The sequence below is a fragment of the Larus michahellis genome, chromosome Z (genome assembly GCF_964199755.1).
Source record: "Larus michahellis chromosome Z, bLarMic1.1, whole genome shotgun sequence".
Lineage (NCBI taxonomy): Eukaryota > Metazoa > Chordata > Aves > Charadriiformes > Laridae > Larus > Larus michahellis.
In genome coordinates this window covers 80,323,212-80,467,390 of record NC_133930.1, presented here as the reverse complement: position 1 = coordinate 80,467,390, position 144,179 = coordinate 80,323,212, and the positions used below count along the sequence as shown (strand labels likewise).

Sequence of the window (144,179 nt, the reverse complement as noted above, 5' to 3'; positions counted from 1 at the left end):
CCCCAAGGCCTCGCAGGCAGTACCTCCTTGCATTTTAACCTAGCTATACTTCCCGTGTAGAAGTGTCACATTGTAGACTTGTGAAGGCTCCAAGTACATGCAGATCTCAAGTACAAGAAGATCTCTTAAGAGAACAGCATCACAGGCAAACTAACAACCTGTGTTAGTTTGGATTTACCTTATCCAGAACAGTGCGAGTCCTCTAAATATTATTGTTCTGACACAGAGTGTAAGCACCCTTGAACACAAGCCACAGCAAAACATGTCGTTGCGCTGGACAATCATACATGTCAGCCGTAAGCACTGAAGACCAAGGTCTCAGCTGAACCTCAAATGATTCATTGCGTTGTGTATGTGACTCAGTTTTCATTGGCACCTATGTTTGGCTGAATAATATTTTGGCTCAGTAGATTATTTAATGAAAAAGGATAGTGGCAAGTGGTCTCAGAGACTGATCGTAACAAAGAAAATGAGGGTGGAAGCAGAGGAATGCAGCGTTTTTCACATCTTTTGGTTAAAACCCACAGAGCTCTTAATTCTGAAGTGCCAGCTGCTGAGATATGCCACCTTCAAAAATGCAGCAGCGTTCAGGAACTGGACACCTATCAAAGAAAGACAGCAAAGACCACCCATTTGTGAAAGGAAAGTTACAGCCTTGAAGAAAATTCACCAAATTCGTACTACTCGTACTGTCAATACAAGTGCCTGCAGGTAGCTTATCTCGTATCAAGTGCACTGCACAACAAAATAAGGTAAGGAAATCATTGTTCTCCTTTTGATCAGCACAACATCAAGAGTTTAGAAGATAAAGCAACCACTGTCCTGGGAAGGGTGGAATCTCTTTTTTAAATGTTATTGCTTCATGCTGTGCTAGCAGCACTGCTGACATGGCTCACAAAAACACTGTATAAATTTGCTTAAGAAAACTAAATTCAAGACCTTCAAAGTAGAATGTGGTATTTGTTTTAAAGAAACCTAATTCCAGTCACGCTTTCAGGTTTCACCCACTCTTTTTTTCACACACACAAGTGCCAAAATGGATGTGTCCAACTAGTCTGGCCAGCGTTACTGATGTGCAAGACAGAGGACAAGGGACACCAGTGACCAAGTTCCCATCACATCTCCCAAGTTTCTCTTGATGGTCAGCAACAAGCTGTTTTTTGGATAAGTCCTTTAAACTCTTTAAGAGTCACAAGTTATTACAGAGTTGGAGTCTCCAGCAACATTGCTGCCTTACTTACAAATATCCTCAAGATTCAATGGCATGGGGCCAAAGACTTTCTAAAAGCCACACAGTCCCAAGATCCTTTGGTGTTTTATGGCCATGGGTTTGAAGCGATTCTGGGTCCTGTCTTAGCCAGCCAGCTCACCTCTCCCAAAAGAAGGACACAGAGATTCAGAAAAGCTTTTCACAAAGTTCCCCAGCATCACATAGCTTTTACTGAAAGGATATTTTCTTGCCTTGTCCTGCCTAATGCTGGCACCTAGAACACTGCTTCCAAAACCCAGGAAAAAGACCTCACTGGGAAGCTGAGGGATGTCTCAAACACAGCGCATACTCTAGCACAGCCACTGCGTCCACTTCCCTCCTGCCAAAAGCATCGAGCACTGTTGCTCAGCTATGCCACAGCAGCCAGAGATTTCCATGTTAGGTCACAGCAGTGTACTTCAATCACCACCGAGACAGTAGAAGAAATAACGAGGACCAACGTACAAAAAAAAAACAACCAAACAACACACCAAAACCCCCCAAAACAGAACACACACAACTAATACTTCCTGCTGCAAAATTTCAAACACCATCAATTTCTCTCAAGCTTTGAACACTCTCAAGAAACCTGTCAGGAAGATGTCAAGCAATAAATTTCATTGGAAGCCATCCAATGAACACTTCGCTTTGGATTGATTTTTTGTGACTGCCTGCCACTCAATCTGTAAGTCTTCTTCCCTCTTGCAATGAGGTCTCGCCTAAGGTGCAGGAAAGAGGTTAGTGTAGATGGTTAGGATGCTTCATTTTTGTACAGGCTGCATGCAAGCACTTTATCCAGCACAAACCCCCTGTGTCGTCTTATACAACTCATTTCTGTTTCTTGTGTGTGTCTCATGTGAAATGAAAATCATTTTCCCCTGCCTCATCCAGACTGCTATCAGGCACAGAGACACTACAGTTGTAGGAGTCACACAGTACTCACAACAGATTAAACATAAACCCAATTATCCGACTGAAGAGCAGCACAATGGGTTATCCCAAAGGATGCCTACTAGAGGAGATTGCTGATATATAATAATCTGTAGCCCTTTTTCTCTGCTAACATATATAGGGATGGGGTAGAAAGGTGATAGACACAAAACATCCACTGGAAAACTTGGAAATTGATTTTTTTCCCTTGAGTGTGAAGGAGAAACTTCAGGAGGGTCCTCTGGGTCTCAGATTTCAGAGGGAAGATCAGGGGCCATTTGGAAACCAGCAGGAACTCATAAATCAGACAGGAAGGGACTTTGGACCCACAGAGGAGAGAAAAGAGAGATCACTAACCCCTTCATCTTAAATGTTGACTTAGCCTCGTCGACTGGACATCTCAAGATAAACTGCCAGACGTCTTTTGAAGAGACAGACCTGCTGCTTACTGTCTCTCGCCAAGAAATCGGCAAGTTTTGTCTGCCTCTCAGCTGGAGTTCACAGCTGTGGTCACAGAAGTCATGGAATTGTCTTATCCAAATTCTTGTCTTGTAGTCTAGCGCTTTGTACACCGCTTGCAGGTCTCCTTTGCTGCCGAGCTCCCGTCATGCTCCGCCGCAGCTACACCTCCACTGCAATACCGCACTGCAGCACAGAAATGCGGATTACCTTTTATCATCTGGTCGGCCCGTTCCTTTGACCTGCCAGTAGTTCCTTTACTGTTAAATGGGTCTTGAAACAGCCGTGGTTCATAGCACTTCTGCTACGGTCACGCCACAATGCTGAAATCTCCCCTGCTCTCTGGGATGTGGGCACAGCAAGTGGTGAAACACTGGAGCAGAATGCACTTCTGCTACATCCGAGTGGCTCCTCTAGGCAAGGGGAGGCTTGCTGGTTTAAATGGGGCTGCTCGAAGAGTAAGGCGCTAGCAACTTCACGTGGTGGTGGCAGGGTCTATCTCTAAGCCGCTGAGGCAAAAGCCCTTGAGACTGCTGCCTCCAAGCGTCAGTGCACAAGTGAGCATCTGCCCTGCAACAAAATCAGCGGAGACTGTGAAAAAATATGCTTTTTTGAGATGTCCTGGGGAAGGTCAAATTTATGTCAAGGAGGTCACACTTCTTTCTTTCCAGGGCAGTTGGAGTTTTCCAGGGTGACCCCCAAGAGGTCTTGGAAATGAAAGCACTGAAAGCCTCTGCGATCTCTCCTAATCAATGGTGAAAGCTGCTATTTTCAACACGGAGACTAAATGCCAGGTCCGTGGAGGCTCGGGACTCTGGTCGGGGAGAGAAGCACATCAGAGCACAGCCAGGTTCTTCCTCCCACCACCCCCACCTCCACTTTTTCATAAGAAGCATTTAATACTCCTCAGTACTTGTGTTTTCTTTTACATACTCATAAAATAATTAGTGCATTTTATTTAATGCTCAGTTTTGAACAAAGTTAGTGCACTTCTTTACCATTTTAACCCTAGTGAAGTTTGCCTGCTTCACCCACCAACTCCATGACTGAAAAAGAAACTGAGCTTGTATTAATCAAATTATGAAAAAAAAAAAGAAGAATCTAATAAAACTAGGTTCCAGACTTTTCCCAGTAAACAAAGTTTAGATAAACAAATTTCACTCTGTAGGAGATTTTAGCCAGCAAAAGTAACCTTTGTCTTGGGACAACTGGTGCATTTGGCACGTACAGATGTTGGGTTTGATCCTTAGCACCATCCCAACACTTTGCATTATTCGGTCAATGAAAAGTGGATATAAAGCTGACTTGGATTACATTAAAGACATTCCTCTTGCAGAATAACTATACCTTTCCCTCTCCTTGAAGCTATTTGACAAGTTTTGAGAGCATGCTGCAATCTGGAAATGCAGCAGAGACTCATGGCTTTATTTCTCCTGAAAGTTAAAACAACAAAAACCCAATTCTCATGGCAGCCCCAGTATGAAGGAAAACCTTCCTCTGATCTCATGTTCCAGGCTGTCCCTAACCACACACAGCAAGGCCCGACTGTCTTGTATCACTCAGTATTTTGACTATACTCACTCCCAAAACATATCCCTGTACCGTGCTCTTGGAAATCTTCCATGGACCTTGAAGTGTGTTTAGGGGAAGAGATGGAGAACCGGCCTAAAATAAACATGGAAAACAATTGCTCAATGTTCTTTTTGTATGTTTAATGTTACTGGCTAGAACTGACGTAGTCCTTATAAACTATCTCTAATATGGTACAACCAGTCATACATTTAGCTGAGATACCACGGCTCTCAGGTTAGAGCATGCTTGGGTCTTCAGGGAGGCCTTTGTGTTGGTTTTTCCTGCTGGAAACCAACAAAAAAGTAAACTAAAACATCACCTTGCACGGAAATACTGTGAGTTACATACAAGCACTGCTTTTGTTTTGCGGAGTGACTCTGGAGACATGTGTTTTTAGAAGAAATAAGAACCCATGCGAAAGTTGCGGAGGACTGTATCACTGACAGAAGAAACTGTGCAGATACGATTGTGGATAATTTTTGCTCTAAGCTGCCTGCACACCACTTTATTTGGGTAAAATATTGCACTATTTCTAAAATTAGTGTTCGTTTCCAACTTGGCCAGTTTACTGCCGTACTAACAAAAATGTCAGTGTCAAAGTTTTAAGAAACGTCTGGGGCAAGGCCAGGGGTGTGCAAAAAGAACACACGAGGAGAACAGAAAATTAAAAATGTACCCTCCAAATAACAAAATGTCTTAGAAAAATTATGAATAATCCAAAGTCAAAAAAAAATTTGAAACATAACTCTGGAGAAGAGAGAAAATAATGATTTTGTTTCTGATATTGAGCAATTTTTTATTACCGGTCAATAGTGGGTTGCTTCCAAGCTCAAATGTGGTTTCAATCATGCGACAAGACAGTTAACCAAATGAACAAGAACTTCTGGGGATTTTTTTAAAATTCAAAATCTAAAGGGAAAAAAAAAAAAAAGAAAGGAACAAAAAAGACCAGATGCCTTTTATTTCTTCAGCGCATGATGGAAAAAACAAAGCACAACCAAGCCATTATTCACAATGAGAGTTACATTTGCTGCGTGATAGAGTTACAACCTGATCCTCAAGTGATCCCATATGAACGCAGACGACGGGGCACAAACATAAACATGCAAAACAAGCCAGAGCACTGGCCAGCTGTCAACAACTTATGAAAAGGCTGTTTCTCTCCTAACTCAGCAACGGTCCGTCACACCATGACTGTACTTGTTTTGAGGCCAGATTCTTGTTGCGAGCACAAGAGAAAACAACCCCCAGCTGGTTGGCATTTGCCTTCAGTACACGAGCCCGGGGCCACCGCATCATCGACGGCTTTGCGGAAAGTTTTGTACAACAAGGGAGGATGCTAACCCCTGGCTCCCGCAGGAGGAGCACTCAGTACCGCTTCTGGCAACAGTCTCTTCTGGACTGAGGACTAAAACCAGTATCTGGGAGAGGAATAAATGCTAAATCCTGCAGAGAGTCATTAGCAGCTAGACAGACCGTTGACTCCAAGGTCACGTTAAAATAACCTTGAAGGCTGATTGTATAGGGGTTGTTTCATTGCTTTATGACTACATGAATCAACGCCATTTAAAATGTCACTGAATTAACTGAAAAAAAAGGTTGCTCAAAAATCCCCAAGTCTTGACTGATCATGGAAGAAGGCAGTCACTGAAGTATAGCTTTACAAAATCAGAGCTTCCAACAAATATCACTTCATTATAGACCAAATGGAAATGAGTTTCTGTTTCCGTTGATCCATCTGGACTCTAATACTGCCCTTTCACACTGACAGCCTTATTTCATTCTATACAGTGTCCAATTCCCAGGCGCTAGTATCATCAAACACTGGCCGTGAATTATTTATTTGATTAAGAGGCTGGCATTACGTGACAGATAAACCCCTTTGCAGGGCACTCAGGCAAAAGACATTACTGCCTGGCTTTTTCACATGACATCATAACTAATTTAGGAATAACCTTTGTTATTCATTGAATAATGTCTGTCCACATAATCCTGCACCTCAGGTACTACTGCCAGCCGTGTGGCTCAGCAGGTTGTTCTTTCATACTTTGGTTCTTGCACTTGTCACTTGCTGAGATGCTGTAAATCTATTTGGAAACACGTGCTCATATTAAATATTGTAATATCCCCATCTCTCTGATCTAGAAGCATTGGTGTAGGAGCAAATACTCTTCCCAGTCCCACTTAATCTGCATCTGACCTTTGCAGTCGTACCGTAACAAATTGAAATTCAGTTTGAACTTGTTTCTTCTTGCAGCAAGTATCCACTCTGTGTCAGGTATGTATTGTAAGCACAACATTGACTCTCTGATGTCTCTGTGAAGAACACATGCCCTGTGAAGAAGAAAGAAACTGATTATCCCAGCAAGTCTCTTGAGGATATCAACTTCAGGATATGACTTGCAATAAACATTTTTCTTTAATGATATACACATACGCAAACACTTTGTATATGCATACATACATATAAATGTATCTCCATATTACGACAGACAAGAAAATACCAGAATGAGTCCAGCATCAGCCTACACAGATGACTGACGGACTGGAGCATCCGTCATACAAGCAGGGGTTCAAATGTCTGAGACTGCTCAGCCTGGAGAAGTGCAGGGGGACCTTATCCTTATACCTGATGGGAGGAAGTAAAGAAAACAGACAGGGCCCTCTCAGTGATGCCCAGTAGCACAACAAGAAGCAATGGGCACAAACCCATCTGAACACAAGAAAACATTTTTTCTTTTACTGTGAGGGTGGTCAAACACCGAAATGGGACATCCAGAGAGGTTATAGAGTCTCCACACGTGGACATACTTAAACCGCCTGGGCAGCTTGCTCTGCTTGACCCATCTTTGAGCAGGGAGTTTTGCACTGGTGTTTTTCAACCTTGGCTGTTCTGTGATGCCAAGCAAGTGAAGGTATGACAGTGTCACACTTTACTGCAACTACTGTCACATAAAGCTCAGAAACACAAGTTCTAGTGAGTGGAAATATTTTGCCTTTGAAATTTTTTTTTGATGTTGGCCCCTTTTCTCAGCAGGGGTCAGAGGTTTCAGTTGCCCCACCAGTGCCTCACCCACCATGGAGACAATCCATCAAATGCTCCAGATGAGGGCTCTGAGAGCATCTCGCACATTGGCGTTACTGTCCTAGTTAGTCCCTGGGAAAGGGACAGAAGAGTGGATCCCACTTCCTTTTTAGTGCACTCCAACCTCAGCTCTGAATACCCGAGGATTATGGTGATTAATGCAAGTTTTCAGGTCTATCCAAACTGAGAAGCAGGTTCCTCCCATTCTGAGATCTTATTAATGATGTTATGTTATAATCAAACGTAGCAAAAATACTGTGGGACCAGACAGTTTAGCGGTGTTTCTGAAATGCTGGATTCTACTCTCTGTACATAGTCGTTAGTCTCATTTCTACATCAAACCAGAACTCAAAACAATATCCACAACCAGAGATGTGAATACTAAGCCTTCTGTTTTTCTTTCTTTTATTCCATATTTCTGTTTTAGTAGTTAAACCATACTTTTTACAAGGCAACACCTCTTTCTTCCCCCAGGCAACCAACTAATTGTAAAAAGCCATGGTAATTTAAGGTTTTAACTATTTTCTACATCATTTATGACCCCATGACGTTATCTGACCTGGTAGGCTGCCTTTCCAGAAACCGAACCACTATTTAGCTGGGATGGAGGTTCAGAAGTATTCTGAGACCAAAATTGAAAACCTTTAAAAAAATTCACTGGCAGGACTCAATGCCAGATATAACACCAAAGTCCAGCTCCTGGGTGCTGACTTTGGTGCACGGAAACAGGTTTTCAAAGAGGAAACATGCCACAGTCAGGCTTGGGAGATGAGTGTGAAGCCAGCCCAGGTAGTAACAGACCTTCTGCTCCCATGGGACGTTCAAGTGTCACAAGGTACCACGTGGTCCTGCCCAATACTTCACTTCCAGAAGTGCATCCATCTTTATCTTCATAATATGAAGACAGAAAATTCGCAAGTTCCCATTCGCTTCAGTGGAAATTGTACAGACCATGAAAAATGCGTTTGTTTTCTTCATCATTCTCCAGTGCTGGTTGTTTGGCCATTCCTTCTCACAGTGGTACAGAGCTTGTCAATGCCCCCCCTGTAGTCGCTTCCCCAGCCTAAAGCTGTGCTATCAGCTAAAGCTAATTGCTATCTGTGCACGAAATTTTTTGCTAAACCATTGGGTTAGCACTAGACGAGTGTTCAGCAGGAGCAGGAGCAGGAGCAGGAGCAGGAGCAGAAGCAGAAGCAGGAGCAGATGCAGAAGCAGGAGCAGGAGCAAGCACTCACTCTCCTATTTCTGCTCTGTTTACAAATCTGTGTGACAGGAAAGCCATAGTCCTGCCTATGTATCTCCCCCAGGCCTTCACCGACTTCAAGCGTTACGTTCACAACAAGCACATCCGTACCACAGCATCTCAGACGGTGTCTCCGTGCTAGCGTATTGTCTTGGCAGAGACCCATAACAGAAACCAGTCTAGAATACCTGTTTTGTTGTTGGCGTGCTTTATTTTCCCTTGCTGGGGTCACTCCACTGTTTCCACAAATATCATAAACTCGTATTTTTCATGTGCTGATCCACAGACCCAGGGCGGGGAGGGTGGCAGGGAAAGATATACATGGGCTGCTGCGGAGGCTTGAGAAAAGAAAATGAGGAAGCTTTATCTCACTGGAGGAAGTCACTTGAAAGATTTTAGAAGCCTGCAAATAGAGAGGACTTGCTGAGCCTACACCACAGGGTATTTTTCCTTACACTTGCAAGTTAGCACGCTTTTACCAGCAAATCTATGCTGTTTGGATCAAATTCTTCCATAGCACAGATAAACACCTTTCTCACAAACTTAAAAATGTAACAGATAATGGCAGCTATCAAAACAGTATCTATTTTTCTCTGTTGACGATTAGAATAACGAAAGATATGATCGTAAAGTTTTGGGGTCCAGGCCCTAGAAATAAACTAAATATTTAAAATGATTACTCTGTAATAAAAGCAGCCAAACTCTGCAAATGAACTTCAGGACAACTCTTCTACCACCACTGGGCAATGGTGTCGCCTTCAACAGAAATAAGAGACACCCAGTTGCCCCCCTGCCCTGAAGAGTTTCCAAAGATTAGACAATAAAAGGATTGCAAATATGACTTGTAGAATCCTACATAATTTTGGGGAAATGTAAGGCTCATGCTTTAACTAATAAAGCTACTAATCTTTACAGCTAGGAAGGAGTTATCAAGGCTGACGTACAAACTCACATTCTCACTGTTCTATTCATGTGGCATGAGAACAGAGGATATTAACGAAAAGAGAAGAGGAACAGTTAAAATTGAGACAGGCAGCCCTCTCTGTGCAGAAAATGTATGTGATTTATCTGAGGCATCTACTGCAGCTTTGGGTTCGTTTGAATTCTCCACATTGTCAGTAATTGCAGCAGGAGCTTGCATTTCTATAGCAACTTACACCAAATGTCTGAAAACACAATTTTAAGTAATCTTCACCGGGAAATGGCGGTCTACCCACTTCAAACGACCCTAAGCGTGCTTTACTCAAAGCAGAGCCACGCTGAAGCCTGGATGAGATCTGGAAACAGAGAACCCAGGTCTCAGCTGTCGGTCCTGCGTCGGGAACAGATTATATTCTCCTTTGGATAACGTATGAAACGCATTGGTTTCATTTGCTATAGCAGCAGCTCTCTGTGTAGCTGCTGGTTTATTATGAGTTAACCCGTAGCCGCAGCCGAAAGACGTAAAAAACACGTAAAAGAGAAAAAAAAAAAAATTTGCTTTTTTCTCAGCCTGCCCCCCCAGCCCCGCGGCTGCCCCCCTCGGATCTGTCCCCGGGAGCCCCTGCGGGGCCGGGAGCCGGGACCCCGGGCAATAACCCTCCGCCGTGCGACACCTACCGGCGGCTCTGCCGCAGGACAAGCCGCCGCCAGCGCCGCTCCTGCCGCCGCCCCGCCGGGCCTCAGAAGGGGGTGCCCGGGACCCCCAGCATCGCCCCCGGCCCCCGCAGCCCCGCTCCCGGCGGCGGCTGCCCCCCCGCCCCACAGAATCACAGAATCACAGAATGGCAGGGGTTGGAAGGGACCTCTGGAGATCACCTCGTCCAACCCCCTGCCAGAGCAGGGTCACCCAGAGCAGGTTGCACAGGAACGCGTCCAGGCAGGGTTGGAATGTCTCCAGAGATGGAGACTCCACCACCTCTCTGGGCAGCCTGTGCCAGGGCTCTGCCACCCTCAGGGTAAAGAAGTTCCTCCTCGTGTTGAGTTGGAACTTCCTACGTTCAAGTTTGTGCCCGTTACCTCTTGTTCTTTCTTCCAAAGGCAGTCTCAGCGCCCTCGCTTTGGGAAGCCTTTGCTCACCCACCTGCTTTTTAATTGGAGTGGGCTACCCTTCGGTAGGGTGGCAGAAGTCCCCTCTGATGGGGCCAAATGACCAGAGCATGGACAACACCATGCGGCCACCTGCCAGCCGGAGCCCATGGGATCTGATTGGGGCTCCAACAATACACCTGTGTTTTCAAAATAGGGGAGAAATCCTAAGGCTTCTCAAGACCTCTAACACCTAACCCAAAACTGACCGTTTTGTCCTAAACTCAATCCCCTGCCCGAACCTCTCCTCCACAAAGGGCAGAGGGGACAGCTGGGGGGACCGGGTTCAGGGCGTGATGGCACTGCACTCTCCCATCACTGTTATTTCTGGGTCACCCTCTTGGTGCCGGGGGGGACTGTCCTGCCACAGGCTGGAAAGGAAAGAAGAGGAAAGAGCCTGGAAAGAGCTTGCAAAGGTCATCCAAGTTGTCCCAACTACTTACTCATGCCAGAGAGGGCTGGGGGGGGAAGTGCATCATTACGATACAATTATTTGATAACAGGTATGGAGTCGCTTTACCCCTTCTAGCAACACTATTACTAGTACTGGAAATAAATTAACCAAGTTTATTTCATCTGAAGAGTGAATAGAATAGCGTTTCATGGTTAGTCTCTCGATAGCACACAAGATCAGTTCATCACCAAAAACTGGTTAAGAAAATAAATGTCACTGAGTGAGTTTTAGTGCTCTAATTTCCATGCAAATTGCAAGGAATTATAGAGTTGTATTTTAGATTCTTAAGTGGATATGAATGTAATGACCACTTCTGTACAGAGTTATTGACATTTGTAATTTCAGTCCTTGTCAGAGGAGAGGCCAAATAAATAAAGCACAGAGGAGAGATTTTCAGAGGCTCCTAAAAGAATTATAAGAAGAAAAACAAATGTGCAGAAAGCAAACGGTACTTGTGCCCCTGAATCCCCTTGATAGTACTGTAAACCTACCCTCAGCTTCTCACCTTCGTTGGTATCCCACCTTTATCAATTATTGTCAGGGGAAAGAGCAAAATCTGCAAGTCTTTCTTGCTGACTGGCTGATAGGAAAAAGGCATATGCTTTTAAACGTGTGGTTTGTAGTTTCCGTTTGAAACAGTATTTCATGCTTATGATTAAATTTACTATTTTAGCCAAGGTCATCTAGGGATATAGTGAAAGGCAAAGGTTATAGGAAGATACAGGATCTTTCATTCCACTGACTGATAGAGTTTGGAAAAATACGTTTTTATAGAGAAGGGGAAAATGAAACCTTTTCAATCTTTTGTTCCAAGAGGAAAGCTGAGAAAGAGCTCCTGGGAGTGCAGTGCTTTCTTCCCACTCACCCCCCCGCAATGCAGACAATATTTAGGTCAAGCCGGAGAGGTCTGACTTGAATCTGCATATTGATAAATTTGTGCAGTCCACTGATACTCAAAAAGAAAAGCTATATGTACTCCACCACGGCTACAGATCGCTGAAGAAAGCTGTTGTAAAATTCAAAGATATTCCTGCTCCGTGCAAGAATATCCCTGGCGAAAGCGTGCGGTACATTTTCCGTGTGAGAAAGCAGAAAAGACCACCATTCCATAGGCCACATGAGGTCACTTTTTTTTATGAACTGGAAACATCAACAGATGGAGTACTTGAGACTGATTTGGCCTGGCACTGCCAGAAACCAAACCAGATTGTGCGAAAGACACCTCGTATTGCAAAGGACAGTAACTAATCACAGAGCTAATAAAAATAACACTGCCCATACTCAGCTGCTAGCAGGAAATAAAACCGACAACGAAGTAACAGAGAATCAAATGCCCTGGAAACTAATTTAGAAAGTCTTGGCTTATAAAGTGCTGATACTTTAGTTTAAAATGCCCCATCACGGTCAATTGTTGAGGCCATCAGTTGAGAGTCTTGAGGGCAGAAGAACAGAAGCTTTAGCGCCAACACTTTATAAGCTCCTTCAGCCAAATACAATTAAGTCCAAAGTAGTTATGGAAGACATACATGTCAGGGGAGAAGAAATCCTAGACGACAGCTTCAAACGCTTCTCCCCACTGTGGTGAAGGGAGAAGGTTACATCCCAGCCAGCAATAGCTGTGGCCCTAATCCCCATCCAGGCTGGGGCTGTATACTATACTCACCTCTCAAGATCAGTCCTCCAGAAAACAATCAGGATGCTACCAGCAACATTTTGGGGCTGATGTATATGATATGTTCTCACCTGATCAATGGCAAAGGAAAAAAAAAAAGGGGGAAGAAAGGGACAAGCCCACCAGAAGGGCCAACAGCCGTTGTGCAGAAGTTTTGCTGCATTGCCTGATCACGGTATCTGAAAGGTGAGTCTAGAAAGCTAAAGGTGTTGTGAGCCAAACATGGTGAGCAGCCTGGTCTAGTGGGAGGTGTCCCTGCCCGAGGTGGGGCGTTGACACTCAATGATCTTTAAGGCCCCTTCCAACCTGAACCATTCTATCATTCTATGATTCTATGAAAAAAATTAGTTGTGGCCAATGCTGTTGACTTTCCTCTGTCCTAGACATTGCTATTTGAATATGTTAGCCAAAGGGCAGCTATTGATAGTTTAGCTGTTATTTACCTTTGTTGATTACATATGATTAAAAAAAAAGATAACAAAATAACCACGAAGTCAGTGGACACTAGTCCTTAGGCAGGATCTTTTAAATTACAAAGATCATACAAGTCGTACATATTACCTAGAAAAGGTATGTCAGGTACCTTTGACAGGCAAATGAACAGCAGCTTGCCACAAGCTTCTCAAAGTTTTATTTATTTTTATTTATTTACCTTAGCATTATTGGTTCTTGAACAGTGAAATAAATCAGAGGAATGTGCCCTGCCTTGGCACACATGAATAAAGCATAATCTGAGTGCAGCCAGTTTATTGGAAAGATAATGAAGCCCTCTTCTTCCTAGGTTTCTCTATAAATAAGCACATATATATTTTAAGGGACAATTTTGTCACAAGTCCATCAGTTCCCTCCAGCAAAGCGCACCAGCGGTTGAGCGTGCTGTCCTCTGCAGTGCTCCTCTACCCTTTGCTATTCTGGACATTTTTTCACTCGTTGCCCCAGAAGCTGCAAGCCCTGCAACCTGAGATTTGTCTTTCTCATATACCCACCTGCATTTCCTACATAAAATACCCAGGATTTTCAGAAATGCATAGCTTGCCTGGGCTTTGCTCACAGCTAGAACACCCAGAAGCTTCCAGGGCAACAGGTCGGTGCTCCTATAAATCCCTCTTAGTTGACACGTTACAGAAACTTGTTCCTCCTCCTTTTCCCCTGCCTCACTTGCAGGAATCCTTCACCGGAGCTGCCTTTTTATGCCTGAAGGGGAAAGGCTTTATGCGTGCTCTCCATATGGTTGTTTGACCAAAGGGTCCTAAAATGGACCTAAAATTCAGAAAAATGCACAGGCAAGACAGAAAAATAACCTGCTGTTTCAGGACTGGTGTTGTACAAGGACAGGCTGATGGCCGAGAGCTTTATTTGCTGCACGGCGTTTGTTGCTGTGAGGCTTCTCAGGGAAGAGGAGGCAAACATTGCACACACCTACTTCAAGGTTAAATCTGAAAATTGATCCTAATACAGTAACAAATCCCAGACTTCTCTTGGAAGTAGCCAACACACCAGGGGGGAGGGGGAAAACACACGCAGCATTTTCTCTGAAAACACACATTTTTACACTTCCATTAGCGTTTTCTGCTTTTTAAAGGATACATGTCACCGCCATGAAGACTCAAATGGTGCAGGGAAATAATAACTTTTTTTCCCTTTCAGTTTCAAGCAACTTTAAGAGGGGCCATAATGAAAAACATATTGAAAGGCACTGGAATTTCCCAAGTCAGTTGACCGTAACATTATCAATAAAATGTACATGGTAGTTATCAGTGCAAACCTTTATGCCTCAAAGGGGACTTTTGAATGCGTCGGTGCCTGTTTATAACCTGAGAAGCTCTTGGTTTGGTTTCCCATGCAGGCATCAGATTCAGCTCTTGCACCGCAGGCCCGGCAATATTCAGGGGTTTTCCTCAAGTCCCCAATCACGCAACTATGCAGACTTCATTAAAAAGTGAAAATGTTTAGCCTAGTAATTTCCAAGAAAAAAAATGAGTCAATAGCATTCCAGCATTTCCAAAGCTAGAAAGTAATTTTCTTGAGAAATCTTACAATGCCTGAAGATCTAAGGACTTTTTTGAGTATTTGATATTAGCAAGACTTTCCTTTGCTAAAAATACTAAGCTTGAAGAAGAAAAAATTAAAAGTGTCTTACCTCACAGCTTTGTACTGGTAGGTGAAGAAACGTTGCCATCGTTATCATCATTTGTGTTAAAATAGGAGAAAACAGTTTGGCATAAAAGATGAAGGGACTGAACTACAACACCTTGCAGTTCAAGCAGAAGCTGAGAGGAAGCTGCATGAGCTGTAACTCTGAAAATCTCAACATGAATGAAGGAAAACGTATATTCCTTTTCCTCAGCCTGACAGATGGTATTAACGACCACAACTCAAAACATCTATGCTCTTCATTGGACTTGCAAGGGGAGCCTTTGCCTGTTTCTAAAGACTGAGATAACAGTTTCTTGCAGACATAACATGAGTAACCTGTTGGAGCAGGGGAGGGCGTGGGGCTAGAGACCAATCTCCTAGTGCCATGGAGGAGCTCAGGTCGTGGGAGCTTCAGTAGTCAAGTCACTTGCATCTGCTTGGTAAGAGCATCAACAGAGCAAGAGAAGGCTTTTAGAAAACATGACCAGGTTGAAACACAAGGCTGAGGAAATCATCCAGTGTCCAATGAACACATCAGCAATGCATGATGCAATGCCAAAGAAAAGGATATTGCCATAACAGATAGAAAATTAAAGTCTACACTGGCATTTTGGCCGCCAGGGTGGCTTGGGAGACCCAAGCGTTGGAGACTCAGAAAGAATTTGCAGATGCAGAGCAGATGCAGGACCTGTCTCCCATTCCCAAAGCCCTCTGTAAGGTGGGGTCCAGGAGCTGGGGAGGTTCCTTGTGTTACAGATTAAAGGGCTGATGGCAATATGGGACGAGAACTGGGGAAAGACTGACCTGCAGCAACCAGGGGAGGAAGGGTATTTGAGATGCCCCTGGCACCAGTGGTGGCTGAAAGATGAGCAGGGGTACCAGGAGCCTCCAAGTCCACTTCAACAAGACTGACGTAAGCCAAGTGCCAAAGTGAGCTGTTAGAGACCAGTGTAGACAAAAGGGAGATCACTATGGCCAGTTTATACCAAACTACAGCCAAGCACAAAGAGTGAACAGTGGCCTGTGGAGTCAAAGGATAATTTCCTCATTATACATTTTCTGTCTGAATGTTTGATATTGCAGATAGTTGTGTTTTACAGCTCTCCTCTTTAACCCAGCCATTTTGAACTCGCTCCTGAACACACAATGAAGAAAAACATGAACATTTCATCATTTGTTTGTTTAATTGTCCCTGGCTTTATATTGGTAAACGTTGCCTCTGGGCATAATGTTAATCATATTGCACAACAAGATACTTATTACACTCATAAATATTGGAGCAAAGCCTCAAATCCCAGGTATATTGAACCATTTAATACTGAAAATTAGTGTGCACAAGCCCAAATCTGCATGAAGAGCAGGGTGCTAAACTTTTGTAAGACCAAGCTCTTCACACTTATGCATTTCTTCATGATCCTTGGGCAGAAGCTATTTCCATGCAGTGTCCTGAAGCAGTATGCTGCTGTAAAAAATATGGCTTGTTGGAATGGCGAATACACTGTAGATATGATTAGTAATTAGTACGCTCATTTTTTAAGCTATCCAATGTTTTCCTTCCTGACTCTGGTCCATGTCAGCACACATTATATAAATCGGCTCATGATACAAAACTGACATTTCACCTACCCAAAGAAATCCTTTGAATAGCTGAAAAGCAATATTAATTCTCACTGGCCAAAAAAAGTATGCTGTAGATTTGCAAGGCATCTTAAGATTTGACTCCTCTTTGACTAGTTCCCAGTAAGAAAAAAGTCTCTGAGCTGCTGAGCCATCATCAACAAGAATAATTTAAGGACATTAATTCTCCCTATGATATTAAATATCTCCTCTGTTCAGGCTATTTTTCTCCCAGTGAGATTTTGAGAAAAAAATACCCAATTCTTTTTCCCATTTGTTTTTTCCTGACATTTCCCCCTGACTTTGGAACTTTAAGTAAGCAGTTTTACTTTTAAATAAATAATACTGGGAAGCAAATAAAGTTCTTTCACCTCTAACTCCTTGACTGAGTGTATCTCAGAAATCAGGCAACTATGCTGCAGGAAGGGTACAAAGGAGAGAGATACAGTCCCTTAAAGTGCAAAGATTTCCATTCTGCTATTGTCATCCTGATGGATATTTCATCCAGAGATGTTTTGCCCTGGGGTATAACTATATGGATTTCATTTTTGTGCATGTGTGAAATTTAAGAAGTCATACACTTCAATAAAATCCACGTAGTCCAATACTTGACGGAGCTTATCCCACTCTTGGACGTGGAGAGGCTGATCTTGGAAGGAGACTTACTGATGTCCACCAAGACTTATCCCCAGACAGTGATTTTTTTCATAAAACTTCTCTAGTCTCTTGCTTTTCTTCCTTACCCAGTCATGCAATATAAAGAATATAAATATAAATAATATAAATATAAATATAAATAATGTAAATATAAATAAATAGAAATAGAAATAGAAATAGAAATAGAAATAGAAATAGAAATAGAAATAGAAATAGAAATAGAAATAGAAATAGAAATATATCTGCTAAAATTGTTGCTTTCTCCCATGGATAAGGGAAGGCTGAATTAAATGCCTCCTTGTGCTTGCATTTCCATGTAAGAGTTTAGCTTGTACGATCAGTCCTTGGCGAATTTACATGTCAGGGGCAAACATTTTTCTCCAGAACCTCCTGACTGCAAGTGAGAGATCCCAGATGTCCTTTTCAGCAGCGGGTGCAACCATCCCTGCTCATTCCAGAGTGGGAGATCCCAAGCAAATACACTTTTCCCAAGCTTCTCACTTCAGGCAGGGGTGGTTTTGGAGCACGTTGGTACTTGAGGAAGGGCAGAAGCTGCCTGTCTACTTGGCAGATGTGACTCACCACAGCCACGCCCCCATGAAGGGTAATAATCCACATCTAAACCCTCACCCCAAAATGTCAATACTGGGCTGGGGCGAAAAGAGATGAACAGGTTTGCATTAGAACCTGGTTTCATTGTGTTCCAAGGCTAATGAGCACAGCAGTAGCTCCCAAAGGTGACCCCCAAAACTTCGCACCGAGCAATCTGCGCTGGTAGGTTAGACTCAAATTGTACTTGCCATAAAACAGCTAAAAGTCATTACGAAACTTGTTTAATAAGGCCAAGTGCCGGGTCCTGCATTTCGGTCACACCAATCCCAAGCAACGCTACAGGCTTGGGGAAGAGTGGCTGGAAAGCTGCCCAGCAGAAAAGGACCTGGGGGTGCTGGTGGACGGCCAGCTTCACATGAGCCAGCAGTGTGCCTGGGGGGCCAAGAGGGCCAACAGCATTCTGGCTTGTATCAGGAATAGCGTGGCCAGCAGGAGCAGGGAAGTGATGGTGCCTCTGTACTCGGCACTGGTGAGGCCTCACCTCGAGTGCAGTGTTCAGTTCTGGGCCCCTCTGTACAAGAGGGACATTGAAGTGCTGGAGCGTGTCCAGAGGAGAGCTACCAGGCTGGTGAGGGGTCTGGAGACCAGGGCATATGAGGAGAGGCTGAGGGAGCTGGGCATGTTTAGCTTGGAGAAGAGGAGGCTGAGGAGAGACCTCATTGACCTCTACAGCTACCTGAAAGGAGGTTGGAGAGAGGTGGGTGTTGGCCTCTTCTCCCAGGGGAATAATGACAGGACCAGAGGAAATGGTCTGAAGCTGCAGCAGGGGAGGTTTAGATTAGATATTAGGAAGAATGACTTTACTGAAAGAGTGGTCAGGCACTGGAACAGCCTGCCCAGGGAGCTGGTTGAGTCACCACCCCTAGAGGTGTTTAAGAAATGTGTAGATGTGGCACTTCAGGGCATGCTCTAGTGGCAGAGATTGTAGGGGTTTGGAGGGTTTTTTGTGTGTGTATGGTTGGACTCAATGATCTCAAAGGTCCTTTCCAACCATGAAGATTCTATGATTCTATGATTTGAGATCCAAATCAAGCTGGGTACCAGTCCCTTGATTTGGGAAGATCTCTTCCTCACTTTAGCTGTACAATTAAATCCCAGTTTATTCATACATATTCTGTCCCAAGTTTCAAATGGGTTTATTTACCTCCACAAAACAAGATTACAATAAATCACAGCAAAAGATTCCTCCTCTGCTCTGCTTTCTGTGATACTTCCTGCAATGATTTTGCATCAGTCCTTCAGCACACCTCTGTGCCTTTACGTTACCCTGGAATCTCCTGTGACAGATGATCTACAGTATCTGAGAACAAATATTGGATAACTCTGCTGATGATCTACTGCTTACAACAGCATGTTCACAGTTATTCCTGGGAATCCTTGCTGAGTTTCTCCTGCACTCAGCTTGCGCAGAAACGCACAAATGGTTGAGCAAATGCATGAAATACTGGGAAATAGCTGCAGAAAGGCACTTAATTTTTAAGTTAACGATTACTTGCACCATATGTCACAAAAGTGGTCATGGTATGACTTCCATCTGAAGAGTCCATGGTTGGACTAAGGCAATATGAACAATAAGGCAAGGTGAACTTGATTTCTCCAGTTTTGACAATGTAATGTGCCATTTACTTTTGATTTAGTTGTTCTCAAAATATGTGAGGTAAGTATTTCAGACAAAGATTAACACTAATAAAGTGAGATTCAGGCTACTTAATATTTGTAGTTTCTCCTTACTCCAGGAGAGACACTTTGTTTTGTGATACACAATACATAATTTCAAAAAAAATCTGTCAGCATTTATTAATTCTTGAAAGCCAGAGAGCATTCCCTAATGAATTGCACTTCTTGGCTGAGTTGGAGGGATAACTGTTGACGCATGTTGAAAGCTGTTGGGTTTTTTTAAGATGCTTAAGATGGGTAATATCCCATGGTGGAATATTACCATTGTCATATCTGAAGACACAGAGGTCTCAGAAACACCTATTGTAAAAAGTGAGGAGGCAGGAGCAGTTAAGTGTTAAGACTATTGGTTACGTAAATAGTGATATAGCAGAGATGAGAAAGGAAAAAAGTTTTGTACTACGCAGAAGTTACTCATTTCCCTTTTGAGCTCTTTGTTCACCATCAGTGCAGCACGAGTTGAAAATTTACAGCCAAAAAAGGGTTATTTCCATGGTGTGAGATCAGCTAGAGGCATTTGCACTCTGGCTGTCACACAAAATACGTATGGGCCAAGATCCAAAGAGGTGTCACTGCCATGAGGAGGTCGCAGAACACATCAAGAGGCAGTCCTGGATTCCCAGGTACAGACAACACCGGACTGTTGTAAGAAGGTGAAAAAAAAACCCAAAGGAAAATAAAAGGATGTATTGGTTTTGATGGATTATCATCATAGAGGTTGACAGGATTGTTTTTAATGTGCAGTATTATTTCTTGGCACAGGAAGAGCCTGATCTGTGAACTTCACAGAAGGGAAGTGAAGCTTAGCATCAGCAGAGGATGGTTTGGAGGAGAAACGGCCTGGAGGGAAGGTGTTCACACCAAGCCACGAATGCAGCAGAGTAGCTGACTTTGCGACACGCAGGGACGAAAGTTTTGATCTGCACCCACTTTTGAAAAGCCACGGTGATTTAACAGAAAAGACACTTGCTCCCAAAGAAATTAACTGAAACTCTCCTGGCAGCCTGGCAATTTGTTGGACCATGTGTATTATCACTTGCCACAAATATAACAGTGGTTAAATTTGCACTACCTCGGCCATTCTAGATTTGGGTTAGCCTAATAGCGATGTCCTGGCTCCTTCATACAGGCAAAACCGCTAGCCAGATCACATCGGGGAAGGTTGGAGGTCCGGTGCCCACCAGCACAAGGTGATGGGCTCCCCAGCTGCTTCTCCATGGGATGGGGCTCATCCAGGCAGGGAGCTTGCTCCTGCGCTGGCTCGGTGACACCAGCCTCAGTAATCCTGCTTTCTCCCTCTTATGGCACTACCCTGCCATCCCTCCTGTGCTCCAGGGGCTCGGACCACATCTCAGCTGCTCAACAGCTGCAAACATGGGAGCCCCAGACCATCCTCAGCAGCCTGGAGCAACCCCCAACACCGTGAGCCAACCACAGCTGTGCCTGGACTCAGCTGGGGCAGGGCAAGGGAAAAAGGGTTGGGTTTCTGTAGTTTTATTCGCTTCTCCTTTGGCAAATATTTTTTTCATTCTAAGGTGAGCCCTGGTGCTATTAATGATGTCACTATTTTGAGTAAATCAAATAACACTATCTGATTTTTTACCCCTGAAAAATGAAGCTTTTAACTATATACAACTATAAAACTATATCCTAAAAGGTAAAGGTAAACTCACTTCTCCGCGTAATTACATGTTAGTTAGTATCCAGTAGCCTGTAAAGCTCAGAAGGATTTCGTAGACTAAACCCAAAGTTTTTCTGTAACTTTCGCATTTGGAATCTCTTCTTCAGGAGGAATCTTCCACTCAAGAGTGACAGTAAGTGATGCTGGATGTCCTAAGCTCTTTCCTTATCTTTAGAAGTCTTTTCACTTCAGCGGTATGTTAACGTCAATTCAGGTACCTTGAGAAATCTTTTTGTGTCCCCATTGCCTGTCATTTTAAACTCAAATGTTTGGCTTTACAAGTACAAACAGCTGTGCCTAACAATTTTCAAGGACTGGAGAGTGACTGAAAGCGGAACCCATGTGTGCAAACACAGGCTAAAAGGTCTGTCTTGAAAAAAGCCTTGAAGGATTGAAGTAGCACTTTAAAAAAACACCTGTAACCATAGAGTGCAACCAAAAACTACTGCCCAACAAAGGGCACACACATTTAGGCCAGTTTATCAAAAACTACAGTAGCATATGATTTATATTCTATGTAGCTATTGTACTGATAAGCACATAGTGGGGATATCACTGTCCAGTTGGTATAAATTAATTGGTATAAATTCAAATACCTCCCTACTACAAAGTTAACACGGATTGATTTTCCATTTTCAAATCAATACCCATGTACTTTTCCTCCCATCCTTCTTCCTGCATTTTTCTCTCTGACATAACAATACCCTTTCATAACAGTATTATTTTCTGATGATTTTCGTCCTTCTTACCCTGCCTTTGAAAATGTCAGCCTGGAAAGCACACCCACGGGGAGGGAGCCAGGCTGCTGGCACGGGGAGGACGCGGGAGAGAACGGATCAAAACATCACTTTTTCCGATCGTGCCTTTTTCCTTAAAGCATCTTCCACTGGTCTCTGCCAGCGATGGCAGAAGAATGCAGACCTTTGCTCTGACATGCCACAGGTCCTCTTACGGCGATACCTAACAGAGACGGTCTCTGCGAGGCTCCATGGGGTGTAATTGGTTTGGTACCATGATCAATGGCCCCGTGCTGGGTTTAGGATTCTTTTTGTACCCTGAAAGCATGATATAAACCAGCATGACCTGTTCAGCCTACTGAGAGGAAAACATCTTCATTTTCCCCAAAAGCAAAGGGGAATAGCTCACTTCTCAGCCCTGTTGCCATCAACTGTTTTCAAACTGCGAGTACCAGCCCGGGGCCACAGCACGGTTTGAAATCCACCGAACTCCACTGGTTTTGTTAACAGAGGACACACTGCCGTTCAAACACCCTTTTGGGAGACACAGCTTGCACCTCTCACAGCCTGACGCTGCAGGTGCTGCAGGTCCGGCATTGTCTCTGCAGCCACGGGACGCCAGGGGCTGCCTCCGCTCCCATCCGGCAGGTCCACAGGCAACGTGTACCGGGAGAGGCCACTGGCCCTGCCACCCTGCCACGTGCTGTCCTCGGTCAGGATTTGAGCATATCTAGGAGCTGCCGTGGTGCAAGACGAGCAAGGTGCAGTGGAAGAACAGGCATGGCTTTCACGATCAACGGGACCTTTCACTCAGCAAGCAGACAGCACCGCCAGCAACATCTGCTGCTTTTTTCCCACCTTTTCTAAGCGTATTTAAAATATATATTGACAAAGATGTGGTACATGGGTAAGCCCAAGATTTGTTTTAACCCAGAAGAGAGCGGCCTGGGACCATACTGCCTTTGGAATCAAAACTTACATAGAAGTGACTTAGAAAAGTCGCTTTTTTTTTTCTAAACCTGTAGTAAACAAGCCCGTAGTAAACATGGATTCACCACCTGGGTCTGCCGCAGACCTTGGTGTGTGACTTTTGCCAAGCCTCTGCATTTCTTGTTTCCCACCACACAGGAACGTTATGTGTACTTATTGCCCCAAGCATGGTAGGTTAAAAAACACAGGACTAAAATTCCTGCCATTCTCCTGATACTGAAGAAAAACACACCATTTATTCCCTTTCCTAAATTGATTACCTCCTGTCTTAAAGTAATATGGGCTTTTACTGTCACAGGATTTCGCACCACTACATGATGCCACTTCTAGAGCTTAAAACCAGAAGCCATGCAGCTGCTCCTTAAGAGTGTGGCTTCTGTGCAGGACCACCACCAGTGTTTGCCTTCCTTTTGGCTTCTCCAAGCTTCCGACCATCCCAGAAGCAGGCTGCTGGACTATTTCCAGCTTCAGTTCATTTCTCCTGGCTATTGGCAGCTGGAAACCTGGAGGCATTTTTGGTAGTTCCATGAACTCATTCCCACCTTCCCACTAAATTCCTCTCTAATATGCCTGAATGTCCCATTTCTCTTTTTTATCTGCATTTACACAGTAACTTAGCCTCTATTGCAGTAACAGCTGATGGCTTCCCCACTTGAAAGTATTTATTTGCCGTGAAAACCAAAATTTTCAATCCAATTGCACTTTGCAGGCTCTTAAGTTTCCTTCCACATCTACTGCTGGAATGTCCAGAGGATACACCTTTTCCTGGGTGATATTTCTGTCCTTACGATGACTATACTTCTTGGCCTGATAGTGCTAACAACTTTGTGTGGCCTGCAAGCTTTTGTCCGTGTTTCATCCAAACACCATTTGTATCCCTTTCATTGTTTGTTAGGTAAAAGAGCGTGCTTGTCAAGGCCTGTGCGCGTCACTGCTTACAACCCATAATGTCTTCTTTGTCTTTGTGCATTAACACAGCGGCTCCGAAACCAGAGATTTTTCCAGCCATTTTTGGTATGCAAAATCTCAAATATTTCCTGGTGAAGCAGCAGTTTTCTACTTTGAAAGCTGAAGCCTACAGACAGCTTGAGTCATCTTCTGCTTCTGGGGGACAAGATAGCATGTTGCAAGCCTTGCTAATTGAGCCAAGAACGTGACCACTCTTTCTCCCTGCCATTGGGACTAAGAAATAGCTCTAGTTCACACCAGGAGCGATTCATAACCCTCTACCTAGAAATACCATTGAAGTTCCCAGATCTGCCTGGAAGCCCTAGGAGGCATCTTTGCAGCCGCCGCTCCTTCATCAGCCCTGCTCAGGCTGAGGAGGAACTGGAGGCATTTTAGAGGCAGAACAGCAGCAGAACTTCTTAGCAGTCAAAAACATAGCTCTTCCAAATGCAAAAAGTAAGCACCTACAATGTGCAAAAAAAGAAAAAACAAAAACAAAAGCCAAAAGTACTAGAGGTACAGAGCTTCACTGAGGATTTAATTATATCCACAAGTTGGGCTCTTAGCAGGATCCAAGTTTTCAGAGGTTACACAATAGCATTTAAATTGGTAGGTGCTCCTCCTCCTCCTCTTCACTTCCTTCTCCGTCTCCCCTGGCCGCTGAGCTTTTTACAGCTCAAGCTTGCACCGGCAGTTGCAGTTTCAGCCTCCTATTGCCAAGGGGATGTCTCTGCTTGTGTGCGCTGACTTCTGTGCGTGCTCAGTGCAAAGATGCTGCCTACAGAAATCAAGACCTTTCACTTAAAAAGGCATTACAGACATGGACCCTAACCATACCCATAGGCTGAGCCTCAGACAATGTTCCTCCAGCCACTGCCCTGGCAAAGCAACTCTTGACTTCAAAGCCCGCTTTGCAGGTTCTGCTTTCCACTGGCAGCCCCCTGCCAGACGGTTTGTATCTTGCCGATCTGCCTCTTGAATTTCTTGTGTTTTCTCCTACATGGTCTGTCCATCCCCAGTCTCTCACTACTTGCAGCAATGTCCCAGGCGAGAGATCCCATAGAAACCAATGTCTCACAAGGAGATCTGCCATCAGGGATCTGTCTCTTCCTCCCTGGCTTCCAGAAGTTGTGCCTCTCTTGGGGCGCAGATGGAATATAGAAATGTTTCCACTAACCAGCACCTTCTCTTGCTATTTGAGAAGCTCTACTGAGAAATAAGCTGGCTTATTTCTGTCCTGGGTGGCGTTAACCTCTACAGGCTCATGCCGGGAAGTCAAATACTGGCAATACCTGAAGGGACAGCAAGGTGTTCAGAATAATAATAGCTGCTCTGCAGAGATTTTCGTGGGCACACAAAGTGCAGTTGCTCTCACGTGGCCTTTTGAGCGCTGTGCACCAACCTGCAGCCTGAGCCTTGGCTGAACCAGATACTCCACGTGCTGCTGGCAACCCAAGATGCGCGGTGCACATCTGAACCCCTCTAAGCTAATGACTCTCATCGTCAATGCCCCATCCCCTCCTAACCTTTCCTCCTCCTAGCCTGTTTCTGTATCCTTTTAAACAGCGGACAGGGTGTGAGTAGAAACAAAAGGTTTAGTGCTTACACAACAGGGGAAGATTACTGTAGGAACACTACCCTGATATTTGTCTTGCCTGTACGTGTAAAATACACTTTAAAGCAGCCGTTTGTGTCTCTGCAGTAGATGCAGGGTGACCTTGAAAAATAAGTAGAAAACAATTCTGGTTTAACTTGAAAGGCAATAAAGCAGAGCTAAGAAACACTCAACTCAGAAAATCTGCATTTAAATCTCTATTTTTGTCTTCTATCCCTCTACTCCAAAACACGCTTCCGCATACTGGAGTTCAGAGATGCTCCATGGAAAGGAATCACGACAGTCGCCATGGTAATTCCCTGGCTTCACAGCAGACCTAACTTTGTGATACGAGTGGGTCCATTTTGCAGGGGGTTGGTATTCGAATATTTGAGGTTTAGACCAGTATTAGAAAAAGTCTCCAGAGCTGAACAAAGTTCTATTCTCTGTCTAAATAAACAAGCATGGGTAACAGGTTTTTTTTAAGTTTTTTTTTTTTTTTTTTAATAAGGAATGTTGTCAGTCCTATTTTATTATGCGTAATAGAAGGAGGTGAAAAAATCAATATAAGCACTGTATCTAACCTATTTAAAACTACAATCACAATGTTATCTGAATGCCTTACAACATTGTTTAAATCCAACAAGTAGACAAGAAAACAACAAATCTATGCAGGGTTTTTTATACATATGGTGAGAAAGTTTGCAAAGTGTTAAAATATATTTTCTGGTCTGTATGTTTCTGGTACAAGGAAGTGATGTGTAGAATACTGTATATTTATGAACAGAGCCTCGACTTATACAAGCAATAATCGACTTCAAAACATACAATATCTTAAAATATCCCCTAGAGCTGCTCATATAAAGTCAAATCCAGCACCTACTAAAGTTCAGCCAGCTGACTCTCTTTGACTCCAGTGGGCAATTGACTAAGCCCATGATAATTGTGAAGTACCTGACAGTCTAATTGTATTCATATGAAAAAAATCACATTGCATAGATTTAAACAGGAAGACATGCAATAACAAGACAAGTCACAGTATAGCAAAAACCTTGTTTCTTTGGTGAAACAGAAGCAGATATAAAAGTTACAAAGATTTTAGACTTTCATTCACAAAAAACCAGACATTCACATTATACACTATACAAGATAATAATATAAATAGAGAAAAGTATTATGTGCATTGTTTGGGGGCGAGGGGTGGGGAATGAACCGGCCAACACAGTGACGCACTGCCGTGATGAACGCACAAAGATTGGGTACGCTCGATGGAGCAGCAACTGCAATTTCTTAAGAGATGTTGTCTGGAACTGTAATTACTGTTCCCAACGAGCTACAGCAAGGTCACTCCATGGGCAGCTCTGCCTAGTACAAACTCTGACGTGTTGGCTGGGTTTCAATTCTTTTCCTTTCCCTTTCAACTTTTTGCATCATATCCCCACACTAACACAAAGGCGTAAACCTCCCATCTGTGTTTGTATCTGTCATGTTGTTTTAAAAGGTATATCATAGGGAACTTACTGTTCTATATTTTCACTTTTTTTTCTTTTTTTTTCACTTTTTTTTTTTTTCTTTTGTCCTGTGCCCAAAGATGTGCAAGGCACTTTGCAGAAATAACAGTCCTTTCTGTGGAGAGGTCGTTTCAAACGTTACCTTCTACACTTACTGTACACATCCAGGTCAGTCATCGAGCTGACCAGGGTAAGAAATCATAATAGAAAACTCCTACGTACACACTGCACCAACTACAACCTATAATCTCTTTGTGCATACACTTCTTTCTAGAAAGCCAAGATTCTGATTCTTCTGTAAGTCACACAGTTCTCACCCATCTAACCGCAAACAAATGATCCTGTTTAGCAGGAATTTTGTTCTCCAGGGAAATAGCAGTTGAACTGAATGATGGTTCCAAAACTGGAGCTCAGGGGCTAATACTGCACTGGCGAGCTCTTTTAATCTTCTTTGCATGGGTAAAATAACATCCAATAAATTAAATCAGTATGGCTTACTTCATTTATTTATGTACGCTTCACAGCTGCAGCATTCATACACAAACATTCATTACTTTATAAAAAGATTAAAAAATGGTTATATATACAAAATTATTTACTTTTTGATTTTTGTTTGTTTTTTACAAAAAAAAAAAAATCCCCCAAACACCAGGTCTATCTCCATTTTAGAATGCAGAGACCTGTAATATAGACCTTGTGGTTAATGTCGTGAAAGTAATTTTATTTCTTTTTCTTTTTTTTTTTTTCATTTCAAAAAAGTGGCCCTGGTTGATAAAGTTAATGTATTAGCACTTGGATTTTTACAGGCCCTCCTTGTCATACGCAACTCCTCCACGCAGTCCTTTCCCGTGAATGGTGAAGCTGGAATGGAGAGCAGAAAAAAAGTTCCACACTGCAGTCCCTAGTTCATGCTTTGTGCCACTTTTATGTGCTCTGTCTAAACTTTGCATCGCATGGACACAAGCTGTACCTTGGATGGGAATTGGCACAGCTCCCATTAAAAAAAAAAAAAGCCATGTAACTTGTGTGTTTATCTTCACCTGGTAATAGCAAATTTCAGTCAGTGAAGTTATTTCAACCATTTCCAGCCTAGGTAAACAACATAAAAACAACGTCATAAATGACTGAAGACCTCTGAGGCCGTTCTAACCATAAATATGCCTGAAATTAGTGTGACTTTTCATTTTATATACAGGATTTTAAAAACAACACACAATTAAACAACATTAAAATCATCTTATTTACATTTTCATTGGTGCTAAAATTGAGCTGTTTAAATATTGCAGAAGGCTGGTATATATCATAAAATGGTCCACACTGATGGCATATAGAAAACTAATAATCTTTGTAGGCTGGAAATGGTTTCCTTTTATCCCCATAAGCACTTCTCCTTTTTTTTTTTAATTTTCTGATAAACACCATATTTTTGCAAAATGCATTGTGAATACCGCAGTCCATAGTTTCAAACAATTTCATAATACTCCTATAAGTGATAGAAAAGGCACAGAAAGTTATGACTTTGGCTGAAATGGTGGAAATCCCCATTCACCATTTAGCTCTCAGCGCCTTGAGTCCTGCCACGTCCTGATCCAGCGATGATAGTGTTTTGATGAATTTAACGATGTTCCCTTTCCTGATGAAGAATGTTTATAGTAGTATTTCTTAGAGTAAGTCCTTTGGTATGTGGACGCTGCAATGAGAAGGAGGAAAAAAGGGAAATTAATTTAAAATTATTTAACTATGAATGGGCTGTCTATACTTCACCTTAAAGTTCCATTTATTCTTGATCAATTAGAGAGTTAACAAATAATTAGCTGGTACTATGACCATGTTACAGGTAGGAGAAGCATCTCTTACACACAGTTAGACCACAGTTGCAGAAATAATTGTTAATCTTACTAGGAACCTGTTGATTGCAGGGGTTTTGTAAGAGTGGTGGTGTTTACTTTAAAACAATCTTAGTGGCTTCTGTAAAAACAGAAGAGGAACATTCTCATTAGTTTTGAAGGCCTGATGTTTTTTGCTACAGATAGAGTGAGCAGTATTACTGTCATAATCTGTCACACCAGATTTTTGCACTTCTTTTAAAATATATGTTCATTACTAATCTTAAATTAGTCTATTGTTTCTGTTCCAGCACTGGTTTGCTCTCAAAGAACTCACGATTCATGCAAGTAATTTTAGGCATGTCCCATCTTCCATTCCCTTGACACCGGATGGTTGGAATGTGGCGCTGGATGAAACCATCTTTGCAGTGATATCTAATAAGGGAGTTGATCTCATAACGTGGTTTCATCTTCCCAAAGGTCTTTGCGTTTTCCACAACAGGAGGCTGACCGCAAGCAACTGGAAGGAAGAGACAACATAACCCAAAACATCAGTTTGTAAACACACTTCTGAATATGGTACTGACCTCTAAACCCTGGCTACGGGAAGGTGTCAAGGGACCTCAGTTAGACTCCCAGGAGACACATCCAAATAAGGACAGGGAGATCAGTCATTTCTGTAGTACTCCAGACTTGTAGACCAAATACAGTGATGATGAAAGTTGGAAAACAGCTGATAGTATCATTAGTATTGCATTTTTGGTTTAAATTTCTCATGTAAATTTGAGCCAAAAAAGTTGGCGTACTCACACAAAGACGTGATTTTCACTGGAAAGTTGCAAAACCTGAAAACCAGCGAAGTTATTACAGGCATTTAAGAAAAAAGTGTCATTTTCAATACTTCTCATGTCTTCTTCAACAGTAGACTATTAAAAGCACTTAAAACTGATGGATCTGTCAAGGCCCAGAGAACACGTTAAAAAAAAAGTTGTAAATGGTAATTGGGAACAATGGAGCGCACACAAGATTTTGTCTGTTCCTTTACTTTCCCAGTCTGAAGAGGCAGAGGCAATTCCTGAAGTATTGCTGTAGAGCTCCTGGTAACCGTCGGGTTTCCTGTAAATATCAGATCTAACATTGTATAAACCATCTGTGCTTTTCAGATGCCAGGGGTGCCATTAAACTGGATGGTTTTGGAAAATAGGAAGGCAAAGGTCAGCATTACTTGATGGGTGAGAAGTATGCTCAACTCCAGCTGAAAAGCTAACTACATACCAGTGGTCAGCCGCCTGCTCCGACTGCCTACCAAAATTCTGCTGCCCACATACTTCACAGTAATGCCATCCCAGGAAGGAAGAGTTGGTAATATTTTCATGGTATGCAAGTAAAGCAGGCCTGCCAGGTACATGAATGCCTCTTTTGCTAAGATCTGTACCTAAGAATAAGTTTGCCTGGTTTTAACCAAGAGTTTCAACTGTGTACGCTTTTGTGCCTGACTCAAGAACAAATTAGGCAGAGAGGTAATTTGTGGATACAGATGAATTTGTGAGGCTAACTCAGTTAAGGGCTCACTCTACTGGTCAAGAGAAATCAGCTAGAATTTGTCATTTTAACTTTGTAACACTGAAATTTAGAGAATTAGGCTATTGTTAGTGGAAAGTTCGTACCTGTTCCTTTCTTGCAGGTATAGGTAAGGTGATAATTGCATGGCACATCATTCCACTGCCCATTTTCATGCCATATTATAACAACACAGTCTTCTCCAGCAGAAAAGAAGCTGTCTGGCTGGTTTGGTCGCCAGTTCTCATATTGCTGCAGAAAAGAGAAGTAAAAACCGTTATTCCCAGTGCTGGAGTATATTTACATTCCATTTTACAGCAGAACACACAATATTACCTTTGGTGAAGGGCAATCTCAATTGTTTGATTCAGGCTGTTAAGTACAAACTAAACAAAGCTAGATTTATAATGTCCTCCCACTCTATTAACAGATTATCTCAATGGGAAAAAATATAATGATCTAACTTCTCACTTACTGTAAACTGATGTCAGGTGAAAAAAACAAAGTGACAGAATTTAGCACAAGTAAAATCTGATCCTAAGTGTGTTGAAACACACTCTTTCCTACATAGACAGACATGAAGCGGAATGCCAGGAAATGCAGTAAATAGCCCATAACCCCTCTTAGTCCACGTCTACTAAATGGCAAATTACAGGCTAGCGTCTCAGACTCAAATTATTTATTCTCTGACCTCATTTTATGAAGTCATTCAATGGGATGACGTGTTGAACTAGGTGTAAAATAAGTAAAGGTGTCAGAATGTGTCCCCAGATCATTGCAGGTTGATATTGCCCTTAAAAAGGCCTATGCGGCAGACTGGGCATATACAGCAGCCTTTCAGCTTTAGAAATGAGGACACAAATTCTGCCCTCTGTAGAAAAAATAACTCCAGACATCTATGAATATATATGAATAAAACCATAAATTGGCACTCTAGTTTTAGAAATAGAAATCTGATGGTTGGTATGCACCAAGAAGAAAAAAAGAACCCTCAAATGGCTGAAAAATATCTGTAGCATAAAAAAAATAGTTTCTTAGCCCTACACCTGGGACACATCTGGTGTACCAATTTGGGCAGGCTCCTTTCTTTGGGATCCAAGCTGGCTACACGCGGGCCTGCACTCATTTAGCTACGCAGTCCTGCAGCTTTCAGCTCTGCATCTACCCAAAGATACGTCCCCACCAACAGCTGCAGACGCTGCCTGCTGGCAGGCTGTGCACAGCTCCGTGCATGGGCTAAAACTGCATTTATTCCACTGCAGAATGCGCTCTGTCAAACACGGCTAAGCTCGTCATTGCACGATGTCATTTTTGGATGAAAATTAGGGAGGATTGAGTCTGTTTTTTCAATCAATAAGCAGGAAAAACAGAAACAAAGGGAGTGTCACACCGATTGAAAATCTGTGCAGTAGTCCTCGGTAGGGGACATATAGCCTGCTGTCCTTGCCATCAGCAGAGGGGGATAAGCTTTATCCCACTTCTTGTTTCATCGTGATCCCGAATGAAGCACAGTAATTTGAGATTTGCGTAACGTTATGTAAAGAAAAGCGAGAGAAGATTTGGGAAACTATTCCTAGCGATTTTCTTTGGGATTTCTGTTGTGTCACTCCAAGAAGAATTTAATGAAGGATAAAAATAGCTATCTGAAAGAACTGGAATTCACATAAACGCCAGACATTAACCAGGCAGCTAGCCCCTTGTATGGTCAAAATGACACAGTTTCTACAGTGCTTATATTTTCCTCAGTACTTACATCTTTCTGTCTAGAGCTGGCCCATATAAATGTCATGAAAGTTTAGCTTTCTATTTTCTTAACTTTATGAAATAACCACTATTCACTGCCTGGGCGAACACATTTTAGAAATAAAGTTAATGTACCCCACACAAGTAGTATTTACCTTACAATGAATCAAACTATGAAAAAAATGAGTTAAGTACTTAACCTTTTCCTACCACGTGTCATCTTACCCATCACAGGTTTTAATTATCCAAGCAATTTAGCAATCATGGTCTAAGTAAATTTGTTCTGCACTGAATTTATTACTTCTAATAAAACACCCCCCTTTTTCTGTGAAACTAACTTAATTCCATCTCTACATTTCAGTGTTTAATAGTCCTAAACTACAATATGCACTAACTCATTTACTCAAGTCCAGAATTTGGCATTTCACGTTAGCTTATAAATCAGAGTATGAGTTTTGCAAGCACAGTAGCCAAATACCATACATAGGAGTCAAACGGGATCTGCGGTGTGGGGGGCTTCCTGCAACACCTACTGCAAAAAAAGAAAAGCAAGCTCTGTGTGTGTCTCCTGAGACAGCGAGAAGGAAAATGGGGAGGAAGGAATACGCTCATGCATGGTGAGTATTAACGTAACTTAAGAGTGCTCTGAGACCCCTTTTCCAAAAGGGTGTTTTGGAGTGGCCTCTGAGGCATTCTAGCACCTTTTACCAGCAGAGCTGGTTAAGGACGCAGGAACCTGATCAGAAAAGATAATGCTACCCCACCACAGAAAGCTACCCACCGCCAGACCATCAATAGCTGAGTGCATGGACAAACTGGTGGTGCTGCCCCAGATACCTGCTGCACCTCCTTTATGTGGGGGCTGTGATGCACCTCCAGGAGCACCACAAAGTATCCGGCATTGAAGGAAAATCGGTGTAGGTTTCACTCGTGCTGCAGGGAAGTCTGTCTGAGCGTCGCAGAGGTGTGGTAACCAGAAAGAAGCGATCACCTCCCACTTTCACCTCTGAACGTCTTACTACCCAACCCCACTGAAAAGTAAGAATTGCTAACGTAGAGCCATGAGTGCATGCATGGTTGGTTACACTCCTCAGACGATGGGTAGCAACTTCTTCAGCTGAGGCAACCCAATCACTTTCAAGAATATTCCCAGACATACGGACACATAGAAAAATTAAAGGAAACAGCCAGGTTAGTGGAAGAAAAGTTTGATCAGTAACATCCTGTCAGCAAAGGAAAGATTTCAACAAGCCTTGCAGCTGTTTCTTGTGGAAATGATACTAGAGAGCTGTTTGCTTCCATAGGGATCAGAGTGTGGGAATGAAGGATATTTAATGGCTATTGGGGGCGTGTGAGCTGAAGGTGCTCATCAGCTTGCCAAGCTCCCACCCTAAGCGCATAGACTCCATATGCTCTTACTTGCCTTGCCATAATGACTCCAAAATTTCTGTTTGCTTTGCTGGCAGGGCTGCAGTGAAATGGCAAAGGATTATATCTAGGTCCTGTGGTTTATTCAAGAATGTCTGATATCCTCCAGCGTGACTTGCTGTTACCTCACATCTGATATCGTCATTGCACGGATTTATTTTGGCTGAATAACTCTGACCTTGCTTGGGTTTATTGCCAGAATTGCTTAGCAGAGGAAGTTCCAGACCGCTGAATTGCTTTCTTAGGTCTCCACCCAGCCCTTCTGTAGTTTTTCAATTCCTTATTTAGCCACTGATAATGGGATAATGATACAAAAAGATTCTCACAGTTTGAGTGGAGTAAGTTGCTAGACAAATAAACTAATATTTTGCTTTCCTCTTACGGATTACATTTTTGCATGACCATGAGCATGATTCTGGTTTTCACTTACACTAGTGTAAATCAGGGCAGACTGCACTATCTCCAGTAAACCTACATCCGCAAAAAATTAATGGGAAAGAACCAAATCCCATCAGTCACATACTGATTTGCACTGTTTGTTTTCAAAGATATCCCTTACAATCTCTCATACCAAGTCTGCTGAGTATAATGACTCCCTTACCCTTGCAGTAAGTGCAGTAAGCATCTAAGATACTCAGGTCATAATTATCCTGTTGGAAACACTGCTCAAAATATCCTGAACAACATGCCCTTTTTGAAGTGACTATGTCACTTAAGATCCTTGTATTTCAATGCAATACTGTCTTTTAGAAAACTATATTGTACAAAAATAATAAAAAAACCCCAAAAAACTTCATTCCTTGGCAACGTGTACCATTGATGTTTGTTTGTTTTTTAAGATCACGTCCAAAAAAGATCAGCCATATTCACAGATGAGCCAAAAACTGCTGGCATCATTCCACCCACCCTGCTGCTAGGTTATACCTTCATGTAAACTGTTATTGTCTCAGCAGACCAATGAAACCGCACTAAGGAGCACTGTGTTTGAATTGATAAAGCTCAAGACATCCTTTTGCCAGCAACCAAGCTTCGATGACACCTTTAGCAACACTTTCAGCTGTATCATTCATAAGATAAGACTTATGTTTCTGAAAACCTAAATAGAAACACAGAATCACAGTATCATAGAATCATAGAATGGTTTGGGTTGGAAGGGACCTTAAAGATCATCTAGTTCCAACTCCCTGCCCTGGGCAGGGACACCTCCCACTAGACCAGGCTGCTCAAAGCCCTGTCCAACCTGGCTTTGAACACCTCCAGGGATGGGGCAGCCACAGCTTCTTAAATAGATTCAAATGCTAGGTTAATACATGGAAGAAAAGCTGCTATGACCCTTTTAGTCCTCAGCAAAAATACTCACCTTGAGTGATGGCACAGAGGGCCCTAAAAACTATTACTAGCCTGTTTTTTAAGCAACATTGCCATAACACCTGTGAAGTTTTGCGCTGGATTGCAAAGCGCTTCCAGACCATACATTTTAGGACATATAATCTTAATTATCTACATGACTCAAAATGTACTTCAAAGGAGGTTTGGCCCACTACACTTTTCTCCTCCATCTGTGGAGCGTGCTTTGTTGATGTGGCTGTGGAGAGGGAAGTTCAAAGCAATGCAGGGGAGCGAAGGCTGGAAGCACACACCTCAGGCTCAGGCAGGCACCACTGCACCGGCCACTCTGCAAAGCTCTCAAAGCCCGCGATGGCAAAGCACTCAGGGATTTTTTTTATCAAAAAACTGAGGTTTCTCTGTAATCAGGTAACTGCAGGACCTCGCCTTGGGGACAGGATTTTGGTGCCTGTACATTCATTTGGTCCTTTGGGAGACACACCACTGGTCTGTCTTGCCATCATTTCAGGCTGAAAACTGGCGCTCCTGTTATGTTCTTTATGCCTCTAATTATACCATAATAATTAATTAATCTTTCTTGTACAGGTTTATTTTTTTTGTTGAAACCAAAGCCTGCGCTGACACATTGCATTTACTTGTTCTAGCTTTCTCCGCTAAAGAGCACTGAAAACTTTCCCGCAGAAAGAGGGTGGATGGTCCCTGGGTTAGAGCTGCAAGCTGAGACAGGGTTCAGTTCTTCAGGCTTCCTACGTGGCACTAGACAATGCACTTGGCCGTCCGATTCCCAGTCTGTGCAGCAGTGACAATGTATTCTCTTGCTTCACAGGAGGAGCTTGGATATGATGGTGACAAAAGCCCATGAAGACATTTTATTAAGTTCCACATTTTGGGGGAGAATTTCCTTATATGGCATTGAATTAACTCACTGCCATAATCTGCCAGTTGGGTGACAGGCTGACTTTTCACATAAATTAAATCTAAAACAGCCAGGATTACAGAAAGAGCTGTAAAGCAGCTAACTTTATTAGCTAGTCACTACTTTTTCTCATTCAGATGGCTGCTAGTTAAGCTCAATGAGCATAACCTTCCCATCACAAACAAGATCCTACCTTGTGGGAGATCTGTTATTTAAATTTTTAGATAACCAGCCTTATTTGAGGGACTCATTTCCTTATTAATGAGTAATCCACTCAGCTCTTTCAGACGTTTGCACTGCCAAGGTGAATCTACGAGTAAGCAGTATCTCAGCTTTCTGACACTCACTTGCAAATTTCAGCCGTTCCTTTATCTCCAAAATGCACACCAAGTGGCTGAGATCAATCGCTTGGATTTTGCTTTCCAAAATAGTCAACAAGCACTGTGTTCAAGGAAGCACAATAAAACAAACTACTGATGCAAACAAAACTTCACTGCTTGACCTCCCTATTGTGTGAATGCCAATAATCTTCTGTACATAACTAAAGCTAGGAAACAGTTTACTTGAAATACATCTATTTAGATTTACAGGGTTAATGCTTTTTCTTCTGGGAAAAGGAAGCGTGTTTTCAGCAGGTTTAAATAAGCTTAAAGTACAAATCTGTCTTGTAATTTCCAAGGTGATTTTTATTTTCTTTCATTCTGGCTGCTTCCCTATCTGATTGCTTCTTAATGCAAGGCTAACAAGGCAAATCAAAAAAACAAGGAGAGATGTAGGGACTGGCTGACTGGATACTCTCTACGCCATTTCATCGGAAAGTGAAGCAACATTTCCTGCCTGGTATTTATCACTAAACAAACTGAAACCACCACTGCAAAGCTTACTGGCTATTGTCCTTTGTTTCTGCCGTAACTCTGCTAAGAACAGGAATACACGTTTTTCACAATAGCAGACAAATTCTTAGGAATCTTTATCAGGAACCCCCTTGAACAAGTCCCTCACTGTGGTGGTTCTCTTATAATTGGATAGCTTAACTAAAAATTACATCTCCCTTTCGGTAAGTTCTGGCAATCACCCAGTTTTATAGGTTGGCTGGCTGAACTGCAACAAGATCAGCACGAGGTTACAATGAGTATATGGATCAGTTCAGAAAACCCTCGCTTGTGGCTCATGCTCTTACACAGCGCCGACCGTCACATGAGACACTCTTGGTAAGTTTGAAAGGGATTGCATTTTCTTTCAGTAGAAAAAAAAATCAAACAGATTGCTGTGAAGATTTGGCAATGTCTGAAATACTTCCACTAAGTTCACCTTGTATTTAAATGCATTTATACATTGGGGAAGAGAAGAAACTACCTTATAGCAAGCGTAGGCTCTGTTTCACTTAATTTCACCCCAGTCCTGCAAAGAGTTTTTCTGTTAAATTTTATGAATGGAGGCAGTCTGACAGAACTCACCGAAAGCATTTATGTGATTAAAAACTCCATTCAGTGAATGCTTTAAGCATATGCCTTGCTTTACAGGCATAGGTGGTGCCCTAAACTCCATAGCGTAGATACCATGCACAACTTATACACATTCTAAAATAATTTTCTGAAGGAGAAACCAAGACAAAAGTGTTGGTAAATCTTTGCTGGGAGAAATGCTAGTCGATTTGAAGACAACTGCTATATTTACAAGTACACACAAAAATCACATGTCGTGATCCCGATATTTTTTAGGTCATAATTGAATGGCTTCCCTCAAGACCTTAGTCTGGGCTTTATTTGTGTGGGATTAGAGAAACCGGCAGGATTTGGATCAGGCAGGCACCCAGTACTCCCCATTACAGAGTCACACTGTGAGCAAGACAAACTCCCAGAAGGAGCTTTGCTAAGGACCTTTGGAAAAGATTTCACTTGAAAGGGTTTTTTGGTAACACCATTGGGATGTATTGAAAAACTCTTTGATTTCCTATGCAACAGCTTGCAAAAAAAGGACTCTGAATAACATACAGTCACGTATATCCATGAATATCCACACGCACTGATTGCAGATTGAATAAGCAATTGAATAAGATCTAAGGAAAAAAAAATATTGGGAAAGAAATCTAAGGAATACAAATGAAACGAGTAAAAAAGGCTAGCTGATGAAGTTGAAACCTAAAAGCACTATCAATCCTATCTTTTGGGGAGAGCTGATCGTGGGGTGGAGCAGACTATCTCTGTGACATTTTTAAAAGACAAAAGCATAGTATGGCAACTTTTCCATGAACAGAAACCACTCAGTATGGCAAGAAACTCCCACTAGATGGCAATGTCTACTCACTACTGAGTCCAGATACTAACTTTGAGTAGTTCCAAAATAATAATTATTCAGAAAATAGATCTCTTTTATTAACTCTTTAAAAGCTAACTGAAGCCAGTGGACAAAACTCAATTGCCTTTTATCTGCTCTGTACCAGCTCTTCTTAGAGCAATAACTTTCATCATGGTTCACACACTGTATAGCTCAATTTTGTGAGTACACCATGCGTGCTGGGCTTTCAGTAGTCACTCTAGTACACAGACTGAAAAAACAGTGGTAAAGAGCTGGAGAAATTCTCTTGCTAATGGGCAGGTGTTTTACTGTGGAAGAAAGCTATGGTAGGGTGTTAAATGTTGGTTAGTAAAGTACATGTTCTTTGGAAGTCACACTAACATAATTATGTATTACCAACATGATGCAAATTGCATGGAGTTTGACTTATTTTTGTGCACAGCTACCAGGAGAGCCACTGAAAAAAAAAAGGAAAAACCTGCACTTTGTCATTTATGTCAACAATTCCTGCAGGTTTGAAGCTGTCCAAGAGTTTTAGCCCAGAGCCAACCGTAACGAGGTCCTGAGGTAACTGCTGACCCCCCTGGTAAAAATGAGACAAAAACCCACTTTGTCCAAGAGGCCCTCCTTACTGCCTACGACACACTGAACTAAAAATATACCTGTCATTAATACCGTTATATAGTTCTCCCCCATTTAAAGGCAGGTCAAATGAGCATCTTAAAAAGAGGCTGTAATGACTGACTGCAGTACAAAACCAAAACATTTGGTAGATTTAAAATCTCTTTCTCCGAGGATCTTGCGGGACATGGGCACAATGAGCTTTTTGTTTGCAGCCGACTACAGTACTTTTTAGTTTGTTTGCTTTATTTAACCCTCAGAGGCCAGCTCCTTCCCTACAATGCTCCATGCCTTTTGAGGGGTTTTGTGTTCAATAAAGTTACTCTTTCCGAGAGGGGTGCAGTTACAGATTTGCTCAAGTTAAAGCATTCTGACTCACTGACCAATAAAGAAAGGAAAAGAGAGGGCTTTGTTTTTGCCAGAATTAAACTTCTGGTTTGTTTTGTGTGGTTTTGTTGTTTTGTTTTGTTTTGTTTTTTTTTTAAATGCAGCTACCTAACACTGACAACCTGATGTCCAGCATTGCAAAACACAAAGCATAAACGCTCCTATGCCGAAGGGAAGAAAAACTAACATAGAGTCTCTGGACAGTTTTAAAAGTGGCAATATGCCCCATTACTTTCCTAGCTGGCAGCATTCTCCAAGTGACAGACAATCTGGCCACAGACACTAGCCAGCTCCTTATTACAGCACTAATCTTATGTAATGGGAGTGAGCTCACCGCCCTACAAAGCACTAATTATCAACAGCATTTTCCAAAGGATATGAATAACTCCCCTTGTGAGACAGAGGCCCAAGGCACAACCCCAAGTAGCTATATGTGCTTAATCCATAACATGAATAGCTCCAAAGGACTCCTTTACGCTGTGCCTGCTCACAAGGGTCCTTAACAGTGAAACGCCAGCAATCCAAATACAATGGAGAAGCTGCCAAAAGCAACACCAGATTTTTTCTGTTTGGATGGGTGTGCTTTACAGCTGTAAAAGTTACTATTCACAGAACTAAGTGCATTATTTAAATTCAATTTCCCTAAGATATTTTCAAATGTCACATTGTGTTCAGTCTTCCTTTGATCAAGCCAATTATTAAGTGTCTCCACTGATAATGTAAGTTTTGTTATTTTGTAGTTTGTATTACATCAAATTTAAATTATACAAAGATCTAAGTAGGCAAGGACAAATTCCTCTTTTCACATAGTTGTGTGAGTATTTAGGCCTCGCATTCTTCTCCTGTATCACTATGATTTTCTGAAATGTAGTTGTTTTTATTGCTTAGAGCTTTTTATGATAATTGTGGGATGAAGATTGTCCACGATTCATCCTTAAGGAGTTGTTCACTATCACAGAAATGCTGTGAGAAAAGTCTACAGAAAAGTTGCAAGAAAAATTTTGGTTCCATAATTTTTTCAATGTAAAAAAGTGTTATACATAGCCACTTTAATTCCTGTGTAGAATGTAAATCAGAGGAAAATTAATGCTTTCCCGCACCAAATGCCAACAGAACAGCCCTATAACTGCACTGCAATAGAAGAAACATGCTCTTTAAAATACTGTATTATTTTCTTCTGCCTCTTGCATCTGTCAATGTAATCATATCTGAAATGTCTTGAGCAGAAATTGGCTTGATTTTCAGGACGTAATGACTAATGAAGCTCTAAAAATGTTGGGGTGCTGTGAGTTCTCTGAACACACTTCAGGACCTGCTTTCACTACCTTTGCCTTTGAGACAAATTATCCGAAGTTCGGGACTAGGCAGATACGCCAAAGTTTGGAGTTTACATATTCCCTTCCTGCTGGTCCATGCGATCTCAGATGTTGCTGGTATTCCAAGCCAATGCTTGTGGCAGTGGTCCCTAATCTCCAGCTTTTACTGAACTTGCACCACAAGTGAGGATCTAGGTTTCCTGAAAGAGCATTCACTTTTTATGTTGCACTAACGCAGCTGCAATCAACTCTTTTTCCCTTGGTATAAAAAGGGAACGGCTGTAGCTGCCAAAGTGTATTCACGTAGTCCATCAGCTCCAGAACACGAATCCACCTCTCCCAACCACCGTAAACACTGACAAATTATTTCTTTCAAAAACAGAAAAAAAAAAAAAAAAAGGAAAAAAGAGAGAGCAGGAACACATTGTAGATGAGAAAAGATTGCTTCCTGCCATACGGATACAGTACAGCAAATCAGAACAAATTACATTCATATGGGTGGCCAGCAATGGATTCCACAGTTTAGTAAAATTATAGCTTATTTTTTTCTGCATATTGGACAACGTAGCCTAAGCTTAGCCAAGGAGCTCCTTTGAAGACGTGCTCTGACCTTAGCCAAGAAGCTCCCAATTTGTTTTTTAAAGAAATTGCAAAAAACCACAAATATAAGCAAATTGTCCTGGCCAATAAAATCCAGTGTAATGAAATATCAGTTACCTGGAAAATAATTTCTTTATGGAAAAGTAGCACCTGGACTGACAATTAAACTTTAGGGTATGAAAGTTACAATTGAACTACTTTGTTCATGTTATTTTGCACTTTTCAAGCTCAGTCTGTGTTTGAGATGGAGTGGGTACAGCATGCTGAGAAGGTATCTCTTACCAGAAGATGGTGAGACTTTATTTACACAACCCAATCCATTGCATAAGGTTATGCCATTTTTGCCTGAAAGGCAGGAAACTGCTAAGCAGCTTTAAATTAAAAACCACTTTACAATTAAGAAATAAACCTGCCAAAATGCCCTAAAAGCACACAGATAACTATACATCAAACACTTCAGTGAGGTAGATCAAAAAGCCTCCTCAAGTTCTTTTTGCACGAACAGAGCCTATGATTTTGGAGTGTTCCCATTTCTATTTTGATATGGTAATTTCCCTTGCCCTTAAAGTTCTTGTTATGGAAAACAGGTAGACTCAATACAGATATGGACAAATGTCATGTGGATCAAAAAGTTTTAAATACTATTCCTTGCTTTCTTACTGAATATGATTGTACTTGCTTCATTATTCCAGACACCAAAATTTTCCTTGAGGAACTCTGAGAATCAGAGCATGTATCTACAAGATCACTCTTCATTTATTCATGGTGTTATTTTTGGAAGTGAAATATGTATTCCAGTCGATACATGAAAAACATGCACAGGAACAGAAGGGCTTTTTCGACTGCTGCTGGTTTTGATGAATTGTGAACAGCCAGTTTTTTTCTATAGGGGTTAAGAAAAGAATGGAAAGATATCGGAAGTGGCTGATTATAGTTACTAGGTGACTACTAGGTACCTAAATAATTGTCCCTGTTTTCAGTCGGGCTGTGAGCCTGTCAAGGGTACTCTAGGTTCAGTGTAGGTTTCCCAGCAAGAACCTTAATTCTATATGCTCACGTTGCCCCACACACCTTAAAAACCAAACAAACCCCCCATCCCACTGAAGGGGCATGAACTGATCTCATCTGGACATTGCACGGAAAACTGAATGGCCCTTGCTTATTTGCTTGACAAAACTATCATCCACTGATTCAGGAGGTAAGGGAAATTTCCACAACCTCATCTGAGAATTTAAGTTTTCTCACATTACTAGGCCAATGACAAAGGTCAGTTTATCACCCTCATCTCACATGAACGGGCACGAAGTGCACACAAAAAAAGCCCCCACCTGCATTTTTGGAGCCAACAGAAGTGAGATGGCACAAAATTTATATGCCAGTGCTGCATATGACTATGAAGTCCACAAAAAATCGCTAAGGTGGTCATGCATACTTAGATGCCTCAATATAGTTAGAAACAATGTAGTTAGAAACACTTGGAAGTACGTTTGTTCGTTATCACTAAGAAACTCATGTACATGCTTTGTCCAACTATCATATTTAATGGTGGCTGGCACTTAGCTTCTGTTTAAAATATCTGTAAAAACACAACTTGACAATTTCCTTCCATTGAACTCATTGGTTGAAATACCTTTTAGATGCAAAGAAAAAAAAAAAGTATTCGATCCTTTTTCCAGAAATTGCTAATAAAATACATGCCAATACCTGTCAAAAGAGTTCCTTTCAGCATACTGAATATTTTAGTTGTGGGTTTCCTTATGTCCATGGAAAATGAGTACCAAAGTAATCCAAAACTTATTCCCTACTCTCCAATGGTACAGCCTGTACTTCAATGATTCTCAGCTCTAGGCTTTTTTATTGGTTCAGAATGAAAACTCATGTGAAAGAGAAATCACTAAAATGTATCACAGCTATTTCACCTGGGCAGTAGTGGGTCAACTGCAGCACTGGGCAAACAATTCCATCCACAACATGTCTTGCTGTTGCTGTTGTTGTTGATTTCCTATTTCTTTTAAGCCTACCAAGCATCAGAACTTTTTTTTTAATCTAAAACCTAATAAAAATCATATAAGCGTGATTTTCAGATTAAACCAAGCTGCTATTGGCAGAAAATTCAAAAAAGTATCAAGATAAAGATGTACATCACTTGTAGATGCACAGTCTAAAAGCTGGAGTGACTTTTCGGATAATATCTCCAAGAAAACTCTTGTATCAGGGAAATCCTCAGCAGACTTGACAAATCTTCCTCTATGCCAAAAGTGTTGAATAGAATTGTAGATAAATAATATTATCTTGGAGAAAGCATGGAACTGGCCAACAAAGTTAGAAACAGCTGAATTAGAGTTGCACCCTAATATGTAAAACACAAGAAGGCTATACATGCTTTGGCTATATGCAAGAGCTACCTCTAATCTCAGAAATCCAAGTTACAACCTGAGTGTTGATGTAATAATGCTGATTTTTATGATCAAAAATTATATTAATGCATTTAACGCTATCGCGACTACTGTTCACCTGCAAATACATAAATGATGCAATTTTTGACCTACACAGTATTCTAATTCATTGGAATTTTAAGATATCATCAGGGAAATACATCTGACGCATATATTTAATTATGTTATCGTTCCTATTAATTACTAGAGAAGTAATAAATCACTGTAACCAGAAGAGTGGTCAGAAAGTATGAAAAATAAGTTAAGAACTAGGGAAAAGGAGCAAATGAGGAAGCTGCTTAGAACCATGGTATCCAGAAACCATATGGAATAAGTTGTGAAGGAAAGCTATTGAAGCAATGAACATAAATGATTTCAAGAGACACCTAAATTGTTTCCGAAGGAAGAGACAGAGGGAAGTTGTTAAAAAGAAAAGAAAAATAAAGTGGAAAGAAGATCAATCAAAAGAGAAATCTGTTGGACAGATGGTCTTATTCTGTTCCTACAATATCTTAATTTCTTAAAAATGAAAATTAAAGTAAAAACATAATACCACTTTTGCCCAGTAGCCTGAATTAAAAAATAGAATCTCAGCCCTAATTTTAATTTCCTTTAATTCATCATTCAGTGACATACCAATTTGTCTTTGGAATATATGAGCATGTGTCTTCCCAGTGGAAGATGGACTGCCTTTTCAGGCACTACGTTAATGCCCAGATTTATCTTACCTAACTTTAGATCCCTTATTGAAGTGTAGGCTCCTTGACCAACCACTGCAGAAAGCCCACACCACCCCTGAAGTCCAACCAAACCTGAACCACCTTCAGAGGGTGCCTGTTACTGTCAGTGAGGTGTAAGAAGCCACATCAGGAGATAGAGAATGAACTCATCCAGAATGATTTGAGTTCAAGGCCATGGCCCATCTTGTGCACCCAAAAGTACATGAGGCTAGACAAGAGAAAATGATGAAACTAAACTCTTCTGCTTAGATCCTGCAAGACTTTGTGGCTTCAAGCACAGACGGGTACATTGGTACCACCACAGATGCACTGAGCAATTGGTGAGGTTACAAAAGGTTTCATCATCATTATCTTCTCCCCAGTGCTGTTGCCTGCCACACATGGTAGTTTCCCGAAGAAATGGCTTATTTACAAGTCATTTTAGAGTACTTTAAACCTCTGGTTATTTACACAAAATGGTAATAAATGAAGCCTGCTTTGCCCCAGGTATCTTTCTACGTACGTTGTAGCCACATGTTATGCAGCAATGATTATTGCATGCATGTGGGAGCATGTGCATATGTGTGTCCAGATGCTTTCTGCTTTAAGAAGAATTCACAACTGGAAAGGAAAATAATACGCATAACTAGGTTTGGGGTTTTTTATGTAATGTTCTTCAATGTGTGCTAAGCAGCAATAAATCACCTGCCTCTTCTACAAAAGAGACTGTTTTGAGTTGGAAAGAACTCAGGCATTTCCTGTATCCATCAGCTCTTTGATTTAGGTTAGTTAAAGGTGGGTAGAGAGTGTTCTTCGTCTCCTTCTGCTGATTTTCCTTCTTGTTTTAAGGTAATAAGAGGTATCAACAGCATCTTAAAGTTTTATGGACAGATTATTGATTACAGGCCTCCTGAACCACGTAAGGACAGCTGCTTCTCCATCGTAGCTGTAGAGTTGCCATACAGACTAGAACAATCTCCAACAATACTTGAGAGGCTCCTTTGTGCACTCCCACAGACCCAGTGAAGGCAGGATCTTGAATGCCATATCCTCATAATGCATTCTTCTCCATATACAGAAGGGAAAGGAGAATTGCCACACGTGTCCTTATATAAGACCAGAAGAGCACAAACCAGCTCCAGCAGAGACACTTAGTTTACAGTCTCAGACTTTTTGAGTTTTTCCGTTTGGAAGCTTTGATAGCTCCCATATATACAATAATAAGAACTAAGAATAAGATTTTAGAACTATACCACAAAATAGTAGCTATCCTGAAACAAGAGTTTGCTGACTGTTTGCTTGGGTGCATATTTAGTGACTGCATTTTTCATGCAGCTTCCCTCATTGCTGGTGGGAATTTGATAAGTCACCACAAAAAACGAAACGAATGAGTGATTTAGTTTCAAAGGCATCTTACCAGCGGGCTACCATCAGTCCAGCGGAAATCACGCTCAAACATCTTGTCGTTGAGTCCAATCCACTGGTAGTCATGCCCAATACCTAAGGAACCAAAAGGATATTTTTATTAACCTTCCCATAAATGGAAAAGATTCCACCAAAGAAAATAAAAAGAATTTGCACAGAATGAATCAGACATCCTGTTCCTAAGATTCTTCTATTCACTATGCAAACAACTATTTACAGGCTGCTTTTCTGGCTTTTCAATTTTAATGTGGGATGTCTATAAAAATGTGATCCTCATCTAACAGTTTTAGTTAATCCTTCCCTGCTGATGGCATCTCCCAGAGAAAACAGATTAGTTTCCTACCTGAGTGTATATGATCGGGAGAAAAAAAAAAAAGTAAAAAAGATTAAAATAATAAAAGCACGTATCTTAATCTACATTTTTCAAGTTTTGGTTAGGCCTAGACCAGTGTTGTCTAGATTGTGCAACACAACATACAGGAACTATTTCTTTATGCCTAGTTAATACAATATATGTCGGCATGGCCATTGATGTCAGGTGCACAAAAAAAGTCTCCAGAAAAAAATGTTTCATCAATTTCCAATGACAAAACAATAGTTCCTGTTCTGTTCCTCAAAACCAAAGTATTTTCTATGCAATAGATAATAACTTAACAGTGATAGGAAACTTGCGCTTACTGCAAAAATAAACATGAAGAACACAAACTGTGCCTTTTAAACAATCTAAAAGTATATTTTAACATGGACATTTAAAAGCCAAGTGATCAGGAAGATTTCACTAGCTCTGAGCCCTCAGTGCCCACTCTTGTTTAATCCTAAACAGTACATACGGTTCACAAAGATCTGCTCCTCATGAGACAAGATGCTTGTCAAGTGTGCTCCCTGGAGACGGCATTCCCTTTCAGCCGTGTCCCATGTACGCCGGTGGGCAAAGTATTTGTAACACTGTCCTTGGAACTTGTGCCAGCCATAATCACAGGTCTCCGTGTCTGTGACAAACAAAAATCACATCTCTGTCAGCGGGTGTGAAACATAGGAAAGTTTCATGCAAGCGGGTGCGTTTTCTGCAGGGTAAAGGTTCAAGAAGATACCCACCCATTGAGCAGTATAAATGCAGACAATCAACAGTCATCCTTGAGACCTCATTACATTTTCTGGTAGTTCTACTTACCCAGTTACAGCACAAACTGCAAGAATATTACTTATGTAAGGAGTATAATAGCAACTGGCAGATTTGTGAGCTTCCAGTGGTCGATTTGTGCTGTATTGGGACAATGCCAGGAGGACATCTTTAGTCCAAAACTCAGGATGAATAAAATGCCTGGATGTTGGACTGCAATTAGTCTACATTTCATCTGAATTTCTGAGTCTGTATATGGGCATAGGAATTTTTACTTGCAAGGGCAAATACGTGTTTGGGTGACTGTACTGCATTACCTTGGTTTGGAAGAAACTGATAACTGACAATAACATGACGGAAAGTGCTTGTGATTGCTCAGTCCACAGATGCAAAGCTGCTATCTTTCTGATAGTACTGAAAGTGCTGTCTTTCTGAATTTACCCCTCCAAATCCTCCTCCAAAACCCATCTTTCTTGACAAAGTCTACCTTATTAAACTTTAGGCATCAGTTTCTAAGGAAGGCTGTAAAGCTGAAATGCAAAGTAATGAAATGCACATTGTCTGCGCTTGTATGAGGGATGGTACTGATAATAATGCATAATAGAAGTTCACATCAGCCAGTATATCCTTTCATCTAAACAGAAATAAACATGAGCCTTGGAACAGTGACAATCTGGACTTGACGTTAATTATTTTGTCAAGGTTAGGCAGCTGTAAACAGAATAGATGGCAAGAAACAACAAAAGTTCCGGTTCCAAGTTTGCTTCTGCACCAAAACTGCAGGAATGAATCACAGACAAAAATTAGTATTAGCAAAACAGGCATAACAAATATGGTGCCTGAATGGGTCTGAGCTGTGCTTGGTGATAAGAACTCGCCAATTAGAAGAGGAAGTTTTAGGGAGGGATGGGAAAAACAATAGGGAAAACTCAAGACTGTTTTGAGTTATGGCAGATGAAATGGCACCATGAAGGCACTTCAGCACAAGATTACAGCTTGTTCTGACTATCGCCAGTTACAGCTATGCAAGTACTTGATGGCTCACCCTGAAGGGCCTCAGTTGCAGGATGCCGAAGAACAGAAACACAAAGCTTGGCCTTCCCCACCCATGAAATTGGAATTTGCCACTTCCCCCTAAGTATTATCAATCCCCAAAGAAAACTGTGCCTGAAAGCAACCATCTAGCCTTTCCAGAGGTATAGGTAGATACATATAGACAGATATAGATTCTGGGTGTGAAATTGAGTTTCTTATTTTCAGTAAGTCAGTATAGTCAACAGTCAATAATATGCTTTGGCCAAAGGGGCTCTTTGCATTAGTACAGAAAAAGCCAAATATTACAGAATATGCCAATGACATATGACTGCTAATTCTTTAACGATGGTATTTCTTACATTTGAGCAGTTACCACCTGAAAGACAATTGTAGAATAATTTCTTCACAATTTAAGGCTTGTTCTTAAGTTGTAGCAGGAATTAAGGCCATTCACATTCTGAAGTACCAAATTGTCTGTTTTCTTTTAAAGTTTTTAAATCTTCCAAGGCAAAAACTAGACTTTACATGTAAATAAATGGATTTACAAATGTGAACTTCAGAGGCTTACCAGAACTTCTCTGAGAATTTCTGGTAACACTAATAACACAGTAGTCATTGTCTTAGGAGCCTGGTATCAAAATTATTTTCTAAAAGTCACCAGTACAGACATAAGTGTACCAAATACAAAGGCATAACACAGCTTACACTGATTATCTCTCTTCTATTTTCAACCAGTTAAGCTGTAAAAAACTGCTTGTGCCTTGAGTAATCCCAGCTATGAAAAAGGAATGTAATCTATACTACCAACTTGTTGGGTTTTTATCTTTTCCCTCCTTGTATTCTGTATGAGGTGCAGGCTGCAGATACAGCTTTAATCTCTGGCATCTAGGTCATTTTAAAGTTTAGTCTGCCTTTGGTTTTCTAGAACATTTGTTTAACCACACAATGCTGACTAATAAGGCTATGTCCTTTGTGAAGGCACTTAAGATTTTATTATTCATCTTGTTCAGGGACTCCCTTGTCCCACAGGAAAGAAGTCAGATAATAACAAGCAGCATCGCATGCTGAGAAAATCGTGGCCAGGGAGCATTTCCAGGCTATTCTAATCAAGCCTTGCCTGGCCTCTGCTAGGGAAGAAGTGCACAATTTGAGAGAAGATCTGCTGAAAGGCACATAGGGGAAGCAAAGAGGTTTGAAAACACAAAACCTAGAAGACTGGGCATGAGCATGAATCATAAATAATAAAATTTCTCTTTTTAAGACAGAAGATGCCAAATGGTGACACAGGTGCTCTTAGTTGAAATGCATGCACTGCAGTGCACATACAGCTCCTCCCCCATATCCAAAATGGCATGTCTTCCAAAAAGGAACAGTTGAGTAATTTATTCTGCACCTGTTTGTAGCCCAAATCTACAAAGACAGGAAAAGACAGTGCTGATGGCTATAAAATATATAGGATTTTTAGAAGGGGAAGAGAGGAATATTTTTTTTGGGGGGGGGGAAGGAGAGGTTCATGAGATGAGTGGAAAAAGGAATGGGGAAAAGGAGAGGCAGGAGGCTAGAGGATGAAAAATGCAAACCTGGAAAGTAAAAATGTGGGGACTGTTTCATTTCTGCAGTGCTTTGTCTTGAGTGTGTGTATCTTACTACATTAACAAAGCTGAAAGTGTGACACAAAGGTAAGGGCTCCATATGCGTGTAAGTTTTTAGTGCCTTTACTGAACCAGTAAAGTCTAATTGCAGGTGGCTGTAAATCTTCTGATCTGATCACCTGTGAGCAGAGGAGGTGCAAGCACTTACTGAATACAATACTCCATGTTCATTGTATACTTATCCAGGGAGGTAATCACAGCTTCCCATAACTTTATTCCAGAAAGCAACGGAAAGACTGAAACACTGCTTGCCATATTTATGGTGTTTTAAACGTTGTCTGACTAGCCTTAAGATTTATGACAATTCACAGGCTTTTTCAGTGATGTGTGCAAAGAGTTACTTACACAGCTTCTGTTCTCTGTAACTGCAATTGTATATGCATTAACAACATCTCTAAACACCGCATTAAAAAAAGTTCTATGTAGGTTTAATACATAGATAGGTACCACTTTTTCAACAGCTGCAGTAAGCTGCTGACAATAGGTCCCTTGTCTAAAAGAAATTCTGTAAGAGACTTAAAGAAAATAAAGACTGAGACAGGGGTACTAGAACATAATGTGAGTCTTGCTCCGCTGCGAATTTTATCTGTGACTGTCTGTCTTCAACTAATGAACAAACGCCTGAGGCCCCTTAGCCCACACATCTTGAGGAGAAACCATTTCTCTGGTAAATACTCAAAATAATCCCTTCTCAGCTGAAAGACATCAGTTAGAGACCATCTGTTTTCAGAAAGTATCTTTGCACTGAGCCCTTCTCAAATACTTCCATTCCAACCTACCAAGCCCTGGGAACAAAGTGAATCAAATGAGACGGGAGTAATTGCAGACATTTAAACAATGAACTTGGGGTATAAAAAAACCTTGTTCCTGATACAATGATGAAAAAACACAGTTGTTTTTTTTTTCCAGAACCTGGAAGAGAACAGTCGGTTGTATTACCCCAAGGAGGCATGTCCTGTAACAAACACATATGTGCCATTGGCACACAGGTCCATGCACGCAGCTGCATTTGGTAAACAGGCTCGCCTAGGTGTGCCTGCAGAGATTCTGCAGTAGAGAAAGCCAAACCTTAAGTTTAAAACACAAACAACATTCCTTGAAAGCAGGTAGACGCCAATGGCAAAAAGAGAAGAAGAAAAGGAAACTCTAACCAGCCACGGAAGGAAAAGGAAAATCGAAACAGGTGCTCATCCAGTTCCCATAAAGATCACTTATTCTTGAAACTGAGGTTCAAATTGCAAGTCTTTACCATTTTGTTGTTTCCCATGTAACTCTTCATGAAGTAAAGTACTCCTGACCACAAATACAGATGGCCAGATAATGCAACAACAGCCACAGACTTTCATACACCCTGCTGGTCCCTGGGACTATACAGTCGGTTCCACCAGCCCAGTGTGAGACAGGGTATCAAACAACCCTTCTCTTTCCCCAAACATGGAGCTTGCAAAGCAATGCTTCAGGCAGCAAAACTGGGCGATCTGGGCTCATTTATCTGGACACCAAGAGCTCTCATAAGGGCTTTTCACAGATGGGCGACAATGGAAAAACCGACGGCTCCCCCAGAATAAGACTCACATCCAGATCTACTGTTGAAAAAGTGGTTTTGGGGATATTTCTGCATTTTTAAAACATGATGTTCAAATGGCACCCAGTGCCATGCAGAACATGCATCTGTACTTTGAAAAGATATATGTGGTGGGCAAAAGAGGGTATCTAACAGAGGTACTCCATTTGCTTCTAATCTAGTCTGACCCAGAAGCGATGCTGCGTTACTGATCTAGTTTAAAAAGGAAACACCCTCAGCTGCTCTATTTCTAACATCAGACAACGTTAGCTCTCTTCAGGAAGAAGTTCCTGGGCTCAGATTGTCTGCTGAACTGTTTCCACCTGGCAAGGAAAAAGGCTGTCAGGGAGCCAATTACAGCTGACTGAGTCTCAGGGTTGATTTCCCTCACCCGAGGTTAGATCACCCTGAAGGCTCCTCTAACTTCTACCACCTGCCGGAGCTCCCTGATGCGCAGCTGCACCGTCCTCTGGTCACATCCCCTCCTAACGCTAACACAGGCGTAATACATCAGCCGAACATCCTTTAGTCTGGAAAAGTCCCATGGGGGCATTTGGGTGAAATTCTGAGCTCTATGTTTTTTCTACACCAGTGTCATAGGAGCAGGACACGGTGGAGTTGTCTCGTACTTTGAGCTTCATTTCCAGTGGCGATGCACGCTCTCTGCTTCCGTTCCCTTCCATGACATTTTAAATACTCAGCACTGTGCCTAAGAAAGCCTTTCAGCTTGACTTTTTTTTTGAAGCTTTCTAAAATGAATAGTATATATTGGAGGAGAAAAAAAAATAAAAAAGTAATGAAATATAATCTCGGTGTGCTCAACTCCACCTTTCCTGTGGCACCAAGGTACGCATTCTGTCGTTCTGGCTGGTCTTTAAATCTAGTGAGGTCAGGACTGGTGCCTTGAAATAAAGCCTGCTTGCCAGACAACCGTGTCTGAATTGCCAACACAGTTTTATTTTGTCTGGTGGAGTGGAAATTTGGCACTAAATGTTTTTCCCAAGTCCCAAACCACTGCAGGACTTTAAGTGGAGGAAATTTAAATTCCAAAGCTGAGTGAGCAGGGCTCTGGTTCTGATTGACAAACTAGGAAATGTTCCCATTAACCACCTAAAATATGCTCTCAGGTTGGTCATAAAAAGCAGCTTAAAGCTACCACGGTACTCAGACTCACTCACTACTATGGATTTGCTGGAATGGAGGGGAGGAGGAAAGGAGTGAGAACATTTATTTCTTTTGTTGTGAATACACTGTCAGCTTATAATTTTGGAGAAAGTCCTTCCAAATTACAAGGTTAGCCAGACTACTGAAAAATTTAAGCAGTGAAAAGTGCTGGAGCTGGTCAACTTTGAGAATTTTCAGCTCTAATGAACAAATCTACATAGGTTGAGCAGGAAGAGTTTGCAAACTGCCTTTCGCTGAAGATCAGAAACAAACATGAAAATACACAATATTAATTAAAAAAATCCAAAGGGCTAGTTTATTCACCTGTGACCAAAACCATTCAGCTGAAGAAAAAGAGAAAAGTATTTTCTTAGACTTTAGAAAGTACACTTTAAAACACCATTTCTTTTTCCCATGGAAATGCCTTCATTAGTCTTGCTGACAGAACAGATTTTGCTACGCTATTCGTCCTCCTACATGCACATATTGAGTAAGCATCTTACACTGTAAATATTTCTTGTAAATACAGTGGGATTTCTTGCAGGCAATGCTCTAACAATTAGAGACTTAGACGATTGATCTGATTTCAGATGCCCAGTTTAGAAACCCTTTTACAACTTCCTTGTAATTGTGATCCTGCACCTACTTTTCCTAAAATAAGCACAGAACAAATTAATTTAAAAATTCTGGCATGAAGTTGTCAAGGCTGGTGTACCCAGTGAATGCGTATATAATCTGGCATATACAGTAGACTGTTCCTACTTTCCAGTCGTGCTTGTTGGAAGTGATGGGTACTCATATATCTTTTACACTGTACACAATTTTTTAAGACAGAAGTTTGGTCAGAGAGTAACTCTGCTCCCACTCACTATCATAAGCATCACTACAGTAATGAGAGAAACTCATTATGTGTCTTCCTGGCAGTTTGCAAGCCAATATCAGCAGGCTATGCTTGCCTTGGAGCCACCTGAAAACTGTACAGCTGTTGTTATTTTGACATAGAGACTGCCTAATATATCAGTTTATATTTGGTACAGCAGCAATGTGACTTCCAATCAGCTTAGCATGTGGGCAGAGTTTGCTCTCGTCCATCTGCAAAAGATGGTGCAGATGCAACCTTAAGCAAAAAATCCTAAACCACAAACCATGAGAGTCTAACGTATTCAAAAATTATCATCTCTCCTCATCACTGATGACTTCCCACAGACTTTGACAGTTTCTTCCATCCTCTCTTTTTTAGAAGGCTTTGCCTTGTTACTCCAGGAGGGTGATGAAATGAAAACAGATAACCTCCATCACCACAGATTGGTGAATACAGCTTACCTTGTTCACAGAGAGCACCTATATAGCTTGGCAGACACAAGCAAGTAAAGGTATTGAGGCCATCTATACACGTGGCTCCATTCCGGCATGGGTTAGACTGGCATTCATCGACATCTACAACATAAAGATAAAAGTGTTTTTATAATCCACCCACCTCCTAGAAGGGAAATGTTCTTAAGCCTTAGTCCTACTTATTACTAGGACCAGTTCAATTCAGAAGAATGAAGTATTGCGAAAGATCCAAGTGACCCGTTTATTTGCATGATAATTGATTTCACTATGCACAACCTTCCTTTCTCTCCAATCATAAGCCAAGAAGCAGTTTTCTCAGGAAATGTGACATTACTTACCCAAAATTTTCTGTCCTGCACCCTGACTCCTGAGTTAATTTCTAACGTCTAGACCTTCAATTCCTCATTGTGTGTCTGAGAAAGAAGTGGTACTGTGCAGTGTGTAATATTTTCCCATACTGGTGGAAAATTTGACTTGAGTGTGTGACCATGGCACAAAAAATTCTCATCAAGTATGGGAGACCTCAAATATATTCACAAATCTCAAACATTGGAAATATCATTATATACCATCAAAAAAACCTGCTAATTTCGGTCTGCAAAGCAGCATGCCCTGTCATCTTATTGTTTTGCATATCTGATTTCTTCCTTGTCTTATCAAGATAAGGACTTATCAATCTTATCAAGATAAGGACAAAGCATCATAAAGATAATCTCACTAAATGACCAGTCAGATAGTAACACTCATAGTCCTGCAGAGGTGTACTGCTGAGCCTATGGCTCTACAGTAAACAAATAACATTTCTTTCCTTCACTCTTTTGGCTGCTAAAATACCTTGTCTTCATCTTTTAGATTGGAGCACTAGTTCGTTTAATATAATTACTTTGTGCATCTATTTGCATAGGTTATAAGCTAATATGTATCTTTATAAAGATTATATGGTGTTTTCTGATGAGTCCTGTTCCTCTGAAACAATCACAGCTTAAACTTCAATGCATATTTTGCAAACATCAATGTGAACTGCCGGTAGTGATAGACAAAATATAAGAGAGAAGTTAAACATATCTACAACAAACAGTTGTGCAATCCTAGGAATAATTGTTGCATCATGTGAAAGGCTTTTTTAAAAATATTTTTATTTAGAAAAACTACTTCTGTTCAAATTTTATGCTAGGTCCTATTTGTTCCAGTCTTTTGGAAAGCTCTCAAGCCAACGTTTTGTGCCGTATACACACAATATCCCTGAATCTCAAGTCAACATTGTATGCCATATTTCCAGAATACCCCTGAATCAAGGGCTAAAAACACCAACGTTTACTTTTTATATGGCAACTGGCCATGGAGTGTCCCACTCCAATTTGTTAATAAGCCATTAAGAGTTCTAGGGGACAAGAAGTGGGCGGATTATTCTTTTATAATCTGAAAAAAAAAAAAAAAAGAAAATTATTTTCTCTGACATCTGGTTTGCAAGCAGAGGAAACCATATTCCTTGAAAAATAAGATTTAAGATGCAACATCTAAAGCTTGATATCTACCAGCAATAACCCACTAGGAAAGTAGCAAACTCATCAACGTGAGCTAGGAAAGCAGAGAAAACCACTGCTAATTATTCTTTTAATCTCATACTCTCTTGCAGAACACAAATAAAACCATAGTAATCCTGACAGTTATACTGCACTGATATCAGCCTTTGGGTGGGGTTGGTTTTTGTTCTCCCGAGCTATATATGATGACTTGAAGTTATTTTAGCAACGTTGCATGAGGTTTTTTTTATTTCAGATTTCGCAGGCGCCTGTGCAACAGGCAAATCCATGGTATTTATCAGGGAATGAAACTTATGACTTTTCAAAAGCCTAAACAAGCGCTACACTAAGCAGACAGACTACCACTTTCATCATACTGTGGCTCGCTGGTTTGAAGGAAAAGCTAGTTATTCTGAACTGTACTGGTGAGCCTCTGAAACTTAAGTCATAGCAGGTAAACACAGATGTCACAGGCAGTTTGAACAGGTCCTCAGCTAGAAAAGTTACCAAAATACTAATTTATACTGAAGATGCATATGATTATGATCATATTTACAATTTCCTTGAAAAAATATCAAGCTGGCATTCAGTGCTCAGTTTCTCAGTCACATTTGGAATTAGTTTATTTTACCACTCTTCCAAATAATTACACAACGCTCTTAAGAGCTATCCCAAATATTAACGTTTATTTGGTTTTATTTGATGTATTTATGAATTTAATTCTGTGAATTCTAGTTCATGTAATTCATTTATAATTCTGTTATGTTTGTGTCCATACACACCTGTGTACTTTATAGGGAGAGAGAAAAGGTAAGTGGACCTCCTTCATTTTGTTGTTTTCTTAAGTAAGGCCTCGCTACGTGTTCTTCAACTTCAAAACAAACCAGTTCTTCAGATCTCACGTATGAAAACTTTATGCCCAACTTAATCAGTATCTTGATGGCATCAGCTTACCTAATTCACACTGCTCGCCGCTGAAACCTGGCAAACATGTACAGATGTAAAATGAACCACGCGGATAGCAGGTACCACCATTAAGGCAGGGATTGCTTTTGCATGGATCTTGGCCTGTTAGACAAGTAGAAAAAAAGCAAACTGACTCTGTAGTTTCAAGGAACTGGTGTCTTTTTGATTTTTTGGAAGAAGAAATCTTTCTTCATGTCTGCACTGACGTTGCAGGCTTTACAAGCGTTACAGAAACTCTATTATCATAAAAGACTACTAAGAATAAGATAGTTTTGTAATATAGTAAACCTTATTTTCAGGCATCACTATTTTCAACTTTAACAACAACATGGCATTTACTATGAACCAGTATAAATAATTTTCAGAATTACATTTTTTATAGCAATTTTTACTGTATTTGGTAGTCATGATATTCTATTGAGGATTTAGTTTGCATGACATGACAATTAATTATAGCTGAAAAGAGTTAAACATATGCAAAATGAATGGAGAATGCTTTTTTTTTGAACAGGGTTAGTTTATGTAAAATGATTGGGTACACAGAACATACTGGCTGTCTGCTGTTGTTTCACTTCGTTATCAGTCAATGCCCACAAAGTCTTATCTCTTTGAAAGGATGTTTTCATACATGCATATGTCTTAAGAACATATTTCAAGAATACAAATCAAGGTACATTCGTAACTGAACTAAACATTAAGATAAAAGCTTACCTGCTGTGAAATCCTCTGTTGTTACGGGAGTTATGATTTAAATAGCTTTTTCTTGCAGAGCTTTATGCCTTCTAGTGATGTTTATTTCAACTGAGTTTAGATACTTAGGTATTTGCATTTGATTTAATGCCTGGGAGCAATCATTCACACGAATAAGTACGCACTAGGTAACAATTTCTAAGTACTAGCTTCTAAGAGTTAAAGGAAAATTATGAAGGCAGTCCCTCTGGGACAAAAGAAGGCTTTGAAAAACTTAAAAAAAGGATGAGTACTATATCCTAAGTTAATTCAGAGACATGAGAAAAGTTTAGATTTTTGGTTACATTTTTCCAAAACAATCTGACTATGATTTATCAAGTAAAAGATAAGTAACATCTATTTTACCCTTGCAAGTTAGACATTCAAAGTCTTCTTAAAATACCAAGTTCCCTATCAACAGAAAGCACAAGGTTCAGTTGAAAGCCTTCAGAAGAAAATCCTGTCTACGTAAGTGTGGGATTGTAATTAAGTGGGCAGGATCTCTCTTTGGAGGTTTTGAAAAGAATCTGATAATATCTATAACATAGGGTCCTTGTTTTAGGACTGCTTCACTGAAAGTCCCAAATGTAGGGCTATGTTAAGCACCCAGCAATGTTTATTGTGTGTTTACTCTTTTGTACTGTTTGCCCTCTTACAGACTGGATATTTTCCCAGTAACATTTTCAAATTGACAGCTACCTGGATTATTTGAGAAAAAATAACAGAAAACCCTATAAGATTAAGCCCGATCGGTTCTTTCCTCAGGCGTATCTAGATAAAATATAAATTGAAGTGACACTACTCATAGTGATGCTACCTTCATCATCTATGTATTTGGTGAAATGGTGCCTAATAGCCATTACGTAAAACAAAATAATGTGGCAAATAACATCGAGCAAAAAGATCTGTAATTTATAAGAGACAGACACTGTGTCAACAAGTTAAAGATACAGACAGGCTGAAAATACGAAGTCTTGGTTTTCTCTTGTCTGCAAAAGTTATCTTGTACGTTAAGAAAAGTTGGTATTTGTAGAAAATTCTGATACTAAAATGTTCACTATATCTGCTCTCTGAGTCAAGATGTTATAAAACAACCCTACCTGTAAACCAATTGTATAAGTACTATCATCATGCTAACACAGAACAGCTATCAGGCAAAAATATATGTGGGAAATTGAAAAATTTAATAATTACAGCTGAATTCTCTACCACAATCAATGTTACCTTCCTGTCTTTTAGAACTGGATGGTCACCTCAAGTCTGATCCAGAGCTCCACGATGCAAACACTCCGGAAAAGTCGCTGAGCCTGAGTTTCGGTCCCCCCATTCTCCTTCACTTTGTAGGGGTTACAATCATGCTGATTTCAAAGCCTCAGGAGGCTTATGAGTTCTGTTGTTATTTCACACAGTGCTGACTGTCATATCACTTATCAGACTCAAGACACACATTTACAAGTATCACAACAAACACATACAACAGTGATCATATTTGGAAGTTACCTGGAATTTGCACTGCTGTGCCTTCAACTGAACCCACACTGGTGCCAATCAGGAAATCTGATCCATTAGTGACTTCAGGAAGGGAAAATGATGAAGTTACAAGTTCAATAGTGTTTGGTTCCTCAGAGCTTATCGTTGACTGCTCATTTTGAAATGGATTGTTTCCAGGGGCAGGGCTATTTGTTGCAATGTTAGAAGAAATTGTTGTGATCTCCTCTAGACCAACCAAAGCTGATTGTGTTTCCGTGCTTCTGTCCAAAGGTTGTGAAGACGAAGCTACCATTGTAACTGCTTCCTGGTCAGGTTTAAATACTTCATGTTCACCACTACTGCGTGAATCTGAAACAGGTGTGGAAAAAAGCCATGGGATCTCTCTCTCAGTACTCCTGTCATCTTCTTGATGGGGGTTGTTCACTCTCCCTGAGGAAGCTTCAACTTTTATTGTGCTAACTATTGGAACATCTGTGCTTGCTCTTTCTCCAAAATTCAGAAAAGCAGTAGGCATGACATGTATTGATGGAGAATCTCCAGAAACAGTAGCTTCTTCCTCAGCAGCCAAATCAGTTTCAGAGGTTTCTGTCTGCTGTGTCCCGTCTGTTACAAGTCTATTAAAGTGAGGAGTACTTTCAGTAGTTGTGCTTTCTGAAACAGGCTTGGGAGAAAACTCTAGCAGAGAAGATTCTGTTCTGTCAAGAAGGTCTGTAGTGGGTGGTTTGTATGTTGCCGCAATATCCGAACTAACCTCTTTGAAGGTTCCTTCTGATGAATGATTGGACTGATTTGAATCCTTTGATGATGATGTACTTGGAATGATTACCTCAGGATACTCAGACACTCCATTAACTAACTGAACAGTTACTGAGGATTTAGGAGTAGAGTAGAAGCTTACTGAATCTGCTTCTTCATACTCTGCTGATGCCGATTTTGTGTTTGTGTATACTGTAGGATGCTTTTCTTCATTCTTGCTAGATGATACAGTTGAGAGGTCGGACGTATACTGTGTGGTGACCATACTTACATCAAACATGTCAGTTGTCAAAGCCTTTTCTGTATCGGTAGCTAAAACTGGTGTAAGTGAAGGAACCACAGGCTGCTTATCATCCAGTTCTTCTTGGCCCATTCCAGAAAAGCCAGAGACGGGGATTGTTTCACTTTGGTCTGCTATTACTTGGTTGTTTGCTGAAGTATTCAGCTCATAGATGTCTTCCACTGTACTTGATACCATATGTTTAGTCTCCTGAGGTACATGAGGGCTTGCCAGTGATGGTACTGTAGGGAAGAAAATGCCCATTTCAGTGAGTTTGGTAGTGATGAGGGTTTCTGTTGCAAACTTCATGGTGTTCCCTGAACCCAAATCTTTGTCATCTGATTTTGGTCTGTGCTCAGCTGTTACTGATTCACTACTTGGCTGTCTGGAAGTAGTCAAAGACAGACTATCACCAGATCCATGTGTCTTCCCTTTTGTTATGGAAAAGTTAGGTGTTGAATAGTATTTGTCTCCTTCAGCTGTCATGCTGTCATCGCCACCATATGTTGTTTGTATGACAGGATTTGGCATTGTCTGCACGCTTATTATATCTTCAGGCATTGATTTTGAATGATCCATATCTATAATAGTTGTTTCTTCGGATGGGATTTGAAGTCGTTCTTCAATTAGCGTAATATCACCATAAACAGAAACATTGAGTATAACACTTCTTTTATCATCAATCATGGGAATGATTTTCTCATATATCCCAGTATCACTTGTTAGTTCTTCTGATGTAGCTGTCTTAGGTTGAACAGCAGATGTATTTGCAACCATCTCTTTTTCCTCTGTAAAAAGGGATGCTAGTCCTGTGATCACACTCTGTGATCTATCTATTGGTACCTCTGTCGTCATAACTTCAGAATAAACTTCCCCAGGAACACTAGACGAAGCATTTAGTTCTACTTTTGACACAGGGGGTATTGAGAAATGAGTAAACATATCAGGAGAAGATGAATCCAAAACACTAACCCAGCCAGATCCTTCTCCAGAGCTTTCAGGTAATAGTCCGCCTGGCAATTTTGATGATGTTACAAGTGATTCTTCTGTTTCAAGATTAGGAGTTCCACTCAGTAGTACAGAAACGGGAGTTACGCCATCTTTAATCAGCAAATGTGAAGTTTTCTCTTCAGAAACAGGTTTAGAAGTAGCTGTTGTCCTATCGGTTTCATTTTCTCCCCTCCTATAGTTAGTTTCCATATTGTAAGGTTCTTCAGTCACAACAAAATAAGGTGTCGTCCCTTTAATCTCTTTAGAGCTGAAGCTTTTGGAACTCTCTTGTGATAAAGCTGGGGAGCTGGTGATCACTGAGCTGGGGAACTGGTCTTCTGTTTCTGACAGCAGCTCAGTTACAGCACTTGTAGCTTCTTCATTAACTTCAGTGTTTGATTGAGTGCTTCCTCTTTCAAAATCTTTTGTCTTGCCAGTTGAAAGTTTGGGTCCCATATTTGCAGGATGAGAAGCCTGAGGACTTGAGGTACTCATGATTTCTTTGACAGGCAATGGCACTACAGAAGGAATAACAGCAAGGTCGTCTCCCGATCCTTGTCCTGAAAATAATGGATCACTGATGAACTCATTATTTGTTAGCTTTTCCTCTTTAGGTGTCAGGAGTGATCTGGGAATATCTTTTGTAGGGAAAATATTTTGTACCAGCTCCTCCTCTTGCTCTATATCTGTAACTGGAGAGCTTATGTATTTCCTTTCAATGTTTACAGACTCAGTTACTCTGTCATCATTAAATGGCAAAAGTATTTTTTTAACAGGTTCAGTTTCTAATTCCTTTTCTTCTGAATACGGACTGACAGTCGGAACATTTAAGAATCCCAGATGTTCATGGTTAGCCTGTGTACTTTTAAAGAATGGGCCTATTGTTGTTTCTTCAGAAGATTCTATAGCTTTTGGTGAAATTTCCCTTGGCCTGTCTTCCCCAGAATGTATATCTTCCACCAAAGGAAGGTTTGTAGAAAAAGCTCTCACTGTCAGTTCACCAGTTGTTTTCTCTTCCATTCTTAAGTCAGTTACAGTTGCCACTCTGGTTTCTTCGTGTTTGGTACTTGTGACCAGCTCATTAGGTTCGGTAGTGAAGGCATGATCTACAGATGGTGTGCTGACAACTTCTTTGTCATATTTCTCTAGTGTTTCTGGTCTTCCAGTGGGTGAAACTGCTGTTTTTTCAAATGATTCAACGAATGTGTCTGCTTCTCCAGATCCTTGATCAATAAATGGGAAATGACTTCCAAGTATTTCTTCAGTAGGCCCATTAGACATTAGTTTTGTGGTGCTGCTGTCACCTTTAAATTCTTCTCCAGAGCCATGCTCAATCAGGAGAATCTTGCCTAATGAGACAGTAGAAGAACTAACTTTTGAATTTTTGCTTTCTGTTGATTCAGCTACTGCTTTGATACTGCCAGTACCATGTGTCACCATGATGTCATGAGGGCTGTTACTAAGCATTGATTCTGTCGATGATGTGACCTCACCTGTTTCTAAATCTTTAGTTTTAATTCCTGGTGTAACATAAGATATTTTCTCTTTTGTCAAATCAGGACTAGATTTTACTTCAGAAGGAGCTGTGTAAGTTGGTTCTGTTTCCTGGTTTTGTTCTCTTGGGTTTCCCATACTAAACACCTCCTGAGACATCTGACTTGCTACTCCAGACTCCTCTGTCAAGCCATCTGACCCAGTACTTGAAACTGGTACTGGTGATTCATCTGTTCTTGCATGTTCTTCATATTCTGTTGTTGCATTCTTCAATGAAACATCATCTATGCTGTAAATTTTTCCTTCATGCTTTTCTGTCTGTGTTTCAGTGACAGGCCTTAATGGAACTGAAGTCAAAGTAGCAGACTCAATGAAAACATCTATGTCTCCAGAACCTGGATCAATAAACAGGGAGTCAGTACTTACCACTTTTCTTGTGGGACCCCCTGAAAATATGTCTGCTGGTTCTTCTGCTGATCCTTCATTTATAAAAAGCTTCTTCTCTCTCAAGAGAGGAATGGTGGTGACCTTTTTGATTTCAGAACTCATGGTACCTGTTACCGCTACTGCTTCTCTGGGCAGGGTAGGCTCTTGACTTACAGTTCTGACTTCATTAGTAGTGCTTCCAAGTTCATTCAACTCCAAATTTCCGGCTGCAGCAGTAGCTAAATTTTCCTGACTTGTAAAAACAGTGGTCTGTATTTCTTTTTCACCTTCAATTTTCTTTTCAGTTTCAGGAGAGCTGACAACTACTTTTTCTGTAATAAACTCAGACACAGAATTGGTGGCAACAGTTACTTCAGAACTTTGATCAAAAGCAGAATAGAGAGTGCTTATTCCTGTGGGCAAAGCAGAGGCGATTCCCAAAGCAGTTACAGAAATTTCTGTTGGCAGCACTGTGCCAGAGCCCAAAGAAGTATCTTGCATTGAAAGCGTTTCTGTTACTGATGCTTCCGTTGTCATGGCTGAAGTTATAGTGAGGTCCTCTTCTACATCTCCAGAGCCTTCTAGAACTATAAAAGAAGAAGCACTCATATCAGGCTTTACTGTATGACTACTTTCCAGAAGGCTTTCAACAGGGAAATTTGCATTAAGTTTAATAGTTGATTTATAATGATCTCCCGGAGCAGGGGTCACCTCTTCTGGAATAAGATCTTTCACACCTATGCCTACTGTAGCGGTATTAAAAACTGCATCCAGAGAGGCAGTCACAGCAGAACTTTCCACAGTAAATGCATCAGGAGTAGAAGTTATACCAGAATTTTTTTCATCATCATTCTTTCTTTCCATTGTCACAATTTCTGAGAAGACAGAACTGGATAAATCTGATTCGGTGGAGTCATCTCCAGAAGATTCACTAGTAACTAAAAGCAAGTTTTTTGTATCTTTAGTAGAATTCTCCTCAGTTCCATGCCACGTTACGGTCTCTTTATTGTTTTGCAGAGACTGCTCATATGAAGAAGTAATGGCTATTGATTTATCTGTTGTGGCAACTTCTGACTCACCACTGTAAACAGGTTCTAACATTGCAACATCTGCTGTCGGCTGTGTAACTTCAAACGCCCCTATTACTTCTCCAGCTTTGCTTGGTTGCATAGTACCAGAAGCTTCAGTTTCAGGTATTATAAATGTGTTTGTTTCATTGATTTGAGAAAAGGTCACATTTTTTGAATGTGCAACACTTTCAATTTGATCACTTCTCGCTTCCTCAGCTTTTGTGCTTTTAGGCGCACTAGTAACTTGTTGCTTTCCATTGATGAACTGCAAAGCTGGAGGAGTTGTAACATCAGTAGTATTTTCACAGTCTTCCTCTTCTTCAAACTCTATAATGTTTGGAAAGAAAGGATCCAATATAATATATTCAGACGAATCCTGCACAGAGTCGGAAGTACAGGGTTCAGTCTGAGCTGATTCTGCATCAATGTGGGGTTCATCTATTGCATGAGGAAGCATATGGCGACTGAACAGATCCAAAAATTCATTCACCGGATGATCTGCAAAAAAAAGAGAGCTTTTCATAATCCCTAAGTGACAGTGACGGTTGCGCATTATAGTAGACATACGAAGTACAAGCAATCCATTGGAGAGAAAAAAAACAACAAAAAAATCAGAATGAAACACAATTAATGCAGTCTGTTCTTCTATTGACACAAAGTTAAATGCTGCCACAGTGTCTGACTTTCTAGTTGAAGCCTTTGTGTGTGTTGAACACATTGATTGTGTACTACTGTCAATTGCTACACGCCTTTAGTTCCAAACCCACACCTGAACTAACTTATCCTACCCTATTCAGCAGGGATAAGAAATGGACAAGATGAAAATCATTTTTAGCCCAAAAGACTCTGCTCCCAACCTGCAGCAACTGCTTCCATGGGTTTGAGACACTAGCTAGCTTTATCAAAAGCTGAACTTAGGGAAAGCTAAGCAAGGCAAAGTCTAAAATAACACAGGACATACAGAACATGCCTCTGCAACTGCATTTATTCTCAGTGTAGAGTAATTCGAAATCATAACACCATAAAAACTACATCATTTGCTCTATTCTTTACACTTGGACACTAGCTCAGTAAATAAAGTCTCACTTTACAAAGTTGTTGCCATTTGGCATTATAAAGCATTATGAAGAAAAGAAGAAAAAATACCTGATTCAAAAATCATCACAATACAGACAGTAGCATAAGTAAAGTCCAGCCGTTTTCTTCTGCTTACCACTCGCTTTGAATTATTTACACACTCACACAGGTTGTAAACCTCTCAAATTCTGTGTGGCCAAGCAGAAAAAGAAAAGGAAGGAAGCTTTAAGTAGAAAAGGTTTTAAGCTGCTGAAGCTCTGGTGAATTCCTCTAGGATTTATGATCCCAAATTCCATAGGCAATTTTTAAAGATGCCCTTTCAGCACAAACATTACTTCAAACCTTCTGTTCCAGACAATAGGTGCTACCCTCATTGAAGAGCCTCAACAGAGCATAAAACAGACTCAGAAAAAAGCCAAATAGGGTTGGCCAACTGACTTGAAGCTGGAAACTTTGCACCGACATCTTGAATGAATATATCTTTCTTCTGAGTCTATGTTTATAACCGTTTCATCCAAAGCAAAATTACTGTTTGCTGGTATAAACTGGTGTAGCCAATGGAACTTTTTCTACATCTGCCAGTAGAGGATCTGAACCAACATACAAGACTCCTGTCTTACAGCACTGCTGGCAAGGACTGCTCACCAAAGAACATTTGCAGGTATTCTGGCATACCCACTACATGACAGAGATGAATTTTTAAGTAAATCTTCCTCATTAAAATTATTTACAAGACATAAAAAATGAAGACCTGACAGGTAAAGTATTTCATTAGTTTAAAGTAATTCCCCTACATATGAATATCATTTAACCTCTATGACTACTGAGCCCTCAGAGATAGAGTAATCAGGTGATCATTCTGGAAAAGAATGTATTAAATCACATTACACTGACACAGAGCACTGTGAAAGGCTTGTGATTCTTTGGCTTGGGGTGTTTCGTGTGTGCAGATTGACTGCAACATGGGTCTTGAAAAGGTCATTGCAACTCTATTGAGAATTAATGTTCTAATATCTCACACTGTTTACAGCTAAACTCACAAAGTATTGCTGAATTTTTACTTTGCTAAAACTTCAGTTGAAGAGTAAATGGTAACTTCAGGTCTGTTTTACTAAGAACATGTAGTAAAGTGCCCTGAATACAAGGTTTTGATCTAATTGTTAAACAACTTGAGAAAAATTAAGATCCAGGCCAGCCTTACAGAGAATAAATCACCTTCAGCATTGTGTATTTCCACTAAAATATTCAGTTTGCACAGCACTAAGCTCAGCGTTCCCAGCACAACAAAAAAAGGTTGGTTTTAACCTCATTTCTGCCTGGCTATTCTGTATTGCCCCATTGAAGCCCAGCATTTACTTTGTGCTATGACAGATGTATTAGATCACTACAGAATCGAAATTCCTTCTCGTTCCCTCACATGTGCTTCTTGGGAGTTGTTTTATGTGATGCTTGTAAGGAGAGGATTTCTCCCTGTCCCTTCCTCCAGTAGGTTAGAAATGTTTACAGAGGCTGCCCATGCCACAGAGAAATGCAGCTTCTGCAGCCATTTATTTGAGCCTTCCCAGATCACCTTTTCAATTTTTTTTCAAGAAGAAAAGCAGGAATTTAGTTATTTGTCCAAGATTTGCAATATGATGTGGAACCGCATGTCTGACACCAAAGCCATTGTCAGAATCCACAAATTTTTGCAAACAGCAACTCTAGTCGTTATACCAAGGAATCATATTTTCATAAAAGTAGAAGCTCTAATCAACACAGAATTGTATACCTACCTTCTATTCAAAATTTTGCATGCAAAAAATACATAGGAATTCAATAACTGAAAGGGGAATGGCAAATTAAGGCTGCTAGGGAGCTTTGAGGACTTCTGATTCTCAGTAAATTCACTATAAAATTACTGCACCAACATATAGAACAAGAGAACTACGTATAGAAATGTGCAGGGACAAGAAAGATGGCTTGTGTTGTGTGCACAGCTTAAGAAGGAATATGTATAAATAACCTGGTATATAGACTAATGTGGCAGAAGGATTAATTATGATTTCATACACAGAAGTTAGGATTGTGTGCATAAAGCACGTAGCATGCTTTTGCACAGAACTGTACATAAAAAGAAAATTATAAACCCTGGATGGGACTGGATAGGCTGTAATTTGTAGGAGGGTACCATGACTAACAAGTTCTGACCAGTGTATTATTTTCATAGCAGTGCACACCTGGGAGTCCCTCAAATTACTAGCTCACGCTAAATCATTTATGGTAGGTAATAAATTTAATGAACAACATCTGTTCCAAATTCACCTAGAAGACATACACAAATTCTTACATACGCAAAGATCTCTATCAGACCTTACTTTTACTTTGTTAGCTTTTTCAAGATCTCACATGCCACAAAGATCCACATAAAAGAACTTTAGCTAAAGGTATGATATTCCAATAATAAACTTTCAGGAGGCTCTTTCATTAAATACTAAGTGGTTTTGGTTTGTTATTTATCCAAGAAAAAAAAATAACCAGCTTTTAAGAAAATAGTGAAGAATTCAATTGAATTATTTTTTTAATTAGAATTTCTTCTCCTTTCTAGAGCTTTGATTATTCAGTGTTAACAAGCAAGTTGCCAATGTTCAGGTTAACAGCTATAGAAAATTCTCTTAAACCCCAGAGATGGTCAATAGTATACATAACAATATAGCTCATATAACTTATAAACTTGTCGTCTAAGAATAAACAAGACATGAGGATGAAAACCTAAGTGCTATCATAATATATGAATACAGGAGGGAAAAGTCTTATCTGTTGAACTGGTTTGTTAGACCCTTAGGACAGACACATGCACACTTGCGATAGATTTAAACTGGCTAGATGCAGCTGACATATATTGCCCCTACTTACGTTCATGCCCATTCCAGCTGCAGGTAAAGACATACAGACCTGAGACTATTAATAAGAGATGAAACAAGGACTTTTAAGGAAAGGAGTTTGGCTTGTACGTATGTTTATCAATAGTTCACACATTATCATGGCAAACAAGCCAAAAGGAGCACTGGTTCAAAGAGGCGCTCTGTTACTATGACTCCAAGAAAAAGAAAGTAAAAACAAGTAGCTAAAAAGTAGTAAAGCCAAGGGCTGTCAGTTCAGACTGCCAATCCAAACAAGTCCTAAAGGAGATTTATCAGTGAAGCCTCTTATTGAGGAAGTGATGAGGTATGCACTGAAAAAGAGATGGAATAGATACGTGGATGAGTGTATATGCAGCCTAGAGTGATTCTTAATACATTTAATATGTCTAGATGTTTTAAATTACCTGTATGGAATAGGAGTCTATCTCAGTAACAGTCAACTATGTGTAAGAAATGAAAATTCCCTTGGCTACAGGGTGCTTTTTAATCACAAGAGGACTTGACCGCTACTACACATCTAATTTGGCATTCTGCATATAATAGAATTACACCTCTAGATACCTGCAGCTTGCCCGTTTATTGCTTCAGAGTAACTTGGTGAGTAGTTTGTGATAAGCAATAAAGTTCAGTATTTTGTACAAGGACTCAAGGTCTGATAAACCCATGAAATCCACATAAAGATTCGCAAAGTGTCCTGTGGACTTTGAAACTCAGGCCCTATATTTTGATTACGAGAGAGCTAAAAAGAAAAAAAAAAAAAAGACCAAAACCATTTTGCACTGTGTGTTTCGGAAGCATGTGTTTCATTGCATAATGTGACACTATCACAAACTCCATAATGTTCACTACCAAACACCCATAAGCGCAAGGCAGGTTAGCATGAAAAAACAAAATAGTTTGCATTAGCCAAATTTCTTCGTGCACCTGATAACCAGAAAATTTTGGTTTTGGCTTCAACAGAATTATATCAGGGTGATTCAGACCATAGTATGACTAAAATATCATTAAAATATTGTATATATGCATTTTTGTATCAAATTTCTGCAAATGTAACATCCAGTGACTGTGAAAAAGCCAACGTGATAACTTGCAATGAAAGGAAAACACATTTGGCTCAGAGAGAAAAGCAATAAACAATTTAATTTAAGAAAAATATTGAGAAAATCTGTTTCCCCCCCGTGCATAGTTTTCAACTACTTCATTTTCCATGTTAAGTCACCTTGCTTCTTCCCCACAGATATGTACTCTACATTTATTTTCATATGCCTCCTCTTCTTTATTACAGTTAGTCCTGCACAATACCAACAGCCATCACCTCCTGCAGAAGACTCCCATCACACATGTGATGATAGACTTGGTCTCCCTGGCAACAGCCTAAAACGTCACATCCAAGTACTTGGATGCTCTGAGACCAAGGACAAAGGTCCTAATAACCTAGCAGTTAGCACAACGGTTCCGCTCGTCATGGAAGAGCAGACCATCAGCTTTCGTAGTCTCTTAAATGACAACTCAAGTCAGATGTCTCAAGCTTCACCACAGCTATTTATGAGACCCTTGGTCAGACTTGTTCAAAGTTATCCTGAGAAAGTCATTGCAGGAACAGATTGTAAAAATATGCTATGAAAAGCACGCTTATGGCAATGAGGACCAAAGGCAAGTGGATGAATCGTTACCTTCCTCATTTTCATACATTCATAGAATTTGCAGCAGACTGAAGCTGCTCTGAAAAGTAGATCCAGACAACCCACAGAATAATTCAATAAAAATGCACACTGTGTTTCATTAAGACTCATTGAATAACCTAAAAGAACGCCTTTAATGTGTTTTCTCAAAATCCCGGCACATTTGTGGGACATTCCTGGTGGATTTGCAAAGGTAACCCAACAAGAGCAAGCCTACAGTCAGCAGACTTAAATTCAGCCAACAGGTGTCTCCACTTCATCTGGAAAATATTTTGGAGTCCTAAAAGTAGAAGAGGTTCAAATGGCTTATCTAAACTCTCTGAAAGTCCAGTGAAGACTCATATCTGGGCTTGGGAGAGAATCTAGCACGAGGAAAGACTTAAACAGCTTTATGTCATATATTGACTCCCCTGAACCTCAGCTCTGCCACGGACCAGATTTGCAGTCTGGGTGGAATCAAGCAGTTTTATGACTATGACTTGCTGAAACTCTTCCAGTGAAACAAAACTCAACCAATTCCACAGGAATGTGTCAGTCTCGCTGAATACATTTTGTTTTAAAAGCATACTGAAGAAGTAAAGAAACAATCCAACAAGGATCAGGCGCCCATACAGAAAAACTATTTAATTTTTTTTGTTTCAAAACCTTTGTATTTAGTGTCCCCCCACCTTGAAATATTACATTTAAATTGGAACAGAAATCTTCAATTTTACAGAAATAAAAGACTCTGATAACATCTTTTGGGCCATTTTGTTTCATAGAAAAGGGATTTTTTTTTTTTATTGTTCTTTTCATCTCATTTCAAAAGATTTTGAAATACAGACGTTTCCTTCTGAAAGAAAATTCCAAGTGTCAGCCTTCAGTACATGTAATTCCTCTAACTTGTGCCATCTTGTAATATCATTAACCTAACTAAGCACGGTCAAAGTGCAACAGTGCTGCAGGCATACCCCATCTACCCCATCAAGAAAAGGTGGGAATACTGCCAAGGAGCTGGTCTAAGGTGTTAAAGAAACATGGCTACTATTATACACACCTAAGTAAAAGACAGCAAAGAAAGGTCCAGAAATAATTAAGTTTTTGATTATTTCAAACCTTCTACCTCAGAGTAACATGACTAGTATATATGATGAAGGTTAGCAAAATCCAATTCTTGATTACTGTTTGGTCTAAATAAACAAAAGGTTTTATTTAGTTCCCTTAAAAATGTTCCCCAGCTGGATATATATTTTCAAAAGTTTTGTTAACTTTGGCTCCCTTTAGAAATGCTTAGGGATGTAGGGCATGTTTCAATAGGTTTATTTCTTTTTACCTTCCAAATTTTATCAAAATTTATGTTTTGTTCTCCCTCTGACAGTCAAAAGAGTAGTTTGCATTTTTTAAATCTCAGCAGCAGTAAAAAAAAATAAAAATAATCATCATATATAAAATGACCTTGCATAAAAATCTCAACTACTCAAATAAATTTCTGGAAGAAAACGTTTGAAAAGAATAATTTTTGTACAGCTGGCTGGGTAGGAGTTGAAAGTAATTCAAGGTGGGTGGTCAGCCTTGCCTACTCGAATTCACTTATCCAGTCTGCTTTACCATATTTGGGTGACTCTGCTTCCATGCAAGACCCAGCCCTGTTGAAAACCTGAGTATCAATTGCTGGCATGTTCCTAAACTGCAGCCTTTTTACAGCTATACCTTTCCCCCAAGGTCCACCTCAACAGCGTTGTTGGCTATGACCAGAAACACCTGCAGAAAGTGGATGTCGCTTATGCGGACATCTGTTTTGCACAGGGCTCTGGCCTGCATGGCTGTGCTTAAACATCCCTGCCAAATTTTAAAGTAATAGACATGATGATGCAAAAACCATGTCAGAAATAAAGGAACTGTTTTATTATAAAAACATATCATGAAGCCTTCTGGCAATCTCTGGCGTTTCCTTCAGCCTCATTGCTTCCTGCGTTGCCCCCCGATGCAGTGGTAAACTTGTTAAGAAAAAACAGATTGAGTAAAATGTCAGGTTGTTAAGAATGGCAGCCGTGCAGTGTCGAGTCTAAGCCCCAGTAAGTGCAGGATACAGTTCCCTGGATAATGACTGAATATTTATTTGTCATACAAGATTCTAAGGACAACTATTCCCACTTCCTCTTACTCCAATATGTCATTAGCAAAATGACGTTCCAAGCCAGCGGTGTCTCCTCCTGAGCGGTCCCTGACACAAGCATCCTTCCAATGACAACATTTTACTTACTGCCTACGGAGAAGACAATTCTAAAACTCTGCAGGGCTAAACAACCCAAAACCAAACAAATGGCAAGTAATAAATCATTTTCTCCAGCTGGAATTCCAAACAAAGAGAAAAATCAGACTGTGCAGTCACACGGCATCTGGATTAGCTGGTCTGTCTGGACAGAAAAGTCCAACTCCACAGGACAACTCATCAGGTTAGGTGGTAAACAGAAGAGCTGGCTGCAAAGGAAAGCAACTGCTCACCAAAATGACTTCAGCCTTGATCCCATGCGTGGTCTTCCATGATTGAGGTGGAAACAGTAAGATATCAATGTGTCTTGTCCTTTCCTAGCCCACTTTGCCGTCATCCCTTGGTTATGCCATGTAAGACCAGGGCAACCTAAAATGCTTCTGCCATTACACAGATGGAACAAGAAGGAACCAGTTCTGGCTCTACTAACATGGGAAGAGAGCATCCCTCCCAGAAGAACCAGAAAGGACTTGTCACAACAAAAATTTGGGGCAAAGTCAAAATACTACAGTTACAATGTCGAAGCAGATATTCACCAATTGAATGCTCCTGTGGCTGCTCAGATGTGAAAAGGCCCATAATGAATATTCCTTCCCCTGTCCCTCTCTCCAGTAATGACAACAATATTTGGCTTCAGGAGCAAACTCACAGTATACTCCTTAATGTGGCAGTTCTGGAAAAAATTAGATTGATATCATATTAATGTAGGAGTAATAAAGGTTGGTTTACATAGCACACAGGTGCTAAATTTTACTTTCTTAAGCAAAGCCATTTGTCTCAAAGAAGGAATTTTATGTGGCAAAAAAACTGCCAGAAAATATTTTGATGGTCAAGCTCTAAGGGACGGAGGGAGGGAGTGAGGAAGGAAGGCAGGCAGGAAGGAAGGCAGGAAGGCAGGCAGGAAGGAAAGGAAGGAAAGGAAGGAAAGGAAGGAAAGGAAGGAAAGGAAGGAAAGGAAGGAAAGGAAGGAAAGGAAGGAAAGGAAGGAAAGGAAGGAAAGGAAGGAAAGGAAGGAAAGGAAGGAAAGGAAGGAAAGGAAGGAAAGGAAAGAGAAAAAAACGAAGCATAACATTTGCAGGAAGATCCTTCCTAGGCAAAATGGCTATGATGATGATTACCCCCCTGATCTACCCCACAATGCTCTTTTTACAGATATCTGGAGAAGATTACATATATGCACTCCCACTTATCATTATGCTTTTCTGACATTTTATCCTCTATTTTCCAGGCATCTTTCAAGTACCTCATAAGTGCACTTTTAATTTAACGTCTGCACAAGCCCACTGGTCTTGTAGGCAGCACTCAAAATCACAGCTGACTAGATGCACTCTTTGGCTGCAGTCCCTGCTCCTTTTGGGGAGACATTTAGAGCTATATATCATGTGGCAACATACACTCACTCTCTCATGGCAAATCTTTTTTTAGGCTTCAGTTTTCTTCATTGAAATATGACCAAAGCTTTGCTGGAATAGTCCTTTGTGGGGCAAATCACCCTTGTCCTAGACCCATCTGCTTGTGCAAAATAATTTGCTTTACTGTAGTAGTAGCAGTAGTAACTCAAGTTACTATGGTATCTTCATAATATTGTAAATGCAAATATATGTTTTAGAATATATACAATTAGAGTGATGATGCATATAAATATTGACATACATGGCACGTGGATTTTTGTACATAGATCTGAGTCTTGTGCTTTGCAAATATTCTGAAGAGGCAGAGTGGATTCTGTAATTGCAATTTTAATGGAGTATTCTTAGCATCTCTTAACTTGTGGAAAAAAAAAAAGCTGAACACTTTTGAAATTTAGTTACAGGTGTTAATAAACGTGATTGCTTTGGGTATTAAATATCCAAAGCAGCCTAGGGATAAATGACATTCTCAGTTAAACCAACATAAGGCTGTAATAATCCCACTGCTGCAGACAGAATGACACAAGTGTGACTCTCAGACACAATTTTAGAAAAAGGATTGCAGCACCAAGTGCTTGAAAGCCTTTCAAAAATTAAGTACTTAACAGTATTTAATACATAATTTCTACCTGGATCAGCTTTTGGGATGCTTTTGATCCTCACACTTTCCTGAACTCTGCAGAGACATAACATGAAACACAAAGAAGAGCAGAGCAGAAAAGAAAGTGTGATGCAGCAAATACTCTAGAATGAGCTTATAACTGGAAAAGACTTATCTGAGAGCAAGTTGCAGTATACCTGTAAATATTTAATTTCACTGCTTGGAGCTGGGAAAAGAATATATAATGTTTACAGAGCATGAACTTTTTAACCATGTAATCACATGCATACATAAAAATGCAAAATGGTTTCATTTTTTCTTTTAAAAGTAGAACTTTTTCCATCTAGGTTTTTTTTTTTTCTTCTTGGCAAAAATGGAACATTGGTTTTGGAAAAAATATTAATTCGGTTTTAGAAACACTTGTTTTTTGAAGAAGACATTTTTGTTGGGCAATACTTGAGAACAAAAGTTTTCAATCAACTATGTATAAAAATAGATGCCTAGCCGTGGTAAGCTTGGTGCAGCACTAAAAAAAATTCAGAGGGGCACAGACTTTTGACTATAACCCATGAGCACAAACTCAACCTTATACAAACATGGTTATATGGCTACTAACTCAGAATTAGTTCACACCTGACAGATTCTCAATGTGGGCAGAATAAACTGAAAAAAAGCATAACAACCAAGAAGTCAAATAATTCAATTAAAGTAAGAAGAAGTAAATGCTTGAGTAATATTTTGGAGATGTAGAAATACTTTAATTTGTAATGCAGTTTAATTGATTTTCATAGTGTTCCTACTTCACGTCTGGTAGAGTACAGAACTAGCTTATGCTGTCTTAGGTCATCTGGTAATCCTGGCAACTCACCACCCTGCTCAACTGCTATCCATTACAGCCACTGCAATGCTCACCAGTGTTTCTCACTTGGGCGTGCTGGACTCCTACATCCCACCCTCACAAACAGCAAAGCCAAAACATGTGTCTTTGCTACCTATTCCATTTAAGTAATTTCCAAACTGTGATGAGTTTGACATTAGTGCCCTTCTCCCTGATGGCATGAAATCCACCAAATTTAGTTGTTTAGATGATTAGTTCAAGAAATTCTGTGGGAACTTACACTAACTTTGGTTTCTTCAAGCATAGAAAGGAGTACCTGCACAAAGGCAAAAGACACTGTGACCACTGAAAAGCTTTTTCCAGGTTCACTCACCATTACAAACCCATTATCACTACCTGATTTCGCCAGAGGATATATCCTGTGGTCTGTATCCTTGCCTGTCAGTTGGACCAAGTGTACACAGCATTTCCAAAGGACTCAAGAATTTTGCTGTAATATTTAATATTTAACTAAACATGTCACTGGAAACTCACTAGAAGCCTGAATAGTAAATACACGAGTAACCCAAGAATCATTTCACTCACCACTTCCAAGAAAGGAAAAAAATAATTTGGACAAAATCCCACAATAAAATCTTATTAAAAAATCCTGATGCTACTCTGTGTAGGCATATTCTTTGTTTTTATTTAGAAAAAAATTTACACCAAATACATCAAAATTCTTTTCCTAATGCCAAAAACCTCCTACTGAAACTATGGAATCCTTGTTTGGTGAGGTACTACACGAAAATCCAAGATTATGGTTAAAAAAGTTAAAAATTAATGTTTCTTATGCACTCTTTAAGCTAATGCTGGGTAACAAAAAACTAATGAAGTGCAGCAGGGGTAATACCAAAGCAGGCATGGACTCCTGGAATATAAGACTACTCCTGATCAGGAACAAAATTTCAACCGCATTTCTCCTACTCAGGGATTTCATCTCGAATCATTAATGAAGAAAAATTTCTATACAATATTTTATATTGACGTCTCCTCATTTAAGCAAGTATAGTAATATGGGACTGGTCAGACAAGCCCTAATATAATTCACTGAGCAGTTTTTAAAAAAACGTGAATTACTCCATAGAAAAAGATATGTGTCCCAAAGGCGACACAAAATACGCATCAGACTCTCTGAACACATCCTGACTTGTGCCAGGAAATAATTCACAATTATCCCGAAAAACACAAGCAGGTATTGTGTATATTATTGATCAAATTTATAATCTAAACACTTCCAAAAAGAGGGATAGAAAAAGACTAACAAGATCGGCAAGGATTAATCCAATCATTAAATCTAAAATGTGCAAAGAACAACTGCAAAAAAGACCACTGAAAACTACATACTCAAAGAATAACCAACAACTATTTTTAAAGCGCTACTTTCAGACTCATTACCAAGTGACCCATCTTAAGGGAAAGACTTTCTATTAAGATCTTTAGCCTTTGACCCACTTATAAAAATATCTTTATTTACATTTCCAGGATCACATTCTGTATTCACTCAGAGTTTCACTGTATCAAACGTATCATTTAATGTAAAGTAAAATTGTATAGATAGTATTTTCTGAAAGAGGCAAAAAAATTACATCTTCACCATAAGTACTAAGATCTGCATACATACAGAAAACTTTGGAAGAGAAAACCACTTTCCTCAAAAAAATAAATCCATACTGTGTTTCCATGTAAAAGACAGCTCATCTGTTCTGCAGTAGGATTTCTTAAGACATTTTCCATGTGTAAACAGAACTTCTAAAAGGATTCCTCTCCTTCACAACAGAAGTATGAAAAACTACATTGTACCTATGAATAAAATTCCTTCATTTCTCCTATGAATAAACAAAGAGCTATAAGAAAGCTAGAAATGTGTAATCCCTATGTCTAGATCAGACACGTTTCCTTGGAAACAATGCAAAAACAGCAGAGAATGTGTAGGCATCCTCTGAACAGTATTTAATGTGACAGCACTGTTCCTTGTATCTATGGAAGTCTATAAAGGAATGTGAAAAAAGAAATTATTGTTCTATAATAAGACTTCAGGAAGAGCCAGCAATAGTGGCCTAAAGACTACTTATTAATTCACACTCTTAGCTTCTTGTGAGACTTTCTAAGTATTGGGTTTTAGCTCTGTTGGATAAGAGGTTGTTTTTGAAAACAGAGCAGTGTACAAAAAGCTTGAATTTATTACAATTACTTGTTTATTAGGGCTTGCTTTCATACAGGGCATCATTGCTGTTGCATTTCAAATACGATTTATATGTGATGGTGTCAAACCTATTTTTAAAAGCCCTCCACAGCACCAGTGGAGTATACATGAGTATTCTAATATAGAAAAATTCCAGTTGGTTTAATAAGCAAGAAGTCTATCAGGTTGTTAAATATGTTCATTTAAGTCCCTCTGACAAAAATTTGTTCTGAAGAAAAAATCACCTAGTTATAGAACGAACCAGAAGCTGTAACGTTATGAAGACATTCTGATACCTACCACCTCCTCATCCCCACAACAATTCTGCTCTCAATCACCTCATTGGAATTACTATGGTGTAATTACACTGGGGAAGATGATATCAGAATCTGGCCGTGTTACTTAGCATTTAACACTTCAGTTACTCTAGTCAAAATGAGAACTCGGCTGTCTCTACGCCAGGTTTTATGAATAACACAGGGAGTTCAGTCATTCAGGGCATGAAAATGACTTGAGTAGCTATCGGACATTGACAAACCTGTTTCATTTGGAAATGCTTTTCAAAACCACCGGGTGTTTTTCTTTCTTAGCTGAACACACAAGTCCAGGGCTCAAAAAAAAACACCACCAGGAAGGACTAATTCAAACACTGAAATAAGACCATGTCCATTGACTGCAGTGCGCTCAGGCCAGCAGGGAAAGCAGTGTTTCTCCAGGGCTGCCGAGGAGCAGCAGCTGCCATAGTCTTAATATCAGATAGAAAATCACAGTTAATAAGCAGGTAAGTCCAGCCTTCCAGTAAATAAATAGGAGATTTTCCATTTAATAAGGTGGGAAGTTGGTTCAGCCCAGGTGGGGCCACTTTTACTATTGCTCCAACAGCCCACCACAAATGAATTCAGATGAGTCTAGTTGCACAATACCAATAAACGGCGGACACAGAACAACACAACCAAATGCATCCAAGTTGAAATGTACTTGAAAATTAAATGGTACTTTTCTCACCGTGACGTTTAGGCAAATTTGGAACTCTTCGTAAATGCACGACAGTGATACCAAGAATTAAGCAGTTGTTAAGAAAGCTGAACAGCTTGCATGGGCAGGGAAGTCCTACTCATATAAGTACACGTGGGCATGTTATCAGTCACTGCATAAAGCAGCAGAATACAGTGAATGCAAAACAGCATCTCTCCTTTACTATAAACTTTGATTTGAAATATGTCCTATGAATAAACAATAGATTTCAGTAGCATATACTTTTCATTCGAGGAAAAACAAATGGTGATTTCAGCACATAACAGACAAAGTCTCCTCACGCTCAGCAGAAGCCTCTCTAACACATGTAATTTTTGAAAAGTACACCAAAAAATCTCACGTAGCACATGTGCGTATACTACAAAGAACAGTGTCCAGATAGATATTTGCCAGTGGGCATAAACTAAATAACTTAAAAGAGAACAATGTGGGTACAGGTGCAGACAGATACAAGCCTTCATGCTGCATGCTTTTAAGCTGGCTCTATTGCAAGTGGTATGCTGCCTGGAAATGGTGTTGTGAGGAAGGCTGCTCCTGTCCTTCCACACCATCATCTGGTCTGGTCATAGCACCATCCCGACACCCACAGCCTCTGGGACAGAGCCAGCGTCTTTCCTCCCAGCATGCTGCCAGCGCATTTCCACTCTCCCACGCAGGCACTCCCCTCAGAAGTTAGCAAAATGAAGGCTGAAAGGGGACATGGTTATTCTCTATAACTGAACGGAGAAATAAAAGTATCAAGGGATAAGTGTCAGGAAGAAAAAAGACCTATTCAAGCTAAAGACAATGCTGGCAAGAATAAACACGGGTATAAACTGGACAAGCAGCAATTCAGCCTAGATATTAGAATCAGACTTAAAGAGACCCATGAAGATCTGGGACAGCGCTCCAGAAGGAACTGTGAAGACAACAGGATTAAATGAATTTTAAGACAAGGCCTAAAATGGACCTGAAAAGACTCTATTCTGCTTTCTTTGTTAAGGTTTATGACTATGACTCATTACCACTCCGCATTTCATTCAAATTTCACATGCCCTCTTACACTGCTAAGACAGAAATATGCATGTCAGAGAATTACATGTTGAAACACAAAGGTTTGTAACCTCTTTCCATAAAATTCCACATCTACAAAGCGCAAGTTCCTGCAATTTCATTCTGTTCAAAGCTGGAGGGGACAAGAAACCAGACAGAGCTGGTGTGAGTCCCAGGGTCCAATAAGCGCTTTGAAACTTATTCACTGAGTAAAGACTTTTAAATGTCTCCAGAAAATGCAGGTGTGCAAATTACTCCTGATACAGACAGGACTTATGTTTCCAGCATCCCCTCAACCACTGTTAAACAACAACCCCACAAGCATTTTTCAGCTCATAAAAGCTTTATGAGCTGAAAAGTTCCTTCAGGTTTGTTTCTTTTTTTTTTTTTCAGCTGCTAATCCATTACCTTCCAGCAACAGCATCAGCCCCAAGCACTACAATGCATAGGAGCTATGAATAAAAGGGCACAAGGTGGCAAGTTTTGCATCTTTGCAGTGAAAGACAACGTCCTCTGTCCTATCTGATGCAACGGAAAGCCGCTAATGTGAAAACACATCGCAGTGCAGGGCTGTTTTGCTTTCTCACTTTCACAAGACGGTCACAATCCCAAGGGAATAGCCTGTTGTTCCACTCAAGTGAATGAAGTCCCAAGATCCTTCCATTATAAAACATGTGCGTGGTCCTTTTTGTAGCTTAAAAAGGGATGTTTCCCCATGCACAAATATATTTTCCTTATTAATTGGAACACCTGCCCTAGGTCTGCCCATGTGCCATAGGCTGTCAGAAAAACCAAACCTTATATCCCTCATTAATTTGTGCACCTGCCTCATACTTGCTCACATGGAAGTATATGGATTGTCTGTACAATACATTTTCTCAATGAAAACTGTTGTATTCTTATACAAATAAGCAGCTTAATCTATTCAGTGGTGTGGTCTTTCTTATCAGCATTAGAGTGCATTTTCCAGAATTTAAGCTAATGAGCTTGACCTTCCACCAGGCCCACAAATTACTTCTGTTTCCATGAGTAATTTTTTTTATCTAAAAGTAACTGAAACTTTCTTTATGAAAGTCTTAATTGACTGCAAGCATGCATTTTAAAAGCTACGAGTATAACTATTTACCTCTTGGGTGGCGTAAGAAAAGAAGTTCTCCAGGAGAACCTTTTTCTTGTCTAATATATTTAAGGGCTTATTGTATTAAAAAATTGAAAATATTTATATAAACTTTCAGTTATATATGGTACTACTTTATATTAAGGGGTGTGTGTGTGTTTAAGACAGCCTAAAATCCTTGCCAGCATATTTAATTGAGTTTAACCCAGTCAACATTCAATGTCTTTCAAGTGCAGCTTGAGTCTACAGTAATAATGAAGAATAATATCCCCCACATTCCATACATCCATAACACATTCCATACATCGACTGCACATTCCAGCCCAAGACTTCAAAGCGCTTCAGCAAAGTTGGTGCCAGTTTAGCAAAGGTTTGAGACCGAGAACAAAGGTGCAAGAAATCTTTCACGCTTCTCCCTCTACCAGTGCATGGCCATAGGTGAACCCACCCAACCCAGAGCAGGGATGAGCTGCCCTCACCACGCTTCTCTGGGAGGTAGGACACCCACCGATCACAAAGGGACCCCTGTGCTGCAAGGGATACGCTTTGTTCTGCTTGCTGGGAACTGCTAAAAGTGCCTACATCTCTCAAAACTCCATTCATTTGGCATGACCCTTCTCTTCCATATAGGGTATGAACTATCGCTTATAACTAACAAAGCCTAATAGAACCTCCATGGAGCACTTAAATGTTATTATGCCTACGCTACAGATGGTAAATGGAGCTGCAGAGAATAATATTCAGCTGTGTTAGTACAATAGTGAGGTTTTTTTACTGTAATTAAGTGATACAGCTGATAGGAAACAAAACATGGTACCGTATTTCCACTGAGCCCTGCTTCGTTATTAAACTGTTGCTTCTGGCAAAAGCCGAATAACAAGGAGGTGAAGAAAGATGAAAAAAAAAATAATCTCATAAATATTTCCAACACTTGTGCACACGCAAGAGGGAAAATATTATATTCATTTATATACAATACCGTTTAAACAGCAAACCTCTCATTATTATTTCTATTTGAAACAGCTATTATTTGGAGGGCTTTGGTAAGAAAGTTGTCATTTCTTAGGAGGCACTTTTGGACTCTTGACTTGAAAATCATGAAGGCCTTTGCTTATAACCCTCACTGATTATTTTACTTACGAATGCTAAGCTATATTACCTTGAAAACATGCTAAAGCAAAGGAGGAAAAACCTTTATCAGAGATGTGTAATGACGAAAAGTGTATTTCTTGTTCCCATTTAGATGAGAACAAAAAGCCAAAGGTACAGTTTATGTAGTTTCTATATGACTGCGGATCAATTTTCAAACAAAGAGTGATACAATAATAAGTTGAACTACGTCCTAGTGAAAGGCATATGTTAGTAATATTTGCCAAATTCATTCCTATTCAGCACCTCCTATGTACATTTTCTTCAGCACAAAGAAAAGTTTATGGACTGAGGAACAATGAAGTGAAACTGGACTTGACAGGATTTTTCAGATGAAATCTTTCATTTCTGGAGAAAGAAAAGACAAGACTAATCCAAATCCTCAAACAGAATAAATCTTTGGCAGCTCTAACTTAACTTGTGGTAAGTAGATATAGGGTGCCTTTTCTCTGTGGATAGCTAAATGGAGGAATTTCCCCTGTCAGATTCTGAAAACAGGAAAATAAACTCCTTTTTGACCTTGCACTAGATACATGACAAATCCCTTCATGTTTAAAGAGAATACAGATATTGCCACATAGAGAATTTCATAATATTACAAGAAAAAGAACTTTCTTTCTATGCTGACAGACTAAATCATTCCTAAAGGCAGAATTTTATGGATGTGTAGCTTTAGTTCTACTTATAAATACCCCTACACATATGCAGATATATACCTGGAAAATGCAAGCACAACTTTGGAAAGTTTGTGAAGATGCAGGAGGCAAATCCTGAAGAAAGTCTGTCCTAAGGACCTGATCACCCAAGTGAAAACAAGAGTAGCTACAAAGAGTGGCAATGCATTGATACACTGTGCTTTAGATAATCCATCTTGAACTAATTCCTAATTTAATGAATCACGGTATCCACACCATTCTGAAAAAAGTATAAAATAAGACTGTCCTTGATGTATACACAGAGATATCCTGAATCATACACCTTGTGCACTGCCTGAAGAAAACACCCCGTTTCTACATCCTCCCAAACCATCCTACTTCCTTCTGTCCACGTGGAACATAGAGCTGCCCAGCTCAACCCACTCTACCATATGCAATAAACTGTAGTATAATTCAACAATGTAACACGGAGAACTAGTTCACTACTACACAGTCTAAATGTTAATTATTAAGCCTCATTAATCACATTTCCACAGGTACAAAAGTATTTAATATGTAGCTTAACTCTAGTCTTCAGAAATTACCCTTCTGTTCTGACTTACCAGACTTGTCTCATTTAATTGAGACTTCCAAGACACGGGCAACACCTAAAGCTTCAGACAAAATAATGATAATATACCACAGAAATAAAAGTACTGTTTAAATGTTAAAATAACAGAACTATTATTTTCTGAAATAGAAGGTTAAGCTACCACTGATATGACTTGTGCAGTTTTACATCTTGTAAATATAAAGTAGGATAATAAGCATAAAGGGAATAAAGACACAAAATCCACTGTACGAAAAGTGCAATAACGATACGCATGTCTCAAGGAAACTGCTTCTAACTTTTCATTTTTCAGTGGAACTCTACCAAGCACAAACCTGACAAAACCAAAAAAAAGGCTTCCATAACTTATGAATTCTGTTGGATAAGTTCTTCAAAGATATGGAGAACCAATGACAAAACAGTGTCTTATACAACCATTCAACAGCATCGCATACAGTTAATATGACATAAAATGAATTTTTACTGTGTTCCTTCAAAAAATAAAATAATTATAAAATAACTACAAAATAATTAAATGGAATGCAACATCAAACCTAATAGATATTTTGAGCTGTATCTTTTTTGTCAGTTCTTTCATTTTAAAAAATAAGGTTTTACCAAGACATCTTAAATAATAGCCAGTTGACAGGCTTCTTTAATGTAAAATTGTATAGCCTTCAGCTATTGCATTATGGAGACATATTCATCATAAAACTCAACAGTTCATTGCTATTTCAGGAGTTTCTGTTCTGGATACCCATGGAGTTGAAGCTACATACACATGTACAGTGCCATCAGCTAAAAAATATAACAAAACTAAAAATTAAGTCAATTTGCAAGACAGATTCTGTAAAACAGATTAAAAAAATATTATACTATGCTGGGAAAACGTGCAAAAACCCTTCCCCCAAATCACAGAGGTGCGCTTGTGAATGCAGTACAGCGCCTTAAACTTTTTTAGCTGACTACACCGTACATGGCATTGTTAATTGCTACAGACTAATGGTATGTTAAAATAATCTAGTGCTTCGTTTAGGACTAGTAATGCATGGAATGGAAGCTGTGAAATTAAAACGCTTGTTTCACAGATAGCTGAAGTTAAATCAGTGACTCAACAACATTAAATAAGAAAACTGGACTATAGCCATCATGACTTTTAACAGTAAATACAACCATTTTGTATTCATTCTTACATAGAAATTAATCTTACCCCAAACCATATATATAACATATTTCTGAAGTTAATGGATAGAAAAATAGACCTACCAATATTTAGAAAGTTGCTGTCTAGATAAAACTTGTACTTTGCTTCGTTCAGTGATCCAAGAAACACCTCCAGTATATTCTAAAGTACACCAGTTTATGATAAACTGTCCATTCTGATGGACTGCAGGTCTAAAAGGCAAAATCTTACCTGTATCATTGCCTGTGATTTGAATAACATACAATCTTATGTCATTTCCACTATCAGGGTGTGAAGTAGAAGGAGACACCTCTTGAGGTTGTAAAGCCTCTGTGGCCTCCTTCACTTTGGGTGGTGCAGTTGGTCGTGCAACTGCAGTAGCAGTTGATGCTGTGAAATATTCCTTATCGATTTCTGGTTCTAACATCTTTCCTGTTAGATCATCCTCAGCCGTGGCTTTACTGGGAGAAATAGATTCATCGATTATGATGATGTCATTGCTTGTTACCTCCTCTTCTTCCTCAGGAATGATACGTGGTGACTTTTGAGTAACAAAAGGCTTGGATGCTGATGTAGGCTGTATTTTGTCTACAGCACTAACAGGATGTGTTGTTACATCGCTGAGAGTTGTTGCATTAGTTGAAAACATAGATGTTTTGATTTCTTCAGGTTCTTCTGATACTCCTGAACCTTCCAGAGTCTGGTTTGGAGAAGCTCCCAAAGTCAGATGAGTAATGCTTTCCACAGTAGAATGACCTGTTGGCATCGTATGGGGGGGCAACACAGATTCCCAGCTCACGACATCACTGTCTTCTTTCCTGGTGGGCGTTCCTCTGCTTTCATATGTTTTTGCTTGGGTACCCACAGTTATAGGCATCACTTCAGTGACCTTCTCTTCTTGATCAGTAGCAATTTCAGCTTTTGGAGTCACTGTGAGATGCAAGGTCCTGGTGCTAGTTTCATCAGGTCCCAGAACTCCTCCATAATCTGTGAGCTTCACTGCAGGCACTGATACTTCTGTTGCTGGATATGTCTCATCATAAGCTGAACCTGTCTCATCCTGTCTTTCCTGAATAGCTGTTTGAGATGATTCAAATCCTGGTGCCGTCTTCTGTTCATGTATTTGGGCAGATGTCACAGATAAGGTAGACTCTGTGGCACTATCTGGTTCCTTATCTTGATCTTTTGTGGAGAGTTCCCCTGGGAAAACCTCACTATCTTTTGCAGTGGTTTCTGTTGCTTCTGTATGAAAGATGCCATCAAAAGGAGTCTGATCAGTAACCGGCATATCTCCGGTGACCTCACTCTCTACAGTAACTGGAACTAGGGAAGCATCATATTCTTTCTGTGGAACTGCAGTATCTACCTTTGTTACATCTGTAAATATAACAGATTCCTTTGTCCCTCCAAAGCCAGATGATGGTGTTCCTTTTCTGTCTTGAAGTGTTGCCAACAATTCCTCCTCAGTTGGTATCTCAATGCTTGTACGGCTTTCTTCTGTCATTGTGTATTTTGAGACCTCCATTTCAGTAGAGACTTCTTCAGCAGGCGCTGCTACCGATGTCTCAGTAGCCTCTCTTTGTTCAACTTCTGGGGTAGGAATGGACGTTTTCAAAACATAACCTGATGTTTCATCTGCTTCATGTTCAGTTACCTCCACGGCTGTGGGCATAGCAGTTGGTAATACAGTAAAACGTGAGGAGCTAAAAGACTTTATTGTTGCACTACTTTCATCCACTGATATTTTGGAGACTGTGATCATTTCCATATCCAAAGAGCTGCTTGTCTGGGAGACACCTGTAGTATCTTCACTCTGATCAAAATCAGCTGATACAGCTTCTTCATCACTTTTCGTTTCCTCTGGCTCCATGCTTGTCTCAGTTTCATCTGTAACCGCTGAAATTGGAGCTCCTGGATGCTGTGTATTTTCTGTAATTTGCCCTGGAGACGATGTAGGCTCCATTCCAGAGATACCATCTTCTGTATCTAACTCATGTATTGTCTTAGTATGAGATGACTCTTCTGTCACATACCCCTGATCTTTATCTGTCAGCAGCCCCGTGCCAGAAGCTGGAGGAGCCTGTGTGAACTTCTCACTTGCAGAACATCCTTCAGATTCTCCTGCAACACACATAGGAACGACGGTTGTGGCATGTGGGATCTTAACATCCATTGTTCTCGTTTCTGGCTCCTTTGTTTTTTCCTGCTCCTCTAAAATGACTGATCCTTCTGTTTGCTGAGATGAGTGGATAACAGGTGTGGTGCCTTCTCCAAAGTTTTTCGGGGAAAGAGTACTTCCTGAGAAAGCGATGGCCTCAGATCCTATTTGGTTAACAGTTGATACAGAAAAGGATACAGGTATTCCAGATGACACTGTAGGCTGCACATCTCTCAGGTCCTCTCTGCTTCCTTCAGCTGATGCCTCATTATCAAACACTGTCGCAGAACTAAACTTAACAAACGGAGTTGACTCATCTGCTGTGGAAAATTGTCCAGCGGTTACTGCATGCTCATCTATGAGTGTCTCTGATGCAGCAGGCACATCTGATTCTGGGACACTACCAGTAGCCACGCCAGAAACTCTATCAGGCATAACGGTGTACATGCTCTCTCTGCCCTCCCCCTCTGTAGTAAGATCATACTGATCCGTGAACAAAGCTTTAGGGATTACAACAGTTGTAAGTTTCTTGTCAGATTTTGCCTCCATTGACTTTTTTGTGGGTTCTTTTGTTGAGTGGGCACCAAGATACATATTCTCTTTTCTTAGTGAAACTGAAGTCCCTGTCCTGGGAAACTCTCTCCGAGAAGTTGGTAACAAGCTATCTGTAGCTGTCATCATAGGACCCACTTCTATTTGTTCAGTCTGATTATCAGCATCATGTTTTTCTGTATCATCTCCTGTTTCAGTATCTTCCCATGAACCAGTGGAACTCTTAGCTACAGCTGTGCTATCCTGAAAAATTACAGAGGTCAAGAAAGCGTCCTCAATGCTTTCAGACCTACCTTGTTCCTCGGGCAATTCTGCTTCAGAGTAAGTGTGCTCCAGTTCCAAAGCTGCAGATGTGCTCTCTGTTAACCTTGGTGAAACATCATATTCAGTCCTTCCCAGTGTATCGTAAGTGCTTATTTCGCCATCTGTGACAGTCTGAGGTAGAAGGGTGGTTAACTTAATGTTTTCCATAAGCACCTCCATTTCCCTTTTTTCCTCAGCCACGTCAGTAGTCATTTCTGTATCTTCTTCTGTCTCTATGGTTGTTTCCTCCAAAGCAGGGATTTCTGTTTTGGTGACAGCCACTTCAGTAATCGAAGTCTCAAAAACAGGAGGTTTAAGAGTAACCTTAGCAGATGAGGATTTCACACTGTCAGTTTTCAGAGACGTGATCAGCTTAACAGTGGTAGGCTCTGATACGATTTTTTTACCTTAAAAAAGAAAAAAAGAAGTGAATGAATCATTCAGTCAGAACACAAACAAATGTTATTTTAATTCAGTTTGAATGTTCACAACAAAAACTAAATTCTACACTGAGAAATAAGTATAAAGGTCAAAGGCTTTACATAGTTGTTTAGCATACAACAAAGCTTTGAATGACATAAAATAACATATTATGAAGCTGCAGAACATCTAACTTAAAGTCAGATGGAATGAGAAGAGTAGAAGTATTCTTCGTATTCATTGTTTATATAATTACCCCTAGAAGTCCTGATATTACATGAGTACCCATCAGACAGCTAAGTACTGACGAGGGAATATAAAAGTTTATTTCATGATGTCATGAATGAGTGGTACCACAAACCTGTGGGTTTTCTTCAAAGCTTACTGTAGCATGCAACTCATGTATAAAGGGAGTGAAATACCACTTTGGTTTATTTTCAGCACATAATTACAAACTGCGAAAAGGAGCCCTCACAGGATTGAGAGCACGCTTCAGCAACAGGAACAAACATGCCATCAGAAAGTACTGTTTTACAATGCCGCAAGAGATGCTGCCCTGCATTTAAATTATATGGAGAGAAATTTATTATGGAGAAAGGTGAGAACAGTAAACTATAAGATCATAAACTTAATACTATAATGATGTTGATCTTTGGAAAACACTTCAAAGATATACATATGAAACTCCTTCTCACACAAAAGTGCTTCTATGGGAGTGTAGAACATGAAAAGGCAGTGTTGAACCCTCTAAATGATGGGAAGAGTAAGGGGGTACCTATCCTAGATTCACAAGAAACAAAAAGAAAGGTCTTTCCAGTGAACCACATTGTGATGTTTTAAAGAATCTTGCTGCCTTATCCCTTCTCCACTCCTTCTGCCACAGATTTCAATCCACTCTGAGGAAGAAATATGTGCTGGCAACCAGGACACTGCAAAGTCTTATATCAGATTTTAAACTCCTGAAAAAGGCGAGTTTGTGCTGAGAAAACAGGATTTACTTGGGAAAAGCCCTAGGTGGAAATACCTTCCCCGGTTCTTCCAGGTTGGTAATCTTCAGAAGGGCAATGGGAGCAGACAGGTGGAAAATGTGAGTGTCTTACATCAGTGCTGTTAATTGCTAAGAAACTGAGAGTCAAAAGCCTTATATGGATGTGAGTTAAGAGCAAAATATGTTCCTTTAAATCACACTAAGCATACGAAGAATGCATTAAATGGGCTGCGTATATGAGGACTAACTGCTTACCAGACACAACTGCACCTATAACTTCTTGCAAAAGAAAAGATTGCTCAAATTCTAATAGAGCAAATAAGTCTTTTCCCCTAACATGCAGAAATTAAAACAGTTACAGTGATTTAGAAGAAAATACTGAAGACAAAGTTTCATTATTATAGCTGTGAGTTCATAAAAGAGATCAGGAAATTTTACTGAATGTAGGATATGAATACTAGTTATCAGGGGCAAAAGTGAGTTCTGAGGTAGGATTTTTACTTCCTGGCACATGGGGATGAAGATGTTCTAGATGATGGTGCAGCCTCTGAGTGACTCAGGACTTGCAGGAGCTAATAGTATGAGCAAAGAAGAGGAAAAAAAATGAAATATTTAGAAAGACTCAATTCAGTCACGTATTTGTGCAATGACAGTTTATACTCAAGCATACACAGTATGTAGGCACAAATCAGTTCTTTTCACACACCCATGTCTAATTAGGTACCCCTTTGATATTTGTAAATATGAATTCCACATGTGTAAGTAAGGGTCACACAAATATTTGTTTAGTTTCACACACCAAGCTTTGAAAATGTCACCTTTGCAAGAGACCTATTTGATTTACACTGAAGTAGACAGTCTTGCCAGATGATGGCTGCTTAGGATTTCTAGAAGAACGGGTAGATTTACAGAGTAGGGAAATGAGGAAAAAGAGATGATGTTTCAGAGAAGTGAAAGTGAAAAGGAATTTGTGAGGATAAGAAAATATGATGTTGTAATGTATAGAAGCAGTGGTGTTCTTTGCCTGCAGAAAGAGGAATGGATTCTTTTCCCTACCATATGTTAAATCTTTTTATGGTTTTACAAAGAAGACTTAGCTACTTATATACTCTTTTTGGTAGGTTAAAACATTCACTTGAGCAAGAAAGAATAAAGTTCTTGAAATCCCACTAAGCAAAGCACAGCCTTAACACTAGTGATTTTGGTGTTTTGGGGTTCTACAACCTAAAGTGGATCTTTATTGCTCTTTTTAATGCCTATATGATTCAAGTGTGAGATGGTGTTCACACAACCAAGAATCAAAAAATTCTTACAGATTTTTTTTTCCACTCTACTTGCATAAGGAAGGTCTGAAGCACCGAATTTTACTTCACAACTAGGGAGTGAGGAGTGCACTCAAGTAAGTTAGCATTGTCCTCCTGAGTGGGAGTTGGTAATTGTTTAGTTTCTACCAAAGAATCCACCAATTTGACTTAACAGTTCCTTTTTCATGGCAAAATGGAAAGAAGACAACATGGTCTGATATTCTCACTCCTAACCATAGGATGAATTTCCTTAATGCAGACTGAATTTCTTTTGCAGCCAACATCAAGTACTCATTCAGACCCCAATTAGCATACTTTATATGACTATCAAGATCAGAAAGAATATGAAAACGTAATACTATCTAACAAAGCTAGACAAAAATGAGGACATGAGAACAGATTTTAAAATATGTGGAAAAAAAAGGTAACTATTTCATCACTGCTGGGAAATTGTGTGCACTTACTCACTACCATTTATGTAGCTTCCCAATTTCCAAGAAATGTTTGGAAGTCCCAAAAGTTCACATATTTATGCCTGAGATGCAGTTATTTGTTTTTCATGACTCATTATCTGCTAAGTACTTGATAAAATAGGTACACATTTATGAAGTAAACCTGAAAAAATACCAAGCGTGTTTGATTCATTTATATTAATAAGTGAATCAGTAAGTATTAAATTCATATACTCGTATAAGAAAAACACTGATTTTTTAAGAGTTTATCAATAAACAGACAAATTTTCTCCTCCTTGGAAACTGACATGGGGTTACCAGTGTGCAAAGAGCAGTTCTGGTTACAATCAACTACAGGGCCTCTAAAACTGCTTTGGCATAAATATGGCATATAGGATGTTTCACAGAGATCATTCAGATTTGCAAACTTATTTGAGTGGATCAAAAAAAGATACTTCTTCAAGGAGAAATCAATCTTTTTTTTTCTCCTGTGGGAAAAGAAAAAACCAAAGAGAAGGTTGCATTTTTAATGGCTGAACATCGGTTTGAACTGTCGTCCACTCCACCCAGATGTTTTGCATTACTGTACTCCTTGCATCATGCATGCAATATGCTATCTCCTTTGTCCTTCTTCTGATTCAAGATATGAGGCAGATTTTCCTAATAAAATTCATGAAGATATTTGCAGCAAGAAAGAAAATTATCTCACCAACAGCTGCTCATATCTAGTTGGTTTTTTAGTCAATTCCTTTTATATTGAACAACATATATGAAGTTGATTTTGAATGGAGTATATGGCTTTGCAGAGATACTAGATTTTTTCACTCTCTGTTTATTTTATGCTTTCACTGTACAGCATTTTCTTCTTCTCTCCTACTACTGTTTAAATAAGAATTCAACATGATGGAGTAACTTCAAAACTTAATGCTTTTTCAAGGAAATCACACTACACAAGTTTTAATTTTGTGATTACCGAATAAGGATTTTAATATATTCTGTGCTGTTTAATAATAATTTCAAGATATATGAGTGTACTTTCTGGAGGAGAAAATGCTTTTTTTAAACATTTTATATATATTAAACATAATATATATATATTATAATTTTTATATATGTATTTTCAGCATAACCAGTCCCACAAAATTTTCAACGATGTGTCTAATCTGAACCACTTGAGCAGTTTCTCTGCACTCAGAAATATTGTTTGTGTGTTTACATTTAGGTATGTACTTAAGAACCTGGAAGAGCATAGACCCTACAGATAGAAAAAGGAATTGTTTTGAGTCATTGCCAACAGCGAAAGCAACAAAAAAAATGTTTTAGGTTAGAACACAAGCTGGAAATAGTGAATTCTTTCTGTGAATAGCAGCCAAAATAAATTATTCCAAAATATTAGTAATGTTGAGACAATCAAAATTAATGGTTTAACATCATCCGGCCCATTTAGAGCACGATGCCCATGCAGAGAGGGTGCTTTGCTAAATTTTTACATATTTTTCTGTGTTAACTTCTGTTTGCTACTCTGCTAAGTTTTTTCTCTGCATCTGTCCCTTCCCTGCTACCAACTCTGGCAGAGAGGACAGTCTTGAATGTTCCCCTGACTCCAAGAGTTATGCCAGCTGGAGTTTAAAGTACTGGCAGAACCTCCCAAATTGGACAAGTCTAAGAGTAAGAACAGATCACAAAAAAAAAAATAAAAATTGGTGCTCTGGGCTATGGACTGAGCCAGAAACCTCTCATTATTACACTGACTCAGTACCCGCTCATTCAGGAAGCAGAAAGGTGGACAAGGGATGTGGAGTTTTTTTCATTACTTATGAGACATGTGGTAGCATAAGGAGGACTCAAAATATGATCCTGCAGTTGTAAGAGTCTCTCTAAAACTCCAGGTGTATGCTCCCACTTACCTACACTGTGATTTGACAACAAAACACAAGCCAAAAGCAACGAGAAAAATAATTTACAAGCCTAAATGCAGTACTCATTCACACTTACAAAATATGTGCAATATCAGAGAAAATGAATGAGATTCTTAAAAAAAAAAAAAAAAAAAGAAATTTAAAAGCCACTGGTCTATCTTATTTGTAAGGAAAAATTTAAAAATATAATGAAAGGTCACACATCCTCTTCACACCATTGCCCAGGGTTCTTCTCTTCCAGCTAACAAAACAGTAGAGGCGGCAGCTCTATTAGTTCTGTGAACACAAATACTCTTAGGTAAAACCACTTGCTATTTCATAACTTCTGAATTCAGATGGCTAAAGGGGGAAGCATATGTTATCTCCTGGTTTCCCCACATGCAAGTGTAGTTCTGTGCACAAATTATAACCTGTTAATCTATCCACAAAAGAATAATAACAAAATGCATTTCTCTTTCCACATTATTTATAATAAAACTGCGAAGGAGGACAAAAAATTAGTAAGCCTTTTTAGTCAGCTCTTCCTAATGAAATCAGTATCCCAGCACCAAATAAAAGCAACAATCTTGGCTTCCTTACTGCAAAAACCAGTTGAAGAACAGAGAGAGCCAAGATTGTCAGTCAGGTCAGGAACCGACAGCAAAAATCTTGCTGCTTTGCTCTCTTCAGCTAGTGACAAAGGAGACAGATTACCCATATGTCCCATGAGTGGTACTCAGTTCCCACAGCAGTGAATAAAAGTAATAAAAAGAAAACCAATTTATTTTTCCTGTACCTGAACACCTAAGGAGATGCATCTTTTACTTCTTCACCTTGTTGCTCCTAATCCCATCCTTGTTACCTGACCCATTCAGTGATTTGAGGGAATTAAAGGAAAATGCCTTCAGCTGTGTCCTCTTTTCTTTCCTTTCCTCTTTCCCTCTGTCCACCATGTTTGCACTTAGGGACTGCTCTAACGGAACTCAGTTTTTAATGACTCAGGTAAATGCAAGTTCACTGCCTCTGGCAAAAGAACTGTCTCCTCCTGAAGCTCCACCTTCTGAGGCTCCAAACAGTTGCTCCACATACATCAGCTGGATTGATAAATCAGCTTCTCTCTGTTCATATTGTACACAGCGTTTAAAAGGTTAAGCTGCACCCCACCACCACCTCCTCCTTCTCAGGGTGAGCTATTAGTGAGGTCTGTGGCACAGGATTGTTTGAAGTGGATTGAAATCTTTTTGCCATTTTCAGCATGGTCTGACCGACTTTTTGAAATTCCTTCAATGTGCAACTGAAGTAGAGTGGGGTAAGCAACATGCTGCGAGACGTTCGCCTGCACAGCCTCTGTGATGTTTGCCTGTTGCTATAAACCCAGCAGACAGCTTCAGGGATTTATTCCTCCTACACCTGGTCCAAGTTATTACTGGAGATCTCTGCAGCTAGGCAGGTCTTGCTAAACTGCATATCTGAGAGAAGCACAGAGATCTACCTTCTTAGCAAAATAATAAAAGCTAGAAAATTGTTATCTGGTGGTAGCTGCCTCGCTAAGGCAGCTTAAGCCCTTCACATAGCTTCACCTTCACAGAGGTGAAAGGAAGCATGAGCAGAGCCAACAGCCTTGCACACACTGTGGTCAGTGCCATGACCTTGAGATGCTTGCCTGCTCAAAGGCATTTTACCCATTCTGATACCAGACTGTGAAACGGTGGAGGACACTGGCTTTATTACGTTCAGCACTCTATTGTGTTTCATTTTCCTCAGATCAACAGTTCTATTTCCTGGGTGTCACCACGCCCGACGTCTTCAGTATTCTGTGGTCATTCCCAAGCTCATCAAAAATCCACAGATCTCCTGTAATACAGTCCCTGACATCAGGCTGGAAATAATTCCCTCATCCAGGAAATAGCTGGGACATGTAGCTACCAACGGTTGCTGTGGAGAAGGACAGAACTGCCTAGTTATTCAAAGTTTTCCAAACGAAGTCACATGCAGCAAAAGGGAAGACAACACTTCTTCTGCCAGCTTTAGAGTTATGCCTAAAAATCTTCTCCTTTCTGCTGCTGGACAAGCAGAGGACAGCTGATGTTTTCTGAGCCTTAGCCTGCAATCATGGTGTCTCGTACTGTAGGACCTCCCAAAGAGGGGCTTTTTTTTCTTTCTCTGTTGAGAAGTCCTCCATAGAAGAACACTGCTTGCACGTTGCCTTGCATTAGCAAACACCCCTGTGCTAGGGAAACGCTCTTACTTGAAATGAGAAGAAAGAGACAGTTTGTGTTGGAGAGGTTTTGGGGTGGGGAGGGGAGAGGTTTGCAGAGCGACAATTATTCTCCACTTTCATCTTACAAAGGTATGTCCTGCTACATTCTGAAGGTTGCTGCTTCCTGTATTTCTTCTATTAAAGTGCGGTCTGATTTTGAGCTCTAGACAGATGAAGCATCAAAGAAAGAGGCCCCCAGTCACAAGAAGCGGTTGACTTGGACGCACTCTTGATGGGGCTGTATTGAAACAATCAAACAATGTGAACTCCATTCATGATGAACATATATGGCAACACTGTCTTAGAACTGGAATTTTCCAATCTCCAGTTAAAATGAAATCATAATGCCAAACCGAAGTGGCATAACCAAAGAGAAACAACAAAGGTGCAGGAAACAAAGTCAAAATGAAAACACAAATCTGAAACAAAATGGTCAAATCCAGGGAGAAACGGTCAACACATGTTTTGAGTCAAGCAAAAAAATGTTTTGCTGAAAGATTAGCCAAAATCAATATGGGTCTATGAAAGAGTTCAGCTTTAATAAATCAGTGTTTCTCAGCAAAACACAGATTTATCTTTCAAAAATTCAACCACTTCTGTATATGAAGTCCATCAAGTTCAGTTTTGTTGCAGGTATGTAAGACAATAACCCTATACAGTTTGATCAGTGCATTTCTGGAGTGCAATTTATTCTACAGATACTGTAGTATAAAATGCCCCATCCAAAGCCAGTTGAAGTCTGTGGCAAGATTCCCACAAATTTCAGTAAATTAGACCTGGTGAGAGTGCGAGGCTGATGGATGGAATTAAATAGACACCCTATAGATCTATGCAAGAGCTCTTAAATAGGTACCCGTTAAAAATGAAATTTTTTTTTTTGCTGACACAATATTTTATTCTCTTACAAATTAACATAAGTGTTCAGCAACAGTTGTTCTACCTTTTTTATTTTATTTTATTTTTAATTGTAAATAGAAGTCCCATATGTTAACACTTGAAAAACTTTTCCTCTGATGATGGCCTCCAAGGAGTTTCAACTACTTAATCATGTGTCAAACCTGAAACTTTTTCAAGACCCATCAGATACATGGTTAGGTACCTCTCAGAAAAAAAGAACTAAAAAGTCTGGCAGAAGTCTTGCAGGGATAAGAGGAAACATGCGGATAATGTTTCAGAAACTCAGAGCCATGTGGTTTCTGTAGAGTGAAGAACACTTGTGATCAAAGAAAAGAAGGTTTTTTTATTTTTTTAACAAGTTCTTTAGATTTTAAATCATGTATCATTAGTCTGGGACACTTTTATTTTCATAAAGTCAAGACACTCTGTACAATGTAATTTTGTAACCGGAACATTGCTGAAGTTAAAATCCTGAACTTAACTCTATTGTTAAATGTTGTCCAGGTTGGCTGTTTTGTTGAAACTAATGCATATCATTTGTAAGTTGAATTTACTGCTTGGATTACTGTTTTTCATGTATTTTTATAAATATGATTCCTTTTTAAAATTAAGTCAAATGTTCAGAACACCAATTGAATTTTCTTTTTACTGCAATTTAAAATTCATATTTTGAGATTTTACACCAGGGAGACTTTTAGTCACAGGATAGGAGTGAAGACTCCATAAGCAAGGCTGAAGAAACAGATATCACCTTTCTTAAATACACAGTTTGTCTTTGTAATTACTAAAACAGATGCCTGCTTTGCCACAAATCTATTGCTTTAGAGCATGTGTAAATTCAAGCACTGGAGTCATCCTTTCTGTGGCTGGAAGGCATTTGTTTTGGTGGCCTTACTCAAGGAGTGTTACTCAGCATGAGTAAAAGTGGCAGACGCCGGTCCTTCATCATTGCCATTTCACTTCAGACTAAACGTGCAGCTTGTGGCCATAACCCTTGAGGCTAAGTCAATGGGAACTTCACTAGCCTTCACACAGGAGGCAGAGGAAACTTTACGGGGATGCTGTAAAAAAACCTGAGATCACCGCATGAACATCTGTGCTGCAGACCTTCAGCGCTGGTGCTACCTGGGTAGCTGGCTTGATCCTGCCATGTTCACAGAGGCACTCTGTGTTTTTCCCTTTAGCTGGCTAAGATCCCATAAATTCATGTATTTTCTTCTTTGTCAGCTACAGAAGTTTTATGCTGGTGTGACTGGGTACTAGGAGAGAAGCATAACAATGTAATGTGAGACACCTAATGAGCACAGTAAGAGCTTGGAGTGCATTGGAGTTACATGGAAAGAGTCAAGATGCTGGGCAGGGCTGTTTTGTTGTCTGGTACAGTGGGAATTGCCACATAAAAAGCTTCACATTGAGCTAAAAGCAGTCAGAGCTTGGGGATAGTGAACTTTATGTGATGCACTGAAACCATGAAATAGAGATAATGAGGAGTTTTGGAAGAAACTTCCAGACAAAAGATGATTTGAAACAAGGACTTAAATTCAAGCCTCCTGCTATACTATAGAAGAATTTTTTTCTTCTCTCCCTTTTTCCTCCCCGAAAAAGGGACTAGCTCCAAGGCTCCAACAGGAGAGAGTGACTCACTCTACAGCCACTGCTACAGGCAGCTGCTTGAGATGTGAAAGACCAAGATGCTAGGCAGCAAGTACTCATTACTCACCACTTGCATAAATCATTTAGCAAAAGCAACGAAGAGTTACAGCTGGTTCCTGTGAGATCCCGAGCACTTTCTGAGAGGGAGAGAGAGCTTTCAGTAACTTCTGCAATATGTGGCAGACAGGCACCCTGAAGGAGGGTACATGGTTCAGCATTACACTCCTGCATTTCCCTACAGAAATCCAGATGTATTTGGCAAAACGTGGGTCTCTAGCTATCAGCATTTAATTAATTCTGGTGTAATTTTTATTGCAATTAAAATTGCTAGAGAGCAGCCCACTGTCTACCAAATTGTGTTCGTTCTGTTTAGTCTTTTTTTTTTTTCTTGTAAAAGGGTTGATAGTCACAGGCTGTCTACCTCCTGGGTTGCAAACTGATGAAGTATTTACTCTCCGTGTACCAAGGGCAACAGTTTGCAGAAAAAGCAGTTACACAAAAGACAACAACCCACTACTTATCAAGGATGTTTTTAGAACAAATGGTATCTCGCTAGAATTTGTTAAGTAAAACTTCCAGAAAGAACATTGAAAAGGCCCATGTTGTTTGAAAGGGGCGAAATTCACAGAAACAAAGAGAAAGCTGGAATTTCTCCTAACTAAAGATTAGATTACAGGCAAAATGTCCAGTCCCCACTTCAGTCTTTTAGACGGACTGATGAATTTCATTCCCATTAAAGTCAATTCGACCCATGACACTAAAAACTGATCATCAACAATTTGGGGGAGGAACAGAAGGAGTGATACGATAAAACTCTGATTGGCAGATTACAGCACACTCACCTGAACTTAACTAGTCTTTATTCCTGTATGCAGTTCCCTTGAAGTCCATCCGGACTACTTCCACATGCAGTTTTGGAACACCTTACCCACAAATAATTAAGGTAAAAGAACCACAACAACCCTATTTTAAAATATTTCAGAGAAGAGTATCTGAGGACAGCCAGACTGTAACATTACACCAGATGTTGGGATTTGTTCTCAAGCAGTAACGTTTGTTCATAAATGAGCCTTCAATGCCTGAGTTGGAAAGATCTGCAGCTGCAATTGGTTCACCACCTGCAAAAATGGGGACAGTACAGGGTGCACATTTCTAGCAGTTCTGACTTACAGTCATAGGACTGAGTCCAAAAAAACTAGATATTCGTAGCTAAAGACCAAGTTCTGAACTTTTAACTCAACACAAGCAGCCTTTATATGTTAATGTCAATTGTACTAATTGCAGCTACAGGAACTTCCTTGAACAGAGAGGCCTGCAGGAAAACTGTTGAGCAGTCCAACCTCCCTATGCTGCTGAGGAGGCTGCAAGTCTCAGGGAAGCAGGGTATTCATCTGGGAAGAAGCACTCTGATCTCCTAGATGTGATGCACCTTCCAGCAGTATCAGTGTCCTCTTGCACAAAGAACACTCTTGTGATTGAGGGGATCTTAAAGGGTAGAAGGTGATGGGATCATCTCTTAACAGACACAGATAGCTGGTCTGCGGTACTTGAAAGGGCTACGCAGAAACTTACATCATGAGATGCATGGATGGGTTTCTGCAGGTGTAGGGAAAAAGCAAGTAGTCATCACTAATGATAGAGAGAAATGTAGGAGGGATGTTCTGGAGGAGGACAGGCAGATGAGACCAGAACCTCCATGGTGGTGGTCTGTGAAGCACTGCTAGTTCCAGGAAGACAGGCCTGGAACTGATGCACAGGTGAGATGATATAGGGAAGAGAAACTTGTGTACACTAGAAGCTGGTCAACCTTTGGGACAAAAGGAATCTATGCAAGGATAGGCTGCACCATAGTAACTGCAAAGCCAGGCTGCTGGCACTGAAGATGGAAGAGATTATAGGGGAATATTTAACCCCAAAGACAAAGGTAAGATGACAGGCATGGAGGAGGTCTGGTTTAGATTGATGCAGTCTACCAGGTGAATGTGGCAAATGCTTGATGCCTCTGAAAATACCAGTAGGGAAACATGCAGCAGTAAGAAAGGCAATTTAGATCATCCACAGTACTAGCTGACTGGCACATGAAACACTGAGACTGAGAAGAGAACTTAGAACTGCTTAGGAAGCTTAAAAAACATGATGGGACAAACCACCTGGAATTCAGAGATAGCCACCAAATTACTGTCAACTCAGAGACCTGAAAATGGCCAGGCTTGCATGCAGTCCGTAAACAGCCTCTCTCATTGCCATCATGGGAGACAGAATATCAAGTTAGATGACAGTCATTCACTTGGTCAAGCAGGACATTTCTTCTGTTCTGTGTTCATTGACATGAAACAAACATACCAGGGCGCACTCAGACACTAAAGTATGTAGCATCCGCAGACTCAGGGTGACTGCAGGTACAGTATGTCACTCTATGCAAAAACACCACTCGAGCTGAAATCTTACCTTAAAACTTTGCCTATCTTTATCTTTAGATGCTATTTAAGTCATTTGTTTTAGCTCAGCTTTTCTCTCTTTTTTTTTGTAAAGCCATAGTGACAAAACAAATTTTTAAAAACATGTCTGCAGCAAGAACTGAAACAAAACACATATTAAAGAAAACACTTTTCAGGGTTAGCATGGTAAGCATACTGAAAATTATAAATAAAAAATAGCTTACGTTCATAGCAGTAGGCATCAAACTTGCTATCTGGGTAAGGAAAGCCTGTTTGGTTCTCATAGCGATACAGGGTTCTCACCCCAAGTAAACCTCCACCACACTGGGGTCGTGCCACTGAGGCTGGGTAACGAACACTGCCATCCGCCAGCCAGCCATAGTCACACTGGTCAAAGCCATTCCTCCAGGCGACATACAGGTTCCCAACAGAAGCAAGAACGCCATCTCTTTTCCGACACAGCTCTTTAGCTTCCTCAAAGGTGAGCTTCTCAGGGACTGAGACGTGAACAACTTCATCTAGAGGAAGAAAGCAAAGATAACAAAGACTTAGTATCGTGTTCCACCATCAAGTCAGCTTAGTTCCCCTCTCCCAGTCAGTGTCCTGCAATGTTGGGGTTTTGTTTCCAAAATTTGTTTTAATAGTTTTTGCTTAAAAAAATCAGATAGTTGGAAAATCAAATGTCCCAGATTTGGATATGAAAACGAACATACTACAAAGCATGAGCATTTATATTCAAACTTTATGCCATGAAGTACACTGTGGTTGGAGATTGAGTCCCTCCCTCAGTCTCTAGGCAGAGCTAACCACAGCCTTGAAGCTCCTCTGTGACCTCTGTTGGAGTAGACTTTGCAACTCAGTTGTGCTAATTAAATCCAGTCCAACAGAATTTACTTTCTCAGTAAAACAAATCTTTTACATCTGCATGCCTCTTACCTGACCTCTTTAGTCATCACTAGAATCTCACTTGAGACACGTAAAAAAAGCAAATGTTCTTCACTGGCTGCTCCACAGCAGCTTCTAATGTCATATTTCCATCGGTCTTAATCTCGCCCCATGGGGAAACAGGTGAGGGAATGCACTAGACATATTGCATGCACAAAGCCCTTTTTGTGTGAAAAAGCTGAATTACTCTAGAATGCTGGTAGTATAGTTTAGCTTCCACGGAATAACAATTTGTAAATAATAGCCATCCAGTTGGAAACTGAAACAAAACAAATATCACATCTAATATTTTATTTCCAAGCTAAATCACCATTATGCAGTTCGCTTGGTTGCCTCATTCACCCAAACACTATAAACAAAATCAAGGCTTTAATGTTCATGTCCTAGGAATGAAACAGTAAACTGACTCCTTTCTAGTTTTTGCTTAGACTTCAGATGGAATTGATGAGAACTAAAATCAACATGTTCAGCTGTAGAAAACAGTGCAAATTCAAAATATTTGTTACAAGAGAGTAAATTCTCTTCTTCAGAAGACAGTCCCTGTTGCAGGAAAGCACTGCTTCTTCAAATTGGACGTGCAATCTGTCTTACCTTTGCAGTTGTCTCAAGGCAACCCAGAAAAAGGCAGACAGAAACTACATCACCCCAAGCAGTTTCATTCACATCAATATTACGCTTGTTTCAGGCTTGAAAGGAATGCAAGTGTGAAAGGAGGCAATGTGCCAATTTTCTTTTTCCTTCTAGGTAGAAACTCTTGATTTGTTATTACAGCTGTAATATCAATTCCATAGTATAAGTTGCTTTATACTGTGTTCAGGGAGTTTCTAACTTAGAGGTAAAGGGACAGACTGTGTCTATTAGAGAGCGACAGATTCAGTTACTGAATGCCTTCTTTGCTTCAGACTTTACTGCTCGGCCCAGCCCTCAGGAGTCCCAGGCTTTGGAGAAAGTAACGGGGAAAGAGGAACACTTCCCTTGGGTTAAGGAAGACCGAGTGAGGGATCAGTTAGGTCAATTAGATATTCAGAAGTCCATGGGCCCCGATGGGATGCACCCGAGAGTGCTGAGGGAGCTGGCGGAAGTCATTGCTGGGCAGCTCCCCATCATCTTTGAAAGGTCCTGGAGAACAGGCGAGGTGCCTGAGGACTGGAGGAAAGCCAGTGTCACTCCAGTCTTCAAAAAAGGCAAGAAGGAGGATCTGGGGAACTACAGGCCGGTCAGCCTCACCTCCACCCCTAGAAAGAAGATGTAACAGCTCATTCTGGGCGTCATCTGAAGGCACGTGGAGGAAAAGAAAGCTATCGGAAGCACTCAACATGGATTCACCAAGGGGAAATCATGTCTGACTAATCTGACAGCCTTCTATGATGGCATGACTGGATGGATAGATGAGGGAAGGCCAGCAGATGTTGTCTACCTTGACTTAAGCAAGGCGTTCGACATGGTCTCCCACAGCATCCTCATAGGGAAGCTGAAGAAGAGTGGGTTAGATGAATGGACAGTAAGGTGGATAGATGGCGGGGTGGCTGACACACCAGAAGGCTGTGCCACCATACAGAGAGACCTGGACAGGCTGGAGAGTAGGGAGGAGAGAAACCTTATGAAATTCAACAAGGGCAAGTGCAGGGTGCTGCACCTGGGGAGGAATAACCCCACACACCAGGACAGGTTGGGGGCTGACCTGCTGGAGAGCAGCTCGGTGGAAAGAGACCTGGGAGTCCTGGTGGACAACAGGATGACCATGAGCCGGCAATGTGCCCTTGTGGCCAAGAAGGCCAATGGCATCCTGGGGTGCATCAAGAAGAGTGTGGCCAGCAGGTGGAGGGAGGTCATCCTCCCCCTCTACTCTGCCTTGGTGAGGCCACATCTGGAGTACTGTGTCCAGTTCTGGGCTCCCCCGTTCAAGAAGGACAGGGAACTGTTGGAGAGGGTGCAGCAAAGGGCTACCAAGATGCTGAGGGGACTGGAACACCTCTCTTATGAGGAAAGGCTGAGGGATTTGGGTCTCTTCAGTCTGGAAAAAAGATGGCTGAGGGGGGACCTTATGAACACTTATAAATACTTAAAGGGTGGGTGTCAGGAGGATGGGGCCAGGCTCTTTTCAGTGGTGCCCGGGGACAGGACAAGAGGTAACGGGCACAAACTTGAGCACAGGAAGTTCCGTCTAAACATGAGGAGGAACTTCTTTACCCTGAGGGTGGCAGAGCCCTGGCACAGGCTGCCCAGAGAGGTGGGGGAGTCTCCGTCTCTGGAGACATTCCAAACTGGCCTGGACGCATTACTGTGCAACCTGCTCTAAGGTGACCCTGCTCTGGCAGGGGGTTGGACTAGGTGATCTCCAGAGGTCCCTTCCAACCCTATGATTCTATGATAAAGAAAGCAAAGAATCATTCATCCTCAGAAGTATCAGAATGCTTCATTCAGCTCTTCAGACCACACAGGTACTGCACTTTTTTATTAAACACTTTTGCAGAAGACAGCTTTTTCTGCATCAAGGGGCAGATCTGGTATCATGGCCAATACAGGATGATGGTCACAGTTATCCCAGGTTGCTCAGGTTGGACGGGGCTTTGAGAAACCTGACCTAGTGGGAGGTGTACCTTCCCATGGCAGGAAGGTTGGAACAAGGTGATCTTTAAGGTTCCTTCCAACCTGAACCGTTCCATGATTCTACCCCACTGTACTGTCCCAACAGCAGTATCATGAAATAACAGAACAAAGAAAGACCTCTCGAGAGCAGCCCCCTCTGTTCTGAGGACTATTCACTTATCCCCTCACGTAGTAGCCATGACGGATACAAAAATTAGTAGTTAAAATGATTGCAATTAAATAGTAGATATCGGTCCAGTTAGACAGGAAAATGAGAATAGTAAGAAATACAATGCATTTTAATGGTTTCTAGAAACAACTATGGCGGATCAAAATCTAAATAATGTCAAACAATCACACAACATTCCTTCTGGGAGAAACTTATTGAATACACAGGAAAATGGGTAAACAGTGCAAGATTGATAGCAAAGCAATTTTTCCATCAACTGATCTGGATCAGTGCTTCCAAATAGAGCTTGTGCATAATGTCATTAAAGTTAGGGGTATTTATTCCTCTGAGTTATCATCTGCACTCTGTTAAAGCAGAGAAACTTAGGGAATGGTTATGTCTTGCTACAAGAGTTCAAAATGTAGAGTTCAATCAGTAACTGTGTAAGAAAGGTCAGTTTGCAGAGAACATACTCATCCAAGTTGCACAACAGCACTTCTATACGTAAATCTGCCTTAAATTTGCCTTGGAGTATGCCCATATATGCAATATTATAATACTGCACATTTAAAAGATGGGTTGCATATATTTCTTTGTACTGAATCTATTCAACTGACCCCACAACTATTTATTTGGTTTATCTGTTAAAGTCAGAGGCTGTCATACAGACACCATGTGTGTCAAAGGGTGTTTTACCAGAAAAACTGAATGATAAAATAACCCATGTGTTTAAGGAAAAATTCATCCTAACCAGAATAGTCCAATAAGTCAAGTCCAAAGTCACATTCTTGGGCACCTATTTGGCATATTAAAGAATTTGAAATGATAAATTTGTAAAGAATGCAAAAAGGTGCCAGAGCAATCAGCAATATGAAGTTATTGTCATTTCATCATATGCTGAGTAAATACTAATTTATTTCAGGAATGCTAGCAACAAGATAAAAGGTACAAAGATGTTAAAACATGGCTTCAGTTAAAGAGCATTTTTTCTATGATTCCAGAATTCTTATTTTAAAAAAATCCAATGAAGTGCGAAAGTCAGATTCCAAATAGCAGTCATTTCCTTGAGGAGATATGACCCTGCAATTTGTCTGTCCGGTTTGAAAATAAATTAACATTCTGTATGACTGAGTGCGTACTTAATGTGCATAATAATTGTTGGGATGAAATGTGAAAAACAAAACAAGAATTTAATGGAAGTCTTGCTTGCTATATAAATCCAGGAATACTTAAAAGTTGTCCTTCAATCTTCCAAAACCACTTTCCAAAAAAAAATTAAAAAAAGAGAGAAAGGTTTATGTTTTCTGTTGAACGCTTGGGAAGAAAACATTGCTTAAAACACTTCTTCAGCTGATTGTAATCAGTTTGATATACAGTAGCTCTAAATTATGTGATGAGAAAGTTTGCCCAATCTTTCCTGAACTTCTCAGCTGGAGCAGGCTGTGGGCACATATCTACTCCATGCATAGCAGACTTAGCACTTGAGGGATATGGTGACCCATACAGCACAGAGAAAACTAAATCAGGACATACTGTTTGTGTGCAGTAAGTGCAATCACTTGGAACATGCAGAGGCAACATTTTGCTGCCCGTGTCACTCCTCTGACATGATCAGTGCTGAGACACATGCTCACCTTGGTCAGAAAGAGATGGCTACCAAACTATTGATATTTTGGGTGCGTATTCTGGAATTGCTAAATAACAATCCCCCACTTCTTTATGCTCACAGCAATGTGGAAATTCAGGTTATCGTATGTGAAAAAAAGCACTGGTCCTACTTCACTGTCAACGAGGCTTTTTCTCTTGTAGTGAGAACTTGGGCTGCAAACCACATTGTTCCCCAGTCAGCCTACACAAAATCTGGGCGATAGAGCAGGAGACACAAAAGAAGGCATGTGAAGAAAGGTGCTAATCACTGAAGGAAGAACAGCGAGAAGCTCTAGGAACTTCCTCTGGCACCACCAAGCACTTGGGGAAAAATCATTCAGTGGAGCTCAGGTTCTGCTGAGCTCTTTCACGGACTCAACCTCAAAACTGACAGAGGCTTTCAAGAGGCCATGGAAAAAGGGCTTGTGCTCCAATCCTGACTTCCAGCATGTCAGTCCGTGTAGCAGAAACATCCCAACTCCTTCAGAGTACCAAAGGGAAAAGGATTTGATCCTGGCACAGAAACTTCCTCTAAGAAGCAAAGAAGTTAATGGTGAAGCTAATAAAATGTATTTAATCCGTGCAGTCTCTAAAATTAACTCCTATTTTTGGAAACACAATGGGTTCCATATTTGACAGGAGGATTCATCCTGTCACACTCTTAGAGAATCTTTATTATGATGTCTGAAAGGACCTCAATTTCCCAGACAAAATACTGGAAACAAGGAAATTAAGAGAAAACTTGTCTGATCGATAAACAAATGACATAGCCACTAACACCAGCAAGGCAGATTCAATTTTTGTGTGTGTTAAAAGCCACATGCAATGTTTTTATAGCTGGAGTACACTCCAAGTAACTTAGCAGTATTATGCACACAAACCCCAGGGCTTAGGCCCACAGATGAAGAGAACCTAGTCCTACAGTACCAGGAGGTGAAATGGAGACCGTGACAATGTTTAGACTGCAGACAATATGTAATGTATATTATTGCTGGCTCCTGTTTAAAACCAAGCTTGAGGTCAATCGCGCAGCCTCAGCAGTCAGAGCACTTGAAGTATCCTCAGGATTTTCCTGTTACACGTGTTTGTTTTGCTTGGTTAAAACAGACACCTGATGAAAGTCATGCTTTTTCCCTCTCTTTCAAATATATCAAGCTAGATGAAGAAGCCAGTTTTTTCTCTTGAAGACAAAAGCTGATTCACTACAACCCCCAAGGAAAAAGCTTAAGATCTACAGACTTATCAGCTGGTTTTATAGCAAGCTTCATTCCTTTGAAGGTTAATTCATTTATTCTGTCTCATCAGGAGACGTCTCACTGAGCTGGGCATGTTCACAGATGTGAATTTCATGAATCACACATCTTAAAAGCAAGCACAGAAACAAGGGCAGGCCGGAACCATAGCCGCGGGTCAATACACAACATGTATTGACTAGGGCAGAAGTAATGAATCTAGATATAAGCCCTCCAGCACAGACCTCACCAGTAATTTCTTTTTCCATAGATGAAACCACAATTAAAGGGATTGGTGGGCTGCTACTTCCTAGAGGAGATCTTTGTGCCTGACTATGTGGCACCCTCTTCCCAGAGCAGAGCATCATCTCCTCAACTTCACATACCATCACACACCGTGCCAGGCACAACAAAATGAGCTACAAGTCACTTGCACCTGAGAGATGAAGGCATCACATGCAAGTCCACGATAAAAGTTTTACAGGTCCAAAGGATTCTCCGAAAATTCAGAGAAGCTTAAGAAGTAACCTGTGAGTCTCCACTGAATACTTTTGACAAATCTGGTAACACACCAACTGCTGTGAATGTTGTCTGGTCAACCACCTATGAAATGTCCTCGCTATTATCCAATGCATGTGAGGGAATGACAAATACTAAGGAGCCACTTAGATTTATTGGGTTGTAATATTTTTAGTCTTTTTCATTATTCATTATTCATTTTCATTATTTTTTATTATTACTGTCTCATCTGGAATTTGGTGTTCACAAGCTTTACCTTGTGGTTGGGCACTCAGATTCTACAACTTCCACTACCTTCAGCAACTAAAGAAAGACATAAGAATATCCAAAGGGATATTAAATACACAAAAAGCTAATCAGTCCCATAGGTGGAAACGCTTAACTCTAACAATTTTAAATAAAAACAAGACAAAAAATTTCTAGCACTTTTCCATCTTAGCCTCTTGGTGGTGTTCTTGTTTGAGGAGAAGAAACATTATCCCCCACTAAGAATCTGGCATCTCTTCTGTTTTGAGAATAATGGGTCTGTGGTGAACTTCAGACCTGTTCATTAGTAGTTTCTGAGAGATGGTGGAACCCGCCAAGCTCATCAAGCAAAGATGCCCTTATGGGGATGTTAGAGGTCCAGGGTTCTGTGACTACAGTTGTAGATCAGTGTGCCCTGGGTCAGGCATGAAAGAAGGCTAAAAGTGACAAAATGTCATCTTTTCTGATGTTATATGGAACATTCTAAGGACATTTCCTCACCTGCAGCTGTAACCTTATGTTATTGCTCCTCATAACCATTTGGTCACAGACACATGGTTGGCAGTTCAAAGTTCAAGCAGTCACAAGACACTGCCATCATGACTTTCCTTTCCTCAGAAACATGGAATCTGTCCAAATCTTAATTTCTAGAACACAATCAAGTGTGCAAAGCAGCAGGAATATTGTGGCCACTTTGGGAACTAAAGCATTTACCTTTGCACCTTGAGGACTACATGTCCGAAGAATTTCCATTTCCTCCTCCTCTGTTTCTCTTTTTGGCCGAAAGGCCCATGCGAAAAAGGCAGTAGGTAGCCACCAATAGGACTACCAGACTGCTTGTGCACCAAGTAGGGAAGACATACTGCCCACATCTGTACCGCCCCTCCACACATGTTTGATGATAATGGAGACCACTACCCTTATCTTGAATACTCTGAAAAAAAATACAGATACATCTGGGCCAAGACAGACCTGAAAATTTTCATCTGTCTTGACCATAGGCAGGGGCCTTGGAGGCTACATAAAGTTAGCCTCTTTATTAATCCAATGCCTTGTCTCAGCTGCAGCTCTCTTCCTCCATCCTGCTGCTGTTAAGGGCTGGTTCTCCGACACATAAGACTAGTAAAGAGATATCCTTAACAAAGTCACAAATTACTGTGTAACACTCTCTAGGACTAGAAAAACACAAAGACCTAAGTGGATAGATTCAACTGTAAAGCAGAGGGCTAGACAAGCTGAAGAAGTCTTTTTCTCTTACACATTAGAACAAGTTAGTTGATTCGTTTTGATACACATCAGTAATGATTTAATTAAACTCTCCTGAATGTCTTAGGTCTATTCTATGCAAAACCATAGGCTGAACAGGAATCCACTACATTTGGCAAGACTAGAAGAGTATACTTCTAGTATAGTTTTCGCATAGGCTTGCCCTCAAACATGAAGAGTATCATGGCAACTGCTATACCCTTAAAGACCTCTGCTGTAGTTGCAAGGTGTCCCTGGCTTTTACTTATATAGAGGAAAAAAAGAAATTTTGCATTCTATATGATTTTTTGGGGTTTGTTTCTTACTCTCACAAAAATCATTTAGACATCAAGATTTTCAGATCTCCTCAAAGATGAGCTTTATCACATTACGAGCTAAAATACAATGTCATGCATACAAACCACCATGGTATTATTTCCTTTTTTGGTTTACTCCCTTTGGGCTCTGTACCCCTGTTGAGAACTCCTGGATCCATGATCCTGCATGAGGTCACACAATTCAAGGCTGGAGAAGTGTTCAGTACAAGCCTATGCAAAGGACATGACCCTACCACGGGCCCTCAACTAAGTAGAAAAGACCCTTTTCACTGTGTCCCTGTTTTAAAATTTAATCTAATTGTTGCTCCAGAATCAGAATAGACTCCGGACAAGATCTTTAGGTGCCCAAAACACAGAAGAAACTTCTCACCTGAAGCCATATTTTAGACTATGACTTCTTTAATTATTATTATTGTCAAATAAATTTCCATGACAATAGCAAAACTGCATGTGACTAGGTGGAAAGTATTTAACGGACATCTGGTTTTGTTTTTTCTTTTTCTTCCCTGCACTCGCTGTGGGGGGGAAATGGTGCATAGAAGGAAGACTGTATAATCTTCCCCACAGCTACCCCTAAATAACTTTCTTAGCATGAGTCCCCATCTGCATATTACATATGCTTATTAGACATATATGGCTTCTAACTGGCTTTGGCCAGAAGACAATACTGCATGGAGTCATTTGTGCTTTGGCTGCGCATCACACACTCACAGCCCCTCACTTCATCAGTGGGCTTTGGCGAGCAGATCTCACTTTGTCTCCATTCCTGACACCACAGCACTGTCAAATCAATCACGTACACACTTATCTGAAGACAGAATGGAAGCCCTTCCTTCCCCATCACCCATTTCCATTCAAGGGATTATTCCGTAGAACACACTGGTGCAGACACCACTTCAATTGGAGGTGCTAAGAGAATCTCAGAGTAACACCCAACCTTTGCAGCTCAACCACTTCAGATTAAACTCTTTATTAGTAAGTCATCTCCCACAGTTAAAGGTATCCTAAATAGTTTTGTTAATGCTTGGTACACTGAAATATACAACGAAACATGAGGAATGTAAATCAATTTGTAATAAGAGACCATGCCCAGTACCTATTTAATGATATTTTGACTCCAGCTTCTTATTTTTATCACTAGGAGCTCAGAAATTTTAAATCCTTCCCATAATTATTCTTCTGTGTGTTTTAGCAAAACTCGAAATATTGTGCAGTCTTTAATCTCTCTGGCTTTCCTGAGAACAAGGAAACGGTAAGGTTAACCTAAACGACTGGTTTTAATTTAAGCTAATAGTTTGTGTTTCAAGAAGAAATCCATGTCTCTGGCTAACTTTGTGATTTTATATGGCCAGGAAGGAAGAAAACTGAAATGGTGTTGTTCCTACAAATCCTCAGTGCAAGTACCCAAATTAGTACTGTAAATTCAATACACATTTATTTTAAACTGTATCGCAAGAATTCCTACCACCATTTATGGCTTTCTGGGGTAACATGTTAATAGCGGCCAACAGGCCAATAACTGTTCAATGACTTCCATGATGACATTCTCATTATGGCCCAGATTTTGATATCATTAATTAAGCACCGTCTTATTCCATGAATAGTCATCCCACTGACACAGGCTCTCCAAATAAGGACCTATTTAGTGCAAGTCAGTCTAGTAGATTTGGCATTGAATCAGAATAGGCTGTAGAGATATGAACATGGAAAAAATCATGTTTAAGCACAGTTCTACAGTATACTAATATACCATGAATGTCGTTTGTTATTAATGAAGCGTTGAGAGCACAGCACTCGTTACAGGAGAAAGGTCACACCTTGCAGAATAAGTCTTTGGTGCACAGGGCAATCAGAGATTTGGCATAACCTTAAATCTTGAACTGTAAATCTTCTACCAATACATGAATGTTTGTGATGTTCATTTTCCAAAAACTTCCATAGATATTTTACCTAATTTTCTGTATTCTGTGGATGAGTGGTTCCAAAAGTGTAATCTCATTGATGCCATGTAACTTCAAACAAGTTCTGCATTTGAAATTAACCTTTGTTCTTACAGAAACTGCTTCTGTTGTATAGACAAAGCCATCTTGGCTCTTTAGGCCCAACTTAAAAAGGAAGTCTGGCTCAGCTGCTCAGGTTTCTGTGAAGGCACTGAAGAATAATGTATCCTGGACTATACCATGACGTGGTACTGTGTCTTCCTAACACACATCTGTTTCTCTTCATCCAAATAAAATAAATTAACTCCTCTGCATGTCAGTATAACATGCTTATACCTTATATCCATAAAACCATCACTCCTCCTGACTCCTAGAAGTTATTTTCAGACTCCAGTTTATTTGAAAATTTCTAAGAAAACAGGCAAAAGAAAAACAGAAAAAAAGCGGAGGAGGTATCTTTGGTTAACTATTATAATAATCTGGCATTGAAATTGATCAATATAATCAGGAAAAAATCACTATGCAGCAGGTGGAGGCTGTACAGCTAATTGCCAATTATGTTGTTCACAGCAGTCACATCTTCACAGCACATACAGAACCTTCCTGCTATGTAAATAGCTTAAGGATGAGTTTTCCTGCGTGCTCAGTGTTGACCTGACTCTGCTTTCTTGAAGCCAATGGTAAAACTGCAGAGGGAATTCTCCTCGCTTCTCAGATTCAGCTTACTACCACAGTAAAGTGCTTCTAGTAGCAATGCCATTATCTATTAACATAACAAAACACGCAGCTGTCACTTAGCACAGTGTCTCACACCCTCTTCAGTGCAAAAAAAAGCTTAAAAAATGTACCAGGCTAAGACGGAGTGCTCTCTCCCTGATTTGTGAGAAAAGATTCTAGAACATTTTTATAAAAGCATATTCTGGAAATCATTTATATAAAGGCTAGGTCAAACACGTTCTGCCTTTGGGAAGGATGGTGATGAAACTCACAGGCATCTTTGCCTCCTGCGGTCTCATTCTGAACCTGTACTCATCTCTATGAGATTTCTGTTAATATACAACAGGCTTTGTAACCATCTTGGACAGTTTCAATGGATCCCACAGGTGAAATGATCAATCACAGTCTTCAAGTCAACCTACAAGCCCTGGTAGGTATCATCCTGGTAGGTCTTTAGCCCTTGCCCCAGGCTATGGAGCCTTTAAGATAAAGTTTAATCAGTTTTCCAAGGAAGAAGGTAAAATGAATGTGCATGTGGTTACCTGGGCTGATAAACCAAATCTCCCCAATATTCTGTGCTAGCTTATATTTCTTAAATGCTGAAGGTTTCACATCCGAGCAGATCACATTACCACAGTCCAGGTGATACACCACAAAGACACGCATATGTTTAAACAGATCATCACCCAAAACAATAGGACAGAAATGTATAGCTATCCAGAGAGGAAAGCCAGCTCATAAATTTTGTAACAAAGAAGAATCAACTAATGTTGAAATGAGAAATTGAAAACCTATGCATGTACATCTTCACCAAAGAAGATTGCACAGTCTCTGCAATGTCTTTGAAGCTCATGGCCTGGTTCCAGGTTGTTCTGAGCACAGAACATTCGCCTCAGTGAAATAGGCTTCAGTTTTGAGGTTTTTAACTTACATTTTTTAAAGCTCAGTGAGAATATTTGACCCCGAGAAACTGGTGGCTCACATGTATCCAGGATAAGCTTCTCCATACTAGTTACACTTTTATGTTCTTAAGAGTGAAAGGCATTGCTCTTCATCCAGGAATGACACAGATTAGTCAAAACAACTTTTTGTAAACTAGGAAAGACTCAGATTGAATTTTAAAGACTAGATTCAGAGATGATTCAGAATTCAATCCCTTCAAGGACTGATGGAGGATCAATGTTATGAACTCTAAGTGTTCAGATGTGCTGCTCGCTGACAGATACAGATGGAACGTAAGCAAAATTAAGACAATGTTGAGCACTAACAAAATTTCATCTCTTAATTTTTTAGAGTTCCCAAGCTTATGTGTTTTTTGAGTCTTTGCAAGACTTGCATTGCTTGTATTTTATAACTCTCCAAGGTGAACGTAGTCTGGGGCAGATCCTCAACTACCAAAAGTAAGAGAAAAGCACTTACTAATTTCAGTGCAAAAGTCTCTATGTCATCAGCAGGAGAAAACTTTGCATCACCTAATTTATTTCTGCTCTAAGATACAATACACTGAGCACCTTAATTTTGCAATTTCTTGTTAGAATTTTATGTACGCATACAGACAGGCTTGCTTGGAACCATGGCTTCAGGAGCACTAAACTAAATGCATACAAGCAAATGATCAGCCCAAAAGATATTTAATTAGGAACTAGAAGAATTTTTTTAGAAAGGAACAGTGAAACTAGTATGGAATAAAAAAACCTGTCAAGACAGAAGCAGTGTGACACACTCAGACCACTGCAGTAAACGGAAAATGTGCTTTGAAACCAACTTTGGTTGCAGAGTATTTCTGTACCAGAATGAAGTTCCCATGTGCATAACCAGCACAAAGCCAAAAAAAATAGGCTACAGGACAGGAAAGGCTATTTCTGCATTTATATTTTAAGCATACGTATTTAACTAGTCACAGTAACGTCTAAGCATAAGGATATCTGGTGTCTGGAACACATCTATAGGCTCACTGAAAGGATATAGTTAAATTCACTTGCAGAAGAGAGACTATAATAACATCACACCTGTAATACAGAGATTTGTGCATGCTAGAACTGCCCATTCACATTTTCCTTTTTACCATCAAACTCTTTGTTGAATAAAGACCAATCATAGAGCTTAACCATGGACTGCAAGGTACCATGGGGTTCACAATATGATACGTGGTTCATAGTTACCATGTGGCAGAATCATAATCACTCTGCTGCACTAGACCTGTTTAATTAGCAGCTTTTGCAAAGACTATGGTTGTACCACGGAACTGCAAAGAATTTTACTAAAGAAGATCCAGATTTGTCACTGGAAAGTTTTTGCTTGTTGGTTTCTTCTTGATGCTGAGATGCCCCTTTTTTAAAAAGATATTATTAAACTTAGATTGCAATTAAATATCTGTCTAATTTTATGCCACGGACATGTAAAAACCTTAATTACATACTTTATGAACTATAATACAGCTAGCACATGTACTATATCCATCTTTATATATAGATATAGTATATATAGTTTCTCAAACATTAAATGCATTTCTTTGAAAATCCTTTTATAATGTTCAAAAAATAAGATGCTTCAAGAGCAGCTTTTGTGAGATCTACTGCACTAACTATAGCAGCTTTAAACCTGACTGTCTCTTTGTAGACTCCACTTTCGCCTTTAATTAAGGCTTGCTAGACCACAAACTATAGGTTCATTTCATTCAGTGATTCTCTTCAGATTCAAAACAGCCAGAACTTATTTTACACAGAATTTCTCATTTCTTTGCCTTTCCACATTAGAATCTCCGGTCATTTTTGAGTTTTGCAGTGCAGAGTAAATATGGACCTATCTTACCTTCCATGTGTTCCACATAGCAATACACATCATAAGTTTCATTCGGAAAACGGCGTCCATATGTTCTGACTCCTTTCTTTCCCATTTTATCTCCAAAGCAGCCAATTCTTGGATGTCTAATTGGATACCTGAAATGCAGCATGCTCATGTTAATTATTATGATAAGTCAGCATTTTAAGCCTGTACAGGATAAACATATTAATTTTGGGAAACTCTGTCAAGGGGCCTTTTAAATGTCTCACCTAACAGTCTGGTCAGACACCCAGCCAGCATCACATTGCTCAAATCCATCTTCATAGGCTGCTTTCAGTTGTTCTGGACTTGCTATGACAGCACCATTGTCCAGGCAAGTCTGCTGAGCTTGTGTAAAATTCAGAGTATACCTGCTGGTTGCTGCACGATAGTGAAACACAACACCTGAAAAGACAAAAAACTTTCATTAGTGACACATTTTGCATCATTTCTGCATCATCGTGCTGTAGCTTTACCTAGATATTGCTCCAATGCTGAAAACAGATGGGTACAATAAAAATAGTAAAAGGCCAAGAGATACGCTGTCATATAAATGATGTCCCCCCCTCTAGTGGCTGGTACTAGTAATTATATAACACCTTATGTTATTAATATCTGTTGAAATTATATTCATCGTATACACAGAAAAAAGTAATTACACCATATGTGTGTTTTTACTGCTGTGTTACAGAAAATCATGATCAAAAGGGAGAATGAATGCTAAAATATGTCAATGACATCACATAGTTACCTGGACTCCCACTTCCAAGTGCTGGTTGGCTAATTGCACTGCAGGCAAGGTTGCTTACGATAACAGTGCTACCTGACATGTTGGCTTATTGGGCTACATGACACATCCAATTGCGAGTCAAACTGCATGACCAGACCAGACCAAGCACATCTAGTCCTTGGAAAAATCGGGCTTAAAAATAGACTTTCCGAAGCAGCCAGCTTCAGTAACTGCATGCAGAAGCGCCCACAGTCAATGGGGTATCCCTTGAGTGCTTGAGGTCTGCTAGCTGCAGTGAGACGTGGCCAATGGAGACAGCAAAAAAATTGTGCTTTTGATGCAGATTTGATAATTGGTGATGGCCCTGATGTCTGTTCCTATTCATCAAACCTTACTATAGATATAATATTTATAAATATATGGCTGTTGGTCAATTCTTCCTAACTACAGCACACACCAGAAATGATACAGACAAAACAAAGATTGCTTTTATTTGGGGCCTTTCTGGTTCTGGAAAGAATCTCCACAATTTCAAAAGTTACTTGAGTATGTCAGACATTTGGAGAAGGAGGGCTAGAGTTAATATGGTTTTGGTTAAGGCAGGATCCGTCTAGAAGCCACATTCTGTTTTCTATATACACGTAATTCCCACTGAATTCAGCAACAGCTGCACCTGCACACCTAAAACAAACCATAAAGGGCACCAACTCCGAAGTGGCAGAAAACAGATATTCCACCTTGCAAAATCGCTTCCCCCCTGTTGCCAGTGTCTTTTGCAGTTTAGCATCAAAAGGATCTCTCCTGATGATCTCTGAAAAACAACATTCAACCTCCCTTACTGCACTCTAAAATCTTCAGAAGCATTGCAACACCATAAATCATCCACTACACAGAATGGCCACAAAGCAAGAAAAATAAACCATAAAATGTTCCTTTTCTCTGATGATTTTATCAGAGTACTTCATGATGAGGAAATAACACACTGTAATACAGTTAGGGAAAATGGTGGTATTGTAGCAATAATGAATTTAACAACAAGTCTTTGTTATTAGAGCATCATTGAATGATGGACAAAGTGTGCTAATTTATGAGTAAATAGAAATATGGGTAACTTATTAAAATGTTGATTCAAGACGTTCCAACATATTTACTTTTTCTCATGCAGACAAAATTTAGTAAAATTTTGTCATCTATCAAAAGTCTGGATATGGACAAGAAATAGAAAACACACATTTTTCTTCCTGTCATGATTCACTAAGAAGATTTCTGAAATTAAAACAGAATACATTATCTGAAAAATACTCACAGGTAGGTTAAACCTCAATCATCAGACACCAATTTTAGCAAAGCTACTGGCAGAGAAAAAGGAAATAGGAAACACTGGGAATTCCCATATTTCATCATTTAATATGGAGACACACACCAGCTGCAGGCACTAACTGGAAGCTTACAGACCACGAGCATCCCCATAAAGTGCCTTTTCAGAACCGCTGACAGAACCCATCACGAACAGCCCTTCTTCCAAGCAACGATGTAATTTCAGCTTCAAATAGATCCAAGCATTGTTTGGCAACAGTGGCAAGTGAAGGATCCGCCCTGAAAAATTATGGCTATGTTTATATGAATAAATTAAATATTCCAGGTGCCTGCAATTCAGTCATCAAGACTGTTAACTTGTTAGATTAGTTCACTGCACTTTTTGGCCCAGGCCCTGTAGCACTCTTCCAATTTCTGGACAGACATCGGGAGCTAGCAAAGACCAGCGACAACTTCCAACGGGCACCTTCATCCTGCGCTGTGGGCCCAAGGAGCAAAACAGCATGGATGGGGGCACCACACCGCTCCAGAGAGCCCCAGTGCTAAAGCACAGCCTCAGACACGTTTTCTTATTAATGTGAATTATCTGTATGGGGAAACATTGAAAAGGAATGTCAGAGAGCTAGCTTTACTAGCTCCTACATCCCTGCACTTTCTCTGTTATGGGGCAACTTCCAATGCCTGGTTAGGGCAAATTCACATGCAACGTGTGTTGTCTTAAGGTGTGCAAAAATTTATTTAGACCTTTGTGTATATATTTATATAGATATATGTGCGTGTGTGCATACTTTGGCTTTGTGTTCTCTAAACAACACAGTCTGTCATCACATGTCCAACACAGAGCATTACCTTACAACATAAAAAGAGTCAGGCAACAGCAACTAACTACCTTTGAATCTGAAAAGCTTAAAATAACAAATATATGATTTGTAGATTATTTTTCTAAGCTGTGGCATGAATTAAAATATTTATTTTAATATATTAGGAATTTAGTAACATTGGTTACTAAACAGTAACACTGTGAGCCAGTTACTTGCTGGTATAAATGAGCACGGCTTTATTCAGCAGTACAGAGCTGAATAAAAACACAAGTTCAAGTGACCTCCTTGGTGTTCTGGGTCTAATAAGAAAAGGGCAGGTTTTACACAGCTCACAACAGAAGCCAATAAAACATTTATCCTGAATCAGAAGTATGAACTCATAACAATATTCACAAGCTGGGCATCTGGCTTTACTGCATATTATTGTTGAATATATACAAACATTTTAAACCTTTTTTTTTCCATAGCATTGGTGTTTCTGCATTATACAATATTTGACACTGACTCTACAACTCAGGGTCAAACCAGAAACGCCCAAGTATGTGAAGCAATTTGTTCATTTGATTTGTTGTTTTAATTTTATTTAAAACGTATTTTATATGAGTTTAGATTCATTGCCTTTTTTTTGCGGGGTTGTTTGGTTGTTTGTTTTCTTCCCCAAGATTGCTTAACTCATGCTACATGTCTTCAACTGGGCACAAGAGCACTGCTTCTCAGTACAACCACAAAAAGTTTCATTAAGTTAGCAGGAGATGGCAACATATTTCGCTGAACTTGTATTTTTTAAAAAACTTCCTCCTGCTTAAATGAGTGCGTTCTCCGCAACCAGCTATCTCACCTCTCATTTCTTCCATGTTGGAAGCAACCACTGCCCTTCTTAGTTGGCATACATTTGGGATCCCTGCCATAGTTGAATAAGGCAGGACTAAAGAGTTAATATCACTGCCAATTTAAAGTAGCTTTTGCAGTGCTGAGAAGAGCCTTTGGTCATTTGTAAATCCTGGAAAGGAACTTGGAGAATGCTTTGTTCTCCTCACCCTGATCCAAAAGGTAAACTTCACCTATTCTTAGAGTTGAAGGCTCTTCCATTTCCAGTGAGGAGCTAATGGACATAAAAGACCCTCCAAGATGAATGGGAAGGAGGACGTCAGTATGTATAAGCCTGTGCACCAGCTGCAATAATTAGAAGACCCCCTGGGGCTAAGAAGATTAAAGTGCAGGACTTTTCATTGTTTCAGTTAAACAGAGAGAGAGGGGCAAAATCCATTGTCCGAGTTTTTGCACTTTAAAACATTTGTAAAGGATTTTTTCCCTTTGTCTATTTCCTCTCTGAAAGAAAAGGCAAGAAAGGAGTTGTCCTAGGAACAAATAAAGCAACTGGAAAACAGACTATGGCAGTATAATGTTGTCACTGAACATCTGGCAAACAAAGTCAGTGTAATTACAGGAAAGAGTAGCAGCCTCTGCAAGAAAGAACACTTACAGGAAAGTAATTTGTAGCATCCAAAATTCACTTCTGTCTGAGCAAGAGAGAATGTCTTTTAATCATTTATCTCTGTCTCAGACCAGAAAATGTAAAGTATTTCACTTTTAACAAATGAGGGCTTCCACACGTAAGAGCCTGGTTCTGTGGTTTCACACCTTTGGGTTGCAACTTTGCTTTATTACGTGCCAGGGTATCGTGCAGCAAAACCCCCTGGAACTGCAGGGGAAGGGCTCCTTGGGTGGCTAATAAATTACAGTTCACTTTCTCTAGTGAGCTCACACTGCTGCAACGTGCACTCTTGGAGTCATATAGAGCCTGAACTTCAGAAGTTGTCTCACACAGCAAAGAATATCTAAAGAGAAAAGATTATGATGGTAGCGGTTGTTAGTCTGTTAAGTTTTATGTTAAAATCTTAATCACTGTCGTGCAGACCCCTGAAACAACACTCAACCCACCGTCAAAGCTACCACACAGTTTGGTGATCCTCCTTGCCTTTAATGAAGACGACAATTTACATTACAAATACATGCCAAAATAGAGGTTACAGGACTGAGCACTGTATGAAAGGAAGCAATAGGTCAGCATTTTCAGCTTCCTGCATGAATAATTCATTGGTGTTCCTCATTCGAGGTTTTGCACCCATCTTCTGACCCCTGTCTTAGGCTTTGGCAACCTGAGAACAGGCTCCCATTGCATCAGGAGGAGTTCCGTTGCCAAATGCCTTGGGGAACTTCTCGGCATGGGTAGAGAAAGTGCATAAAAAATCCTCTGCTCCATCTGCCCCAGCGCCTCCTCCTCTCCAGGGACAGATATTTCTTGCACTAACTCACATGTTGCTCCTCTGTGCAAAATCTTTGCATCCATCCTCCCAGAGCACTGCAGTTCTGTGCAGGTGTAGACGAGCTCCTCTGAGCAAGTCCAGAGAGGGAAAGCGGTTGATGCTGAGATTTACCTATATTTTTCTCAGAGGGGAAGACTTCTTTACTACATCTGCATTATCTGTGAATACAGGGCCAGAATTACCCACTCAGTTATCTTTGCAGAGCAATGTACTAAGTCACACTTAGTGACTAGCTAAATAAGGCCAAGACATTGCTATTTAAATTAAAATTATTTAAAAAAAAATACACAGCCTCTCAGAACTGCCCTTATACAGGAGGATGACCAACAATCTCAAAATATTTTAACCATTCATACTGTCCTCTGCTCTACCGTCCTGCATGTGAAAGCGTGCCATGCGCTCCTCGGGCTCAGGGCGCTCCCACTGAAGGTCCTCCATACAGGCTGATGCTGAAACCCCACCAGCCTGCCCATCTGCTGCCAAGTTCCCAGTCCCTACGTGAGGGACTCAGCAGCTTGACCAGAACATTTGCTTCCCTGTTCCTGGTGTGCAGTGTACGTAAACCTTGGGTCTTTGTCACCCAGAAATAAATTTCCCTCTCCCACCTTTTGATGGCCACTACCCATTGTGCTCTTTTCTTCGGAGGCTCCTTGGGATCCACGATGCAGGAGAGTAAAACACAAGCTTAAAAATGCAGCAGTTGATGTTAATGTAGTTAGCAAGGAAGCACAGAAGTTCAACATTAAGAGGCGGTAAGGTTTCAAGACAGATAAGTCTGAAAGATTAAATAAAAGCATCTCTTCAAATGTCATACTTAAGAGATAATGAAGGGGAGTTCTGGCTGTAGAGAGAATAAATCAATTAGGTTGTCAACACACAATCTCTCAGGGCTAAAGCACAATTGAGTGGCAGCGTTCCCACATTGGAAACAACTCCCATTTATTAACATTATAATGCCTGCAAGAAAGAAGAGTTTGCATAAAAATGAAAATGTGAATTACCATCTACTCTGCTTCCCTAATTGCTGCTTCTTCCCTTTAACAAGGTCAATACTTTAAGCCTAAGATTTTCTTTAATGGTTTAAAAAAAAAAAACAAAAACGCACGCAGCAAAATACTGAAAAACCCTAAAACAGGCTCTCAGACTTGCAGCAGAATCAGACAGAAACTATCAAAATAGGCCCATGAAAACAGTGGTCTCCCAAAAACATCAGCAAGAAAAGGATAAATTGCTTTCACTATTGATAAAAAAATATTCACCATAAGATATGAAAAAACAGCAACAAAACTAGAAGGATCCCTTTTGCCACTCTAATCCCTTTAAATCAAATCATCTCTAAGGAATACAATAAAAAAAAAAAAACAGCTCAAATGAGTGGTTTCTTTGATTTTTTTTCTTCTTGATTACACTTGGTCATACAGGTTATTTTTATTGCCCTAGAAGCCTAGCCTAAACTAGTCATCTAAATCTCTCTCATCATTGACCAGGCATATGAACTGTCAGAGAGCTCATCTCACCAAAACTCTCGTCAGAGAGGAGCTGAAGGTAGCATGAACCTGTGTGTTTAGCTTAGACTAGGCACTCAATTTAAAATTCTTGGAGGGGAAATAAATCGTACCCTGACCCCAGGTTGTTTGTTTTCAGACCTGCCATCCAAGTAAATGCTGTGGAATTGCATTTGGTAAACTATCAGTAGGCAACCGAACACTTGGGGATGATCTTCAGAAGGCATTACCTGCTGGTCATCAGCCTCCACCTTGTTCCCAAATGTCTCTACTGGGATACAGTGAAAACCCACTGGTGTCCAAAAGCAGCTTAAAGTGGGAAGGAAGTGGCAACTCATGTTAGCTACTGAGAAGGGAAAAACGTCTCTCTTAAATAACTGAAGGCTCCTGAGACCTGACATTTTCAGAAAACGGTGGCAAGGAAACAACTAAGAATAAAGATAAAATAACATTAAGCATTCAAAAACTGTGGCTCCTAACATGAGACAGTTTGACATGTGAGTTTAATAACATCAAGAAGGGTCAGAAGAAAAGCTCAAAACACTGTAGAAAGATGAAATTACAAGAGCTGACAAAGGAAAAGCTGATCTTGAGAATGATGGAAAATTTCAGAGGGAAGTGCAGAGAAGACAACATATGAAAGGAAAAGCAAATACGAATGACTTATTGTGCATATTTCACTTCTTTTAAGAAGTTTAAGCATGTAACACTGTGATACTGTTAGGTCCATTTTGAACATTGTTCTGATTTTCAGATAATTGCTAGAGCAGTCAGTGGGCTAAATATATCGCAGCACATTGTTAAAGATTATAGACGAAGTTAAAGAAAAAAATCCCAAATAACAAAATCAGCTACAATTTGGCTAGAAGAGTATCCCTGTCTGAGAGGTTGATGTAACTATAGCAGCAAACGGTAAAAGGAAAGCATTTCCCACAATTAGTAACAGGAAAGGAGGTATCTAGTGTGACAAAACCGCCCTTCTGCGTGAGCCTGCAGACCTGTCGGCGCTGGCACTGTCCCCGGCCTCAAGGACAGCTCTGTGGTTGCGATTAACGAGCAAGGCAGGCGTCTGGCTGACCTGAAACTTCCTGCGTGGGCTAAAATTAAGTGTTTCACTCCTCTCTCTTACACTTTCACCAGTTGTAAAACGAAAATAGTAACATGCAAGGTACAGTTCAACCTAGCCCCGCTGATCTTGCAGATGAAATATGCAAAGCACCTGATAATCCATGCAAATAGGTGCTCTCACTTGATTTCAGGATTTATAAAGGCATGCAGCACGGCATGCAACATGCTTACTTGCAATACCAAAGGATTTAGATTAAGTGACCCAGCATGTCCTTCTAGTACTACATGGCTTTCCCAGATCAGATCTCCAGGACTGTACACACAACTGAGCTACCCTAGTTAACAACATGAACACAATCACTCTTGCACCCCTAATAAAAGCAAGACTGTTACGAGTTAGCTTTAAACTGAGCAGTTTAAACAGAGTTCAAATCAAATTATTTAACCTCTATCACAAGCTAATGATGCCCATACAGGTAAGTACTGCTCAGAGGATACAAGATACCATGTTAAACCAGACTATCTTGGTGATGTCTCTGAGCTCCTAGTGAATAGAATATTCACTATATAGCTATTGATACCTAAGTAGTTGGCATAGGTTGTGCCTATAACCAAAGCAAAGAAAAAGCATAGAATTATGGCACTTTCCAAGATCCTGCCATTCTTTAGAAAGATTTTACCTGTCAACAAAGGATGTAGTAGAAATATGCAATGTAGAGGCAAAGGGAACGTGGCTGATTAAACATGTATTGCCCTTGTGAACAATAAATAGCTTAACCTGCTGTGGTTAAGTGACAACCAGGAGTCCAGCTGTGGATACTAAAAATTTACATGCATTCAAAAAACAAATGGAAAAAAAAAATCTGTGCAGGATTATCTTACAAAGCCATCACCTCTGCCTCAGGAAGTCCATGGGTAACAAGTCTCTGATAGCAACAGAGTACGCAGGAAAAAGGGTTACGTTTGCCCTTTGGTATCAGCTATTGCTGCTTTCATTGGAACAGGACACTGGGACAAACAGATCTTTTGTCTGGAATAGTACAGACATGAGTTTGGTTTTGTCCTAATTTGCAAGAAGCATAAATTAGGCAACAGTTGATTACATCAAAAAAACCCAATAAATAACCCTACAGCAAGGTAGGATTCTGTGCTGAAGCATTTTGAGTCAAAGCACAGAAATACAGAATTGTCATGGTCAAAGAAGGCAGTTCTGTATTTACACTCTGTCTTCTTGGTAAAGCTAGTATTTATCCTTTTGTTAATAACACATAAATCTGAGTTTTCTGAACTTCAGACGTTCATTTGGCATTTAAAAATAGCACATTACTGGATATTTACATACAAATTATCAAATTTGTCTGTTGTGATAGCTACACAGAAAAGACAGGTGCACAATTAAACACTTCTTTTGTAGACCGTCTTGGTCTCAAGACTCGGTTAAAAAAAAAAAGTTAGGCATTAAAAGTTTTAGTGTTTACTTTCAATGACCAATATAAACTGTTCAGTTTGTATAGCTTAACCTGTGAAATAAACCCTATATGCTACAGAGAAAATTATCCTTTCTTAGAAATACCATTTTTCATTCAGAATACATTCCATCATGGGTAAAATACATTCATTTGATGCACAATGAGTTCAACAGGAATTTTATATTCCTAACATACCTAAATGAAAGGCTAGAAATAGCAATTACAGCATATTTTTCTTTTTAATTCAAGTTGGCTCTCCCAGTTATCTATTACCTTACTTGCAAAAGTTTATTTGAAAAACAAACAGCACAGCTGTTTAAGCTTATCTGGCTTCATTGAAACGGGAAAATGCTTTTTGTTCGAAAGTTTCAAATGAGTTACTGTCTGCAAAACAAATGGAAAATGTGAAAATATTTAGAACTCAAGTCCTGAGGTGTTTAAAAATACCCACACAAGCAACCATACAAACCCCATAAAGTTATCATAATAACAAGGGTGTAATTTCACCTACTTCAGCAGAATAATGCAGATAAACTTAGGCCTACTTCATCTGGCCATTTCTGAGAAATAAATTAGATTATACTTAACACACATAACAGTGTTGGCAGTTAAAGAAACAGATGAATGTTGCTTTCTGAAGCATTAGTAACATTTCTTCACACACCTAAATTGCCCCACACAGGGAGTTTTGCAGAAGCTTCCTATCTTTAATAACATGATTCTGCTTCACTTTAGGGTTAAGCTATATGATCAAGCAAGTACTACCTGAGCCAAAACTACCACCTTTCTTGCATACTTTTAATCCACTGAAAAGCTAAAGCAACACTTGCCTGCCCAGTTCTCAAAGACTGCTACACAAATGCGTTTTATGTTTCACTTGTGATGAGCATAAAATGTGCAGAATAGGAAAACTGGTGATAATTTTGCCAGGATTTCATGGGTTGCCCGGGAAGTGCCAGCCCCAGCTGCTCTCGGGAGAGCTGACCAAGGCACGGTGCTGAACAACTCCAGCCGCCAGCTCTGAAGTCACTGCAATTAACATGGAAAGATCTCCCCGCTAACGACGCTAACGCTAACGACAGGCAGCGAAGAACGCACAGAGAGTGTACAGAAGATCACGTCTCTCCAATTGTTATCACTTTGGGGTGCAGATTTAAAAAGACAACATAATGGAAATAAATTACATTTAGGACTTTTTTTTTTTTTTAAATAAAAGCTGAAATCACAAAAAAACATAAAGCCATACTGAAATGAGGGCGGAAGATTTGAACAGCAACAGTCACATGAAACCCCTATGAGTCTGATAAATGGCATGTGTTTCTTTAATGTAGAAAAGGGACAATGGAGTGCACAAATGACAATTTAACAATGCTACTGTCCATTTGGGTCAAGATCTGGCTTTTTGCCCTGCTGAAATTTTGACATTAAAGCAATCATGGAAAAGAACAGATACAAAAAGAAAATGGAGTGTGTTAAACTTTCTTTCAATTAAAAAAAAAAAAACAAAACTCAAAACAGATCACCTCATCTCATTGCAGAATTTCGCAGGAGCACTAACTACAGAAGCTAAAGTATTGCCATAAATCATCAGATATTTTATTGTAGTAAACATCTGCTGCTCCTGGATATAGATATGTTGTCAAGGGAGTACTTGAAAAGGAAAAAGGAATGCCAGGTACAGTAGTTACTGAAAAATAATGTTCAAAACAGAATTTCTTTTGCTTTTGCCATTAGGACTAAACAGCTTGTGAAGTTATACAGACATTAATGGTCACACTGATTTATTGTATTTCCAAATTAAGACCACACCTTCAAAACCTTTCACTGAATCAGTGCCAAAAGACTGCTCAAGTTAGGTTAAGCATATTGGAAGAACAATGCAGTATTAAGCTCACAAAAAAAATCTTAGCCAAAGCCATAATTTCCAGCAGCAGATATTAATATTTGTTTTGGGATTCAGTCATTTGAGTAAATAATGAACTTTCAAAAAACACCTAAGTGCAAAGGAGCGCAAGGCAGAGCCCAAACTAAGGCTCATGCGAGCTGGTACATCCACACAGCACAGTGTTATTCTAAGCATACAGAGTAATTTGGGTCCAGAATTTGCATTTACGTGGCACAGAGCCTGGGCTAATACGTCCTGCCTTTCAGCACAGTTTGTTAGCTCAGGCTCAGTGCCAAATTGACAGGGCTATACAGCACCAGGCTCTGGAGCAGTACTCATTGTGCTGTAGAATCAGCCTCTTAGGAGAAAAACACCTATAGATCAGATGCTCATTTGCCACTTACGTGCTCCTGAAAGTCTTGTCTCTTCTGCCTCTTTACATGTACACTTTTTCCCCTCTAAGTTTTGGACAGTATTTCTTTACGGTGATGGCAAACAAACTCTTAACCCTGGATCCTCCACATGGAAGAACATTAGCAGCCACCTTCCTACTTTTTTTCATGCGACTTCTGCCAGATGGGTTTCCTCCTACTATCCAACCTTTATTACTGGGACAAAAGAAATTCTGCCTTTGTGCTTGACATTCCTGTCACAGAAAGACTGGCTCTCAGTTTTATTGGAATTGTGGTTTTGTACATCAAGTATCAAGACAGGCCAACCACAGCTCCAGTAGCAAGACAGTTGCTTCTTTTTATCCTACACAATTAAAAAGAAACTTCTTCTGCCTGCCAAGTCTGTCTTCTTGTAAAGACAGTGGCATTTTCAGACAGATGTATTAGTACTATATGTATCATGTTTCAAAAGGGCTGGTTTGAGAGAAGGAGCTTGTCTTGCAAAGGGTATAAAACCAATCAAAGTATCAAACTACTTTGGGAATATGCAAACAGCATTTGTTCCAGCAATCAAGAGGAGCATCCCCAAAGGTGTAAGTAAGAAATGAGAGAGCTATGGATCGGAAAAGATTTGTAAGAATAAATAAAAGACAGAAAGAGAATAGGAAGAGTCAACAGTTAAGGAAGAGTAAGTATCTAAAGATGCTCCTTTAAATGCTCTATATATGTTAATTACTAATTTTGACTGTTTTAACTGGAATCACCATTGACTACAAATGAAATAGATAAGTCCTTACCCTCAACAGCCAATGATACAATGCCTTGTGTGTCTTCAACTCCGTACATAACATCACAGCGATACACCCCTGCATCACTTGCACGCAGCTTAGAGAAAGTCAGCGAAGCATCACCGGTCTCCTCCGAATGGGTCGGAACAGACACTCTGTCCTTGTAGCTTTGACCTATTTTGATGTTGCCATTTTGGGCCACCAGGACTGTGGTTTCTTTTGCGTCTTTTCCACTTTTATCCAGTTCAACTTTTGACCATTTGATTCGAAGATATTCAGCTGCATAGCTGGAGGCTATAGTGGGTGTGGTTGAAAAGAAGCATGGCAGGACTGAAGTTCCAGAGAGGGATCCCTTTACCAGGGTTTTTTTTTCTGCTTTAACTAGACAAAGGGGAGAAAGAGGGAGAGAAAGGAGAAATCACATTAGTGGAACAGCAAAATCGGAAACAGATACATTTCATTGTTATTTAACGATTCACAGTCATGCAAGACCTGGAATCCATGAACCTTAGCTGATTTTTAACAGGACTGATCAGTATAAGCTAAAAAAGAGTTTGCACTGATATCCTAGGCTGCTGATGGAGCCCTTCTCTGATTGGGAAAATTTAATTCACTTCTCTCTGACTTATTTTGTCCATTTGTTATAGTCACCAAGTTATTGACCTTCTGCAGAAACTGTTTTGAAATTTTAGATGACGGATGAACTGTAAGAGCTATGCTTTTTTGACTTCACAGGAGGAAGACTGCTCTTCACTGAAAGACGGTGAGTTACCTCACATGCATTGCTGTCCAGAAGCACACATACAGGGGAGCTGGTGTTTACGCCTTGCCTTACCTCACAGTAGCTTGTTCATTTGCTCCTGTACCAAGAGTAAAACATAGTCCATGACTTTGCAGACACGACATGCCTTACTCCATTATTCCTTAAGGGTTAACTCTTTTTATTGCATACATGCTGAAACAAAAGCCTTTCCAGTGAGATTCTCCCAAATAGTCATTCTTTTAAAATGATTTCCTTGTAGCCTCAGGGACTTTAACACGTTGCAGTAATAAAGTATTTCAGGATGTTAAAGCAAAGAAGGAAGTAAAGCACACAGAAAGTCCCTACTTGGCTCAAACTTGACATGATAGGACCTTTATCATTTTTTATGACATCTCCAGCTGCAAACACTTTACAGTGAAATGCTTCCATCTGACAATATCCTGAGGGGAAAGTTGACTACTGTTCACCCAACCTGCACACAGTAACTGTCTGAAGAGAGGATTTCTGTTAGATTTATTTTTTTATGTGATGTTATTTCACTATACATAATGGTTTAATGAAGATAAAAAGCTGATGCAAAACAGTATCTATCTCACTTCTTTCACTGTTCTGCACTCTAACATTTTTGAAAGGTGGAACATGCTGATCATTAATTTGAAGTGAGCTAGGATTCACAAACTTTAGAAATACAATAACTTCAAATATAGCCACCAGCAGAATGATACATGAAATAGGAGACACCAGCACATGAAAATTATCTAGCTATTTATCTATTATCAAAAATATTTTCTTTCCATAAAAAGTAGAAGATTTGGGGGGGGGTGGGGGAAAGAAGGGGGGGGGGGAAAGGAAAAATTGCTCATAAGGTTGATAATTTTTAACAGTGACAGATTACTTTATGCAGGATAAAGTATTAATAAATTATCTTGAAAGGTTCAATACAAGAATCATCACTTGATGGCCAAACATGTTACTGCGAAAACAACCAAAAAAAACCATGGACTAACCAAGAAAGACCCAGAATTTTGAATGGAAGTCCTCAAGTCCTTTCCACCCATGCCTACCTAACTAGAAATTCTTGGGAACACAATGCAGTTACACTCAAGACGACTGTATCAAAACTGATTAGACCAGAGAGAGTATAACAACAATGGGGTAGTGCTGTGCCAAAACAGCTGCGTTGCACCCAAAGCTCAGCTGAAAACATGGAACGGCACTGTCTGAGTGCAAGATGCTCACTCCGTGATTCAGGCATGTGGTGAGATTTTCATTCTTCCATTAACTAATAAACAGAGACCAGTGATCATACAACCCACATTTAATAGTCAAACAAGCTAAACACTTCATACAATTTGGGCCCAGACCTAGCAAGAATCTGTTTGTGAAACAGGGAAAGACAACACCAGGTCCAATATAAAACTGAAAACTGGAGAATTCACAAGGCTTGAAGACCAGTTACTGAAGACTAAAGATGATCTCAAAAGCTTTGATTGCATACAGATTTCTTCAGGAAAAAACATTCCATTGAGGGTTTGGTTTTGGTTTGTTTTTTTTTTTTTCCACACGGAAATAAAAACTCATCTAGAGTCAATTGGTTTGTTAAAAACCAGAAAGGACTGATTTTATTCTGAAGATGTACAGTATGGAAACACTACTGTCTTTTATATCACCTCTAATTTCTTGAAACTTCATGGACTTACAGTGGGGTAGAGATAAAGAAACAGAATACTCAGTCCTATCAGGTATGATGGAGTTACTGCCAAATTGCACAGGTGGGAGATTAAAATCAGTCTCAAAATATTTAGTATTTATTATGATCTCTTGTCATCTATATACATTACAGGAACTTCTTAAGTGAAAAATGACCTGGTTGGTTATAATTACTCTGACTGACAGAATTTTAATAAACTTTTGAGAACGTTGTTTCTGATTATGAGTGATCTGGAATATCAGTACTGAACCCTGAGGAAATCTCGTCTCTTTAAAATTTGTGTCTTCACATCAGTAGACTGAAACCCTTGGCAAACAACACATATCATCATGATATGCAAACTAAATGTGTCCTAAATTGGGCTACACCCCAGAGTAGGAGACCATGTAGCTACAAACATGCCTGTCTAACTGCAGAAAGCATTATAAAATGTTATTTAAAAGCACTCTTTGCTTTGATGAGAGGAAGGGAGAAGAAGAGAGGAGAAGCTTTTCCCTACTGAAAATAAATATAATATTTGGCACTGAAACATAAGGGTAAGTGATGTTTCTGCACAGTTCCAAAAAGCTTGATTTCTTGCAGCAGTCCAAGCTAGTTAGTCAAGCAGAATTCACTGGCCAATGCAGAAAGCATCAATATCTTCTATTAATCCATATAGCCTCTTTGTTCCTTTAGGAGTTTCTCTATGCTTATACTCCATGTTATGTGTCCTTTTCAGCCACTATCAATAGTATGTGATAGACCATCCCAAAAATACAAACAAAACCTTTTGTAACTGTTCATAAATTTGAACATAAGGTGAGAAAAACAGGTATTTGCCAATTCACTAGTTAGGAGATTCCCTAGTACCAAACATTGTTTTACAGCATATCTCTACCCTGCTGCATAGGAACTAGAATACTTGTAACATCATATACTCTTAAACAAGAGGACAGTTTTGAAATTACTAAGCTGGATGGTGATCGGTATAAGCATTTTTTTCTGTTGCCAACTAATACATATCACTCAAGCATAATTAGTTCATTAAGGAAAATATATAGACAATAAAGAAATAAAATACACAGCTAAATCCAAATCACCTGGCCACAAACACTTATCTTGGCAGATCTCCCAGCAAAGTCAATGGGAGCCTTGTACAAAAGGATGGGACTACAGAGTCAGGCCGAGAGCAGCACAATGCAGTCAGATTATGGGCAGATTCAGTAGATACCATGCCTTAGCAGTTGCGTATTTTTTTCCTTCCCCGTTTAAATGTTAAATATCTGCAGCATCTGAATAAGTAGCAGTAACAGAATGCAGAATTAAAATTTCTCCCATGCGATGTCCTGACAGAAGACAGTCCTATCAGGTCTAACTTACTGGGCAGGATTCTCCCACAACCTATTACTGTCTTATTTTCTCCAAACCTAAAGCTATGGCTATGCATTTGTATCGGTTTATCATGGGGATGATGGCAGGTAGTTTCACCTAAACATGAGGAGGAACTTCTTTACCCTGAGGGTGGCAGAGCCCTGGCAGAGGCTGCCCAGAGAGGTGGTGGGGTCTCTGTTTCTGGAGACATTCCAAACCCTCCTGGACGCGTTCCTGTGCCACCTGCTCTGGGTGACCCTGCTCTGGCAGGGGGTTGGACTAGGTGATCTGCAGAGGTCCCTTCCAACCCTATGATTCTATGCGGCATACTCTTTCTTTAAAAAAAAAATAAAATTAAAATTCCAGCTTGCTTTTTCATGCTTTTTTTCACCATAAAAATTGCCTTAGGTCCTCCCAGTCTACCATTTCACCTGCAAAGTCAGATTACCCTACCAATGACGTATAGCTCGATATCTTCTTTTTTTTTGAAGTGGGAAACAACTACAGAACATCTTTCTTGACAACAAAGTTTCTTTCCCTAGGATTCTTTCTACATTTTTTTTGTTGTAAATGTTACAAAATTCTTAAAATAGAAATCTAAAAAAGGAAAAAAAAAAAAAAAAAGTGGGACAGAACTCTGCTCTGCCCTGTTGTATTACATTAACCATAATGACCACACCAGTAGGTCCATAATGGACAGTAAGTCAAAAGAAAATAATGTCCTACATGAAGTGACACTGCTTAGAGGTGCAATTTTCCTATGGAATTAAGTTTAATTGAACAGAATGCTGCTGCTGAGTAAGCAGAAAAAAATCACATGCCTGAAGAATAATAGATTCTGTTTATTTTAAGACAAATTTATGACAGAAAAAAAATGGAATCTCATTTTTTAATTCATCTAAACATACACTTTACTGCCCTTACTATCAGCAGCAATAGAAAGGATCAATGAAACTATATATTCTGTAAATCTGACTACTAACACTGAGCCTAAGAGAAGTCTTTTCATTAACCACAAATCTTTTAAGGAAGGCAATGATAAATTAAAATGAATGCACTGCTTACACAAACTTGTATGAAACTCTGAGAGCAGAGGTAACAGACTGAGGCCCAACAAAACCCCTCACTGAGTTCTACACCAGGTGATTTTTGGTCTGAGCAAGGAGAATAAGAGAAGGTGGCATTGAGTGACAAAGAATCAACTACTTTTTTGTATTCTGCAAGAACTTCACAGGAAGCCAGGCAAATGTAAATCTCATCTGCAGAACTCAATATAACATGCAGACAGCACAGGCATGAAGACATGTATTTTATAGCACATATAGAACATAAACATGATCAGATAAACTGACATTTAAACTGGTATATTATTTATATACATTTGCAACAACACATCACACACTGCAATCTAGGTGATTTCTACTGCCTTCTGGATTACAGGGCTTTCACAAAAGCATACTCACTCATGGCATGACAAATACTCACTTAAAATGGGTAAGATAAACTCCAACACTGATCATAATCACAAGGTCCAGCATGTAAACTACAATATCCTAACACTAACTAGCTCAAAGTGAGTAAATGCCACACTAGCAGTAAGCGTAAACCTTGCTCGTGAACTTCTGTCATTAATCCTTCACACGTACCAGAGCAAACAGCAAAGGTCTTGCGGAGGGGCACTCCCGTGACCCCAGAAGCTTACACCGTATTTCCTGCTGCCCTCCTGACAAACAGCTTCTGAAAATGTAAAGACTTAAAGAAGCCATGCAAGACCATTCTCAATTTGCCATCAAAGGAAAAATACTTTTGTTGCTACATAAAATCTAACGAGCATGCCCTGCAAACACGCTAGGTATTTGTGAATGCGACTATTCACAAAGATGAGAGTGGAAGAGGAAACAAAGACTGGAATAACGATTAGTGGTGAATGCATAAAACTTTGTGTGCTTACAAATTGCTGTGTTCTAAATTAAGCTTTAGTTTTGTAATGACTTAATATTAAGGCTCACAGATTCCAGGATTTACACTTTAAAAGTACACTTTAGAAGTTTTTGACAAATTTCCCATAAGACTTCTCAAAGACAAATTTTAAACTTTCAGAATAATTTTGCCTGAAAGCTTTTTAAAGGAAATATTGCAATGCATCATGTTGAAGTGATTACTTAATTGAACTTTTTTAAATCATATAGAGTGACACAATCCATTGTGGGAATGGAAGCATGGGAATTTGTGTTTCATGAAAGATTTCAAGGCTTCAATTTTATATTTGAATTCAGGATTTAAAAAGAAAAAAAGTTGAAACCTAAGATGGTTAACTCTTCAAAATGCAGAGATATATTTTGGTTTTACAGTACTTTTTTAAACAAAAGGAACAGATGTACCGATAAAGATTGTCTGCAATCTTGTAACACATCAAAAATGTTATTAAATAAACTGACTGATATTTCTACAAAACAGAAGGATACAAGTTGATCCCACAGACTCTATTGGATCAATTAATGAAAAAGAAAATGTTTTTCATCTTTGTCTTCTTCACCATGGCCATACTTTGAACATGTTTAAGACTCTCTATGGCAAAAGTATGGCCCCCGACTTCAAAAGTGAAATCCACAAAGATCACAGTGTATTCTAGGAACACAAGGGTCTTTCTAAACTCCTTCTGAAAGATTCAGGCAAATAAGGACCAGTCAGAACCTGATCTATATTCCTGAGAAGCCCTTACTGGGACATTCACATGGAACTTGCTTAAGTACTAAAAATTCTACTCTGGAGACTACAAGAGAGATTTAAGATATGATAAAAGGTGGAGTAAATCAGGGGACATCTACAAGTACCATCCCATGTTCTACCCCTCTAAGGATCCATCCCACTCCTCCCCACTTCCAGCGATGCACTCCCAGTCCCTGAATTCTGCCAGCACCAGCGTTTGTGCAAGGCAGTGAGTCAGATCAAAGGTCTGATCCAGTGACAAAACAACCTGCAAGAAATGCCATATGCTGTCTTTCAAACAAGTCATTTACTTGATTCAGTTGGCCATATACCCACATAAATACTAGTGTCAGCACAAAGGAAAGCACGAAACATAGCACCAGGGGATGGAAAAGGGGCACGACTATCCCACCTAGTGCTAAAATGTATATGTGATTAGACTGACCATGGAACTATGTCCTAAGTAAACAAGGATACTTTAAATAGGTCATAAGAGAAATGTTAGGTTTAATTTTTTTCTCAAATTCCTTTGCCTGACTTATTCTATCTCCTTACATGTTCTCCATCCCAGCATTGATTTTTGGGGAAAATTTTATCTTTACACCTCTTCTCGTGTGAGTGATGTACTACCATTAACTCCATTTGGAAGCTGACTGATTATTGCTAACAGCTGTTCCTTTTACTGTATCTTAAAACAGACATTTCTGCCTTAAAGAAAGCTGCAACTTAGACTTACAGAGTGGTTTGGTATGGAAGGGACCTTTAAAGAACATCTAGTCTAACCCCCCTGCCACAGGCAGGGACACCTCCCACTAGACCAGGTTGCTTAAAGCCCAGTCCAATCTGGCCTTGAATGCTTCCAGGGATGGGGCATCCACAGCTTCTTTGGGCAACCGGGGCCAAGTGTCTCACCACCCTCACAGCAAAGAATTTCTTTCTAATACCTGATCCAAATCTACTCGCTTTCAGTTTAAAACTGTTACCCCTTGTCCTGCCCTGGTAAAGAGTCTCTCTCCATCTTTCTTATAAACCCCCTTTAAGTATAAGTAACTTGTCAAATAAAAACTTCCAAGTTTACGATGTAGACTTACATTGCATACATGTATGCATACTTACAATGTATAGATTACATCTGTTCCGACAATCACTTACTTTGTCTCTCCAAATGCTTCATATGAATAAATTATTAAATGTCAGCTGTGAATCCAAGATCCATACACCAATCTACACTTACAAACATTTTACTAAGTAAAAAAATGAGGGGAGAAAAAAAACCACCTTGAATTGTCAAGTCATGTCAATATTAACAACCAAATCAGTTTCAGCCCTCCATGAATAAGAAAATGGAAGCTCAGTTTTAGTTGCTTGCCCCCTGCCTGAAGCTTTGAGTCTGCTGTCCCTGAGGAGAAGTCTAATCGTCCTGTCCTGCTGTATGTTTAACGTAGAATGGAAACACAAAACCAGCTTTAAGGAGGAAGCAATGGTAGTAAATTGTAAAGGATGGTGCTCCCAACCTGACTGGGGTAAAAAAACCCACTTTTTTTAGTTGGCTCCTCTAAGCACAATGGTCTTTTCCTTTATGTTACAGGACTTTGCTAACAACAGTGTTCAAGCCGGGGGAGGGGCGGGGGGGAAGTATATTTTATTTTCCCAAAGGCTAAAATCAGTTTAAGGAGTTCCTGGAAAGAAGAGAAGAAAAAAAAGAATCAAGAAAAACTTTGCTTTGTGTCTTGGAAAAGCTATTATCCCAATTCTGTGAGGTTGCAGCAGCTGTGGGGACCTTTTCCTTGCTTGACTCAAACTTTCAAATGACCATGGCAACTGCACATGAATACTTACTTTAGTGTTAGCATGTAATCACCAAGAGAAGCAGTAAGGTTCCTCCTTTCCACCCAAAGACCTGCAGCTGCCCTAACACGTCCTTGCTCCAGACCCCAGCAGCAAAGGGACCTGCCACCAGCTTGATTCATGGCAGTCTCCAGACAAGAGGGGGCTGGCAGCCAGACTTCCCACTCCAGAGGCTTGTCCCCAACTGCTCCTTGAGAGATCACAGAGCAAAGCAGAAACTGGGGCTACTGGTTTGCCCTGCACCCCACTTGCACACGGCACCTTTCACCCTGAATACAGAGAGGGTGCAAGCTGTGACCTATAAACCCAAAAGTCTGCTGTGGCATGGCGTACATGAGCACATGCATGGAGATCTGACTGGGAGGTGTGGGTAGCCCCAAAACTCCCCCATTTCATTCACCACTTCTGCAGCCTACCTAGGTCTGTCCCAGGAACCTGCTCCTGCTCCCGTGCTGCCAGCACTGCTCCCTGGGCCCTCCATGGCACCAGGCTGAACCTCCCATGGAAGGTGTCTATCCACCCCTGTCAGCCCTCGCCTCATCTACTGCAAGGAGCTCCTTAGTGGATCATGGAAAACGAATGTGCAAGAGACACCTGGCCAACAGGTCCAACATTTCAGAAGCACAGGTTAAAGGATTAAAATGCATTCATGAATATTTGAAGAAAGCAATCTATTTTGTTTTACTCAATGTAATCCTATGGCACTTTCTTTTTTATTATTTGAATTATAGCCATGGCACTTACAAACCTCAGGACACATCAGACGGGTATGTAAAAACCTTGGCCAAAACATGCACACCCACCAAGAGTTTTCTATATAAATCAGTAAGGCAATGAGAAGAACATGGAAACAAAGTTAGTTACACAGGGCAGCAAAAAGAGTGGCAAAGAAAAGACCAGACACTGAATCTCTTGAGTCTGGGTTGTTTCCTGAGTCCTGGGAAATCTCTATTGATTGGACCACTAAAATGAATTTTAAAAAGTGGTTCTGCGTATAACAGACTTACCTTTAGGTAGCATGTATGTTATAACTAGCGTAGAGTATATCCATAAGATACTTTTTATACTTAACAACATCTTGACCTACAAATAAAGAACAAAGGAGTAAGCGGTTAATATCGCACTGTGTCCTTATCAAGTGTGGTAACTCAGTACATCAATATTTGTCATTAATATTAGAAGCAGTCATTTACTTAAAAAAAAGGTGTTCAGCAGGACAGTGAGTAACCCTTAATATATTGATCTTCTGCCATTTTATTCACTTTTTAAAATGTATTCATGTATAGCATTAGCAGTATATGAGTATAATCTGACAAATTCTTCCTGGTGTGGCGTTACCAGTTCAAATCCAACCTCTGGGTAGTTTTATGTCCGTAACACAAAGTAGCCTGTCATTTAGCAACAGCTAACAACCTGGTTCATGTCAGAAGGGGCTCCCATGACAAACTTCTCATGAATTTTGACGGTGAGTCAACATCCACTCTATGATCCTTCCCACCTGCAAGGAGGTTGTATGTACATAACAATATATTGCAGGTTCATAATGATATCTCTTCATTTTTATTCCAGATCTTAATTACACATACTGAGTCTGTAAATACCCCAAAAATTTCAAAAGAACACTAACAAAAGCACTACAAGTCCTATAATTGTCAGCTATTATAATGGATTTATAAATAGTCATTCTTCCATATAGTTACACATACATACTATCTAGCCGACGTAACAAATAACTTTCAGTAATAGTTTGTCAAACACTGCCATTGAAAATTTTTTACCACAAAATCCTGAGTTTCCTGCTATTGCTGTCAAAATAAGCTACCTGAGTTCTTCACTTGGGCAGGTAACATGAACTGATAGTTTCTTCCTCTCCAAGAGAGACTACAGTTGACATGCTTTAAGGAACAGTGAAACAAAGATTTAATAGATATACATCTGTGTTATAATTATGGAACTTGTATTAGCACATACATATTTTAGCATTTTTTACGTTAGCATTTTAGTTCTTTAGTACTTATATATAATGCTTTAGGGTTAAAACGTAACTAATACATTCAAAAACCTCCACAAGCTATACTGAAGACGACAGCAAGACACGGAGAGACATCTTCCAGAGAACTACTGGTGACGTGCTCAATTTCAGGAAAGTTTTCTCCACAGCTTACAGCTGCAGCCCAAACTTCACATGAGTCTGTGTGAATTGGCGTCTATCCTGCAACGGCTGAACATTTCAGAAAAGATGCAAAACATCTCAAACCAAGCCTTTCCAATGAGGCAATCTCTAACGTAACAGCATCATGTTAAAAATTCCCACCCAAAAGGGCTGAAAATCCAAGGGCTTTTCATTCCCTATACATGGATGGCCAGAGCCGGCTGGTTGCACTGGGAAACATATGCTGCAACCTATTCCCAGGGCGTGGAGGAAAGAATACAGCTGCTTTCCGTGGAGCAGACTGCATGCTGCCAAAGACGCACCATCTCTGCTTCAGACGTTCAATAGGGCTGAGTGTATAATGTGATATCACTTATTTTGCAACACTAACTTCATGGAATTTGCACTTTTTATGACTGGATCCCAAACAAGAACTGAGACTTCTTTGCCTTTATCCAGTTTGAGCCCTATCTACCATTAAACTTTTTCAGAAGACTCTAACCCATACCCCCAACACCATCCAGCCAGAGTTTTATCTCTCCCTACACTTACACAAGCCAAGCTGTACATGGAGAAAACAAAAGTGGTTATTTAACAACTAACTTTAAAAATCCATACTGTGCCCTTATACTATGTATGCCCTAGTAATTCCCTGTAGAAGGCTGCTATGAGAGAGGAGCTGGTACAAGATAAAAACGGCAGACATCGAAGTCCTTTTAATGCAATGGACCAGCTCTGAAATACAGACAGTCACGTGTTTGCTTAGAAAAACACTTAAATGATCCTCATTATTACACAACATTTTTTAAAAAATGAGAGGTCATGCTGAGCCTACAGGTGTGCACAGGCTAGAAGGCCTTCCAAGCAACCCGTGTATCCTGAAACTGCTGGAAGCCTCAAGCACCAAAACCACTGAAGATTAGTTCCTTCAGTAACACAAGCACTCTGAAGAGTGCACAAAAAGACCTACAGACTCCATCACCTTCAAAGGCAGTGAATGCTGGACCCACCTGTAAGACAATCTGAAAGCTCTAGCCCCTGTGAAAGCAAAGTGGCTCCAGACCTTCTTTTGAGATATTCCGTCCACATGTGTTCCCCATGCATCACACACTGGCTACACCAATAGCTAACCAAAAATCTAGAACAAACTGTTTACAAGTTTAGCTTTCCATGTTTACCCGTACGCTTTATCTCCCTCCTCCTCCAAAAGGCAACCTTGGCATTTGGGACGAGAAACAAGGGAATCAGAGAAATTTGCCAAGAAAAAGAATAAAGAATTTTCTATTTTCTGAAAGACGGGTGTGCTGCACCTAAACTGCGCTGGTTGCACGTTGCAACCACCACCTGCTCCACTGCACCGGGCCTGATCAGGAGTACCTGCGTACTTGGCACATGCCAATGGCAGGCCCTCAGAAGTTCCTTGCAGTGCTGTCATGACACGAGGCAGTATAACCACTTCCACATTTGGTAAGAAGACAAACCCTGCTGCTACGCTCAGAGCCAGCTGAGAGCTCTGAACGTGAGCATCTGCCCTATGCTACGTGTCCAGAGTACAGGGAGGACCTCATCTTCCTCTCCACTTTGCGCAGAAGCACAGGGCACTGCTCCTCCAACGCCATGCTGGTGGCTTCATTACAAATGCAATTTGAGGAATCTTACTGAAAAAAAACCTCACATCTTCAGCTTCCAGGCACTAAACACAATACATACACCCATAATGAAATATGAAAACAGAAAAGACAACCATGGAAGGACAATTTTCAAGATATCCTGCGACTGCTGAACTCAACCACTGGTACAGAAGAGAGCATTCATGGCTGTGATGGCTACTTTAGATTTTTACTGATCAGTGCAGGAACTACACCTTCTGCACCAAGAGCTCGAATAGCTCAAATAAAGTGCCCTGTTTGAGCATGGAGCTTAATGTGAGACAGCTGCCAAAAAATACCCACCCAACCCTCAGAAAACCATCTCTCAACCTTTTTTTTCTAAATCTCCTCTACCCCAAGGTGCTTACTCAAGCAATGAAAAACTTTGGGGCAAGGGTCCAATTTTCAGCCCTTCAGCTTTCAAGCATGATTCCCATGCAGCCCTCCATGCACAAGGGTTTTCACTGTCTGGTCCTTGGTGGGCTCCCATAAACACTCCTGGGTTACTGAGTGCTGTTCCACTACAGCTGCCAGAATTAAATGCGCAATTACCCCTGCCAGCCTCTCCAAACAAGGGGGAGCCTAGCCTAGGAGAAAGCAGAATTCTGCAGACCCGGTACCAGCAATCCTCCTCAAGAGTCGCAGGCAAGGCAGAGGCCGCTGCTTACACCCAGCACCCCGATTCCCATTTGGTGCTACCCACATTTCCAGGCCACCACTACCAGATGTGATGGCTCCTGCATCCTCCCCTTTTGCTGGCAGAGGCTGCAGCTGACTGTGCTCCCTTGTAGCCTCCTGGGCAAAACCACTGCTCTAAAACTGGTTTGTATTTCCCATTCCCGCACTCTAGAGTTTACAAAGGCCTCTGCTGGCTCGCTGCCATACCGCCCCTAAGTCTACTGTAATTAGCCAAAATCTTTCTAACCATACCTTTTTCCATAAGCTTTTTTTTTTCCCCTTTGGTGTCACTACACCTAGAGTAAGAAAAAGTCATAATACTACGGACACAGTGAGAAAATCCTGCCAACTCAAGACTGCAAGACTTGAGTAAGTGTTTAATTTCCACTTTCTGTTGAAAAAGTATCTCACTTAATGTGACCAAACTTGGGCTGCCTGCTGGCTGGTTTCCAACTGGACTGATCCATTTTGTTAGGAGCTACTGCAGGCAAACCAATCTACAGTAGTAATTTGCGCTACATTTTTAAACTGGATGCAACCCTAAGCACGCCTTTTAACCGAAAGATGCCAAGTCCTTGACAAACTTCACATCTTTAGAAACTAGCAGCAGAGGTTCTCTCTGTGGGGAGAAAGCAGGGCTCCTATTTTTGCAGGCACTGCTACCTTCCCTTACCACAGCAAAAACTCGTAGGAGCAATAAGTTCTGATCAAATTCCAGCTCGTGTTTAGTTTACAATGTAAGCTTGATCTCACACCAATGCTATTTTAATTTAACCAGATGTGAGAACACCATGTCTCTCTTTCTGTTTTAAACTCCAGGTTAAGAAAGACAGTGAAGCTGCCCTGATGTGGAACAGACTAAAATCTACCATCCAAAAGCTATTCCCAGTTTCTCTGAAGTTGGGACAATGAGAAATTAGCTACTTTCAGAGAGGTGACACTGCCGGTAAAGGCTGTAACTTCTCGGGTCACACTGAGATTGATTCAGCACGTGCTTTACAGATGTATTGTGAAAGCTGGACATGTTCCTTCAACATGTAAAAAGCAGCCTCTGCCCATTGACTCTCCTTGCCTGCATAGCGAAAGTCAGGTTCACATAAAATTTAAAAAAAAAAAAAAAAAAAAGCAAAGGGGGAACCCGAACAGAACCTGGCACTAAAGAAGTGAATTGAGGCTCCTGCTCCTACTAATGGGTAAAACACGCAGTTTTTCAGTGAAACCCCAGCAAGCTAGAAATGACCGATCCCAGATGCAGCACACCTCTCGCTACCTTCCAGCTCTGCCCAGAACCTTCACATCTGCCGTCCTCCATCAAATGCACAGTCTGCGCTTTCTTTTGCTTTTGCCATCCTTTTATGCCATCTGACTGTTAATCGCTGACATGTATCAACCTCACCGTAAGCGCTGCTTAATTAACTTTGCCAGCTTCATCACATCTCTGCCATGCGATTAATTAGCCCGCTGAGCTGACACATGGCAGACTTGGCCTGCGTCTGTTTCATTGGTGGCGTCCCCTCAACCCGTTATCGCTTGCAAAGGTCCTCTTCAGACCTCCAAGAAGGTCCTAGGGCCATCTGCATCATCCCTTCCTCACCACCTCCAGCAGCCGCGGGGGCAAACTCCTCCCGCCACGGAGCCTCCAGCCCCAGGCGCAGGCAGGGGCGCAGACGGGAAAAGTGACCAGAGCACAGCGTGTTCTGGCACTCCTCGCTCTGGCCGCCGCCGAGAAGCTGCTGCTTAAGGACATCCCTCCCAGGCCTCTGCTAATTTATGCCAGAAGCGGCTCTGGGCTCTTGGATGGCCTCACGGAGAGGCGGCGGAAAAATTATGGTGGGGAGCGTGGTCCCAGAGCTCACGTGCGCCGTCCAGCATCACCCCACAGGAGGGCTCTGCCTCCTCGCCTGCTTCCCGGGAGAGCTGTGGACATCTTCTGACCCACCTCTCCCCAGCGCCCACACCACCGGCACGGGCAAGGGAGCAGCCATGGCGGGAGATGTAAAGACGCAGCTCATGGCGACTCTGCCGTGGTGGGGCTCAGCACAAGGACCAGCGCGTTGGCTGGACGAGGGTACCCTCAGCGCGTCTGGTGGCCTCCTCCACCGCCGGGCGCTGGGGAAGCCGCGGGTGCCTTGGTCCGCCCTCAGCCGGGCCCCGAGCCCCCCGGGTCCCCCCTCACGTCCTCGGCCCGGGGGGCGCTGAGGGGGCCCGGCCGGAGGCGGGAAACGCGCCGGGCCCGCCCCGCTGTCAACCGCCACCCGCCGGGCGTTGGTACAGGGCTGGGGGGCAGGGGGGGCGCCAGGAACAGCCCGAAACGCCGGGGAGACAATTTTTAAAAATAAATAAATAAATAAATTTATTATTATTATAATAATGACTTTTTATTTTTTATTTTTATTCCCCCCCTCTCAGCCCTCGGAAGCTGAGGGAAACCGGAGCCCTCTGGCGGGAAACCCGCGGCCGCAGAAGGGACGGTCCCGCCCGCTCGCCGCCAGGGGGCGCCGCGGTGCCGCCACCGCCTCGCCCGGCCCGTCCCGTTCCTCGAGAGCGGCCGCGTCCGCCCGCGGCGGGACCCCCCGTACCCGCACCGGGACCTGCACCCGGCCGCCGCTCCCCGCTCCGCCGGCCCGGGACCCCCTCCCGCCGGCGGACCCGGCCCGCTGCAGCCGGTGAACCCCGTCTCCTGCCCTCCCCGGCAGCGCGTCCCGGGGGCGGCCGGGTCCGCCCCGCCAGCGCCCATCGCCGCCACCGGCCGGGCTCCCCCGCCGGGCGCTGCGACCCTCTTGTTCCGCCAAGTCTCACTCACTGCTATGGGAAGGAAACTTCCCTTTTCGCTCAGCCTTTTTATGCAGGGGGGGGGAAAAAAAAAAAAAAAAAAAAAAAAAAAAAAAAAAGAAATCCATATAAAACCCCACCCAAACCCACCCAACATTTACACTCTTCCACCCTGGGATAGGTTTCAGCAACACGTTTCAACACTCATGCCTTTAAAAAAGGGTCGGAAAAAAAAAAAAAAGAAAATAAAAGAAAAGCCATCGGGGCTTAATCCCGAAAGCCGGAGGGAGAGAGGGGTGGCCGGGAAGGACGTGACAAGGGGGACAATGAGGGCTGGCCCCGGCCCTCGCCCGCTCCCCGTCGCCCCTTTGTGTGGGGACGGCGCCTGGGGGCTGCCCGCGGGGTCCCATCCCCTGCCGCGGGGGTCCCGACCCGCTGCCGCCCCCCGCGCTCACACACCCACCCGCTTTTTCCCGCCGTCGAAACTCCCTCAATTCCTTCCACGATGCTCTCACTTTTTCTTTGTACAACAAAGGCGAAATCCCGAGGAGCGGAGGGGGAAGGCAGTGCCCGTGCCCCGAGAAGCTGGCCGTGGGTGTAAAAGGGGGCGTTTTGCTCCGCTGACCTTGTGATCCTCCTCCTCGCCCACCGCCCCCCTTTCAGCAATGAAAATGTGGTTCGGAGGACGCCCGCTCTCCGTCTCCTCCGGAGAGATGCTGTCTGTGCACCTCAGCCCCGCTCTGCCCTGCGAGCGGCTTTCCAGGAACATCAGGGCAAGGGAAGAGAGGAAAAAGAAAAAAAAAATCAAAAAGAAAAAAAAAAAAAAAGGAGTGGGGACACACAAGAGCGGAGAAGACTGAGCGCACGCTCTTCTCAGCGCAAGAAAACCTGGTGGCCGAAGGAAATGTCCATTCTTGTCGCTCCTGCCACACGGGCGCTTTGTGTATTTAACACCCGTACGAAATAGCTTCTTCCCTTCTCCCTCCGGAGCCCCACCGCACACCAAGGTGCAGCTCTACCTTCCCGGCCATTCAAACCTCCAGTTCCAACGACTTCTGTCTGGGCTCTCACCCCAAAGTCTCCAATTTCTTAGTTTTCTTTGTTCTCCTCTTTGCACCCGGGGATTTTTGTGGGTCCCCGAGCATCCCTTCTCCTCCCGCCCCGCGTGTCGTTGAACTTACCCCAGGTTGTTTAAATTCACTAATCATCGCTATTCTCCCCCGCTTAAGGTTTACAGTTCAACTCTTTGTCCTTACAGGTACCAGCGGTAAAACAATCGTTTTAAATCTTACACTAGGTGTTTCAATCATATATAAAGAAAAAAAAAAAAGCACCCCCAAAAACACACCAAAAAAAACCCCACCCCGCGTTAAAAGAGTTATAGTTACCTTAAAAGGTAGCGTATTGCAGAGATTGCAAAAAATCACAACGTGGTGGCCAGGCTAGTCCAGAGATCCCAGTGGCCGCATGAAAGAGTAAATCCCCTCGTTAGTGCTGGAAGGAGACGTCGGTTCCGGGGTCTCCCCTTCTCCCGGAGCTGGGTCTCCCGTCCCTCCCCGCCGGCGAGCACCTGACTGCGGGCTGCGGAGCCTCAACCCACTGGTGGGCAAACGGGAGCTCGCCTGCAAGTTCAAATGCGAGCCTCAGCCACCCATCATTATTATATCGTTGTACCGTCAGCGCTGCAGAGGAGGGGCGCTGGCTCGGGGAGAGGAGGGTTCACAAGCTCTGCAAGAGCCTCCTTGCAATTTCCAAAGCTCCCGCAGCTGCTGGGCGCAGGAGAGCCCCCAGCGCCTGCCTCCGCCGAGCGGGACACCCCCCCACACCACAACCCTGTCCCCACCGCCGCCCCCTCGAGGAGCCCTCGGGGCGCCGCGGACCCCAGCCCCAAAGTACCGGGGAGCCGGGACGGGTCCCTCCGCTCGCCCGGCATCGGCCGTCCGGAGAGGGGCAGGCGGGTGGGAAGAGAGCATTGTTCCCCAATTAAACAATTAACCGGGAAGAGAATGGAGAGACCTCCTCCACCCTGGCTCCCGAACCCGGCTGAAACGGGGAAAGAGACTGGGACCGAAATGCCTTTTTCCCTTTTGCCTCCCCAATCTCAGCGGAGGTTTGCAATGAAAGAATATATTGGTGCTTGTTCCAAACTTCCCCTGCCGGTGCCAATTCACAGGCAGTCTCGCATCGGCAGCCTCCCGAGCCAAGCTTCTCCACCCTAGTTTTACGCATCTCCAGCCACTTTTCTTTTTTTCTTTTTTTTTTTCCCTTTTTTTTTTCTTTTAAAGATTAGACTCTGCATTTGCTGTCCAAAACTCTCAGAGATGAAGTCATAAGCAGAACTGTAAACCACCCTTTTACAAGGGAGTTTCACCAATTAATAACGGGTCTGCTGTGCTCCTCAGGCATCTCTTTTCCCAAAATGTACCTATCTTGGTATATGGCAGACGCTTAAGGCACCCTTTACAAGGCAAAAAACACTGGCAAGACCAGTGCCTCTGGTGTGCTCCCTCTCAGAGGAGCGTGTGCCACAATCCCCCCTCCTCCAGGGAGGTGTAAATCCGGAGCCGGAAAAGAAAAGCCTGGAGAAATAGGTGTGTCTGATCGCACCACTCTGGGCACGTTTTTGGCAGCCCCAGGTACGACTGCTAGGAAGAGGCAGGAGGAGTTTTCCTTCAGTGCCTCTCGCTGTTATTGTTCCAGCTGCTCCGTCCCCAGAGCTATCCTGACAGCGGGTTTGAGACAAGCCCAAAGCCCTCATTTCCAAAGACAGCCCTCGGTGCCAAGCTGGAGGGAGCGGAAGGTGGAAGAGATGACAGCCAAGCAGGGGGAAATGGAGACCTGGCGGCTTAAACCAGATCAGGTTTGTGTGAGCTGTGGCCTGGGTGTGAACAGAGCCGGACCACTGGGTGAAACCCTTATCTCCCCTTCCCAAAGCCTGTTGATCTTTCCTCCTTAAATAAGGTAAATCCACAATTGCTTACTCATAGCAAGGGCGCTGAAGAGAGGCTCATCCCCTTCTCCCATGTGAACCTAGACAGTGTGCAGAAGCCTCCCTACCACTGCCATCCCCGCAGTGGGCACCAGTCCCCCCAGTTCCTCCTGCATGGGTCAGTCCCTACATGGCACACGTGCCTCCTGGGCAATGCCCCGTCTCGACAGACTGGAACCGCCCCACATTGGATTTGCGGGCTTCTCAATCCTCAGACCTTGTGCTGTGCAACAGTTGACAGAAATGCAACTCTGTGCTTTCAGACAGGCAATATAAATAGTCGCAGGTGTATTTTTAAGGCTTTTTGATGCAAATTCACACAAAGGCATTGCAATTCATATTAAGTTATGGGAAGGGGGTTGTCAGAGTTGACTCTGCTCTTTTCCAGCCTGGCCTTCCCTGCCTCGCCATGTGCAGATGGCCACCCTCACTGCTGAGGCTGTGCACACTTCCTCTGCACAATGTCATGATGAAAGGAGAAAACTAACATTGAATCTCTCCAACATTGATTCAGACAAGCCTCTTCAGCCCTCACAGACAGAAGGGGGTTGTGTGAGATGCGTGGTTATGACACTATTCCCTCTCCCCATACAATTTCAGCCCCCCTGTTGGCTCCAGATGAATCCCTTTGAGGACATATGCATAAGATGGGAATATCTTCAGACAAATCCAC

General features: G+C 40.8%; 1 protein-coding gene across 2 annotated transcripts; it reads right to left on the bottom strand.

Annotated features, from left to right (window-relative positions):
* Window positions 1–26,956: 26,956 nt before the first annotated feature.
* On the bottom strand, window positions 26,957–142,195 carry VCAN (versican). 2 transcript variants are annotated; one of them, XM_074569796.1, is made up of 16 exons: window positions 141,906–142,195; window positions 134,274–134,349; window positions 124,895–125,266; window positions 112,814–112,988; window positions 112,572–112,699; window positions 98,398–98,691; window positions 83,082–86,270; window positions 58,101–63,605; window positions 55,860–55,973; window positions 53,371–53,484; window positions 46,343–46,501; window positions 45,505–45,587; window positions 30,385–30,529; window positions 29,055–29,237; window positions 28,441–28,581; window positions 27,630–27,752 (listed from the first exon to the last, which is right to left on the bottom strand). In XM_074569796.1, the coding sequence occupies exons 2-15, from the start codon at window positions 134,341–134,343 to the stop codon at window positions 28,451–28,453; spliced, it is 10,662 nt and encodes a 3,553-aa protein (XP_074425897.1). In that variant the 5' UTR covers window positions 134,344–134,349; window positions 141,906–142,195; the 3' UTR covers window positions 27,630–27,752; window positions 28,441–28,450. The 2 variants fall into 2 exon arrangements, with proteins under 2 accessions (XP_074425896.1, XP_074425897.1); XM_074569795.1 differs by having other exon boundaries at window positions 26,957–28,581.
* Between the last annotated feature and the right edge of the window lie 1,984 nt (window positions 142,196–144,179).

Excerpts from the sequence above, each read along its gene's own strand:
- VCAN (XM_074569795.1), bottom strand. The coding sequence starts at position 134,343 with ATGTTGTTAAGTATAAAAAGTATCTTATGGATATACTCTACGCTAGTT. Across the intron at positions 98,692-112,571 it reads CTATGTGGAACACATGGAAG|ATGAAGTTGTTCACGTCTCA; the intron begins GTAAGATAGGTC and ends TTCTTCCTCTAG. Across the intron at positions 45,588-46,342 it reads GGAGCAGATCTTTGTGAACC|GTATTGGGCATGACTACCAG; the intron begins GTATGTACTGTT and ends TTGGTTCCTTAG.